We start from the raw sequence: 121896 nt of genomic DNA, 5'->3' as shown, positions 1-121896 counted from the left end.
AAGAAATCCTGTGCTTTGGCTTCCAATGTGCCATTAAGAGTTCAGTGATGGCAAATGTAAAGTGATTATTCTCACTGAGCTGGGAAACACTGTGAATCAGAGATGCAACTGTGATTCATATTCATGTGGGAATGTTTTTTAGCTTCCAAAGGAGGTCCAAGGGCAGGAAGTGGAAGCGTAATAACCGGTTTGGCTTGATGAATGTGCTCAGAGCTTTAGTGAAACAGGCAGCTCAACTATGAAAGAAATAATCACACACTGACTTTATGTTTCATTTGTAGATGAAACTGTACTTCATCTGCCATAACGTAAATGCATGAATCTAGTCGGGTCCCCTCAGAGACTTTTTGCCTATGTTAATCATTTAATCAGTCTTACACTAGTATGTGTTTCTTACCCTTATTTTCTCAGTAACTTGATGTTGATGCTATACAGTGAAAGAATTCCACAGCTTTGGAACACTAATTGAATAATTGAATTGTAGGAATAACTTAGTATGTTGTTGAAAGGAAATGAGTTGACATGGACCACTGTGAATCTGTGAATAACTCTTAAATCCCAACCACAACAAGAGCCAACTTAAATGCATGTGTTATGCTTTCAGCATCTTTTTAATGACAGCCGTTTGACTATTTAGGCCACATGCTGCTATAGGAAGAATACGCTGGAATTTGAACTAATGTTAGTCTTTGATTTATATCATGGCTTAATTCACATACGATTTATTTTTTTCCTTAGAATGGCTGACTCTTGAGGAATTACTGTCAGACCTGTAATGCTACATCTTTCATTTTTCATTCAGGCTGTTGTCCATAATCTTGAACCTTGAGGGGAAGGAAAGGTTGGTAAGAACCTTTAACTATGGGAGATCTCTACAGATTTTCAGAATTTAGAGATAGAAGGGCCAGAAATTCTAATTAAAATCTCTATTTTGAAGCAATCTGTTGAGTATTTAAACTTGAAATTGGTTTCTTTCTTACATAGCCATGCAAATGTCAGGTTTCAGAGTATTCTGTGATATAATAACAGCATAGCTGTAGCCCTGAATTAGATAATGGCTCTAACGGTACTTACCAAAACTTTGAAGGTGGCAGAGAAAATGTATAATCTCCTTAGGGTCAGCACTCATTTTTTGTCAGCTTTCTGCAGAATTGAGGTAGTTATATTAATATTGAAAATGCAAATGGACAATCTGACAATGTACCTCAGAACCTGGAGTTTTTTTCCCAAATCTTTGTAGATGAAGAGTTTTGTACTTTGGAGCTGTAAGTTTTAAGATAGATACAGAAGACAAATTGAATTCTAGGAAGATTTCTGCTTAGGCAATTGCCTTCTCTTAAGCACCAGAAGCTTTGAAATAAATGCAGAGGTGTGTGTAATGTAACGCATCACATACAGACTTTCTTTGGTGCATATGTAATGGTAATTTCAAGGTCCATGTGGATGTTTGGGGCAGGGAAATTTGCATTATTCTCCTCTCTCTCAAGTCATCAAGTATCCTATGATTTATAATATTTTTCTTTGGAAACCCTGTTCTGCAGAGGGAAAATCTACATCTCTGAGGCCTAGAAAGGGAAATTGAGGAAGATATCTTGCATTTGGTTAGCCGGTGATATAGTAAAGAGAAGTAAATTGAATGGTAGCAGTTTATGTATTTTCATGTGTTTTTTATTCACATACTATTTTACTGTGTTTTTAGTTTTCCATATAAAAAAGTATGCAAAGGACTGGTTAATCAGAAAAGTCATTCTTAAATGTAAATCCACTGAATAAACCCAAATCTCATTGCAGCTAATATATCTAAGAAAAATATTATTTATTCACAGAGCTTGGATGTGGCTATGAGAAAATATACTTTAGTTTGAAGTAGGTGTAAGATGGAAAAATGTTCTGAATATGTGTGTACTAGTTAAAATACAGTGCTCCACTTAATACCAGAATTTGCTAAACTGTGATGCTCTTAGAGGGCACAAGCATATGCTATTCCTGGCTATCTCTGCTTAGCAGCTGCAGACAACCTGGAAAGGAATTTCAGTAATCTTTATAATGAACCTATCTAAGCAGAGAATCTGCTCTTCTTTCCTCTCCAGAAATAGGGTCCTGGAGACCAGGGCCTGAAGAAGCTTAGCTCAGGTTATGGTCTCATGAGATTGATTGAGCCAATCTAACAACTCACTGCCACTGGAAGGAGAGAGACTTCATTCTTCCTTTTTATCCCTGCTCCCAACTGCACAGTGCTGACACCATGGCCTCTGGTACCCACCCACTGGGAACCCAGCTCACTCATCAACCCCAATAATAAAAAGTTCCCAAACTAAAAGTCCTAAATGTTTTCTGTTCAGAGTCTGGGTAGTAGCTGGGAGCAGGAAGGAGCTGCGCAGGTGTACTGGTTTTAGTATCTGAGACAAAGACAGTGTTTGCAGGTAACTGGGTTTGGGGACCTATGATGTGCTTGGTTTGGGGAGACTGCAGAGCGATAGGTGCTCATACTGATTGCTTCTCAACTATGAACAGTGGGCTAGGGAGTTATGAAAAGAGTGGGCTATATACCACTCCGAGAAGTAGGGGGCTTCCCTCTGCTATTGGGAAGGGAATCAGTCTTGGGAGTGTATTGCCCAAGAGTTGCAGGGAACAGAATGGAAGACATGTCCAGGAGAAGGCAGTTAAAACAGGCAGGGGGCTGAAAGCATGAGCAGAGCTGACAAGGCTGGTGGAAGGGTAAGCAGTGACTGCTGGAGCCACGCTATCTTCTCTCGTCCACTCACCACCCAACACTGAACTCCAGAGAGAAGTTGAGAGGCAGCGATATGGTCCCAGCTGCCAGAAAGTCCCTGTACCTGTCTGTCTACAGCTTGCAATACTTTACCCAGAATGAGCCAAGATGACTTCAATCTGTCAAAACTTCCTATTGAGAGTGTAGTAGGGAAGCTACTGATTAGTGCTGACACATGGATCTTATTCTGGTGATTGCTCCAGCTGTCCATAGATTCAAGATCTTTGGATTCCAGTTGTCACTTGTGTGTTTTCCAGATGAGCTCCTATTTATTTTTAGTCTGGAGGTTGTTGCATATTGATTCCAACAATAATTTTTCCAGCAATCGTAAAACTTTCTGTCAATGGCAGTTTATTCTTTAACGAAAAGGAAGCTAAATGTCTTGGATGCCTTGTAGGTTATCACTGAAGAGACTAAGTTTTGCAAGTGACTTCTGTCTGATGCTCAAGCCCACTGTGAGCAAAAACCTAGAATTAATTTACATCTACCTTCTATGGTTTTAACGTAGCTCAGATTTGCAGCCCTTTTCCTTCTGTTTACATCTTCCTATTTCACCTCCAGTTCTTCCGCAGTACCGTATCTTCTGGAATATATTCCACAGGAACATGTTCCTAGTTTGAGAATTACTGCTGTAAACTGAAGTCCTGCAGCAGTCTCACAAGGAAGTGATGATTTGATCTGATAAGGGATTTTGCCTGAACCTGTGACTATGATTGTCTTTTCTATGCTTTGTGCTTGCTTGTGTTATATTATTGCAAATGAGATTATAATCAGATTGTGGATTCAGTGCTGTGTTTGTGTATAAGTGCATTTAAAAATTCAGAGAAAAAATCTGAAATTTTGAATTTTCTCTTTTCCCTTCCTTCCTATGTAAGGCAAGCATTGCTCTAAAATTACCTAGTTTAGGTAAATGATCAATTATATTAAGTGTCTGTCTTAAAATATGTACATCCTATCTTCACGTTGTGCTAGAATATATCCATGAAGTCTAGAAGTGGAATAAAAATTTTAGTTTTTCATTGTTTGGAAGCTTACATAACTGGTATGCTCTCTGCCCCCCATTTTAATTGAGGAATCTATAAATGAGTTGAATGAAAAATTAAAAAAAAATATATATATATATATTTGAATACACTTATTTGTGATGTAAGTCTATTGTCTAGCTTTATTCTTTAATGTGCATTAGCAGATCTTTTCCTGTGAAACAAAGTGTGACCTAAGGTATGGAATGAAATGATGTAGAGGATCTATCTCGAAAGTAACATGTTTAATATAGTTTTCATGTCTTTTATAATCTCACATTTTCATGTAACAGACTGGCCACACATACACTATAAGAAGTGGTAAAGCTCACTCTTGTGGTATAGTAAGAGAAGTGCAGAAGCAACAGCCCTTTATTCTTCAGTGATTTTTGTTTGCACGCAGAAATTACAAGTGACCCCTAAACATACTGCTTTCTGTAGATTGATCCTTGGTATTTTCATTCTTCTTCTCCTGATGAATGTGGTTTCTTTTGTTCTGTTTTTCTTTCTGTGGTCTGAGGAACTTTACAGGATGGAGGCAGTGCACTATCAGGCTGCTGGACACGTGTTGATGCTTACAGCACCACTAACCAAAGCTGCTTTACTAAAACTCACTGGTTTTTCATCAATCATGAAGTTCCGAATGCAGCCAATGAAGGAGTTGCGTGTAGTCAGGCTGGATGTTAGCAGAGACTCTGGAATAAGCAGATTTAAAAAAAAGAAAAAAATATTAGAGCTCATGATGACCCAAATAGCCGGTTTGGTGGCAGAATCTTTTCAATTTGCTGCTAACTGCAGCTCTGCTGAATCTTCTGTGGGTCTTTTAGAATGTCTGGACTACTGCCAGTGCCCTAGAGGCCATGAGAATAGGTATGGGGGAGTTACCTATACTTATGTAAAACTGTTGATACTAACTAGTCAATAGAAGTCCGATCTTGCATTTTTTGACAACTACATTTTCTTTTAAGTAACAGACTAGCTGAATCCCAGGGTGCATGTTAGTAGTTTCTTTTAACATTACATGTATTGTCATCTGTGTCTGATTTGTTAATTTGCATTTAATTTACTGTATTTACATTGTATTAGTTAGCATTATATCTTCTTTGTTGTTGTGAAGTTCATTATAAGATTTTACTGTGCCAGAGTGTTAACAGCATTATTGAGCCAATGTATGGCATTGCTTTAGTATTCTATAATTAATGTAGAAATAGAAGGCTCTATTATGAAGCAGAACAGCATTTGCAATCAGCACTTTATATTACCTCTCTGGGAAAAGTTCTGACCTAGTAAAATTCCAGTTTGGATTTAAAGAATGAACAGGCATCTGCACATAGATTTTATTATTCCTTTTAGGCTCATTTTTCCTCCTGCTAGTGTGGTGTGGATGAGAACAACTTGCACTCAAGCCACTAATCCAAGATAAGCAATATACTAAATTTTGTAGTTGGATCTGTTCATGATTGACATGCCAGGCACAGAGAAATAATGCTGCATGTTTCCAATGAGAAATGTATAGGAGATAACTTAAAAATTGAATCACGTAGTGTTGATTACAGTTTGTATATGAAGCCCAACAGAGTAGCTCTGTCTGTTGAATAAGGGAAGTAAATGTAGTAATCTTGGCCCACACTACACAGATGGTCTGTGAGTCACAAATTCACATTAGCAGACATCTGTGCAATAGAAATCACTAGTAAGAAAAAGAATCTTCATGTTTTGTCTTGTGTTCCAAGATGCTATTGCTTGAAGAAGAAGAAGGAAGCTTACTAGCAACTAAACCTTAGGACTCCAGTAACAATGGGTTTCCAATCCCATAAATAAACAAATCAATCACTTCTTGAAAAAACAGTAAGGCCATACTGGAAAGTGGAAAAAAGCTATTTGTTTCCTAGCTAGCTGACTTCTCTACTGAGTCTATACTTGACCCTCCAGCAACTGTGAATGTTTTAATTTCAATGAAGCAGCACTTTTTTCTTTTAGAACTCGAGGCAGGACATTTCTGATCAGCTCTCAAGCCTTGGGATTTTACACATTGTTCACATGAGATATATTTTGTTGTTTTTATAAATTAAATCCAAGTCTATGATTTCTCTGGAAGCCGTATTGAAATTTGAGAACAACATACCACAAAGCTGCCAAAAACTTACCTGGTACACCTCCAATAAACACTGGCTCCCTGTGGTCAATTGCCCTTGGATTTAGTGGCCCTACCACATGGTTGACTTCAGAGTCTACATCCAGCTGCACCACATTAGCATCTCTAATGACTGAAAGGAGAAGGAACAGTGATCAAGAAGACTGTAAGAAGTAGCACATGAGTTTTCTACGACAGACAGGGCTTATCTGATCTGAGTAGTTTGATTTAGTGTTTGCTAGCTTGGGTGTGAGCCATCAATACCAGTGGCAGTACTTGGGTAGATTCTGGCACAGAGCAGGGCCAATGAAAGATACAGTGTAGGAGCAAGGGTGCTGCTGAGTGGGGCTCTTGATTGTTGGCAGCAGGGTCTATGCTGTAGGGTATGAGCACACAATGGCATGTGGCTTAGAAAAACTTTGCCAAATCATTGCTAATAGGGGATTTACTAGAACACAGTGAGGTTTCCTCCCTGTGTGTGTCCCTGGGTTTCCTTCAAAAGGAAACCAGAATGCATAGGGAAAGGGTGCACACTCAAGTCTCTTCTGAATGTGCACTGGGAGATACCCCAAGCAAGCATCTAGACAGGAAGGTAAGGAACTTCAAAGTGCCTGACATTAAGAAATTCTTTTTGACTTTCAAACCCAGGAAAAAAGGATGGCTGTCTGGCACAGGGGCAAAATCCTGACTATAGACATCTCCCTGTGTGGCCTCCCAGATCTGTCCTCTTATTTGACATTTAAGGGCAACATATACTTGTGCCTACTACATTCTTCCAACTTATTTAACCTCTGGTTGGAAAAAGGAGAATATCATCTGGTATACAACTCAGGAAAGGTTGCCAGCAATTCTTGTGTTCTTTGAACAAGGAGCTTCCATCTTTGCTTGTTCTTCCTATGAAGCTCTACAGGTCCTGTGTCTGAGGGAGGGATACAACTGTCTTTTTCACACAAACTTTCATCTTGACAGATGAAAAGGAAGAACTGAAAACATGACCCCCTTCCCAGTGCACTAGCCCATGGAGATGGATATCTGGGGAGGGAGAGCTGGCCTGTGTCACCTCACTTAGAGGACAATCATGTTTTACCAACCTGCAATTCGGTGCCACCTGCCATCGCAGAGACTCTGTTTCAGTGTCACTGAAGTTGAAAAATCCCTGATTCCATTATTCAGTTTCACAGTAACCTGAGGAAAATAATGTAGTCATCACTGTAAACCCCTCCTGTTCTCTTTTTTCCTTCAGGTTGAACAATGTTGTATTTCCCACTTAAAACATGACTAGTATGTCAGTGAAAGGAAAACATTATTTCATTAAATTCTTTAAAATAAAACACCTTCCTAATTCACAGATTTAGTTGTTTGGACTTTTAAAAGATTCAATAATTCTGCAGCATTTCTGATTTGAACTCAGGGAATTGTTCAAAAAGAGATTAAAAGTAACAGCTAATTTTACTCAAATTTTCTAGTACTGCTATCCTGTTATTTCTTGTGTGGTAAATTAGTGTTTCAAGGCATCAGATGAGTTTTTGGCGTCTTGCTAGCCACTTATTAAAGAAAACAGTAGTGAAAAACCCAAGTATGAATAAACAGACAAGATGTGAGAAAGGAATAGATAAGGAATTTAAGAATTAATTTTAAGTTACTTGTTCAAGCTTACCAGCAAATTTCTGACAGAGCTAGAAAGTGAACCTAATTCTGAATTTTGCATCTCTTCTTTAGTTACATGGATTAATATTTTTCTGTTTGAGAATGCTAGAGCAGTGGCAGAGCAGCCTTGTGTCCCTGTTGCAGAGCACAAGATTCCCAGTTGGTGATGGTGGAGAACTCCAAAAACCAGTCTGGTCACTCAGGCTTTTCAAATGTCAAAGTTGCCCCTGATAATCTGACACCTTGTTGACCGAAAATATTGCAAGGAAACAACTTTAATTTTAGAGAATCTCAGTTTCCATGTAGTTGCAACTAAAAAATTTTTAAACTTTTGACCACAAGGACTCCAGCAAACATAAATGAAATGATCCTTATGTTCTCTTTCATCCACCCTTGGAGAAAATATATAGGAGCTACAAAAGCAAATGCAGTATCACAAGAGAAAGTGGCTCCTTAATAAATCACCCAGACAAGCTGTACTGATAGAGATGCATACATTTAAAAAATAAATTATAGGTGCTGATTGTTCTTATTTGTGCAGCAGAAATGTTCTCACAAAACAGGTCCTTGGTATGCATTCAAAAAAGAGCAGAGAGTTGATGTTAAAAAACAGAGGTGCTTGCTAAGAAGCTAAATGGCATACCTACTGCAGGGGCAGGCAGGGAAGAGCGACTTTTCCAGGGTGAATTTTGTTTATGAATTGCATATTTGTTATATGATAAGTGAGGTTTGAAGCAATAAGCGAGGCAATATCTTTTGTCAGACCAACTGATACAGCTGGAAAACCAGACAAGTTTACAGACATGCTAACTTTCTATCAGATCTTTACATAAGCGGTGCTCTGCTAGACCAGTTACATACAGGTGCAACCTTTAAGTGCGGCATGATACTGCTGCAGTGTGTTCTAAGTTCTGTGTTAATTCATCAAGAACTAGCTACAGCTGTGACAATGGGCTTTATCTTACCTAATCAGCTGTCAAAAGTTAGGTGCCTAAGTGAAGCACCTGTTGTCCTGTCTACAGTCAATATAGAAAAGCAGATTCTCTGACTGACAGCTCATATAGTCACCTATATTAGACACTTGCTTTAGGATAGGATAAATCACTGTGTCTCTGTTCTTATAAGAAAGGTGACAGCATGTTTCCTCAGGAGTTGCGTTTCTAAGTGAGGTACAGCCAACCTCACTTGAATATTTTTCCACTTTGGTTGACAGATACTGGGTAGTGCATTGCAGTGGTTAAAGAACATCCACACTGCTTAGTCTCTTGACTATTCCCTGAGCTTATTTTCTGCAAAAATGATTTATTTTCCTTCTGCTCTAAACTGTTGCTTGTTTTGTCTGCTTAAACTGTAGCTTATTTCTGTATGCATGCCATGTGTGGCATGAAGGGACCCAGATTTTAGCGATGAACATATTCATAATAAAAAAATAGCAACAGCAAGAGCTATCTGGTAAGTTCATTTCAAACCTCTCTCTTTCAACTGACAGCATTAGAAAAATCCAGAGGCTCTAGAAATGAAGATCAACAATCAGAACTTCCCCTTTCCCTCATTCTCCCCACCAGACACCTGTATGTTAAAAAAGAAGAGACTAAGCAGAACTCTGACTTCTCTTTTAACAAACATGAAATAAAAATTCATCAACAGTTACCTTACTTGTAGCTGTTATACATTTTTAATGAGCGGATGAAAGAGCAGCACCAAAGAGTCAGTGCTCTTGCTTCTTTTTAGCTGCTCATTACATATTTATAGTTGGTATCATTAAAGTGATCTGATTTTGTGTTAGGTGGTGTGTTTTGTATTTTAAAAGAAATATCTGGGTTGCTTAACCTACACAATTAATGTATTTAAGAGAGGAATAAGAATCAACTAATGGCAAATAGTGAAAAATAGCAGAGCCCAAGCAGGTAGGGCAGGAATCAGTCAAAGCAGCGGAGGAAATGTGACCTTCATTATACCTGTCCATTTCTCATGTGCATGTTCAGGTACTCTCCATTCACACTGTGACCATGCAGTAGAATTCCTGAGCTGCTTCGGGGACGTATTTCAAAAACAACTTCAAATTTCAGGCCTAAACTGAAGGATTCATCTGTGAGAGAAGAAGAAGAACATTCTTTTTGTACTGAGTTAGTGATGAAATTAGACATCTCTTCAAAGATTCAAAGCTCCAGGGTGGAACTTATTTGTTCTGTCTTTAAAACTATTGGAACCTTTGCCAGTACACACATACTTGAAGAGATGGCATGGTGTGCCATCAATGACCCATTTCGGCTTTTGTTTTGCTTATGTTTGCTTGAAGTACTAATAAAGGTTTGTTTATTTTTCTCTTTATTTAAAAAAATTATTTTGTTTAAAAATATTTCTTAGCAACTAAATGGGTGGCAGAAAGTAAATTGTATTTTTTGGCAGTTTCTTATTGTGCAATTTACTAGACATTCAGCAGTTTTTACAGTGAGTGGGAGTTTACTTGAGCTTTGATGATTCAGTAGAAGAAACCTCTTTTTTTCAATTTGGTGGCAGGCCAGGGAGCAAATTAGAAACATCAATTCTTCTTGGTGTTTCCAATGAATAGGGTTGTGCAGTTTCCTCTCCTGTTCAGATCAGAGCCTGTGTGACCAAAAACTCCTCATAAAACATTTCCTGAAACACAGCAGGCTTAAATGACAGAAAAGATGTGTTCTGTCATATTGTTCAGTACCAAGACATGCAGAAAGCCTTTCCCAATGATTTTTGAATTACATGTTGTTTTATTAATTAAAAAACTAAGGGATGACTGCTAGCATACTTGGTCTTAGCCAAGTCTTGGTCTTGACTTCTGCATGTCTGCAATAATTTTTACCACATTATAATCCATTCCTTTGTGAAATTATTCTAATTAATTACAATACATACAGATGTATTTATATAACAACTTGTTAAGTTTCAATGTCATTGTGACCTATGAACATCAGCTGCTTACCACAATGATGATCTGTATCTAATAATCCTTACAACTCACAGCTTCAGAAATTACCACACCCTTTAGTGAAATATGCCATTCTGAAGCACAGTGAATACCACAGTCTTGTTATGGGATACATTTGTTTAGTATTGCATTACCAAGGACGACATATCCTCCTTCTGATGAAAAGTATGTTCCTGCTTCTGATGGGCCTTCAAAGCAAGGTGTTACACTAAATGTCTGTGAAGCTGAAGTAATTGATCTTCCATTGAGCTGTAAATTGCTGAGACAACCACTAAAACTGTAGACTGAGTTAATCTGAGGGGGGGGAAAAAAAGCATGATTAGTAGATAAACTGCTTGTGGAAGGAAATAAACTCTTTGGTCCTTATTTGTACTTATTTATGAGCTGTGAAGCTGTGATTGTCTGGTGCACCAGTTTTGAATTGGAAAAGTTTCCAGAGAAGAGAAGCAGGACAAACACTTGTAGCCTCTCATATCTCTCTGATGACTTCAAGGTAACTCCAGCTTGTGCTGTTTCTCAAACAAACCTTACTGAACCATAAGAAACAAAGCACAGCTAGAGCAAGGCACTGTTATACATACACCATACCCTCAAGAAAGGACAGGCATCTACTTAGAAATTTCTGAGCAGTGAATCTATCTTGTTATGCACGTAGCAATAAGATTACCTTGAAGGACACTTGGTTATGTTCACTTTTGCTTTAACACTTTTCCATATGCTTCACTATCCAAGATGTAGCACAGAATCCTGACTTCTAGCTACTGTCTTAAAACAGAAACACTAAGACAACACTAAGATCTCTCCCAAAGCCATCTATATCTCAGGGCTAAAGGCAAAACTGATCTCACCTAACTTTACCTGTCTCATCTAAGCTTGGATCTCACTGGGATTTCTTTGTTCCTCAGAGACAGAGACAGATTATGTTTAACGCCTTCCAGTTGCTGCTGCAAGCCTATGGAAGTCTCGACCAGTGACCACCAGCCCAGCCCTGTTGGAGCTTTGCCATCCACTTGAACACAGTGGTGTGCTCCTCAGCATACTGTGGATTCAGATCATAATATGCTTCTGCCTGAACTCATGCCTACAGTTAGATTTTGCATTAGCTGTACGTAGTGGTATGGAATGTTGTAATGGGTGTCTGCTTTACCTGGATATTTTTTACAGCTTTTCCTGGAGCTACACCCCCAATATAGAGTGGTTCTGTGACTTGCCAGGTATTAGCATTACTGCTGAAAGGTTCTTCCAGTACTCGAAGACCATCAATTATCAAACGACCAATATTTTTGCCTCTAATAAATATCACCTAGAAAAGGAAGAAAAAAATTCGGAAGATTACTCTCATCTGTGGAGGAAACACTCCTGTGCAATGGAAGAAGATAAGTTGGAGAAGAAAAGCCTTGAAGTCATATTCTACAAATCTCTTTTATTAACAGTCAATATTATTTGCCGGACAATCCTCTTTTTTCACATTTTTGTAAAGGCTAGCTAGTAAAACTGCTGTATTTCTTACATTTTGGAGTACAAAGCAGAAGTAATCAAGATGTCACAAGGTCTACTGAGATCTGCTCATCTTTATGTGTGTAGATGAGTCATTGCTACAGTGCTACCACTGCTAGGAATTTCACAGTCTTTCCTAGTTTTATGGTCTGGATTCATCCAACCTGCTTTAAACACTGATGTGCCCAAGTTAAAAGCTTAGTAACTGTAGACTTCCTCTGTAGTCAGTGAGAAGAGGGAGTTACCTACAGAGGGAAATTCACCTTGAACCCTAACATTGTCTTTTTATTTCCATAGTCTGCAGAGGGCATCCAGGATAACTGTGTTTCTTGCTTAGGCACTTCAAAGAATTCTGCTGAACAAAATTATCCTAGTACTTCCTTTCCTAGCTAACCTCACTTTTTATTGCCTCACTGCTCTGCTTGCTTCTGTCACTTTTGTTCAGCTGTTTGTGTTGGGAATTGCTGGATTTTTATAGCTGGTTCTCTTTCCTGTCCCAAGTTAATGATTTGATAAAATACCACATGGAAGATTTAAAAATCTTGGCAGAAGTTTCTCAACACATAGGTGTGGTTATGAATGCATGAATGAAAACTCCTGAGCTGTCAGATCAGCAGTATCTTTACTGCAGCCGTAATAGCATGTACAATCACAATGATTGCTTTCTTTTACTTACATTGTGCCAAAGACCATCATTGTATTTCTCTTGGCTCTTAATTCTTATCTTCTGGTGACCAGCATTAAACATAAAAACAAGTCGTCCATGAGCAACGAAAAGGGCCATGAAGTTGTTTTCTTTTTGATCCGAGACATAGAAAATCATTCCATGAGATGAGTGAGTTTTCAGACTGATAGAGAACTGAGCTCTAGCACATAAAAACACAAAATTAAAATTAGAGCAGATTTAACTGACTTAAATCAAACTGCAGGCAGAGGAAGACTGAGATTTTAATCTCATCCAAAGGAATATACATCTCCTTTATGGAGATGGTGTTTCTGAAAAACATTCCATAAAGGTTTTTGGAGTAGAAGTCAAAATTGTAGAAGCAGCTACCTTGCAAGGAACGTATTTCCAAAAATTAAATTATCCAGAGTGAATAAAATCGGTACAAAGCACCAATAACTGACAGTGTATACACTGCATTGCCATTCCTGTCGAATAGCGATGTTGGGGGACTTTTTAATTGTGATGACACAGGGGCCTGACAATTCACAAATCTTTGATGTTATTCCAGCTTCACTGCTAAGCTTCTCCTTCCTTGTAGTTCCTTGTGAAGTCCAAGCCAACATGGCAAGTTATACTGACTTGGTTTGGCACTGTGAATAGTGAAGATTTCTTGAGTGATTTATATTATTACTTTGGGTCTGAAAAATGGCAAAGCCAGAACTGATTGGTCCTGCTTCTCATGTCAGGTGACTAGCCTAGCTTCCATTTTTTTAATTGCCTGAAGGATCTATACATTCCACATTGCATGTGTGTGTACATTCCATATGCACTCAGGCCTTTGCCAATATCAGTTGTTTTAAAACATCACAAGTCATTGTTGTTTTTTTTTTTTTAAATTCACATTACAATGGTGAAGCTGTAATAACAGTTGTAAACCAAATATTTCTTGTAGAGATGAAGAGACATATTAGAATTTGCGTTTTCCTTCTTCATATGGGCACCATCAGGACTGCCCTAAGTAAAACACTATTGAATTAAAATGAACATAATGCTTTTTTTATTTAAGTCAGGAAATATCACTCTTCTGAGTTAGCGGTCTGGTATGCTTCCAGGAAGTGCTGTGTTGTTGAATTTATAGTCTTTCATGGAAAGTATTTAACCAAAATCCTTTGTTGGTCATAACATGCCATATGGCTTATACTGTGGGAGCCCAAGAATTAAATGTCCACAATATCTGGACTCATTATTAATTACTTGTATTTCCATTATAGCTTGAATTGGACATGGTTTTCATAGCTTTATGTCCTGCTGGACTGTGTAGATTCCTAACCATTAAACTGCTGCCAAGGTCCACTCAGCACATAACTGCTTCATTTCTTGATGAGCTGTCACGTTCTTTTCCAGCTCTGCTCTAGTGCCATTGCTTCTTGCACCAAGAGACGGATGGTGCATTGCTTGTACAGAAATAACATCCTCAAAGTCTTCATACAAATGAGCAAGGAGATACATTTTGTTAATATACAATGCAGATGAAGATTCTACAAAAGGAATGTAACTGGAAACACATTCTATTTATTGCTCTTACTCAACTGAAACACCTTTTAATATATCCTAACAACATACTCATCATGCTCTATGCAAAAATTGTCCTAAGATATAAAGGAAAAAACCACCAGAGTAACAGCAGAAATACGTCTTTTTTTTTTTTTTTTTTTCCCTCTAAAATAAATATTACTCCTCCCCAGTATATTGAATTTTTATTTCTAAGGTCCCTTTACCTTTCATTGAAATCCTTTGGTATGTGATCAAATTCTTGCCGGCTGTTTGCTGTTCCTCCAAACTGATATGCATGTTCAATTGCCTTGGGATTCATGGGCAAGTGGCATTGAGGGTCTCTTTGCATATTCACTTCTTGATACAGTTTTTTGAGGCCAGATGAAGGCTGTGAGAGCTTGTCTTTATCTCTTCCCACCTGCATGGAAAAAGAACCATTAACCAGAAATTTAAACTAATATTAGACATAATAAAAATACCAGTATGATTTATATCTAGGGTAATAATATATTTTTTCCTTATGAAAATGCCAGGAATAGTTCCAAGTCAAATTTTCCTTGAACAGATCTCCTATAGATGCCGACTTAGGGCAGAAGAAGGGATAAACTGAACAGTTGTATAGCTAATGTAATTACAATTCAATTCTTTTGCAGTTTTCCTAATTGAATCTCTCCTGCTCTGCTTTTGATTATATCAGCTACATTACAGGCATAAGAGAACATGCTTGGAGTAAAAGTTCTGCATGCTGTGTTTTTTCCCATTTATATTAGTGCATGCTAATTGTACACAGTGGAGAGAGCCACACAGAAGGTGCTGAGAACAGAACAAAGCTTATTGCCTTTAGGATATTAGAAGGAATCAAGAAGGCATCTTTCTGCTGTAGTTTTTTGAAGATGTCATAAATTTACATCTACAGTTCTAGCAAGAGAAAATGATGCATGTGTAGGCCAGATAGAATAAGTCAGGGCAGTCATTTGCAGTGATGGAATATGTAAAGGAACAGGATTCTTTCCTTCATATATCTGAAATATTCTTCATGTGGTACATTTTGGATCCATGATTTGGAGAATCATGGCACATTGCGTATCAACAGTGGAAAATTCTAGGGTGGTACTGGGGCAGTTTGTAGCAAACCTTTTTATTACGGTTTCCTTTGGCTTTTGATGAGTTTTTTCCTTTCTTATGGAGAAGAGCAACTGGAGGAGATTCAACAGGGCATCCATACAAAGAGGCCTGAACTTTCTCAGAGTACTTCTGGAAATCTTCCACTTCAACCTCTTGATCCAACCTGTGTTTCAAAGATGGGATGACAAGTACAGATTTTTTCCAAGTGTTGGAATTGTCTTCATAAAAATCACAGAATTTTACATTTATGGTTTAAATGATGTTTGGATGGGCTTTTTTTTCATTCTTGGATCATGGATAAAAGCACAGATTTACCAGTCAATGTTTGTGTAATGCAGGCAGCCTATACTACCTCTGTCTGTTGTACCCATGCTTGGATAAACAGAGTATGAATCTGCAGCATCAAAACCACTTTAAAATCTTCTGTATAAGAACATTTCATAAAACCATTAAGATCAACAAATTCTGACCATTTTCACATAACTGAACTCCTAACTTTCCCAGCTTCTGCAAGATGCCTTAATATAATTTTGTTTCAATGGCAGAGCTGAAAGCTACATAATATAAATGTAAATTAGAGCTATGCAAATTATACATTGCACCAGCAGAATTAGCAGGTGCAGGACTGAAAGCTGATTTACATCAAGTTATTAATGTTTTAACAGTATCTTAACCTAGAAGGTCTGTGCCAACAGATTCCATGGCAAATCAGGTACGAAACTTATTCACACATACTGTCTAGCCTCACAAAATATAGAGAGGAATTTTTATTGTGAAAATAAAACAGTTCTCTCGAGCTACTATTTGAGCTGTCAGGCAGTGACTGCCTGGTAATGTGTTTTTGGGGGATGCTACTCACCAAGTAAAGTAAGCATTGCTTATGCAGCCAGTGAAGTTGGCTTGCTGCGTTCTGAGGGGAGAGCCGCCAAAATAAAACTTCTTGTTGCTGTCCGGGCTTTTCCCTGCATTGTCCTTTGTTGGGTTCTTCTTACTTTGTTTCTTGTCATCAACAGTCAGCTCATATCTAAAAAGGCAAAGCATCAGTTTCGTAGTCTGCTTTCAGAAATGTCGATGTCAGTGGTTAACCAGCATATTACATACAAACAAAATGATCTGCTAAGAGTATACATCGCCGAGCATCCCAGTGCTTAAAGCCAGGTGAGGACCTTCTTTCATTCAGCTGTGCAACAATCAAAAGTGCAATTAACCCACTAGCAAAGCTGAGTCCAGAGGCCCATGGAATTCATAATAACACGGGTGAATTGTGAAGTCCAAAAAAAACATAGTCTGCCCAGTGAAAACAGACAAACTAAGGAATTGCTAACAAATGAATGGAGCCACCATTTGGGAAAAATAAGATCTAAGCACATGCTAATTCTTCTTCTTTATGCCCCTATCCCCTTTTCCTTCTCTGTCATCACAGTACATGGATGTTTGAGCTTATACAATGTTCTATACCTAACCTAATTTTGCAACACATTAATTGCTGCAGAAGTCAGAAAGGATTCTATTACTTTAATAAGAAACTGAGTATAACTAAAGCATCAGATGTTGGTTTTGTTTGGAAAGTTAAGAATTCAAAATACTCAGCAAAACATGACAGTCCCCAATGCTATTCCAAGGCACATTTTCGCACCTTCAGCTTTTCAAACTGTGTATCTTTGATGTCAGAAGTCATAGGTACAAACCTCCATTTCCATTAGAAAACTGAAAATGACCTGGTTATATCTGCATAGGCAAGATTCTTCAAGAAAGATGCTTTGATTACTAGACCTTCTAAGAAAATTTTAAACATAGAAAACAACAATAAAACCAATAAAACAATGCTCTCAAATTTTTTAAGCGGCACATAGAGATTCTTATTCCCTCTGTAAATCCCTAAAACTGCTGCATTTAGTCCTACATTTGTGTCTGTCAGTGCTAGAAGTATTTTGAACATGTTTCACTGTATATATCCCAAATTAATGCTTTTTGTGAGGATGCCTCAATTACTTCAGGGTCAATCTGGGATTGCTTTAACAAATCAGAACATTCAAACCTGCTGCAAAATGAATCTCTTGCTAGTCTTAAATGAAGTTAAACTGCTTTCATACCAGAGGACAAAAAAGAACCAAGCTTTTAGAAAAACTATTATTTTAGTTTTAGTAAAAATTCCCAGCATCTCCTGCTCAGGCCAAGCTGGCCAGTTTTCAATCACAGATTCTTTGCTTTGTATTTTTTTTTTTTACTGAATTGATCAGGTAAAAATATAGTTTAAAACCCCCCACTTAAACATCATTTTGAAAGTGTATATTAAATGATAATGTGCTTTACAATAAATACTTATATTCTGGAGGCAGAGAATAAAAGATGCTGGACAGCTTTACCTTTCTGGGGTGATAGAAGTAATGATGAAGTGAGTTTTTCCATCATTGTAATTTCGGTCTGGTGATTGAATTTTGGTTCCACTTGCATTTAATACAACAGCACCTCTATCCATAGAGATGGATAATACATCTGACTGAAATATAGAAAAAAACATCTTCATAAGTAACTGTAACACAGAAAAATTAACATTTCTGTGCATTTTCCTGTTGTGTTTCTTTTCTTTCTTGCTCTTTTCTCCATTTGTGCTTTATTTGCAAAGAGGATGATCTCATTAGAATTGATATTCTTGCTGCTTTTTAAGCCTGAATTCTGGGAATTCTGCTGCTGATTATGTCTTGTGTATCTGTCACATGAGCTCCTTCCACTAGCATGGCTGTATGATGTTTACATTTCATTTTTGTTTCTGGTACCCCTGGCACTGTATAGAGCAGCTGTTACTGCAAGATTTCTGCTGTCATAAGACCAATAATTTCTTTTTTCTTTTCCTAATTCCCTCTGATCAGACCCATTCAATCATTCAAAATTATCTCAGATAAGATCTGTTATCTGGGTCAGGCATATGGGATCACTGTGCCACAAAGCAGGAATATTATCTGTTCTATCAGAGCAAGCACTGCCCCTGTGCACTGGTAGGAACCATGCTGTCTCGTTCTGTCAAGTGCTAAAAAGCTGAACCTCCATTTGTTAAGTAGGGCACTTGGCATCTCATAGGATTAGAGCTTTTGAGCTAAAACCAGAAGTGGTGTGTCTAAGGCCTCATTTATGCAAATGATGTGGATAACTGACATGGTTACTGATTTCAATTTAAGGCTGTAAAAAGTAAAAGTTCAGGAGCTGTTATCGGTGTCATACAGCCTGCCCTGCTGCACTGCTGATGATCTTCTGCAGGTATAGAACAACAGACTTTTGGGGATGGTTGCAAATGTTCTGTCATCTGGGGCTGCATAGTCTTGGAATCACTCTGGCTCACACAACATTTTGGGAGTGCGAGTCAATATATCTGCCAATGTCACACTTTGGAGGGGGTATTTAGAGCAGCCTGACTTCCCTTAGATGCAAAGAATCATTATCCAGTGCAGCTTTTGCCGATCACACATGAAGGCTGAATTATCACCTGGGAATATAGGGAGCTTTCTGACTGATTTCTGTCATCTCAGCAGTGCTCAAAATATCGTCTCACTAATTCAAACAAACTTTGTCTTTGCTTCCAGGGGATTGTCTCTGGATGGAAAATACCAGGCCCTTAATACTATTTGTACTTGGGTAGCACCCACAGGTCCAAATAGGGATTGCAATGCTGCTGAGCACAGCAAGATCCACTGTGCATTTTTGCCCTAAGGACTTTATTAAACACAAATTGATGTAGGTTAATTCTAGGCATTTGATCAAATCCTCTTCTCAACATCAAAATAATGTCTAAGCATTGCTGGTTTTCATCTGTAGATCAAATGTGAACTGTGAAAATGAGGTAATCAATGAATGCTTCTATAATATGTTGCAGACTGCTTTCTCTATTATGAAAAGATGAAGTGAGAAATCATATTATTCCCTTAGTATTCTCCTGGGAAACAATCCAATGATAAAATAAAGCGAACCGTAAAGAAATATATACTCACTCCTTCAGAATAGTAGAACAGCAGCCCGTTGGGCTGCAGTGTCCGGAAATTAAAGCCTCCTTCAAATTCAGTGAAGAGGGACACTTTTTGGCTTGATGCAATGAAGCTCTCTCCATTGAAATATGCCTTGCGGGACATCTGTGTATTAAATAAAACAAAATTACAAGTAAACTGCAGAAAACGTTCGAATCACAGAAAGAATGAGCCTTTTTTTTTTTTTTCCAAAGATACAGCCAGTTCAGTTCTATAAAAACTTCAGTTTTTCCTGCATGTCTTAATGTAATTTATATACTCTTTCCCTCACATGCTGTGAAATTCTTAAAAGAGTGTAGGCATTTTAGGCAGTGTAAGTCAAGTTATTCTCAGTTTCATGGGATCCTTGGCCTAACACTAAGTCTGCTGACATTAGTGAGTATGAAAACTAGAAGCAGAGGCGGCTTCAAGCCCCTGTCTCAGCTCTGTGGCACTGTCACCATCCCAATGTGTGATGCATTAGTTTATGAGCTGGACTGCCTGCTGGAGTGGGGGATGGAGGGTGATGTTGGACATGGTGGTTTATAACCCTCTGAGTCTCAGAAGAAAAATCCAGTCTGAGGTAGGACAAATTGCGGCTGCCTTCCTTGTTGACAGGGGGTGAGATTGTGTGATGAGTTCTACAAGTGATGGGTTCCTTCATCTTTACAGGTTCACAGCATGGCTTTGGATAGACATGGCCGTAGGAGAAAGACCAGAAACACTCTTTAGATTTACCAGCCTTGCATTGTGATGAACAAATGATGAATGATGGAAGTGATCAGAAACAAAATGGCAATTTTCTTAGTGTTGATGCTGGTGCTGTTGGTTTGTGCATCACAGGGGAAGAGCTGGCCTGACTCAAGGGGAGAGGTAATTTGAAGGGTGAAAATTTTCTTGTCTTTTTCATTTCACACATCTATATTACGACGCAAAACCACTTCATGTTTCTTTCGGTAAAAATGAATTAGATTGGAATATTTCCTTTCAGAATATAGCACACAAATGATGTTACACTTACCAGTGAATCCTCTGGGCACCCGTAGCTAATTCCTAGGGTTCCTGGTTCTTCTAACAAGTTGAAATCCTTCTTTTGGAACTGGAAACCTTTCATGCAGCCTTTAAAGCCAATACTTCCTGCCAGATGTGAACTAATGCTGTTGGAAAACAATGCCAAGCAAGCTGCAGTTAGATAGCCCTTGCATTTCTGAACAGACTTTTATCTCCATGGTGTTCTAAAAACCTTGGAAAAGCCTCAATAATTTCCCTCACTAGTGCCCTATTCCTACATCTTCATGTAAACCAAGTAATTAACCACATTATGTGTTTTGAAAAGTCAGGATGCACCAATTGTAATAAATGCTGGGAGGAGAGGGAGCGGGGGCGGAAATATGAGACTTCAGAGAGGAGATCTGTATAGAGTAACTATAAAAATATAAAAATAGCTGCTGCAATGAAGAGACTTATTTTAAAATATATTTCTACCCACTTCCAGTGAAAATCACTGTATTTCTATCTCCATTTTTTATTATTTTAGAAAAGTTCTGGTTTAGTTTTCGTGTTTTGCTTTTAATAGCAAGCTCCAGTCTTGTCTTGGAGGGCAAATGGATCTCTGTTTCTTAAAAATAATAGTAATAGAGGTAAGCAAGTAAATTCTGCTTGCTAATGAGTGGGTTTACGTAGTTCTAGATGAGAGCAGCACTTGGGCTTTCAGGATCCTGTTTATGTCATATTTGAGGTGAATGGCAAAGCAGTGTATCCCAACTCGTCCTGCTCACTGCTCTAGGTTTTTCAACTCTGTTCCTCATCAAGATATCACAGCATTATGGAACAGGGCAAATATAATTGAATTTATCCTCTCAGTATTCATGCTGCATGAAAAAGAAGAAGTTTGCCTAAGATCACAGAGGGTCTGTGGCAGGACAAGGAAATGACACGGGATCTACTGGGTACCAGTCCAGGAGATAACTGTGGAACAAATAAACTGAAGGACTTAACGTGAATTCTGGAGTTTTGACCTGGCTACCTGTAACCAGTCTTTGTGCTTTCTACAGGATGGACCTTGGCACCTCACATGATACACTACTGACAGCATTGACATCTGCTTTTTGATAGTTGTCTATGACCTACCTCATTGTAAGGCAGACTGCTTTGAAAGAATATTAAAGTCCTCCTCTAAAACCAGACCTAGTTTCCCCCTCCTGCTGCTGCCCCCAATATCAGTTAAATGTAAGTCTGTCTAGAAAAAGGGAGCATCAGTATCAATAGCAGGCAGTAGTAGTACAAAGATAGCAGTAGATCATAAAATTCTAATACCTACTTATGCTTGACTTATGAAAAAGGAATGATGTCACCATGTTTGGACCATACTTTTTGCTGTCTACTCTTTTCATGAGAACAAAAGCTGAGTACAATATCAAAGGCAAAGGTGTAGCTCCACTTAAATAATTTTTGTATGGACTTTTCAATATTATAATTGACCATATTTTAAAAATACCTTTTTTTTCTTTTTTTTTTTTTTTTCTGATAGAACTTGTTTATTGAGATGCTATTTTTCCTGCTTTGGCAATACCTTACAGGTGTTTTGCAGCATAACCATAATTCACCCAGAAAGCATAATTAATGCGATTCATCTTGTATCCTACATTTGTGAACAAGTCTCATCTGCCATTGAGCTCTCAATTGCCTTGATTTCTAGGTCCTTCTGGGTTTTTTCAGTGTTCTGTAGGCTTGATTAACCGAAGTAATTTTCACCATCCTTTTGTCCTTTGTTTATAGAGCATTAGTGTATTTAATACAAGCCCTAAGTGACATCCTTTGGGCAAGTGCTGCAAACGTTTTATGCTGTGAAAATTGAAGTGTTACTACTATGTCCTATTTTCTCTTTCCCAGCTGCTTTCTAATCCACTGCAGCCTTTCCCTGCTCCACCCCACTAGTTTTCCTAATAGTCCCTTGTGACAGACATTTGTATAAAACTATTTGAAAAGCCAGATAAGTGATATACTCTGTTTCCCCCTTGTCCACCATTTTGTTTGCATGTTCAAATAATAACACGGGATTGAAATGCATTATTTTCCTTTACACAAAGTTTGTCCCTATCTTAAAAGATTAATCTGTAAGTGTTTTATATCTCAGACTTTATTTATCAATTCAACAGGCTCTCTCGACAATAAAGTAAGGTTTCAGGAGATGTACCACTAATTCCTAGAAACTATTGTGCAACATTTGCTATCTTCCTTTTTATTTTTTTTCTGTTAGAAGTTGTGACACTTGAAACAGCAGCTGGAGCCCTTCTGAAAATGCTGGCCTTGCTGTCTGATCCTGGGAATGAATATTGCCTGTCAGAAGAGCGTTCCCTTCTTCATGCAGCCAGCCCTCTCTCCCAGAGAGTGACCCTGGTCTGGCAGATTCCCGCTGCAGGAAATGCGAGTTATACAGTGTACCGAGAGTGAACTTGGCTTCTGTCAAATGGTATGATGGGAAAATGAGACTTCTTCTTTTCTTCCCACACCCACACAAGAGCCACCTGACTTGGTTCTAGAGAGAAACTGAGACGAATCAGGATTGGAGTGCATAGTCAAAAAAATATCATCTTTAGATTTGAAGATGCAGTTGGTAGAGGGTTTTGATCCCTCAGCTAATTCACTGCTGTTTTACAAAGATCCCTCTACTTTTTGCAGAGCAAGGAGGAATAGTGATTCTATATATTCATGTGTTCTTTGAAAATGCCTTTTTGTTTTAAGAAGACAACAGTTTATGTTACCCTTACTAAAAACAGACCAGTTTCAGCAGAATTTACCTGTGCTGGATTAAGTCTAATCCTTGGTACTTCAGAGCTTTGAGAGACACTTAAAAGAGTGTCCGAAGGGTTGTTTTACATAAGGTGTTGAGGCTGAGAAAAATGTCTTATTGTAAACCCTTGAGCACAGGTCATAAAACATAATGTAAATATGGTGATTACTTGAAAATAATGGTCACATCCCAGTTGTAAACCAACCTGGAGTGCAAGATCTCAGCAGGTGCTCCTCCGATGTAGATGTCTGTGAATGGCATTGCTGTTCTTTCGTTGTCCACGCTTTTTATATGTCGCCTGTCTACTACCAAGATCATCTTCTTAGAATTGTGGTATATAATAGAAATCTGAAAAGAAAAACATGCTTAGAAGTGTCCAAAATGTCATATTTTGTAAGTTGTCATGGTGATTTTGTAAAATTGATTACATCTTTATATCTTTCTTTGTCAAATTCTGCATTGCAGCAAACAGATAAACTCCATTCACTTCAGCATGCTTTCTTGATTTATCCAAGAAGTTAATGCATGCTTCTTAAAAATCTTATTTAATTGTTAATACGTAAAGGGCTTAATTGTACTCTGCTTAAATAGGTTGAATAGAACTGCAGCTGCAGTTGTGGATCAGGAATCAGACTTTGAATTTACATCAAGTAAGTGGCAGGAGAAGCAATCCACTAAGGGGGATTTGCTACTGTCACTCTCACAGTTACACTGGCTTAAAGCAAATTCTCTTAAAACAAATACATCTAGATATTTTTGATTTGCCAAAGTCCCTAAGATATTATGCAGATATAAAAGACTGTTACCTGATTAATTCTCCCTTCAAACAAAATGGGAAATGCAGCATTTCTTGTAATACAATGCATAACAACTAAGATGGTCACGTTAGGATAATGACATGTTTTTAGTTGAGAAGAATTGTGCATTTGAAGGATATAGTTGTCCTGGATATGATTACATTTTGAATTAGTAACACTTTTTCTCCCATGTGAACTGTCCTGTCTTTGGCTAGTAACAAACAGAATCTGTCCACAAGCACAAATTTACCAAGAGGTAGGGAGAACCTGCCCTTTCCACTGCTCAGTGATGGTGGGACTGGCATGTGCTCTTTGACATGCCAGGCAGATGTGCTCTATGTGCTCTACTCTGCTCTACTGCAACATTGCCTGGCCCCTAATCCTTTTGCTGTTCTCATTGGTGTCGGAGCAAATTATTACTGCTTTGGAGCTGCTGGGATAGTTGGTAAAATAGCTGTGATTTTGATCACATCTCTACCTCATGGAATTTAGCGTCATTAATTTGAGCTTTCTTCATGGAGTCTTCTAGCAGCACAGGGCCGGTACTGAAGCCAAAGTCATAGCGGAGGTGCAAGAAACCATTGTGCATCTCTAGACTGAAGAACATACTCTGTATAAAACAAAACAGCAGTCAGAAAAGCACTATGATGGTGGCAGCAAGTTAAAAAAAAATTAGTAAAAGGTGTCATGAGAGTGTCTGATATTGTGAAAAGCATGCTGGGAAAAGATCTCTTTATTTGCAAAACTATAACACAGTTCTGGATTATTTTTATAGACATAATATATGTGTATATATACACATGCACACATAATTGTTTGATAAGCAGCACTTACTTGAAGACTTGATGAAATGTTTCTCTGTAGGAATAGTATTTGGTAGCACAGTAATGCCAATATTCTTTATCAGCAAAGTATTCTTAATGCAAACACATCTCTTTACTGTCAAAGTAATACGACATGCTCCACAGATGTTATCACAGAATCACAGAATGGTTGGGGTTGGAAGGGACCTCTGGAGAACATCTAGTCCAACCCACCTGCTAAAATAGGTTCACCTAGAGCAGATCGCACAGGAACATGTACAGGCAGGTTTAAAATGTCTCCAGAGAAGGAGACTCCACAACCTCTCTGGGCAGCCTGTTCCAGTGCTCTGGCACCCTCTAAGTAGAGAAGTTTCTCCTCATATTCAGAAGGAACCTCCTATGCTTCAGTCTGTGCCCATTATCCTTCATCCTATTGCTGTGCACCACTGAAAGGAGTGAGCAGCACCACCAGCACCACTGATCTCATCCTCTTGACATCCGCCTGTGAGATATTTATAAATGCTGGTAAGATCTCTCAGCCTTTTCCAGGCTGAACAGATTCAGCTCTCTCAGTCTCTCCCCACAAGAACGATGCTTCAGAACCCTAATCATCTTTGTAGCTCTCTGCTGGACTCCCTCCAGTAATTCCTTGTCCTTCTTAAGCTGGGAAGCCCAAAAGGGGGACGATTATTCCCCTTGACCTGCTGGTCACGCTTTTCGTGATGCACCCCAGAATACCATTGGCCTTCTTGGCCACAAGGGCACATTGTTGACTCATGGTCAAGCTGTTGTCAACCAGGACTCCCAGGTGCTTCTCTGCAAGGCTGCTTTCCAGCAGCTCCACCGTTAACCTGTACTGATGCCTGAGGTTGTTCCTCCCCAGGTGCACTTGCCCTTGTTGAATTTCATTAGGTTCTTCTCTGCCCAGTTGTCCAGCCTGTCCAGGTCTCACTGAACGGCAGCACAGCCTTCTGGTGTATCAACCACTCCTCCCAGTTTTGTGTCATCAGCAGTTATTTATTTATTTACCAGTACAGCTGGTAAAAGCAATGTTGTGTGAGAATGGCTGTATCTGCATTAGCAGCTTCTATCAGGACACCTGTAGTACCTCAGGATTGTATATCTTCCCAGCCCTCAGCACTGATATATTTCCTGAAGTCTGAGCAATAAATAGAATGTATTTACTGTGTATTTGGTTTCTGGATTTCCTGACTATTTTTGCTTCATTTTCTGACTTCTGTTCTCTGGCTGGGTGACATAAACATTATACACAGGAGCTCCACCTTAGAAAATCTTTAGGGAGTGCTTGAAATGAAGATCTGTACCATAGAATTAATTGTGTTCCAACTCTGAACGTAAAGAAGCAGAAAGGACAATTTACAGCAATGGTGCATCTGGGTTAATTGTTTTAATGCTAATGTTTGTCTTCTCTCCTACTCTTTATGCTGTTGTTCCCATGCCTAATGGAGGCATGGGAACAATAATTCTCAGAAAACTACTGCAGGCCAAGAACTGCTATCTCTGACACAAATGAGTCCACCCTCAGAAGTCATTACTTAAAGTAGTAAAATCAGGTTTTAATCTAGCACTTTTAAATGAAGCTACAGCTTGGGTTTGTCTTGAACAGCTTAAATTTGAAAATGAAAGAGGGATTACTTTCAGAATATTTATGAGCTGTCTTTGCAGAATTGAATAATGAGCCATCTTCCACAGTCCTTCTAAAAGTGCCTGTGAGCAGGCATGGTTTTCCACAGCTAACATCCAACTTGATCACAGTTTCCACTGTAATATACAAAGTGCCTACATCTCCAATGAGCCTCTGAGCACTTCTGCTTGGAAGAAAAATGACTCTTATGCAATAGAGGCTGCTAAACTTTAAACAGCAGTTGCTTAGTTCAAAACCTCCTGAGAGTGAAAGTTAGTGGTGGCATGCTATGCTGCAGAGCAGATTGCTCCCCACAACTTTCCTCTGGAAGTTACCCTAAAGGCAAACAGTAGAGAGTAGCTCTACTAATGAGAGTGGAATTTTTTATCTTCTAAATGCTCAGAGTAGTGGCACATGTAGGTGTCTAAACATGTATGTGCTTGTGGATTGCATCTACATAGTAAAATGTTTTCTGTGGCTTTACCAAGGTGTAATTCACACATGACTTGGGAGCTTGATGTGGAGATGCCCAAAGACATCTGGTGGTGGAGCACTGCAACAGGCTCCCCAGGGAGGCAGTCACAGCCCCAAGCCTGACAGTGTTCAAGAAGCTATTGGACAAGGCCCTCAGACACATGGTGTGCATTTGGGGTTGTCATATGCAGGGACAGGAGTTGGACTCAATGATCCTTGTGGGTCCCTTCCAACTCAGGACATTCTATGATTCTATGAAAGACAAAAAAATCTGAGTTTGCCTTCGGAGGATATTTGCATGTGGAGTCTACTTTCTTCAAACCCTTACAGAGTTTGTATCACCCTCAAACTTCTGAAAAACTGGTGATATTTGGATAAAGCCTTTTTGTTTGGGCTACTTTCTATTTTCAGTAACTTAAATACATATTTAACTCTACTGCACCCTGAGACACAGTTACAATGTGGCAGCTTTATAAAGTTATAAAGTGGCTGCTTTATGGGAGTTACTTAACCGAAATTTCCTATTGCTTTGATTGTGCATTCATATTTAAATGAAGTTGCAACTCCTGGGCTTAATTGCAGTTTGCCTCAAAATGTCATCACAGGAGTTTGACTGCTCTGAAGTTCTGACTGTCCCTGGATGAGAGCAGAGTCAAGCTTAGGGCTTTGGCTTCCTGGCCCTATTGCAGAGCAAATTCCAGTTCCCTTCTAATGTAGGCATGCACCAGGCGAACACAAAGTATTTCCTCTTTCCAGGAATTAAATGTGAGGACATAAGCATTTTGGCTTTTCCATTATAGTGTAACTACTGGGGAGCTTGTGGTGCTCATGAATAAAGGGTACCAGCAGGATTTGGTACTCACCCCATTAATCATCAGCAGGATCAATCCGTTGTCTGTAGGTGTTCGAACTTCTATGTCAAACCGAGTCACCTGGCTGAATCTTCCCCTTCTTTCAATGTTTCTTGCCAAGGCATAGCCAGAGCCATCAAAGAAATAGCTCACAGCACGACTCTGAGTGAAAGCCAATTTATTTCTATGAAAAAACAAGCAGAGAAGCAATATTTAGAATATCCCCATTTTAAGTTGGGGAAAATTTAAAGGCCTTTACAATTAAAATATTTTATTGAAATAATTGTTCTGAAGTGCTGCTTCTTCATGGCAGTGGTGGGAATTATGACTTTTTCTTTCAAATTCTTTCTGGGATTTTTTTCTGAAAAATAATGTGTAGGTTTGAAGGTGTACCTAAGTCCTTCATCATTACATCATGCTTTTATCCTGTGTGCTGCGTAGAGGAACATGAAAATTTGCTTATCCTTGTAAAGCAGCAGGCCGACAACACCTCCTCATTATAAGGAAACACATATATTTCTATTCGGTGTTTTCCTGTTTTTTGCAGAAACCCATTTGAATTCTCTGAGTTTTTTAGCTGAGCATGGGCTCTGCTGCACTGTCCTGGGGAGCAGCAGCTTGTGCTCCCCATGGGAATGACATAGGGAGCAATCAGCTGCTCTGTCCCAGCACCTCCTCATTTCTTCCCACTGAGAACTGCAAATTTCTTTCCTGTTCTTTGTATAGAGAGATTCTGCTGTTGCTGCCTGTTGTATGAACAAAATGCCTGCTGTGACTCTGCTGAAGGAACACTGCGGTTGATGTTCACTTCTACTTTAGGGACTGCATTTCCAAGCTTGTAAATGGCTTATCTGAGGAATTTCTGTTGTGGGTTTGAGAGCGTATGACAGAGAGATAACTTCCACACTGTCTTTGCTACCTGGGGGCAGGACTGCACTCAAGTTTACTGGACCCACTGGAGCTAAGAGGCTGTGGCTGTTATTGCTTGCAGGGACAGGATTTGAGTCAGGAACAATCCTGTCCTAGGCAAGAGGCGGGGATAAGGACGGAGCCTGGACCATGCCCTAGCTAACATGGCAGTTTCCATTTCAAAGGCATAAGCAAGGCTGTGAGAGAGTTAATAGAGACAGCAGCAAATCATAGAGTATCTTGAGTTGGAATGGACCCATAAAGATCATCAAGTCCAACTCCCGTTTATGTATAAATTCAACTTATTGACATAATCAGGACTTAAAAGTGGCCAAGGTCCTTCTGGACAACTGAATATCACCTTCACACCAGGACAGGCACTTGCAACAAAACAGAGCAGCAGAGTGACGGTGGGACTGTCCCCTACCTGGCACAAGGTGGCGATGTGGTGGTGTCGATGTTATAGACGTGCTTGAAGTTGTACAGGCTGATCACCTCATCGTTCAGCGTAGCCAGCTCCAGGCAGCCGATGAAGCCGGGTAGGTTTAAGCCAGGAGGGAGCTGTGCAGAGAGCAAGGAAAAGTAAAAGGAGGATGGTCACACTCTTTCTTTGGGTATCATGAAAGCATTTGTGCCTGGGATCAGTTTAGTCTCTGTGCTCTTCATATTTTGAGACAAATGGAATGATGTTACCTCAGAATAGTCTTTGCAGTCCTTATGGTGTGGCCGTTGTGCTATAAGTTAAAATGGAGCACATAAATGGTCTCACAGTGAGAACAATAGGCCAGGTAAGACAACTGCAAAAAAAACCTTCTTTTGTAGTTTTGAAGGGAGCACACTTGCAAAAGGGGAAAAGAGTTGAGATTTGACTAATCACAGATGTTGCACAATGTATTTGAATCTCTCAGTTGATATTTCATATCCAATGTGTAGACATCCTTCACTGTCAGAAGAATAACTTCACACCATGACAAAAGAGAGAGAAATGAGAGAGCTCTTTAAACCCAGGAGAGTTGAATTCAGTCTGTACCAGTGGCTAACCCTCAGTAGGTATTATTTTGAACAGTTAACAGGATACAGAAAGTCCTTCTTCTAACAGAGGTCACTCCAAATGAAATTTTAATAGCCACATTGGTGAGGGGAAAAATACAAAGGAATAAGATGACAGAGCTTGTGAATCATTCTCTTAATATTAAAATACTCTGCCCTGTGAACAGGTGTGATATTAAGAACACCTCTTGTACTTCAAAATCTGATCACAGCTAGTGACTTTTCTTTAGCTTCTCATTATTTCCATTTTGCTTATGATGTAATAATAATGGTAATACAGCAGTGAAGAATATGTGTAGCTGTAAGAGAAAATGAGGTTCTTAACTGTAGCACAGGTACATTTGGTAAATGATCATGTTTCCTTTTTTTTTTTTTTTCTTTCTTTGTTTCTTCTGCTATTCTGTTAAATTATGTTAAGGATGAGACTTCTAATGGTTAAGTGGTACTTTTCATGTTTACAAAATACGTAACATGGAAGTAAAAGCAAAAGCTTTTAGCCAATAAGACTGTATGTTAATAAATGAAAATGTGAGGTGTCCGTCTCTCGGGGAGAAGAAACCCATATGCTTGTCAAATAGTTTCATGAATCCTTTTATTCCCATTTTCTTTCCCATTTTCTTCACTTTTCTCTTTTCCTTCTCCTCTGCACTGCTGTGGAACAGACCTAGAGGATTTATTTGCTGGATTACCTTTTTGTTTCTTTGTTTTTTGTTAGTGTGTACAAATATTGTTCAGTCTTCAGTTCCATTCCCAGGCAATTTTCACCCAAGGCTCAGTAATCTCAAATTCAAACCACAGCATATATCACAGCAATGCAAAATCTCCTCATCATACATAAGCATAGGAGTTAAACTTTGTTTTTATATTGTTAGGAGTGCTTCTTGTGGAACAGTTGTTGGGTGTTTTTAGCACCTACAAATTAGCTTAAAAAATTTAGCATTCTCTAAAGTCTTTCTAAGTACATTTTCATTCAGCCATGCGATTTTCATAACCAAGATCATTCATAACAATTTCTAAATCCAAAAAGAGGACCTGGTTTGTTCACAGAGGCAAGTAAGTGAGGTGCTAATTCGTGCTGACTATGAGGAACTAGAGTGAAGCAACTGTCCCACACAGGTCTTTAGACATGTTTTGCACAGGTGATTCTTCATGCTCTTGTAAGGCTAGATTTAAACCAATGATAATTTAAATTCAGACAAATCACTGTATTGCTAGTTTCCCACACTGTCTTAATATTAACAATATATTACTTTTTGTTTTTGTGATATTTGTAAAAGAGAAATTGTAAGCATTGAAGAAACTGGTAGCCAGCAAAATGTATTAAGGCTAATAGGCCTTAGTTTATTATTTATACTTAACAGATAGCAAGTTTTTTCTTATTATTACATTTCAGAAAACTCGAATGACAGCTAACAGGAATCTGATCCCTTCCAATGCCAAACATACTGTGATACTGTGATACTGTGACATGATATGCTAGAGGAAACAGTAGTTTTCACCATGGCTAGAAGATGGAATTGTAAGATGATACATGACTAAATAAAAATATTTTATTGATTAACTATTTCTGTGTTTAAAGGAAAGCCCAGCAAGATAAGTCTGCATTATATAGTTTTGAATATAGAGTGTTTAGCTGACCAACCTTGAAGTCTTGAGGCACTCCACCGACATAGAAAACAGCATTTTCAGGTTCCAAGTTCAGCAGAGATCCAGGACCAAGAACCTCTCCCTTTTTGATGAATTTTTCTTCGTCTGTGCTGCTAAGACTGGGCACAGTTAAAAACATTTTGCCATGTCTTCCAATCCTGTGGAAGGGAATTGTAAGAGAAAAGAGTTTTATGTTGGCTAGACTTAACAAGGCCAGGCTCCAGGAAGGTTTTTCATTTCCATACTAGAAGATGGGTACTCTGGGGGAAAACAAAGAGAGAAACTACAGACACTTTCTCTTCCTGTCTGTGGCCCCTTGGGTCCTGGCTGTTTAAAAGCACAGAGAATTTCCATTTATTTCGGCAGCAGAACCAGACACTGAAGGCTCCTGATAAGAAGATCTGACCCAGCCTTTTCTGTTTGATTTTTTTTTTTTTTTTTTTAATTAACTGTTTGATTTGGGGGAAATGTACATTATCACTTTACCTCTCAATTTTAATGATGCTGAAATAAGAAGGCCAGGTGCTGACTGGTTTGGCATCTAGAGGTATCTCCACATCTTGGTCGCCCAGATTATAAATGTACACAAGGTTGTCATTTTTAATTGCAAGACCAATGTAATTTTTTGCCTAAAACACCAATGGAGAAAGATGTCAGAGCTACAACATTGAAAGAGATTTAATGCAAAACATTAGTAAAGGATGAGCTTTGATAGACTAAGTTACAACTTTAAATATAACTAATAAACAAATGCTTCGTTCTTTAACTGGTTTCTTTCACCAGATAGAACCGTATAGAGAAAGTCTCTGACATTTTACTTTATATCCATTTTGACTGAGGTAAATACAAGGTCTTCTGACTGTAAATTGGTCATGTTCGATAGGAAGCTTTTCATCAGTATGTATTGTGCAGTGTCATATGCAGGAAATGGGAAGATACATTTGTCTAAACCCTAGGTATTATGCTGCAATTAAATATTCTGCCAAGAGGGGTTTCGCTTGATTCATATTCAGTAGACATTCTTTTTAGAAAAGCTTAAAAATAGAAGCCTGGCTCTTTACCATTCCCAACAAACAGCTTGCCAGGATTATACCTGGCTTGTGAGATGTGATTTTTCTTCTTGCAGAAAACACAATTTAAAGAGCATTTATTTCACAACACGTCACAGGTGGTGAGAATATATGCCCTTTCAAGGTGAAAGTAGTGATGTACAGAGTGCACAACAGCAGCACAAGCCACAGGCAAATAAACCTGCTTATCTTTTGGGCCTCTGACTTCAGAGGTTTGGAATTGACACTGTCAACGGCATAAACCAGATTCAAACATGGCCCACAAAAGCCAGGTAAGTGACAGGAACTGCTTCAGAGCACCTCAGTACCGGCAGTGGAGGCAGCAAGTGTGGGCACTCTGCATGGGCAGTCTAATTTGCTTCTTAGAGAGAATCCTTCATTGCTTGGGGTGAGAAGTTTCAAGGACAGGGGTTCTCAGGAACCCTTGCTCTTTGCTTGTCACAAAATCAGTGACACTTATATAAGTGATACTTATATAGTAGACACTTCTTATTTTGAAACATGGATAAATAAACTTCAAACATATTTATTTATTTTAAATGTATGTATATATAGAAATTAACTGTGTTATTCTCTTACATTTTTGTTTCCGAGGTACAAAATAAATCTGTCTGGAGATGCTGCAAGTTGTGGGTTGTCTTTCTCAAGCTTTATGTACAAGCTCATGGAAGTGAAAGATTTCAGTTCCTCGACGTTGATCTTTGGATTGACTTCAACAGCTGACTGGCCTCCGAACATCATAGAAACTTGGACCTGCAGTTGCAAGTGCGCTAAGTGAGACACATTATTACTGCCTGGGGACATTGTTTCAGGTAAATTTGCAAGAATACTTAGCCAACAGCCTTGCTTACTGCAAGAGCAGAGTTGGTACCTATATATTGGCCATGCAAAATTGTATGTTTATAACAATCACTTCTGGAAGACACTATAAAGAAGCTGAAGGGAATTAATTTTAAAATTATTTAAAGCTTCTAATTAACTGTGCTTAAGCATATTCATAAAGTAAATTAAATTTCAGTGGGACACAGATGTGTGCTCAGTTGAATCAGGGCTACATCATTATGTATGGCACATAATGAAATTCTTACATAGCTGTAAAACTTCTACCTATAATTTATTTCTTTGCTTTGGTAGTAGTATGACCAATTCTCTGTTCATGAGTAATCCTGATATATTATTGAATTTACAGTGATATATATGAGATGCTAATAAAATTGTAAAACATGTTCATTCTAGTTCAAGATGCCTTCAATGTAACTGAGATAATGCTTTCACGTTTAAGCACAGTAGGCCTGAATGATGAAAGACATTTAAAGAACAGTCAAGCATCGTGCACATGCTGATTTTTCCTTTTCTTTTTTTGAAATATTTTATGTACACAGCATATTCTAGCATTATGAACACACAATAATGCACCGAATTTTTGATTTCTCTGAATGAATTAAAATATACTGTTTTAATTTTTGACCTTGATGTTCTTGCTGCAGAAAAATCCCTCATGATTTATGCATGATAATGAAAGTGTTTTTCTCTATTAAATATGTATGAACCAAAGATTCTCTTACCCTACAGAAAATTAATTCAAAAGGAAAAAAAAAGAAATACTGTAATCTCAGAAAAGTTTGCATTAAATTGCTGTAATTACTACTGCTTGTAACTAATGTTGCCAGCTGAGTAATGACCTATTAGTTTTAGCTTTAAATGATTTTGTTAGTGTGGCCATCTTTAACAATCTGCCAATTACTTAATTAAAGTTGCTACTGCAGTAGCAGTAGTCTACCATGAATACCATGGTAATGTTAACTGCTTGCAAATAGCAACTGTAAAGATTTTAATGACTTCCACAGTTACTTTGTTTATCCATTTGTTGGGAGGTGATAATGTTAAGGTTTGGGCTTCTAACATAGCCCAAGAAAATGAAGGTCCTAGTAAGATATGTTTGATTATTAGCACTAGTAACTGAACGTCCATTCCAAGTTTTACCTTGCTTGCAACACTCCTGGTTTGAGCAATTAACTCTCTGATCCGCTGAATGCTGGAAGAAATATTGTTTGCTGGTGCCTTCTGTTCTACTCTGCGCAGTTTGTCCAGGAGTTGAGGGAAGACTTCTGTAAGCTTCTTCACTGCAGTTAGAAAAGAAGTGACAGCATGTTTTTTTTTTTTTTTTTCCTCTTAGTAACACTGGTTTTGCACCAGGAAAATTCTTCCTTACCCTCTTAGGTTAACTCAACATCTCCTTCTGCTTTAAGAACAACTCCTGACTGTGGTATGTGAGAGGCAGTGATTTCAGAAAGGGTAGTGATTTGTCAGAATCTAATATCGCAGAAGTTTTCGAAAAGAAGTTTGCACAAAGGAGACCACTTGTTCATGGGACTCATAGGTACTAACATGGTGTTGTACCTCTGTAATTCTTTCCTCAAAGAGCTTTGCAAATGTTAATAGTTTAAACCTTTCCATCTTCCTTCAAGGCAAGTAAATGTTAAACCCAGTTTTACAGATATGGCAACTGGAGCAGAAAGGTTATTTGTTCAGCATCTCCCTGGCTGTCTATGGCTGACCTGGGAACTGCAGGTGAGAGCTGTGGTTTGTGAGCCCTTCAAATATATTTTAGGGGAGATGGACTCACAGAATCATTTTGGTTGGAAAAGACCTTTAAAATCATAGAGACCAACCGTTAACCTAACACTGCCAAGTCCACCACTAAACTGTGTCCCTAAGCACCACATCTGCATGTCTTTTAATACATCCAGGGATGGTGACTCAACCACTTTGCTGGGCAGCCTGTTCCAGTGCCTGTCAATTATACCTCTGAAGAAATTTTTCCTAATATCCAATCTAAACCTCCCCTGGTGCAGCTTGAGGCCATTTCCTCTTGTCCTATGAACACCTTGTTTCCTTCATCCCTCATCTGTGCATCTCTCCCAAGGGTTATCACCCGGGTAGCAGGAACGGCTTCACAGGTGATGTATCTGTGTGTGGTTCACAGTCCACTCTGCTGACAGAAACACCCGCTGCCTTCAGACTGTGGTTATAGGCCTGTACTGTACAATGGTATAGAACCTCAGCTGATGATGCATGTGCAACTAAGCTGTGCTTACTACCCATCCCAGCCCTTATGAGTTAGCACTTCAGTTTTCCTGCCTACAACTGGCAGGAGTTGTCAGAGTCCTGGACCTTTGGTCTTTCACTGCTGTGTCTTCTGGTAGACGTGCAAATAGGATTGTTATCAAAGGGAAATGCAGGTTCTTTGTTGTGTTCAAAGGGAGAGGAGTCCTTTCCCAGAAAGATAAGCAGACAGAAGAATTATTGAGAAAGAAAAATAAGTACCCTTAATTATAGTCCAGTTTCTTCACATCAGATTCCAATGACATGCTGCCCTTTGAAGGATATTTACACATCACATAACTTCATTTTTCATCTTTAATTAGATGTAGGTACAACCAGCTGAGTATAACGAAATGCGATTTTAGCCACAAGCTACATGCATATAAGAAAGATTCAGTATTCATAGTTAATTTTTAATGACATGGATTCACAATAAAGGTTAAGACAAGATTTTTAGGGTTTGCAGTTATATTTTAGAGGTTGCCAACTTGCATCCACCTGCTTTTGTGCTTTCCCTCATAGTTTTGTCTGAGAAGACAGCAGAGAGACAGGTGGAAGAACTAATCCTCAGAGGTACTCAGAATGTATAGAAGGGAAAGAAGGAAGAGTAACCTCCAGTCACATTTCTGTGCTTCCCGTTTTGTGTTTACTAGAGGCTGAAGCATCTCTCAGCCTCATTCAGAGCAACCCAGAGTGTCAGAAGATCCCATGGAGTCCTACAAGTCCTTCTTCTCTTTGGACAGAGTAAAAAGCTATATTTTCCACAGTCTTTCCCTCTCTTCTCTTGGCCCTTTTCACTCGCATTTTACTTTCCAAGTCCAGTGTAGGAGTGGTCCATAGAGAACTTTAGACTTTCCAGTTATTCTGATTAAGTCCTGAAAGACATTCTGTGCTAGGGGTCAGTAATTAGATATTCTCTCATATTTATTCTCATAAAGCTTATTTATGCCTCTTTTTCCACTCTTTTCTACCTTCTTCATTTCAGTTTTGTAGCCTTCCTCAGTGTTTCTCTTGTCTTTTTATTTACCTTTTTTTTTTCATAGCAGATCTTCCAATTTTTTTCTCTGCTTTTCCTCCTTCCTTGATAATGAAAGAGGAATTAATGTGATGTTTACAAGCTTTTCCATTAGTCATCCTGCTTAAATATTATATTTCCTCCCTAATTCTCTTTGCCCCCTTTGTTTAGACTCATCAAGTCAGGCACCATTTCTCCTCCATGTTTGTACTACCGAGGACAAAAGAGCCCTGTTAGCAAATGCCTCTCAATTTTAAAATAATAATAACTGAACCGCCAATCATAATAGCGAGAAGTATTTAAACAAGCTGTCTATTGTTCAGTGTGACCTTGGTACCCTGGTAAAATGACTTCAAAGCCAGTAAGACCTCAGACCTTAAGTGTTTAAGTTATTTTTGGAGATGCCCAAGTACCCAAAAGTTTTGAAGTACAGTCAAGTCTCTAGACAACTGGTAATTTTTGAAATGTTTTCATGGAAGTAAAATGTTAGAGGATTATATGCGATGAATGTGCAATGTAAACAATTTATACAAGATTCCTTGACCTTTTAATGATAAGGAATGGCAAAGTTCATGTCACTGTACCTGCATCCCCAGCTGAATGCACAGCACTGTTGTACGCTGCTGAATTGTGCTGGAAGTCTTGCAGGTTCTGAGACCACAGCCTCACATTCTCATCCATGGGGATCGTAGCCTGTGTTACTGTCATGGTAGCACTTACAGCCTCTGCAGTCTTCAGTTTAGCTTGTTCCAAACGCTCTCTGGCCTCCACTACAGGATAAAGAAGGATGAGAAGAAAGGAACGCTTTCAAAGATTCAAGCAAGCTATAACCAGTACTTAGAAAGTGGTGAGGCTAAGGGGATTTTACCTTCTGTGGAACGGGGACCCAATCTTGCTTTTTTTTTTTTTTTTTTTTCCCCCTTTATTTCCACAGAGAATATTCAAAACTTCCTGTGGTTGGTCTACAGTTTTGTTAAGTTTTAAATTTAATAAATTCTCATTTCCGTTCTAGATTGTTAGAAATTTTCAGTGTCCTTGGATTTTGATGAGTGTTATAAGGCTAAGAAAGTTGTTAAAGAGATGAAAAAATACATTGTTTTTTAAAATAAAATGCATGTATCTGTTGAATATTTTTCATGAAAGTTATTTTTGAAGGACAGACACCCAAGAAACTAAAGTGGTTTTGGGTTTTGTTTTTTCATACCTGGCTTTTTTTTTTTTTTTTTTTTGAGTTACTAACTTCTGCATTTGTAAAACCTGTGGCATTCTGCAGATGATAATGTCTTGATGGTAAAACCCAGCCATTTTTAGTTGAAGTTAATGAAGAAATCTCAACCATGTCAATTTTGAGCACCTTCAGATATACTTCCTGGATACTCTATAATGTCTCTTTTCTGAAAACCTAAGGTGAGATTTTATCAATCAAGACTGCCAGTAATTACATCCCAAATACTCTACTTCCTACGTGTGATGTATATGTGAATTAGATTTTTACTATCAACACAATCAATCCACAGACCTGTAGATTCTCTGAGCCCTGAAAAGATCAAAAGTAACATGGGAGTGGACAATCATAGTAAGGAGGATCAAGAAGAATGTTAATAACTTCAGGTGGCCAAAACATACTATTTCATTATGAATGTGTTAAAGCTGGATGTTTGCTCTCTGGGTCTGTAGTTTCAGTCAAATTCCTTTTGGCCTCCTGGGATTGAAATATTAATACCAACTTCATAGGCCATATGTAAAGATAAAATATGGTCTTAAATATATGAAGATTAAGCATCGTGAAGATGAAGTTCCTCTTACAACCTGGCTCTGCTGATTGCATTTTTGTGATGGCTCTCATCAGTTGGCTTCGCAGATCATTCATTCTGGAGAGAGTGCCATTAACGTGCCGGCTGGTGTCTGCAATGGTTAAATCGTTACCTGTGGGGAGAAAATTTGAGGTATAGTTGAGTGGCATCGAAATGGCATTTAAAAAGCTAAATTTTGTCCTGTGGAAGCATGTTGTTAAGCATTTAATACACCATAGGCAGTATGCTATAGCTTCTTTTAGTATAGGGCATACTGGCACTCTGAACTTCACATAATCTAAAAGAAAAAGCAACCTTGAAGGTCCAAGCCATTAGTTGCCTACCATGGAGCTTCTTAGGAAAATCTGGAGACCTGTGTCTTTGTCAGTGCTATCTCTTTGCTTTGCCAGAACTGCTGAGAATAGCTGCAACAAGTACACAGGAAGTTTTAAGGGACTCAAAAGGTGCTGAAAAGTTGAAGATGTCATTTCTGTAATTTTAGAGCTTTCTTTCATTTTCAGTGCAAAAAGGCCAAAACCCTTTAACATTTATTATTATCCTTCACTGGTGAAATCCAGCTTTCTGAACACTTCACTGTTGTGAATTGGTTTCACTTGAACTACTTGATTACGATTACCTGTGAACAGCTGTTTGAAGAATCACATATCTAAACAACGGTCATATCTGAAATGGTCCTTTTGTAAAGGGAATAAACTTTCAGCATCTGGCAGGGTGACAACACATGAACTACTCAAACTGGGACTGTGGCCATTTCAAGTACCTTGTGTGGTAACTTTGATCAATACACTATTCTCTTACAGTAGTAGTTGTGCCTTAGCTATGTGCTTTTGAAATTTATTTTAATGTGCATGGTTATAAACTGTCTGGGAAAGTAGAAAGGATGTATATTTACGGTTATCTGCTGTCCGGTGTAGCTCTATGGCTCGGTTGAGAAGTTCGTTGCTTTTACCTTTATGGTAAACAATCTGAGTATCAATTCCCACTGCAGCCTGCAAGTATGTTCCAAAAAAAGGAAGTCAGAATAATCACAGAATCACAGAATGTTAGGGATTGGAAGGGACCTCAAAAGATCATCTAGTCCAATCCCCCTGCCAGAGTAGGAACACATAGATGAGGTTTCATAGGAAGGCGTCCAGGTGGGTTTTGAATGTCTCCAGAGAAGGAGACTCCACAACCTCCCTGGGCAGCCTGTTCCAGTGCTTTGTCACCCTTACTGAGAAGAAGTTTCTTCTCATATTTAAGTGGAACCTCCTGTGTTCCAGTTTGTACCCATTGCTTCTTGTCTTATCATTGGTTGCTTACCAAATATTCCTTGTTATTGTGTTTAATTGTGAAGAACATATTACTTCATATAAATGTAATAACAAGACACTGCAGTTTCATTTACTTTGCTAACATTTAAGATTGGTGCCTGGATTAGAAAAAAATCTCTGGAAAACAAAATTTTCTGTAGATTGTGATGCAAGTTTGGAGAAATGTATGCTTTCCCAGACAACAATGCCGAATAACAAAGTTGCAGAAAGCACAAAATTCCTCTTAATTTATCAATTCCAGTATAGTCAATGTGATACTTGTGCTACACATTAGTTAGGCATGTGACTGTTCATTTCTCCTGTCACCCCAGATGGGTGATGGACACTTGCACTTGCAGTCCCCAATAGCGTGCTGGAAGCAGAGCACTGGACTCAAGATCCCACAGCTCCTGAGGGTTCGGGCCAGTGTAATGTAACCAAATCTTGCTATCCCACTAATAAGTTGCTGCTAAGTAGCAAGTATCTAGGTTGCAAACTATATACATACAAAAATACCTATAAAATATTTTAGAACAGCAAGGCCGGATACAAAATTAGCATCCTCATCCTTGCACTGAGTGTGCGAGTCTTCTATTTGCCCCATGTTACTTGACTTTCTGTGAGAAAGAGTAATGCTGCCGTTAAATCTCTTGACCGCTTTTTCTGCCACATGGTGCTGTGTGGAGTAGGAGGACTCAAGCGCTAAATGCCAGCTCAGGTTCCTGCAGCGCCAGGGAGTTGTCTGGACTTTCACAGAAATGCCTCAATTTGAGTGACAACACAGAGCTGCATCACCCTGTACTTAGGGACAGAAGAATGTGTTGCATGTTTTCAAATACCAGAGGGCTTTAGGCTGGCAGAACAATTAACCACCTAGGATTTAATTCAGAAAATAGTAGATAAAGCAAAATGTGCAGTGAGAAGTTCAATGCTGACAGTCAAGCTAAATCTTGTTTTTTCTTTATACTTAGATGTCCAAAGTCCCTCAAGCATCGCAAAATAACAACTGATATTGTGAAAATTACTTACATCATTGACCTGGTTTGTTGTGTTCAGTGCCAGCAATGCAGCTTTATTAGCTTCTTCAATATAACCAGCAATGTTTTCATACACATTTGAAGCATTTATTGCCCTTTGTACCAATCCGTTTGCATCAACACCATGCAAATTCCTATTAAAAAGAGAGTAAAAGAAGAAAAGAAACCAAATCAAAGTAGCTTCAAATGGATTCATTTCCTTAACATTCTGTGAATTCTGACTACATAATCATGCACATAAATACACTTGGCCTAAGTATACTCTTCATTGTGTATGACCGCTTATGTTAGTGTGAAGCAGGTGAAAACTATTTTGGATAGCCTCAGTGATTTAACTCTGGGGATTTTGCCCTTAATGTCTATGTGAGCAGCAACAAGTGACAACTGAGATATTATCTTTTTCTAAAATCTAGATTAGATGTTCCATAAATGAACAGAATAACATCTATTGGTTGTCCTTCCTTAGAGATAACTCCTGGCCGTGAATGGGAAGACTGTTTTGTGCCAGGGATCAGGACAGCTGTGTCACTTGGCTGTTTATACTTTCAAAAAGTAGGTGGGAAAGGGGGGAGGATCAGGTGAAGAACTGCCCATGATTGTGAAAATTTGCAAAAAGTTAGATTTCAAAATACAGGATAGCTTTGCTGGCATGGTAGAGCTTGATTTGCATATTAGGCGGTGCCTGGTCTTTGGGAGAGATTCCAAACAGCAGTTGGTTTAGGACTCAACCTTCAGCTGTTAACAACTTTTAATAAATATATTTTTTTTCATTGTTGTGATAAACAGAATTCAGATTATATGTTAGATATAGACTAGAAATATATACACACACACACACGTGTGCATTCACTTCAAAAAGTTTGCATGAGAGCTTATTAAGTTTCTGGATTCAATGTTCTTGCAAGAATTTCCTGCTGTATTTCCCCAAGACAAAAGAAACTCTACCAGATAAAAGTCTAACAGGCTTATAATGCAAACCCATAAAAATAAAATTATTTGAAGACAGGCCACATTTTTTAAAGGATTGAAGTTTTACTGCAGGACAATCTTCTCAACAAATAAAAGTGTCAGCACATTTCCATCTGGATATTTCATAATTATTTCTGTTTACTTTCTATTAAATGACTAATGTGTTGGATTTGGTAGTAGTTTTTAAATTATTTTGGTAAGGGTTGAAGGCTAGCCATATGGGGCATTCTTTTCAAGTGATTCTGCTTCCCCAAGTTAGCTGGTCTCAGACTGAACATACTGTTTGTTTTTTAGGCTGTCTGTAGGTTGTGTGGCATTTTAGAACAGAGTTTCAGATGTCAGCTCTATACAATTGTATAAAAAAAGACCATCTGTTATTTTTTTCTCTGTTTTAGTCTCCTATCTAGGGCATACTACTATTAAGAAACAACCGGTATTTAGGTAATATACTTGAAGAGTAGTTTACAGCTCATCTTCCAAAAGCATATGTCCATTATGCTAGAACTTGCTGATTTTTTTTGGTGACAATAATTTTTCCATGGGTAGACCCAATTGCAAATCAGGTCATATTTCAAATCTGTTTAAAAGGGACTTTTTAGTAAATCGGGGGAAAGTTGATGCATTTAGTATCTTCCAGAAAACTAGGAAGACTTACAGTAAGTTTTGTTGTTACAGTGGGCCAGTTTCACTAGGACACAACATATTGAGCATCAGAACTACTTCATCTGTAAACCACATCTTGAATAAAAATTATCCCATTTTTTGGCCTATAATGCTGAACATTTTTTGATGTGAATGAACTTACTGATATGAGCTGTTTCTGCAAACCCCAGTTAATACGCCTGTATTATTTTACTTTTCAGTGCTCTACCTTTCCTATTCTCTTGCTATAGGAAGGGAAGAACATGCCTAATCAGAAAGGGGATAATGTCATGCAAGATATACATTTGTTTATTCTTTGGAAAGATTAATAGATTTTGCTCAGCTGTACTTCGTCTATTCCCTCTGGACCTTGACAAGTCCTTACACACATGACTTAACAGTGGTTTGTTCAGTGCCTATTTACAGACAGTATATCTGATGTCACTTCGTTTCTGCTTGTCCTTTAGTTTATTCAGCTGTTCCATCAGTAGCATTTGTATGAACAGAGTCTGCTGAAGTTAAATTTTACCAGTCCAGCTCATCAGCAAGTCTTCTTAGGTTGTGTGCATGCTGCATAGCCTTTTCTACCAAATCATCATCAAAGAGAGAGAGATTGGCTAGTTTTTCTTGCAATTCCTTTTTCGCTCCATCTATTTCTGCGTAGAACCCTGACACATTCTAGACAAAATATGGAAGGAAGGAAAGAAGATGAAAATTGTAAAAAATCAAGTCTGTATTTTAATTATGTTTTATTTTACCTTCTATGTTATTATAATGTTTTTGTATCATGTTATATTTCTTTGATGTGATATTTTTAACAGATGAAAAAGAGGAAAGATCAAAGAGAGTCTGTCTCACGAATGTCAGTAGGACAAGACAAATGCAGGAAGATAAAAATCAATGAAAATTCCAATAATCCCTTAAAAAGTTATTAGAGAGCTATATGTAAAATACCAAAAAAAGATAGTTGAGAAATTTCTTCTTATCCTTTATGTTTGCTCCCAAATGGTGCCAATGAAAAATCTTTCAGAGTGAAGAGCTAATAGATGAAGTAATTAAACCAGGTCTTTGTGAAAATCTCCTTACTGCGATTCTTAAGTCGGGAGGTGGAACTAATAATTATTTTTGTTTTATTATTGATTGATTGATTGATTTGTTCGTTTTTAACCTTATCTCTGTAAAGACTATAGGTCACAAATTAGCTTTTTGGACTTCTAAATGACATCTGAACAAGTAAACTAAGTAGCGCTGGAGTGAGCGGTCTCGTGCATCATCCTATTACTGTCTGGTCCCTGGGATGGTTTCAGCCCTGGCCAGCTGCCACCTTCCCAAACCTGCCTTCTTGGGGCGCAGCACAGGGCAGTGCCTGTGCCCCAGGAGCAACCTGGTGATTGCTGGAGAGGGGCAGAGATTTTATCTGTATGGCTGTGTGCTGTGGAAAACAGGCCCTAACCCCTTTCTGTCTCCTTGCACAGAAATGTTCCTTGTGCTAAGACACCTTGGGTTAGTCTAATTTGTGAATCAGTCCACTAAATACTACCTATATGTATGTACAGGCAAGGAGAAGTAGTATCCCTTTGCCTTAGCAAAGCTCGCTGATATGTTAGAGAATTATAAATGTGGCCTCAGAATGCATGAAAAAGGATGAAATGGAGGGAGGAAAAAAAAATTAATGAGTGAAGCATGAAAATGCTTATTGCTAATGAGGATGGAAGATGTATGATGTGGCATATTGCTTCCTTCCCTGCAGTGTGGACGTCCCCTATGTGTAAACTGATCCACAGAAGTGGGGAACTCAAAATGATAAACTGCAGCAATTCGTTTTGCACAAAACACAGGAGGAAAGAAAAATCATACTCTTTGGTCACACAGGGATGGTTATAGTGCAAGCTGTCTGCTTTCTGTTTTCTCAAATTAGTTTATCAAAGAAAAATTAATGACTTTTGATATTTGCTTTTGTGTTAAAAAGAAGTGGGCAACTATGAAAAAAATTAATCTTTGTGGAGAATTTCCATTAATCTTAAATTATCTCAAAATTTTAACAAAACATGGAAAAAAAAAGAAAAAAAAAAGCAGCTTGGGTAAATATTTTAGTTAACAAAATCACAGTTTTATTTTCTTCATTTTTCATAAAAAGTCCAAAAGCCAATAATTTCTAAAAATTTCCTACAACACCTTGTCTCGTTCAAAACACTGGATAGTAGTCGACAGTTCCAGAAGAGGATTTCTGTAAGACAATCTGCTTATATGTGTTTTACATTCTGACAGTGGCTGGTTATATCTGGGATGTTTAGTCTTCTCCTATGCTCACTTGCAGGCACAAAAAAGGGAATTTAACATTAGTGCAGTCTTGTACCAAAGCATCTTTTGGTAGCTGCTTGTAATGAAATGATTCAGAAATCTACAGTAAAATCCTTTATTCACCTCTGCCTACAATAAGGTGTCCTTAGAATATAATTATTTTTCTGAGGCAGTAAAATGGAATTACAGAGCTTTTCATCCAGGAAGATTTATACTTTTTTGGGGGGGAATATTCATCAGCATTTAATTGAAACAGTATAAAAAAGGAGAGATTTTTATTTAGTGATCTAAACACATGACCTGAAAGTTAAAAAAATCAGGACATATAATTTCAACAAGTCACTGAGGCACCTACCTTTATTACCTCACTTAACTCTGAGTTGACCTTTTGTGGTCCTGCCAAAATATTTGTGGCACTTAGCAGAATGTCATTTACTTCATTTATTTGCTCTTTTATTTTCTCATCTTGTTCCTGGAAAAAAAAATAAAAAAGAAAAAAAAAGAATTAAATCACATCCAAAACTGTCTGTGCATTGCTAAAATAGAATGTTACCATTTTTGTTAGATTTATTAAAGTTAAAACGAAAGATAAAGTGATGAAGGAAATAGAAGTCTAAGTATTTGAAATCTAAGTTTTTCCCAGACATCTCTAACAGCTGCATATTATAATGTGACTCTTTGCATGTTCTTGTCTTGGTGCAAAAAAATTTTAAGATTTATTAATTACATTTTCTATTAATGCATGAACAGTTATTGTAATGAAGCATTATTCAGTGCACTGCCAGCAGAGACAAATTAAACATGGATTTTTCATAGTGTTCCAGAGGTTTTTGAAGTCTACAATACGGAGGTCTCCTTTCCTTGTCAATAGTAAAGCTAACGTGAGGTAATCTTTTGTATAGCATCTGCCTTCATTGTGAGGAATAATGAAGATCCAACTGGTTAAAAACAGGGGAAAATTGCAACTGCACACTTCAGGCTTTGCTTCATAAATGTGAGATGAGCTGCAGCTTGGCACTGTAATTACAAAACAATGGAACAACAGAAGAGCCTTTATACAGAAGGATCCCAAGCTGTTGATAAAAGTATTCATGAGAACAACACGCCTGATTTCTCAGTTGAATTGTTAGACCTGCCACAACAGCATGAACTTTTAGCGTGGCAAATTTCAAGAGCTCAGCCACTGATGCTAGGAAACCCAGAGGTTGGCCTGAATTTACAAGATAGTTCTTCAAATTACAAAATTGCTCCCTAAACCTCTCTCTCTCCTCCAGATTCCAAACAATTTCAGCCATTGAAACGAAAGAAGTTTGCTTCAAATGGTCCCAAATTATTCTCTGTGTCATCTTCTTCCTTGCTGAAAAAATTAATCAAAAGTTTTAGATGAGGCATTCTGGTTTTGCATCTCTTAAAGGAAAACAAAGAGAAAGAGTCACAAAACTGCTGGGAGGAGAAAAGGTGTTCTTTTTGTATGGCTGATGGATTGCGTACTTTTCTGAGATAAGAGACCTGAAAATTCAATTTCCTCATCAGCCAGATGGGATTTGAATCTAATACCACCACTTACAGGCAAACGTGGCCCCTTCTGTGCTGTAGAGGACAGGTCTCCTCTGAGCTCTCCCCAGGAGTGATTACTTTGTTCAAAATACTGAAGCTATTCATTCGAACAGAGCATAAGAGAAAACTGCTGTAGCCTTATAGCTAGGCTGTTCACCCAGCAAGTAGGAAATCCAGTTTCAAGGTATCTGTTGTTGAGCAGTTAGAGAATGGATTTGTGCTGGATGCAAGGACAGTCATTTGCTCCTCCTGAAAAAATGGGGATGCATTTTGTTTAAAGAAGGCCAGAGACAAAGTTTGGACGAGACAGTATGAATGCACTCACAGCCCAGGGCGTGAACACAGTTGCTGAGTCTTTATAAACAATTGTTTTAATAGAATATAATCACTTTTGTGAGTGTGAAGTCCTTCCACATTAAAAATCAATACATAATAAGTGAAACAATCCCACCACAATATTTGTAGCAACCATTTTACATGGAATTTTAAGCTTCTTGGGTTTTAATACATATACCTAGTTTAGGCATTAGTATCCACCTCTTCTTTGGCCTGCTGAGACATACCATGCCCAAACTTGTCATTTCTTGTCACTCCATGAACAGGCAATCGTACCTTGCACTTCTACAACTTGTTTCTTAGAACTGGCGAGTCAAACTCATGCTGTTGCATGGTACAAGAAATTAGTTTTTGGTGTGGTGATTCCTGAATCTAAATTGTTTGCAATCTGCTATTTTAAGCACTGGCAGAGATGGAATGTTCACAGACCACAGCTGGGATAAATGTACTGCATAGTACCTCACGCCTTTGAAGACTGGCTGTGTTTTTCTTATTTATATCCTCTGTTCGTAGAACATGGTCAAGCGCTTGGTCTATTGCCTCCTCCAGGTCTGACAGCTTCACATCCTGATCACTGAGCTGCTCCAGCACATCAGATACTAGAGATCTGGTGTCATTGTACCTCTCATGAAACTCTTCAACTTTCTGTAGCACTGGGAGAAGAATCAGAGACCACTGATTAATCCAAAGCTTGGATTTCTGACAAAACTTACCTATGCAACAATTTCTGTTGCTGTTACTCAGGGGATAGTGGGACATGTTTGTTGAAAGCTCAGTTCAGATATCATATACCTAGATTTTAATTTTCTGTCCTCTTTAGACAAGGAAAAATGCCTCTCATTTTAACCCCATTAATCCCCCCTCTCAAGTAGCTTTTTCTAACAGAAGCTGCATTTGGCTTCCCTTGCTCTTTGTTTGTCATTGTCACAGCTAACTAGGCTACTCTGGAAAAGACAATATGTGTTGTCTCAGGGTTGTTGCCTCATGTTGACTGAGCTGTGAGAATTAAGCTGCTGCTCTTTCCCATACCAGCAGTTTTTCTCTCTGCTGGAGTTTACTGTCCCCACGGCAGAGCTGGCAGTGGGGGAAGAAAATGTTCACACAAGCAATTCCAGCTCTGTCACCAACCTTCCTAAGCAGCTATCGCTGAGTTGCTGCAGTGAACAGGCATGCACAGATGCACAGAAATGCACAGACACACACATATTTTTCTGCCCATTCTGCTATGGGAGCAGCAAGCTCCAGCAGAGACTTGGGGCAGGGATTTGGAAGCAGCAACACCTTGTGCGCAGCAGGTAGCACTAGACCAGCACCCGCTGCTCCTCCCCAGGGGCTCAGCAGCACATCCAGAGCTGCTTGGCTCCCGCCAGCTGCACATCAATGTGTGGGTGAATGGAAAACAGGCTTAAAACTCACACTCCTCTGCTGCATCTTCCTCCTCATCGGCACGTTGCCTTTCATTAGTGAAAGGTTTACGGTGTTTGATCTCCTTCAGCATCTCCTCAGCCACACTCAGCTTCTGGGCAATTTCTTCAGGGCTCAGCTCTTGTTGAATTGTGTAGTATTTCATCTTGCTACCGATTTCTGTGGGAAAAAGGAACAGATGGTCGATCCAGCATGGCTATAGAGAAGTAAATACTGTGGAGTACTTTTACTTTTGTGACTCCAGATCATGCTGATGGCAAAAGAAAGTTTCTCTCAACTCTATAGTAGCTAATTACTATGTTTAATCCAGTTTTAAAATTAAATATGTGAATAAATCATACTTTCTGGCATATGTGGGGGTGTCATCAGAAGAGGATGAGATTAAGCAGGCATGGCTTGTGTGCATTATTTGGCTTGGCAGTTCTTGTAGGCTGCAGTCATCATTTTATTCTGAGTTCTGTGGCATGTAGCAGGCTGGGGCTTTTGTCCAGGATTGTGGTTTTTAAGTGCTTCTGCACAGAAATTTTGTTTATTAAATAACCACAATGGCAAGGAGATTGAAGTAACCTTTTTTCCATCTGAAGAAGTTTGAAGCACCCTAAAGAGGTGACATATGGCTTCTGGCCTGATACTGCCTAGCTGGTTTGGAGATACTATTTCAAGGTTTTGGTCTCAGTTCAAGAAACACTCTTGGTTACTGAAATTGAATTTACCCATCCCCAGTGTAAGCTTTACAAAGTTTACCCACTTCTCGCTCCCTGTGTCTCGAATACCACCTCCTCTTTTATACCCTACAATGTGAGTAGCTTTGGCTATTCGTTCTTTTATGGATAACCAGACCTGGCAAAGCCAGCACTACCCATCTGTAAGATTTTTATAAAAATTAGATGTATAATTATGGCACAACTGATTCTTTGGCAGAGTGTCTTTGTACGCAGTTGCTGGCTGGCTCCTCAGCTCATCAGTGAAGCTTTAAATCTTCAAACGGAGCAGTAACTGATCACCACCAGCAACTCCATGGATTTCTTTTTCCATCTCATGCTGGCACACAGAGGTCAGCCAGTGATTGCTGGTGACATACAATGAGGATCATGCTGACACTTTTGCTCAGTAACTGTAGAAATAAGATATGACATGTGGCCAGACAGTCAAAGGTGATCTAGCATCACAGGTGTAAGAAGGTACTACAAATGTAACATCCTATGAGCATGGTCTCAGCTTGCCTCATCTGTGTGATAGGATATGTTAACTATGTTTTTTGAAACAGAGTAAGTTGATGCAGCCATGGAGTTAAGGATAAGCAAGGATAAGAGTTGATATGTAACCGCTCTTCCTTACACAGTTTGCCACAGAGCTTGCAGTAATTGTTCTAAGACAGAACTGCTCAGGTCTGTTAATAAAGTATTTCTGTTAATTGACCTCAACTGCCAGTCAGCTTTTCTATTCCAGTGCCATAAGAGCTTTCTTACACTGCTAGTTTTGCCAAGGACTGGGAAAAATCAGTGTGCTCTATGTCAGGATGGAGGATGTCATGATGCAGGTGTGCAGGGGATAGAGATGCCTCTGATTACATTCACCTAGGGTTTTATTGTTTTCTGTAGGTACAGAAGAAGAGGCCACAGTTGGTTTAATCTCAGTTTTATATATATCAGCGTGATAATTACATGTCATATATATTCCAGATGAAGATGATAATCTCTGACTAGGAAACATTTTTTAAGAGCAATTGTCCTTGGGAAGGTGTTCACTGTTGTCATTTATCCTTTGATATATAGTACAGTAAAAATTCTTGAAGGTGCAGGAGGTTTAACAGGCTCTAAATAAAAAACAATCTTCATCTGGTAAGGTGTGAAATACATACTTTTACAATCCGAAGTGAAACTATGTTTGAAATTTATGCTAGTTCTGGAGATGCTTTTATTGCTTTATCATGTTGTCCAAAAATGAACTTAATAAGTTTTGTCTACATCCCCTCACGTCACATGGACAGATGAGCAGGACACTGAGACCATAGTTCACAGTTTATCCCTGCATTTTAACATAAAAAGGTTTTGTTTTCACTCTTTCCCTAACTGGAGGAGATCAACATCATTATGTTTACTCTCCTACTGTCAATCAGCATCACTATAACCATTTCTAATGGTCTGCACTAGCCACACGGTTTACAATTCTGCCTTTCACTTTTACTAAATGGCATCCTTTCTTTGTGAGGAAAAAAAACCCCACAACAATGAAAATACAGTTTTCCAATTCTTCTTCTGTATTTCAGAAACAAAAAAACCAAACAACAAACAAGAGGACAACAGCTAGTGTGTAATGCTCCGTAGATGTGTCTGGACCCAAACTCAACTCATCAGATGTAGCAATAAGCAGCTTGAGGAGAAAATCACCACCATCTGCCATGCTGAGATTGTGGAAGCAGTGAGTTCACCAAATTATTTACTATTCAGCATCCTTTTCTTTTTAGAGGCATTTACATGAAGTTGTATGAACCAGTACAATCCTACTCAGCAACAGCTTTCTAAAAGGCGAAAACTGGATTTAAAGTAAGACACCAATGGGATTGCCAGAGTTAGTCAGACCTAACTGACTGCCATGGGTTCAAAAGGGAAAGCAGAATTTAAAAAAAAGTTATTCATATGGCCCTCATTACTTATCATCAGGATGGGAAAAGTGCATGTGCATGAAACTGTTGACAAGTAAGACAGGGAGCACTCTCATCCCCCATCCTATGCTTGTGTGTGTGGCTTCATCCAGCCCTAATCTGATACTGACTTTTTTTACCACAATTATATATAAGTACCTTGGGCAGCTATTCAAACGAACAAAGGCTACAAGCTGAATGAGCTTGAATTATTTAATGTAAACCTATTTATTATAATTTTGCTCTGTCAAAGAGAGAAAAAAGAAAGAGAAGCTCTTGTTCTGGGAGTCAGACCAAGTCAGCCTGTGGTTTCAGCTGTCTTTTGAGAGACAACCTTTCATCATGGAATTGCAGGCTGCAAAAGCCTTGTGTGTGGGTTGCTTTGTGAGAGTGCTCAGGTGCTATGACATTTTTTTGCTGAAGGTTTCATTAATACATGCTTGACATTGGGATGAACCAGTAAGAAATCTGTTTACCTTGAATGTTGTCCCTCATATTTCCGAGCTGCTGCACAAGCTGAGTAGCACGGTTGTTGTTCTCTGTGGTTTCCCTCTGTATCAGTAGGCCTCTGCTTGATGCTTCATTTCCCTATGAATAAACCATGTGAGTTAGACATTAGATTTCTTTTCAGATCCATATGCATGTGTGAGGATGAGTAGTGTAAACACACATTTTGCTTTTCCTGATGAGCATGTGAAAGTCCATTTATCATATAAAGTGGTATTTACAGAGGTGTTTGAAATGAAGAGCTGTCTTGTTGGTCTTTTCAGAATTTCAGAGTGAGAGATTAAAATCTGTCCCATATTTATCCATCATTTGCTGCAATCAAATTGCCATGAATTATGTACAGTTTTAAAACTCCCATCTGCTGAGTCTCCAAGGCATTTTGCTGGGTATGGCATTTCCTGAGTAAGCACATAGACCATTTTTAGATCAGTGTCTCCCTCAAGTGAGGTTCCCAGCTCTGCAAGTTGTTAAAATTAAGAGACAGCATGAAGATTCAAAATACTCTGAAGAGAATAGCCACAGTCCTATACTATATTACATTGGAGGCTGTACTCTGCATTCTGTTCCCTTACATGTAAGGGCAATGAAGAGTTACCATGTCATAGTTATCATCTTTCCTCGAAGGTCACTGACCTTCGGAGTCCTTAGTTTTAGCTTTTATTGATATTTGCCAGAAAGGAGAAAAAAAATGACTGCTGTGCCACCCACATTTCCTGGACCCTGTGTGTGTATGTGTATGTGTATGTGTATGTGTATGTGTATGTGTATGTGTATGTGTATGTGTATGTGTATGTGTATGTGTATGTGTATGTGTGTGTACATGTATTAAGTCCATACCACGCACCAGTCAGTGGCTGTGATCCACAAATGCGATATTTATTTGGGGTTTGCAGAGGCACCAGTTGGCCCTGGGAGGTAGGGCTGAGATGGCCAGCACCATGGAGGTGGATGTGCACCCCAGTAATATAAATGTGTTTATAGAAAGGTTTTAATTTTATTTCTGTATAACACACTATCAGTTCTATTCTTAATGCTTTATTGCTATCAGGGTTTCTTGGGGATACTCTGTTGCTTAGCTTCATTCTTGTTTTAAGAAACTTGTTACACACACTTGCTTTACATAATGCTATTTCCTTGATAGATTTCTTTTTCTTTAACTATTGAACACACGGGGAATTACTGAGACAGGTTTGCTGATTGCCACAAGGTTGATGGGAAACAGAAGCATGAGTGAGAGATACTCTTAGGCAACCTCAAATTCCCGCTAATGTACTGAGGGTCATCCTACAATTTACCAAAAGCCTAGGAAGGAAAGGTGCCTGGTTCCCCCACATCTCTGCCAAACATTCAGGATCAAGCCGTGTGCTATTTACTCTAAACTCATCCCAAGCAGACTCAGGGAGTTGCAGGTCACATTTGCTATTCTCATTTAGCAGAAGGATTTCCCTACAGTTGATACATTCATCCTGCCTTTGGGGTTTAGATCAGAATCTGCAGTGACCCCCCAGACAGGTGGATGTGCATGTGAAATGCTCTAAATGGAAGATGCAACACATCTCTGCAAAACCCACTCAAGGCTCTAGCCCCTATTTTCCATAAAAGTGCCTTGAAAGAGCAAAAGGTTCAATATATTCAGAGTTATTACTCTGCTCTTCTTTCCACTGTGAGAGTCTGCAGTCATGATTTCTCTGTCTTAACAATCAATCATGAGTATTCACGTGGAAAAGCATTAGAAATAACCAGGGAGAAAAGACTAGAGGAAATGCTGAATGTATTGGTTCAGGGAAGGTCAAACTGAGCTAAGAAATCTGCACGTAGTACTGAAAGTGATGAAAAGGTTATTACCCAAATTCACTAGATGTTCCTAGAAAACCTAATGCCTTAATCATCCTGCATATAAACTACATAGAGGGATACTGAGGGGTGTGAGTGCTGTCAGATTTTCACAGGTACAACTGTGGGGGAGTGTGAGCTGATTTAATCAAACCTTTCTTTTGAACATAGACATAGTTTGTGAAATTCTACTGTGACCTTTCTGCTAAGTAAGTGCTGATTAGAACACCCAAGCTCAAATTTTCTCTTCCACCTCTCTATACAGCTCTTTCTCCTCTTTTTTTTTTTTTTTTTTAATTTATTTTTTTTATTGCTACTTGTTCCTGTATTTTAGTTTTAGTCAAAGGTATAATTTTACACTGTCTTGTGAAGGAACTGTTAAGTGAATATAAAGTCTGGCATTTTGCAATAAGCATGAAATATACTCTAGTCATACTACAGCTCTAGATATCCCTGGGAACAACATAGAGCGATGTACCTCACTAATGTATTTATATCTTAGCAACAGAAAGATGTTTAATAATGTCTCTTTAAAATAGATGAGAAGGAATTTTGAACCTTATTTCTTCTGTAAACATATATCATATCAGTATTCATCTAGTGTGCAATGAAGAGTGCTATGTGAGCTGAGAGCAGAAAACCTTCATTTTATAGCCTGGCAATTGGATGTGGATATAATATTTATGATTCCAATTGTGTTAAAACACATCTTGAGTGCTGATCAGGCTCCCATCTCAGTTGGATATGTAAAAAACCTTTTAAAATGGCAGTTTTGTAACATGTTTTGTAGTGTCTATTTGAGGTTAATTTAATTTTATGAGAGCATACAGGTAAAATACAGGTAGTACAAACACTCCAAAAGTCAGTCTGAATTACTTTAGTGTTTGCTTAATTAGAAATCATAATTTCAAATAGAAAGGCAGTGTGTCTATCTCAGATTAAACATGTACATGTTGTGTTGGGGGGTAGGTGAGAACTCAATGACAAACCTCTGAACATATTCAACAGACTTTGGCCCCACATCCTTTCTTTTCTGGGAAGAAGACTCAATGGGTCATTTGCACTTTTAATTCAGGGCTTAACTAAAGAAGAAAGTTTAGCAATCAAAAAAAGAAAGTTCTCCCAGCTGTCTTTCAGGGCACCCCCAGTCTTGTTTGGTGAACCTAGAAGTTCAGACTGTGTTGTTAGGAAGTACTTCTTTACCCAAGGAGGTGGTCGAACACTGGAATGGGCTTCTTGGAGAGCTGGTCGATGCCCCAAGCTTGTCATTGTTTAAGAGGCATTTGGACAATGCCATTAACAACATGATTTAACTTTTGGTTAGCCATGAATCGGTCAGGCAGTTGGACTGGGTGATCGTTGTAGGTCCCTTCTGACTGGAACTATTCTATACTGTCTTATGCCAGCACGTGAATATGACAAACTAGAAACCTTCAGAGCTCTTGTAGGGGGCTATAAACAAACCTGTTCATCAAGTATTGCTGCCTCTCTCAGAAAATCATTCATTTCGTCTTCAGCATCATCGACCTGGATGGTCCAAAGCACAGCATTGTTCTTTTTTTCAGACATTGCTGCCTGTGTGTGTGGGAAAAAAAGTCAGTTAAGCTGAAAACAAATTATTTCTCTAGTGAGGGCAAGGAATGAAGCTGAAATTAATAAATTAAAAGATAAAATGTCATCAATGTTTATACCTGGAGATGAGTGGCTGTGACGTTCAGGTCATTCAAGCGCTTTTGAGCTGCAACACCTGTAGAAATGCTCAGTAAAGTTGATTTGCTTTCATCAATAGCCAAAACTGCTAGTCGGATGTCATCTGTCAAATCCCAAATACATTTATCGCAACCTGATAAGAAAATAAGAGTGTCATTTTTCTTTAGTGTTTGTGTTAGTGAACAGCAAATATCTTAAATTCACTTTGTAGTGCTCTTGCCCCATGGTTTTCCCTCTCTTTGTCATGGATGGATCCTGATGGATACCCATTTTTCTTTCACTTTCATCCTCCCACTTCCAAGGTCCCACAGGACAGTCATGATGCTTCCAGCTGAGCAGCACCAGATAGGGCTATTCTGAGAGGCTGTTGCAGTGGCTCTGATCAGTGGGGAGTGAGAGAGGAGGTGTTTCCTGGATATTCTCTAGGGGATCTGCATGTTTGTGGCCTGAAGAACAACAGATGTGGGTCAAAAAAAAAACCAAACCAAAAAAACAAGTTAATTTTGTCAGAACCCAGAACTATGTATTTAAAATTTGGTGGTATGAGAATTAAGGATGTCCTGCAGATGAGCTCTTAGCTGCCTGTTTGATTAGGAAGGCAGCTTCTAAAAAACTAGTTATAACATGTTTGGAATATGCTTGTGAAAAACTATATCCTGGTCCCTGCTGTGTTCTTGCAAAACCACATTGGTTTTAGCGACATTGGTGCCACCACCGAAAGCTGGATACTTAGGTGAATGTAAAAGACAGATTCCTACAGAAAGTTTTGCTTAGTATTGTGCACTCTGTATTCTTGATGACAGCATCTCCCATATGTTTTCCTTTTGGTTGCACTTCCAGGCACACAACCCCTCTTCTTGGGAGTCAGTTTATGAAGCCATGTGTGCTACATGGTCTGCATTGTACCACAGACATAATTATACTAACATTTAAAAAAATTTCAGCAGTTACCAGTAGTTACAACATAGTGTTTCTGGAAACTCCCCAGGCTTACCATAGTTAGAATAGGGGAGCTGATAGTGGAAAAGCAACTGACTGATGGACGGATGTCAAACTGTCAACAGTGACAATTTATATTAGGTGTACAACTAGAAAACCAGAAATGCTATGCAAGATGGCACAGATAAAGTTGTGGTGGCAGTTTTTAGGGCCAGAATATTATTTTGCAGGCAACGTATCTCGAAGTCTAGAGAAGTGGCCTTGGTGATACTTCACTACTGCTCTGCTGTTTGTACGTAGGCATTCAGTCTGTATCACAGAGTTGGACATATGCATGTGCTCAGTCAAGCAAGTGAGAACATGTTTAAATAGTCGGTGAGGCATCGTGCATATTCACGTGTTTACATGTCCTGTGGGACCAAGGTCAAAGTGCTGAGCCCACTGGAGAACCTAGCTTTTAAGTTAGTATTTCTAAGCATGTAAATATAAGAGCAATATTAATTTGTGGTGTTGTCATGATAGTCTTCTTACTGATAGTTGGGCAGTCTGTGCCAGAAGAAACTTCAGGACTGTCTGCAAGGCATTCTCCCGTCTGGCTGTCACACATTCTCCCTCCACAGTTACATTCTGGGGGAAAAAGAAAGGATTTGTGAGAGAAGAATCTTCAAAATGTACAACTTGTCTTTCTGTTTCCAAGACTAGTGAAATAATTCTGCATGGGATTGTGTGTGGGTAGTCAAACCAAAATTGAGGGCTTCTTGGGCTGAATTTTGTTTCAGTTTGCGTATTCTTTACACTGCGGTCAAATTGGACCAGAAAATAAATGAGACGGGAAACAGAACCAGAAAGCCTGTGCTGAAGAGACTTGTTCAAAGCTTCCAGATGGTCACAAGCAGAAGCACCAAGGCCAGATTTGTCCAGCTGGCCATTGTGCTTCACCATGTAGAGAGGGCGATGTTTAGGAGATGGGCTAAGGAAGACAGTACACCTAAAGTTCATTATTAGTTACAAATAGCTCCACAGCCCTGTGGAATTTATCAATGCTGTATCAGGTTGCCACTAAGTAAGCTTTCCAGCTATCAGGGATTGATAGTGAGCTCCAATTCCAGCAGCACCTTGAGCATATCAAAATGTAAATATGTCCTGCTACTTAAAATGAAGAATAAATGAGGTTTTACATTTTTTAAACTTGAGTAAGCTACATATTAATTGCCATCACACATGGCCTTTTAAAAAGTATAATTTTTAATCTAAAGTGTCTCTTTCAAGGTTTAATTGGCCTTTTAAAATATATTATTTTAAGGATTACAATATTCTTGGAACACTTTGGTAGAATAACAGAAACTCAAGCAGAACATAAGAGCAGCAGTGACTTATCTTGAATATGTGTTTCTCTTGTGATTCATGGTTTCAGCATAATATCATATAACAAAATTATTTATTGCTGTTTCGTTGCAGCCCATTCATTGTTCTCTGTGACTTACCCTTGTATTTACATTCCATGTTGCACATTCAGGGAATTATCAGGGAATATGTGTAATAAAGCTTCCAAGTCAGCATGATGCACTAAGATTGGAATAATTCTGTGTAACTGAACCACTGTTAATAGAACTACTTAGTTTTTGTACCGTTGTGAGAGCAGAAATTGGTTATGAATTTTGTGGGGCAATTTATTTTGACTTCATGACAATTTGTATGAACTGGGTGTCTCTCAGCTCTTTGATCCACAATTTTTAAATTTTTGTTTCTTCTGTTAAGATGTGAAAGAAAAGTCTCAGTTGAAAGCAGAGAATTATCTTTACCTGTATCACAAGATCTAAGCTGTCCCCAAAACAAGTGGCAAGATTTCAGTTGCGAGATTAAAATTTGGATGAGACTGGTGCTCAAGAAAATCAAAGGTGCCTTCTTGTTTAAACGGATAGTTCTTAATTTGCTACACAAATACTTATAGTTAATTAACTTCAAAAGCAGTCCTGACAATTTTTCATCTACTTGTTTAGGAGGTACAACATTTTTAGTAGGGAATTAAAACTTTGCATGCTGCAAAGTCCCAGCATACAGTGAGTTGCAAGAAGGTTGTAAGTTGCCTAAGACATTGCTAAGGCCCTGGGGCCTGTAGCCCTGTATCTGGAGACCCAGGAGTACTTAAAATGTCTGGGTTAGGTGTGTGGTTTGGCTGTGTCTTACCTTCAGGTCAGCTAAGAGCTAGGAGTGATCCATCTACCTCACTTGTGTTCTGGTTCTTGAGGGAAGTACCCTGGCAAAGAGGTTGGGAGGGAGCCCCAAGGTCCTTGCTCTGAGCATCTGCATTTTGCCTTTAGCAGTGGCAATTCCTCGGTGCTTTGAAAGAGCATGTCTCCCAGAGACAAAACAGAGAGAAAGGACAGGAGGCCAAACTCCTATTTGGATCAAACTGCATGTAAATTAGGAGAATAGTTATATTAGAGGACATAAAACTCTGTGATGCATGTTTTGGTAAGGTTGTCTAGATAGCACTTTACCAGACTCTGAAAGTACAGTCATCTCTGCTGTGGAACTGCAGTAAACAGCAAGATTGCAAAGACACTTGGAAAATGCAGAATACATTATCAGCCAAAAATGTTGCAGAAACTGAGTGGGGATTTGGTCAGGACAGGAAGGACAACCCCGTTCCAAAAAGACCTGCTTTCAAGTCTTTAAGTGGCATCAGTCTCAGTGGTCATGCTGGGCGATGTGTAGTGTGAGCAAACACAAAAGTGAAGTCTCTGTCCAAGGAAGCCTTATTTAAAACCAGATGCAGGACACAACAGTGTCTTCATTCATCCTACCCAGGTGTTTGAGATGTGTGGGTCTGGGGTTTGAGACTTTCTCATAGGCAATGGAAAAAGGACTAGTGGAGGAGTTATACTTGATGATCCTTATGGGTCTCTTCCAACTCAGGACATTTTATAATTCTATTATTCGAGTGCCTGGAATGATTCAGCCAAACAACTATCCAAATTATTCTACCATCTCAGCAGCCAGGAGCATGCCCTGCCTCCTGGGGCCACAAGTGTCTGACAACTGATTCAGGCATCTCTGATCACCATGAGGTCATCCGTAGACTATGCTGTGCTGTGTTTTGCTCGGCTCAACTGTACTAAACTATAGACAATACCTGTACAGTTTTTAGCAACTCTGGCATCCCCATAGTAACCCGGAGCACATCGTTCGCACTTGAACCCAGTGGTGTTGCGCAGGCAGTTGCGGCACTGGCCAGTCACTTCATCACAGTCTTCAAAAATCAGGTTTGGGTCTGAGTTCCCGCTGCAGTCACATTTTTTACAAGTGCTTCCAACTAGCAATGGGTTCCCATAGTAACCGGGGGCACACCTGAAAAGAAGAGCAAACCCAGTGATGATAAGCAATGACATTCCCATCTGCTGTACCATTTTTTTCTCTGGTCTTATTTATGTCACCAGGAACTGATGATGGTCTGCAGTTGCTAATGGACAGAAGGCAAATTAGGAGTTGTATTCCTGCAAAGGCTGTTTGTGCTCTAATTTCAGTCTGCACAGTTATATGTTTTTACTTCTTGAACATTTCTGGTATCTCAATCACACCAGTCTGCATTACCTTTTTTGGTGTCTTTAGCAGTAATTTTGTTTTTCCCCTCATCACTTTAAAATCTGTGACAGAATAACCTTGGCAGAGAGGCAGCTCTAGTGTCTATTTTGGTCTCTTTCAGCTTTGAATCTCACTAGCTATACTGTGTTTGTAGGAAACTGGAGTAAGAAGCTGCATTTCATGATGGTGAAATTCTGACGAAGCTCAGACCTTATTTTCATAATAATGCATATAACAAAGTACTGACCAGAAAAGGTTTGTATAAATACTTCTCTGGTGAGGCAAAAAAACCCAGGCATTGAAACAGCCTCCATTGTTTGGATTGTTTGATGTTAGCCTGCTGGCTGAAGGCAGAAGGTTGAGAGCAGCCCCAGAGGGGACGGGGTTTCTCTTGGTTTGCAGAGGGTGGGAGGCAGGTGCATAACAAGAACTCCAGGGGAGGCCCAAAATGGTTCCAAGTTGCTTTTCATGTCTTGTCACATCTGGGAAGCACTTCTGTGGAAAACTTGCTACATCTTAAAATGTTGAAACTGTGGTGGTTTTTGAAAGTCTAGGCAAACCAGCAATACCTAACCTTCCTGTCTGACTGGTGACCCTGAGCTAAGGCAAAAGGTAACAGATCCAGTGTCTTTTGGAAAGAGAAAGTTTCAGTTAAAGGACTTTCTGCTGATAGCAGGGAATGTGCTTAATCCTACGAGCTAGAGGAACCTTTGCAAAACAATCAGTGAGGCGAACAGACCCAGCACCAGAGTGGACATGGAGAACCTCACAGGAGCAAATCCTTGAGCAAAAGCATCGCTGGAGGAGCTGGTGGCTGGAGCAGCGCAGAGCAGCTGCTGATGGACTGGTGGGGTCAGCTGGCAGGACAGAGCAACCCACACCACTCCCCGCATCACTGCGGGGTGGCAGGAGGGTCCATGACCCAGCAGCCTGCCCCAAACTGGGAATGAAGAATTACTGCAGGGCGGTTGATAACTAGCTGGTATGGCAACTGCTGACTGAAGAAATCGGAGGATTGAATAGTTGTTTCAGTGATTTAGGTTCGGAGCAGTTGTTGTACCTGTTGTACCTGTAAAACCCTATTTTATCACCCTGTTGTCCTTGTCTTTTCTCCCATCCATAAAGTCCTGTTTTAAGACACTGTTCGTTATGCTGCTTGTGGGTGAGGAGGGTGAACTGTCAGGTGGTCTAATTTAATTTTCCCAGGTTCTGGCTGGAGACCTGAACTGAGGTCTGTTGTCTCCTAAAATCTGAACATAGTCAAATCCAGATTCTGCTATGTCTGAACAATGAAAATGTGGGAGATCTGATAAGACCTTCCAGTTTTGATCTGTTCCTGCACTTGCTATTTTTTTTTTTTAATAAAGAAAGTAATTTCCTCAGTGGTGCTTTGTTCATGTTCCAGTCCTGAACCCCCACAGTAAAAACACATAAAATTTTAAGCATCTTAATATAAACCACTTGGCTGCCTCAAATACTGCTTTTGCCAATGGCAAAGACACTTTTTGTCTCTTTGCAGCACTGCCAGGATATTTGGTACAGATGTTATCACTTGAGTGACCCAGATGTAAAGAATAAAAGTGCTACCTGGAGTTCCGTGCATCTCTCAAAGAACTGCGAATGCCACACGGAGCATAACGGTGCGATTTAGCTGACTTTGGTGGGGTCATTTTGCATTCCCATGGGAGTTAGAGCAGACAGTGATGGTTAATGCTACTATTTAGTCATACCAAAATTCTTGCTTTAATTTTATAATATTTCAGCCAGTCTGAGAATGTAGTATTTTTCCAAATTTTAAAATTTCAGTATGTTTATGAAGTTTGAACAAGAAAAAAAACCTTTCAGGTTAAAAAAAAGTAAAAATCATTTATTCTGAACTCTCAAAATCTTGCAGTTTCTTTTCAGTTTTCTGTAGTCAGGCATTTTCCAAATGGTCATCCGTCTAAAGTGGCTTTTAGCCAGTATCTACCAAGGACTGTGTACTATTCCCATCAGGCCTGAAACTTTTGCCCTCTCATCAGGGTAAGGTGATTTTTTTTTCTGAAATACACCATTCAATTCACTCGCCAGAAACATGGTGGAAAATTCTCACATCTTCACATATATATGTTGTAAGTGTTGCTTTTTATGGCCATCTGACTCACTTTTATTAGCCATTTCTCCTCATCTGGAGTGGCTGTCTAAAACAAATATAAACTTTTAGAGCTAAAAATAAACATGTCACCTTCACTTTCCCTTTCCCTTTGCCACTCAGTGCATCTCATAGGGCTGAACCGCACTTGGCCTCTACTGAATAGCTGGTAGCAGGTGAGCAGAGCAGAGACAGCTGCATGGAAATGTCCTGCTCCATCTCTCTGCTTTACAGCATGGAAAAGCAAAGGTCTGCAGTAAATGTCTTTTCCTTTGTTGTATCAATAAATGGCTCTCTGTTGCTAACAGAGAATATTTCCTCTCCTGTAATAAAGCTGCTAAGTTATCTTTGTTTCATTTTACAGCCATGTTTGCTTCCTGTAATTATTGGTGAGTAAGAAATTAACTTCCTCTTCCCTGGCAATGCCAAAAGAACCTTTTTCCTCTATTTACTTTGGACACTAAAGTACAATTTCTTCACTTATCTTTTTGGGCACTATCAAAACCTGGATTTCATCCGCAACCACCTTAGTGCTTTATTGCTGGAGTCTAGGAGCAAAATGATTCATTCCTAAATTTCAAATTGGGCAGCTGGATTTCCCAGTTCCTAGCAAAGGCCTCTGTGATTTCACACCACCATTTGCTGGCAAACATAAACAGGATCGGTTTGTACCAAGCCTCTGGAGCAGCATAAGAAAGCCTCCCACACGAATGCCAGAGGCAATGTAGCAGATTTCCTCCTGGTCTGCTGCTCTGGGGATCCCACGGGCTGCCCATGGAGGGGTGTCCTGAGCACCCGTCACCCACCAATGCAGAGAGCTAGGAGGCAGGGCGGTGAGCAGAATGTAGCCTTCCCCTCTCTGGGGACAGGAGATGCTATTTGGGCTGCAGGGAGGGACAGGGACAATGCTCCTTCTTGTTCAGGGTCCCCCAGCCCTCCTGCCAGCATGTTGATGGCACGATGGCTGCCGGAGGGAGCAGGGAGTGGTGGGGGTGCCCAGGAGCAGCGTATACATGGCAGGGACTTGCTCTTTAGCAAGTGGACAGGGATAAGCAAGGCATTTCTTATTTGTCTTCAAAATGTTTTGCATCATTTCTGACACAAATGAGAGTACCAGAAGGAAAGCCCCACTTGCCACTGCTTGCCACTTACCCCAGCAGTTACTCAAGGACTTAACACAGCGACCAGGACAAGCTGGTTTCTTTCTGTAGCTTTTTCTAACCCATCTACACAGCTTTGCCTTCCTTGAGACAGATGCACTGTGTCAGGCTGGGTAGTGGCTATTAGAAAACAAAGCCGATGCTATTTTCTGCTGCTACTGTGCATCTGCTATTAATTCAATAGGATTTGAATTGCTTGTAGGCTAGGTTGACATTTTAATAACCGTTAAGAAACCTCACTGACCTTTTAATTGTCTGCATTATCCTTTGTGTATAAATCTGACATTTTGGAAGAACAAAAGATTACAGCCATAGGCCTGGAAACAAGAGTGGGGCTTTTTTTTTTTAGTTTTTGTGCCATCTGTCTAAAGGTCTTTCACTATTGCTGTCACCATGTTAGTGATGCAGAGGTAATTTGCTGATGTTTTTGTATCATCTGTAAGGGCAAAAGCCTTCAATCTTTTTTCCGTCTTACCTGTTTCTTATTGATTTTTCTTTGCATTTCAAGCATCCCCTCTCTCCCTTCTTTGATAGTTAAATATCATGTGAAAGCAAGACTTGCCCATTAATGAGTGTGGACTGAAGTCTTAAATATTCCAGGGGCTTTAAGTAAAACCAAAATGAGGTATTCAGAAAGCCACTATCTGAGACATCCTATACCCCTCAGTCATTGTGTTAGAGCTGTTTTAATTGGTTGGCTGCTTAAGGAGAATTTCTGAATTATGGTCAGGCCTCTGACATTCATTGAAACATCATCATAGCAAGTAAGATGGTCTTTTGTGAAGTAGGAGAATAAGTTATATTTCTGCTGTATAGCTGCATTTATTTGTATACTTTTTATTTAGAAGATATTTACTGGAAATTGTTTATGGGTATAAGGGAAAGCTGAAAAGCAACAGTGGCCTATGGTTATTCGCTTCACTTTATTGAACTATTTCTGTGAAGTACATTTAAAATTTAACTAAAAAACCTGCCTCTGCTCATTAAGAATTTTACTAGATAATGCATTTTCTCCTTTGCTTTTGAAAAATGTATTTGTTAGAAACTTGCTATATGTTTTAGAGTAGAGAATTGCAAGAAGCATCTGTGTGATGGTTATTTTTGACTTCAGCTGCTGTTTCTGATTTGTGTTTAGTATTTAGATTCGTAAATTGTTTTTCTTTTTGGAAAGATCACCACATGAAGGTACAAAAGGTGCAAGCACTTGATCAAAATACATCAGATGTATGTGTCTGTCTTATCCTGACATATCTCCACAGTAACTTCTCAGGGCTTTTAGTAGGAAGTGAATGAGATTGTTTAACAGACATGATTCAACCTGGTGAAAACACATGCACAGGGTTCCCTCCCCATATGGGAAAATTCCCTCAAACACTTCTGGACTTCAATAGTGTTGACCAGTAAGTCATCGTATCAGTTTCTTACCTTTCACAGTTGGGTCCTGCATAATTTTCCTTACAGACACAGCGCACGCTTCCACTTTTTCTGTAACAGGAGACTGCAAAGCTGGAATTTCATTAGAACAAATAGTTAGAATAGCAGGCAACAGCAAACACTTGGGAGTATTTCTTTATTACATTATGGGCATTTGCTGTCAGTGTGAGCTCTGGCTCGTGGTTGCTCATTTCTGAATAGGTATTCTTAAGCTCTGTATGTAATTCACATTATACCCCTTGTTTAGTCTATATATAAGTTCTTTTCTGCAAGTTTTGATACACACATTTTAGATAAGGGACTTAGGATAAATGTGTATGTCATGAGAATCTAATTGCTTCCTGTCTCTTAGAATAAGAGGTGAAATATTGCTCACAAATGACACTGCAGTGAGCACCTCAGGAATTTAGATTCTGGAATGGGTGCAGCAGTTTCCTGTGCAAATCCTACCGTTCTCCTCAAAGCCAGTCTGGAAATACCAAATGGTGACACCTGACCTCAGTGATGCCATCCTCATTTACAACAACTGAGGCTGCTCTACTGTCTCTCTGAGTAAGCTGGGAAGAGTCTTGTGTTTCTTCCAAGACCAACATGACAAGTAGTGATACCGTCTGCAGTAATGACTTAGGATGCAGTTTGCACTGCTGTAATTCTAGATCATGAATTCCTTTTCTTCTTATGTTCTCAGGATTTAACAAATGTATAATTAAATATGAGACCCAAGGAACATCAGCAGACAGATGTGGAAAGTGCAAATTGTATACGCTTCAAACACAGTGATGGACATGGCTTAAATACATTTGCAGGAAAAAGACATACAGTCCTGAAGATGTTTCCAGTTAGTCTGTAGTACGTGTCAGGGAATTCCTGCCAGCACTGGAGTACAGCCAGGGTACTGAGTGGCAGCAGTTGGCAGATGAAGGTCCGTGGTTGCTAAAATGCAGGTCCTGAGTCATATGGTGCTGGGCAGCTGTGGCCAGGTTTTTGCACAAAGGACCAAAGACTCAGAGCAATAGGAAAGAGCACAATCCGTGTGCTCCTTTTTCCAGGAACAAGCTGTATTCAAAGGTGACAAGCATTCCTGCATAATTTCAGTTCCCGCCAGCTGGTGAGACAACCAGGTTCAGATAAATCTGCAACTGTTTCAAAATATTTCATATAACCAGAGAGAACAGAAAATTAGATTCTTGTCACAGAATTCACAAATTAACTTCAGTAAAGCATTTTTTTGAGAACATATAGAGAAAATCATGACGGTTTGGCAACCTTCCTCTTCTTTTACAGAGGCTAATTCCTTCACATAGTTGAAAAAAACTCATTGTGGATTTAAGTTATGAAATGAGACTGAAATCTTCCTGAGGTTTTATATTTTTTGTGATCTTTTAAGGGAAAAAAAGTCCACAAAATTCCTCAGGTTTGAAAGAGGTAACATCTGCTGGGTCGTGAAGCAATCTCCCTCCTTTTTTTATTCCAAAGAAATGACATTATACTTAATGTGTAATGTCCAAAAGTTATTCCAAAAGTTCCCAGGATATCAGATAAGAAGATAGTCTGGCCAGAAAATCTAGAAGTACACAGATGAACACTAAGAAAAAATATGTATCTCTCTGATGAGTCTGTCAGTTTGCAGATTTGGTCACTTTGTCTAGCTATTATAAATTTACTGGCTATTTCCAAAGTAAAACAGAGTACAAACCAACATCTTCTGGATGTTCTTTATTTAAGGCTTTTAATGCTTCTCTGCTTTCTGGTAGTTACTGTTCTGCCTTAATATAAATGGAATAGGATTAAAGGAGGAAAAACAATTAAAAAAAAAGAATGCTTGTTCTTTGAATTTAGTTATGCAAAGCCGAATGTTGCTCAATCGTTATTATTTGTGTGTTCCAGCCCCAGCTGAAGGCTATTGCTATGGTCAGATCTCTCTCACGCAAGAAGCTGAACAGGCAATTCCTGGATGTTATTTAAATAGGGATATAAGGCAAATTTGGATTGGATATCCCTTTAACTGTTGCCTTCAGGACTTTCCCGAGAGAAAACTGAAAAACTGAAGTGGATTTTTACTGATGCAGTTTTAAGGGGATAACATATCATAGAACATCGAACATCCTGAGATGGAAGGGGCCCACGAAGATTATCAAGTCCAACTCCTGTATCACTGCTAATGCTTGGTCTTTGTTTTATGTCAGGCTTCAGAGTTTCTTTCTCAAAGGTATCTGGGAATTAGCTGAAGGGTGACAGCCTTCAGGTTCCTTGCAACTTCTGTTCTCTCTTCCAGAGCCAATGCTGCTGTCCTTCTGTGTTCAGGGCTTTCTTAGCTCTGGTGGTCTGGAATGGGAGAGGCGTGTGTCCCTAGCAGAAGGGCTACGGAACATGTCAAGGTGGGAAACACTCTTTGGCCTCTGTGCCCATCTCCCATAGCACTGTCAGACACAGCCTGCATCTCAGGAGCTCAGGTCCCTGTTGGTCCCACCACACCAAGCTCTCCTGGACTGGCAGGGTGGCCGGGTCCCTGCTCTCAGGGGGGACACTGCTGCAGAGCCCAGTGGGCTGTAGGGCTGGGCAGGTGGCTGGGTGAATGCAGACCCAGCCATGCTTGGTCAAATCACTCTGTAGGGAGGACAGACTAGACCTTGCTTGGCTAACTGTGCATAGCAGAGACTGGGTCTTGTGTGGTAGTGCCTTGGGCATGTGCAACCCAGGCTGTGGTTGAGAGAGCTGCTTCTTACACCGAAGTGCCTGCTCAGTGCCTGATAGGTTAAAAAACCCTTCACTTTAATTTGTAAAGGAAAAAGCACTACTTCCAACTGTTGTATTTCTATTTTTACACATTACAGATGTTACTGAAACTGGAGGAAGCAGTTTGCTTCATCTGTGAGCTCACTCATTCCTAAACCTTTTCACATGTGAGCAAAGCCAGGTTCTACTCCTGTCTCTGGAGGATTTTTCTGGAATGCAGGCAAAGCTGCAGTTTTTCAACAATAGTTGTTCTCCACCCAATGGCCCTCCTCTCATGTCTACAGCTCAATGAGAAAGCCAAGACATGATCTGTGGGAGTTTGGCTGGAGAGATTTTGCTCCATTGCCATTTTGAGTCTTTGCCGCTGAGCAGCTGAACAAAATGTGGCTCATCCCACTTTAAGGTTGTTCGAGTAATCCTATAGCAACAGCAAACAAATACAGTGAGGAAATTCCCCTTTGCTGAGAAGCCCTGCTGAAAGTGAAATGGGAAACAATACAAGGGGAGTAGGTATCTTGCTAAAAATAGTGTTATCCCATTGGCAAGTATTTACTAGCATCTCCTCTGTGCTCTACAGTGGAACTTGTATAGATGCCTCTGTTTTAGGGCAAGGACCTGAAGCAAGATGAAGCAGATAATTTCTTCCATCTGCATTACTGATGTATCACTAGGAGTTTCTAGCAGCCGGTTATGGTTTGTAATTATTTGTTTCTTCTGAAGGCACTAAGTGGGTAACAGCTGGAGCTCTTTGGCTTGGTCTTGGTTTTCTTTCAGGCTTCAGAGTTTCTCACTCAAAGGTATCTGGCAATCAGCTGAAGGGCACTGTACCTGTCACAGTGTCCTCCAGCCCTTTGGTTTTAACTGTTCCTGTACTAAGCAGATCCAGCTGCTGTTTCCTCGGGAGACTACCAGGATATGCTTTTTGTGGTTGGTCTTACCTTCCAGAGGTCATAGATTGATCTTTCTGTCTGTCTTAGCTACATATATCCCTAATGCCACTGTTCTTGGGAATTCGTCTCTAAGGGATTCTTAAAAGTAACTAGACAGCTGAATAATCTCTCTCCTACGTAAAACAGGGTGAACTTGAATTTGGTCAAATATTTTCTTTTACCTCTTGGTAAGAACTGATATGAGCACTTAAGGATATTTTACACTTTCTAAATGAGATACTGTTTCCTGTGGTTATAAATGTGAGCAGCTGGTAGTCCTCATTTCCCTGTGGCTGACAAGGGTAGCAGCCTTTGTCTCCTGCATCCAGGGAGGGATGCTGACCCCACCTTGAAAAGGTCCAAAGTCAGCCCAAATCAAAGAGAAGCAAGGACTATACGTACTTGGCAAGTGCTGGCAGGGGGCAGGGGCAGGGCTGGCAGAATGTGGGCACTCCTCCGACAATGTCACCGATGAAGCCATCTGGACATTGCTCGCAGTGCTCTCCTGTTGTGTTTCTCTGGCAGTCCTTAAGTGGAAAAAGAGAGAGTGGTGAAAGTTAAACAGAGGTGCTGCCTAATTCAGAAAGAAATCATTTAGCTGAAGATCCGACCAAGCAGGATGTGTGCTGATGCCAGACACTGACTCTTGAAGGCATTGATAGATGAAGTCAAACCAGCTAGCACCACTACAAATAACAATGCTATAAATGAATACACTGGCCAGCCAGCAAATGTTGGCAAGGTGAGGTACAGGACGAAACAGACATATGTGCCTGCCAGGTGCTAGAGCAGAAGCAGTACTGGCTGTCATCAGAGATGTCAGGGGTACTCAAGTGTAGCCGGCAGCTCTGTTTTGAATTGCATGGGCCAGGAGGAAAAATTCCCTTTTACTGAGACAGCAACAAGATGAAAAAATATCTGCTGGTAAATACTATCAACAGATTTCAACCTAGATACAGGTTTCAGCAAGGATGCTTCTTGGACTTGATGGCTAGAAAACAGCACTGGGGGAATCTGCAGGCAAATGGTGGCAAAAACATCAGAGACTGATGTTTTTCTCCTGAGATTAAAAGTTACAGCACAAAGGGTTGTGTTATCACCATGCGCAGGTGCTAGAAAATGACCATGGTGCCCTAAATCTCCAGTAGTCATTTAATCCCATCACAGAATTCACCAGCTGGCATTCCCAGGAATAGCAGGGAAGCTGGCTGTGGTATATCAGGGGGAACTCGCAGCGGGAGGGAGCTGCCCAGCATGGGGCAAGGGGCACCTTGGCCTCTGTGGTCTGAGCTGCTTCAGCATCACCAGCCTGGGGGTGGGCAAGCTCAGCTCACCGATTTTTAATCTGAGCCAGTCCCTACAGATTTGAAACTCAATTTCTATTCCAACCATGGTGTAGTCTTTGAAGAAAAGAGTACAAGGGGAGACAAATGTGATTAGGGAAGACATTTAATGAAAACAGTCAAGTTTTACTGGCACAGGCATTGCTAAATGAATTTCGTATGTGAGCACTGTAACTTTAGCGGCAGAACTTTGTCCTGGCAACACTGTTGTTCTCATAAATGTGTCCAGATATTATCAATCTACATTGAAAAGTGTCACTTTAGTAAATGACATCCACCCTTGTGAAAGGACATCTGATTATTTTTAACCAGTTTTCCTCATTTGAATCCCACTAAATCCCCTAGTTAGGACTCATCAGTTTAGCTTAGACCCTTTTTAATTCTAAAAGACTTTACTTGTCTTGCTGCATGTTTTATAGTAATATAGAACCCACTGCACAGCAACTATTTATTTCTACAAGGCTGTAATTTGGCTAGAGGATACTACAGCAGGTAGCATATGATGAGGAAAGGAAAAAAAGTCAACTTATTTTTCCATGGATCTTTAACTAGATTAAACACAAATAGTTGTAGTGCTAAAGGCGTTTTTTTCATGGCAATATTTGCTGTACAGACTGTAGTATTTAGAATACAGAAAACCGGGTTATTTTAACTAAAAGGTTCTAAAATGTGAGAATGCAAAAAGCTTTACTAAGAGGAAAAGGAGTAGGAAAGAAACCTGGTGAGAGCAGAGAAACTGAGAGCACAGGAGGGCAGAGCGGCAGCAGCCACCAGGGAGATGTCCAGACCTCGCACCCCCTCTGGTGAGAGTGCACTAACTGCGAGGCACATGGTGTGAGCCAGAAGGCACTGGAACGCTAATAGACGCTTAAAAATAGTCTGCATTTGTCATTATTCAATGAAGAAGTGTTTTTACTGTACCACAAGAGAAAGGTGAGAGCGTTGGCTCTGAGCACTCAAAGGAAAAGAGCAATTCTTTATCTGAAGCACCGGTGGAGGCCTCAGGTGGGCAGCATTCAGTCATAGCCTTCATCACGGTCTTCTTTTTTGCTCTGAGCAATTCACTTCACCTCTCTTGTCCTCAGCTTGCCAAACAACACATGGGTATTATCAGAATAAATTCGTTATTGGTTTCCAAAGCTCAGATACTATTGTGATGAACAGAGCAGGGCAGCAGGGGAGCTGATGTTGCTCCTTAAATCTGCAGTGTTTTTCATCTTCTAAACCAAAAGGAAGTGCTAAAAGGCCCTTTTACCCCAAAGACCCTGTTAGCTGAGTGCTTGAGGCACTTTTGCAGTTTTTGTCTGGTTAGTGATTATGTAAAAGTGACTTTATCTTATTTCACAAGCTGGAACTCCTGTGGGTGTTTCGAATCATATTTTTACAGTGATAAAAAGTCTCCTTATATTTTGTGTTCCATTAGCTTGCATCTCCAATAGAACTGCTGACTGCAATAAGCCTGTGAGACATGTCTGAAGGCAGGGAGGACACCCACCCTGCAGCTCACAGGTGATTCTCAGTGCTGAGTAGAACCGCTTTGCTAGTTTGAGAAAAGTGTTCTATTTCTGAACAGGTCACTTCTGACAAGAGAAGTAATGATGAGGAAAAAAAGTGGAATTCCTTTCATGGCAATTTTTGTGAAACTGGATTTTAAAAAAGTGCTTTGCTGTAAGAGTTGCAAGCACTATTCTTGGTGCCGGCATTCATATATGCTTTAGAGTGAAAGGGATCATTTATGGTTCATGTCATAAATCAGACATGGTTGTTCACAACCTTCCCTGTCTTAGTGGTTTCTTCAAATGCATTTAAAAATTGCAGAAACATTTACTGATATAGGTGTCTACTTTTTCAAATGAAGAAATTCAGTATAAAGTTTTTGCTTTGGTATCCTTTGAAAAACAAGGAAGACTGAAATAGAAATCTGTAAAAAGTGTATCTTAGAACAACAAACACTGAAGGTTAGCAGAAAATTGCTGCCTGTCTTTGTAAAGAACAGAGTGAGACATTGTAAAGGTCATGAAAACAGGTAAAACAATGCAGTTAGAAGTATTGCAACTAGGCTTTATAGTGCTCTGCTCTTTTTAAACTATGTTTCAGATTACAGGAAGTTAAAATTCTAAGTTCAATTCTTTCCATATGGGCATGCTAATACAACCTTTATTTTCATAAAGCAAAAGTCAAGGCAGAAGTGTCCTTTCCTCATGGACACAGCTTCAGAGGATGTAATCAAATGTAGTAGCAGCCAGGCTTCCAAGAGCTTCTATATGAGGACGTAGCATACGATAATTAATCCATCAGTACACCAGCAGCAGCTTGTCAGATGATGGAGTGGCTGGAGTGTATTTTCCTGTGTTAGAAAATGCCTTAGCTGGTTGTACTACTCTGCTCTCACTGAGTGCCATCAATGAGGGTGAGCATTTCTACCTGTTCCTTACTGTAACTATCTATACTTTACACATATGAAAAGCATATGAAAGGGTGCTATGGGGGGGTGACTTGGGACTGATTGTCAGCCCTCGGCTCCTGAACTCATCTGTCTGGAAGGTAAAGCTGGAAATGCTGTTCTGAGACCATAGAGCACTTCATGTGATGTATTTCTGCTCAGTAAATACACTTGTGCACAAATAATAATGAAAAGTTTGTTGATTTTTTTCAGGCAATTGTACTCGGACAAGTTTTCCAGCATGAGACAAACATGCTTTTCTGTAAAGGAATATAAGTGAAAATCTGAGAGATGAGATTCTACCCCATCTTAATTTAGGAACCTGAATGTAGGAGAGAAGAGCTCCTTCTAATGGTCTTTAAAGGCACCAGCTTCATTAGATTTACCATTTAGGCAGTTTTAGGGAAATTATTTCATTGGATGGCTAACACAGTACAATTTAGACGGGCTGAACCTCCTCCATAGGAAAAAGGTAGCAGACTGTTTTTTGGGTACCCCTTAAAGTTAGACATGACCTGCCACAGAGTGGTGCAGAGCACCGGTGCTATGCCTGTAATACCAGATGGTATGGGCACACTCCAAGGGCAACCAAAAGTTCATACTCAGCCCTACCTCTGGTGAACTTAGCACAACAAAAAACCCCAAAGAATCCTAGGCTCTCAAGTATTACCTGTGAAATCTGCAAGTTTCCTCAAACCCTGGTTAGGAATTCTGAATATTAGTTTGCAGCTGAAAACACTCATTATTACAATACAGCAGGAACTGTTTGTTTCATTTATTCCCTCCTTATTTCTTGTTCTTCTGACAGTCTTATAACAATTGTTAATGCAGAAAGATTGCACAAGGATAAATATAGGTAAAGAGAGGGAACTCTTCTACACTGACGTGCAATCTGTCTGTATTCATTGCTGAACCAGTGGATGTTGGCCTGAGGTATAATATTTGGATGTAGATTTAGACCACCAAATTTGGGATATGCCTTCATATCTGAGGTTACAGAACTTCATAGCATTGCCCATGCCAGCATGCCAGAACTCACTGCTGTCACAAAATAATAATAGTAAAAAGAGTACTTCAGCATAATGACTTGAAAGGCAGGAGATGTACATGTTTATCTTTTTCATCTTTGAGGTTTATTATTTCAAGCTTTCTCTCTCCAGCCACTGTGAGATACAGTGTTAGTTTTTAGAATTTCTTTTGGAAGAAGGAGATGAGGTACTAAAAAAACCACTAAGTACTGAGCAACTTTTAATAAACACAACTGTCAGTCTAAAAAAAGGAGAATAGCAACAAAACTCCTTTCCTGATCCAGTTTGTGTCAATATACCCCCTCTATATCAAAGATTTTTTTTGTTGAAACTGTTCTGTAATAATGAGTGAAGTGGGAGCTGATGTCTTGCCAAAGCCACCTGGCCCTCTGTTTTCTCAAACCATAACTCGTTTTAGCTAACTGTTGGAAATGTGACTGTGCAGGCGTGAGAGCAACTGCAGCTTTTCCTCGCGGTCTTGTCCTGACTTCCTATGTGGCTCTTATACGGGCTACACAGGGAAGGGAAATGAAGAGGTTGAGTGTTGAGGTCACTGTTGCAAGTTTTTGATTGTAGAACAGTTAGGACAACAACTACTAAGTTAAAACATAGGTAAAAGGAAGGGGATTATCTACATTTGAGGCACTGAGACTTAATACTAATGCTTTAGGCAACTACTGGATACCAAAACACTCTGGAGAGGAGCTGCTTTTTAGCACCAGACTGTTATATTTCTGGTTGGCTTTGCAAACATATATCACCAAGGTCACTATAGGTCCATCTTTACAGAAAGAAACAGTGATCTGTAAGCTGCAAGGCTCTTTGTGAAGCCAGAAGTACAGGTGAAGGCAGAAGTACCTAATAAGCTGGAGAGTTTTGCTAGATCCCTGCTGCCTTTTGCTCATGCTTGATGAATGGTTGTAGATCCACTGGCGATTCTCCAGACCTGCCTTGGCAATCATGTGGAACATATCCTCCTGGGCAGAACTGCCAAATCCGTTCTAACCTTTCCACTCAGCTGTAAACCCCAACACTTAAACACAAATCACTTACACCACAATACACTCTATTGTAAAAAAAAAAATCCATAAAAGGCTGAAAGGATACCGGGGATTTTATCCTCCCCACTGCTGTGATCCTTTGGTATTTCTTGTTCCAAAAAGCAACAATTTATTTATTTATTTATTTTTCCAGTGCTCTTTGGATGCCTTATATACATACTGATCAAATATACAGTACTGAGATGATAACAAAATACTTAGAGATTTTTAGGTAGGAACTGACAAATTTACACTTTGCCTTCTGCTATAATGCTCTCTCCAGATTTGCCACTCTGCTCTATTCATTTTCATGCATTTATGAAGATCTAACCTCCCTTAATAGTAGAAACCTCAGAAAGGACATCGATAACTCAGTCCAACAAAAATTTTGTCTGGATATCCAATTTCATAATTTTTAAATCCTTTCAACATTCCAATCCACTTAACTGTGTTCTTCTGGAGCCAGGGCCATAGTACATCTCAGCCAAACTCCTTCTCTAGTGTAGGTGAACAAATTTTTAACATGGTAAAGCCCTGCCCACTATATTACTTGCATATGGTATGAGAACTCATTGCTTCAGACAAGCTGTTTCACCTCCATATGCCACTCAGTTCAGAGTTGACCATCATGGCCACTGTGACATTCTTGTCAGCTGTCAAGTCATTTGAAGCCCACTCCCATTTCTGATTTTTCAAATGCTGAACTGTCAATAGAAATGCTATAAAGAAATAGCTCAGCTACAGTTTGCTGGTGGGGTAGGGTCTGAGGGGTGGTGAAGGAGGCAAAAACATTCTCTTCATAACTTATTAGCAGCAAAACCCAATGAGCTTTATGCAGAAGAAATGCACATCACTGTCTGCAGACTGCCACTGCCGGCTGTTACAGTTTTACCCAGTTAACATCACATATATGCGTGCTTCCAAAATCAAAAGCTAGAAGGTCCTATGAGTGATTTCCTTAGCTAGGACTGAGAAAATTACATTAAAAGTCTGAAGTCTAAAATAATTACAAAGAATTGGTGTTTCTTCCTCTACTAGCCTTACATGCATCACCAGATAATGTCTTTGAAATGAAGCATTGTTTGCCATCTCTTTTGTATTATGTCATAAATGAAGCTTACATTGTGCTGGCTGCTCTTCTAACACTTGGGTGATTTCCTATACCAACAAAATGGAATGAGTGGCTCTTCAGTTTTAATTACAGGACCACATGATTGATTTCTGCACCTGGTTTATGTGGATGTCTATGCAAGAAAAGCTCTGTCTGCAATAATTTCTTCTGTCTTGTTAGCTAATGAGATTGATGATTTGTTGATTATGTCCTTCAATAGGCTTTCAGACTTGTAGATTTGATATACACTCTATGAATAAGCTGAGAGAAGTTTTGAAACAGAACCCTAAGATGGATACTTACGTCAGCAGAAATTAAAGATGTGCGTACTTTAAGGTATTGTTAATAGGGGTTTAATTTTATTTGATTTCAAATTCAGGGCAGGGGCCAATGAAAATTTCATTAATTTGTATGCTGTGGGAACTACATTTTCCAAATTGATTTGGGAGATTTGCATAATATTATGGTCTTAGAACATTGTACAGAGTCTGACCCTTATATTTCATCCCTTTTGAAGTACTTTTTCATTTTCATACTACCTCATTCATTTATTCAGTTCTTATAGCTTAGTTACTATTGAAACTATTATCTAACTACTGAACACAGTGTTATTATTATTTTCATGTTATTTTCCATCATTGATAGCAGTGTTAACTTTGAAAATGATTTTTTTTTCATGTTTAAATCATTCCGTTGTGTAAATAAACATGCAGCCATAGAAACTTTTAACTTTGGGGAACATCGGTTCTTCTAAAGAACTCCCCTCCCTATGGGTGTGTACTCCTTTCTGCCCCAGCCTCAGGCCCAGCAGGCTTTGGTCAGATCTGCTCCTGTGTGTCTCCAGAATAGTCCTTAGGGAAGGCTGCTTTGTCCCCTGATTCTAATACAAATAACATTATCAGCCGTCAAGTCTCCTTTTCCCAAATTACTTGCATTTATTCATCTAACATGCTTCTTCCTGCTGTAATTCAATTATATTTTTATTTCTCTAATTGTTTCTTCTGCAAGGCTTTCTCAGTCACATTTTACAGTTTACTGATTTCATCAGGCTTCCAATCTTTCCTGGAAATTTCCACACGCTCAGGAAAGTTGCATTACTGCAGATCCCATGGGCATCTCTGGTTCGGTTTTATGCTATCAAAGCTTCAAAACCCCTTTTCTTTCTGTTGTTTCCTTCTCCCCTTTCACTCTTATTTCACTTAAGCCTTTTCACTCTTCCTCTTTATTCAGACGTAAATGACCTGAGCTTAATGGCTTCTTAAATCATTCAGATAAGTCACCAAATGGTTTATTTGAACTCAAGTAATAAACTAGAGTTTAGCTCTTCCATTTGTTCTTTATTACCTGGATGATTCTGAGAGTTTAGTATCCCAGAGAAACACCAGTCAGGAATGAACATAAAATTTCAGATTATTTCCTGCTGATACAGTAATGTGTTGTTTTTTTTTTTTTTTACTTTCTTTTTGCCCAAACCCTAGACATTGGCCTTATTTTTGTAGAAGACAGGAAACAAGTCTTCTGCTGTGTTTGCAAACTAAGGATATAAGCACTTCACTACTTCATATACTCCAAAAACTCTCTGGTCACCAGTCACCAGAAGCAGACATTTGTCAAGCTCTCTCTCTTGTTCCCAGGTCTTCCATTGCATGTTTCCTCTTTGGCATCAGTGTGAGTTGACAGTAAGGGGACAATCATCCCATGAGCAAAAGTCTTGTGCATGTGATGCAGAAGAGCTGGGAATGCCTGGCAGGGTAGAACCACTTCTAAAATTTAATATTAAACCACTAAGCCATTATGTGTTCTGCAGAAACCAGCCAATCCTAAGCACACTACAGTGGCGAAGCCATGACAACTGTCACATGCACTGTCTTCCTCCCACAAGAATAAAAATGGTGGGAAATATGCCATGGAGCATGGCTCTATGTATTTGTATAACTGAAAATAACTTGATAGAGGCTGCGACGATGCAAAGTATGAGAATTTTATCAGGCCATTTTATGGAGAGACAAACTGAGGGCAAAGATTTATGACTTGTCAAATGTAACACATGGCAGAGCAAAGAGCTCTGGGCTCTACTCCTGCTTTCAAGGCTGTAAAGAGTACACTTGTGCCTAGCTCCTGCTATGTGCTTCAAATAAATTACACTGTTAACTTCCACCCTTTTTTTTTCTTAGTGTATTACTGCTCTTATTGCCCACTAGTAATTAGGTTTAATTTTACTGGACTGATTTTTGCTCTGGAGCTACAAGTGATCAACTGCTAATACTAACTCACAGCTTTCTGTATGAGCTGATACTGAGTGAGACCAAACATGTGGGAAATTGTAATACTACCTCAGAGTTCAACACATTTTTCCCTTGGTGTATTATTTCAACCTCCTCATGCTGTTCCTTCACAGCAGGAGGCTGCCATGAAGCAGAATTGGTATGAATAACACATGTACATACACTCACAGGGGTCACTCACCATTGTAAATTGTTTACATGATATACAGCACTGTATTCATAAAGGGGAGAATGAAATGTGTTTGAATTTATACATTTTTCTCCAGGGGTATACAAATCTCTTTCCATATTTCTGATGGACTAAGAATTTTCTCCAGCATACTGACTCTCACGAATACTGCACACAGGAAGTGTTCTGAATCTGCAGAGATTATTTAAGTAAGTGAGAATGAAATTTGGCCAGGATAATCTTATTAATGTATTGATCTTGGCCGTACTTAAAATTGCCCTTCAGCAAGAAGCTCCTGTGGTACTGCTTTTGGTGTGTATTGAAATTGAACACTGGTGTTAATAGAAGAGTCAGACCATAGTTTCTTGGGTTTGCCTGGAAAATACTCCCTTCACATCAAGCCCCATGCAAGAGCGAAAGAAGGTGAAAGTGTTCACGTTATCAAAAAAAAAAAAAAAAAAAAAAAAAAAAAAAAAATAGTACTGTTATTCAGTGAGGTATCAGCAGAGAAGACAGGAATTCCTTACCACACAGGTTCCAGATCCATCAAGACATCTGTTTGCATTACCATTGCAATTGCAAGGAGAGCATTTTCCTGAGCTGGTACGGTAAAATCCTTCTTGGCATCTCTGCAATGAAAGAATAAAAATAAAGTATTTCCTATGCATAAGTATTCAGAGAGTTAGGTTTGGCTGAGAGGCAGGGCAAAGAAAGAATTACAACCATCAGGTCTCCCCAGAGCATACTGCACAGCCCCATCATCACAGACCACACACGTGCTGCTGAACTCAAGTCTGTTCTTTCACTCTCTGCACTAGAGCTGCTTTTTGCCTTACAGTGTTTAAGCTGTCAGCATTCCTGCCTGTGTCTGGCTCCTGGTCAGCAATGGGTGCCTGCCTGTGGGTGAGGAGCTGGCAGATTCTTATGTCATTTTGTAGTGGAAGATGATTTAACTAGAAATTATGGTCCTCATTCAGAAAAGAAGGTGTATTTATAGGAAAATAATAACTTTTACTTAAAAAATAAAAGCTTTAGAAAGTTTACATCAAAGCTTTGATGAGCTTTGGGTGAAGAGCCTAGAGGAGACGGAAACATATCTACAAAGATCAATGCTGTTTTGAATGAAGGCTGGCTGGCTGCTGTGAGGCCTGCCAAAGTAGGGCTGTCTGTCTGTCTGAGGCTGGCAAGACGTGCCAGTGATAACCTGTTATCATTCCAGGGAGTAACCAGTCCCTGGGAGGTACAACAATTCTTCAGTCATTCTTCAGGTGACATAAAAAATAAAGGGGTGAAGACTGCATGAAAGATAAAACTTCCTTGTTTCTTAAATGTGTGGCTGTGCCTGCTGTATATAATTTAGTACTTTTGGTAACTTACCAAAGCTTATCAAAATTAAACAGAAGGTTGTCAAAATCTAAACCACCTTCTTTTAAATACTAGTTAGAGCAATAATATAAGGAATCAGAAACACAAACAAAACTATTAATATGTGTCTCTAAGACTGGAAAATAAAATAAAATGAAATAGCATAGCTTTTGTTTTATGTGCTGTGTGTAAATTCTTGTTCTTCACTAAGGAACTTCTACCTCATTATGCAAAGCTGGTGAGATGCAGAGGTTGACCTCAGGAGCAACCTCTGTTACTCAGACAGCACCTGCTCAACCTGAGCGGCCTCCCCGTGTCACATGTATTTTGTTAGATCCATGCAGACTCATGAATTTTTGGATCTTAAATCTCTTACCCTTGCTTAACTTTTGCAATGTTGTTGTTGCAGAGCTGCAGGAATTATTTACCACACACTGTTTCTGCTGGCATTTACAAACATCATCCCTGAGGTAACTGTCAGGGCCTGAGAAATCCCAGGCTCTCCTGGAATATTTTTTGTGCTGCCTCTACAGCACTTTGTGTGTTCTCTGGCTCTTGAGGTCACCTACCCTTGCAAAAAGTGGGAAAAGTGGGAAGATCAAGAGAATCAGAAGGGTATGATTATTTTTCCATTTGTATGAGCTATGAGTCTTCTTATTAGATTGTGCTGATCTAGTTAGGATTATATTTGCTTTGTATTCCCCTCTTCCTCATTTTCCTGGGTTGCCCTGAAATAAAGGATTATTTCTTTTCTGCATTCTGCCAACCATTTCTTCTCACGCCCACTGTAAGTTATGACACGAACAGCAGGTCTACAACATCAAATGGAGCACCGCACAGTAATACCTCCACTAGGTGTAAAAACTAGCCTGTGAGTAATATTGTCAAATGGCTCTGCTGGTGGCTGTGGCTAATTAACCCCTGCACAGTGCTATGGCCATATTGCATCTGGGACTTGAACTTGTACATCTGCAGGATGCTGAAGTTATAGCTGTGGAGCACTTGTAGCAAGAGCCAGCAATCCCGAGATCCATCTGCGTGTTAACTTCCATTCTCAAGGGTGGGTGGATACTTCTATCCAGCCAGATAAGCTGCTTGTTTAGAAAATAATGTGTCTTATGAGATGACTAACAGCAAGCTTTAAAAATGAGGTTTACAAATGAATCATTAATCCAATCTTATCCCAGAGAGCTCTGAGAAGCTGAGATGAACATAAATGGAAAACTTGGTTGCCTTTACCATTCTTACACAGAGTATTTTATTTGGTTTGCTTTGGAAACACTTTCTTACATAATAGCTCCTAGGAGGAAAGGCCTTCATATCATAGCCACTTTGGGACAGCAGAACTACTATCTATTTGTGCTGCTTGTTTCTTTCACTTGTTTAGTCTCAACACATAGCTGCAGGACTGGCTCCCACCAGACTGAGGATTTCAGCTGAATGATTACACCACACACTGTGTAAGGGAGATAGTTAGTTTTTAAATTGAAAACAGATTCTTATCCCAGCATCTGTCTTGGCAATACTTCCATCTACCCATATAGATCTAAGGCATGTTACATTCTCTGATGCCCCTCAACTTGTGGGTGGTCCTAGCTGGTCCATTTGTGTCTGCCCAAAAGTTTTCTTGGTTCTGCAGGTCTAAGCAGAATCATTTTTTACTTATGATAGTGAATACGAGCAATGGAAATATTTGAGTGCATGTAAAGGCATCTATGCAAATTCGTCGGTCAGCCATAAAGATCAATTCCTTCATACTTTAACTAAGGGAATGCTTGCATTGCAGCTGTGAGTGGGCTTTCATCTAGTCTACTCACCCATAGTAACAACTCAGGTGCAGTTCAGTGCAACCTCACTGGTTCCAGCTGTACAGCCAGGATTGTACAGTCTTTGCTGAATCCACTGAGAACAAGTTACCTCCTATTCTGAGCAGATACACTTCCCAGTTCCTCAAGACATCTGCCTCAGTTTTGGCTGCCTCTGCTGTTCTCGCTATCAGAGCCTCTCTTGCAAATGAGGTGCAGGGTCCTAAGTCACCTGGATATTTACTGGCAACATTTTTTCCCCACATTATTTAAATCATCACAAAAACTTGGAATGTGCTGATGCTTACCATTTTAATACAGTATTTTAAACCATGGGTTGGATCTATTTAAACCAGAAATGAGGTATTGACAATCAATGCTATGAGGGAAGTGGGAATGAGGGGAAAATGGGATCCAGATTTTCTCTTTTGTGTTCAGAAGTTTTCTCAGGCATTCTCAATTATTCTGTTATATTTTTGTTGCTCCTTGCCCTACTAGTGATAATGGAGTGATTGGTTAGTTGTTCCAGGGTGTGAGCCAACATCATATTTATAAAAAGAAGTGTCAGAGTGTTGAGTTAATTGAGGGATTCAAAAGGCTGAATATTCTGGGAGTACAAAGTAATTGCACACAAAGCACAAACAGGTCTGGAACAAAATGGAAATACCCTCCCTGAAAAATCGTTATGTGGGCAATTGAGTGAGGAACATTTCCATCCACTGTCTCTTTTTGAAAGGCGAAGACAATTACTAGGCCAAAATGCTAGGTCTGCATTAGCAATCATGTCTTCAAAATTATTAGATTTTTTTTTGCCCAAGGGACAAAGTTTGTTCCAGTTCAAGCTAAAAAGTCCAATCTAATGTGGATCTTGCTGAGCTCTTGAAAATCTTTTACACCCGTGGTGCATTTATTTCCCTTCCCCTTCCATCTGGATTTAATTATTACATTTCTTGAAAACAAGAACCAGCTGCAGTGCTGAAAGCACCGTTGAGCCTACAGTCATATTCTGTTTCTTCAGCCCCTTCTGCTAGTATGGGTGCAAGATGGGGCTGAAGATGGAAGACAGTCCACATACACAGGGTATGAGTTTACTCCCGTATTATATTCAAGCAGTTCCACTGATTTCATTGCAGCTGCTCCTGATTTGCGCCTGTGTAACCAAGGGCAGAATCAGGTCCCTGTTCTTTCCCTACTGCTGGCTGGCAGTAGTGGTGCGGCCGTGCTGGGGTGGGTATGTTTGCTGTGACCCTGCCTCTTCTGGCTTGCTTTTCTCAAAGGAAGAGAGCCGTGCTGGGAACATGCACAGAGTGTTCTCTGTGGTTAGATCTGCATCAGCCAGCTGAAAGAGGGCAAGGCATGGTTTCAGGCACTGGCTTCTGATCATCCATGCTGACTGATGGTTCATTTTCTGCCATGATTTTGCTCTTTGACAGACTGTGATTTTTCCCGGCAATGTCCAGGCATAGCTCTGAGCATGGCATCTGTTAGGATGTGTTCCCACATGGCAGTCTGCATGGGACTGCTCTTTTTTGGGCAAACATGGAGAGAACTTCAGCATGTGGACATGGACTGTGTTACGCTACTTGACTAGGAGGTCCCCACACTGCTTTATTCATTAATTCAGATGTAGCCATTGACTCTCTCATCTAATGGTAAGAAAGCATGGCATGTTTCTTTAGTTAGAACAGGAACTTGCGACTTTCTTTGAATATATAAACACACAAAGGGTCTCTTTCTTCCACATTTTATTGTGGCTCCCTTGGATTCACACCAGTGTTTGTTATTTCCAAAATTCTCTCTTGAGTGCTGAGGTATATGAAGGGATGTGGATACAGGGTTAAATGGTCTTCATTAAGACATTTCAGCCTTTGTTATATTCATTATACTCATGCCTACCAGTCTTGGACCAGGGATCTCATTACATTTGATCCAAAACAAACCAGAGGAAAAAGATGGTGCCTTCCTCCTGGACCATTGTAAAATAAGAGGCAGCTGGTACAGTTGGGGAACTGAATATGAAGAATGGCACTCGAAGTAGCAGTCATGGCACATCAGCTGCCAAGTCACTGCTAACTTTAGTGTCAGCTGAGACTTGGTGGAGTGGCCAGCAGTGTTGTGCTCTTTGCTGATAGAGTCAGAAGGTGTGCATCCTTCCAGGTCTGAGAAGGATCTTCAGTGAGCTGCATGGATGTTTAGACATCAGGGCAAAGATCAAACATGACAGTATTACTTAGTAGATTCTCACTTCAAAGATCTGTTAAAGATAATAAAAGTGAATGCAACCTGAGCACAGTTGAATTCTATAAACTCATGGGCTTATGATGAAATGAAAATTAACTTAATTAACCAAATATCCTAAATCTATCTGCAAAAATACAGAGTGCTATCCTGTGTCATAAACACCTGTATTTTGTGTAGAAGGGTGTTTTTTTGATGCCAAGAGGCAAAACTGCACATTTTTTTTTTGTCTCTGGCAGCCCCCACACATTACTTTTTCATATGCCAAGAGTCTAGATAAGTGACTGTACCATGACTTGTGGTATGCTACCCAAGGCATAGTAACTGTTCCTGATCATGCCTTTGGTGGAAGAAAATGAAATTAATTCTCATTACCTGTCATCTGCTGATGGTCAAGAACATACATAGTTACCTCTGGCTATGCTGACACAGCACAGCTTGTTCCCCTGCTTTATCTTGATGGTGTAGCAAGTTCATTGGACATATAGTTTCATTTTGAAAAGATATTTATACATTTGAGATTCCATTTTTCTGCAGTCTGACCTGTTCTGTAAAAGTGGTAACAATTTTGTCAGAAGACTTATGTTTAAGAGAGTTTTAGTCTGAGAGCTGTAAAATCTGGTGTGACAGGCTATCTCTCAGTCAAAACATCTATGGGGAACTGTGACAGATATTATGAATTATTTGCAGAATAATATTTATCACTTGATATAGATTGATTAACAGTTTCAGAACTGTGGGACCCTCAGAAGTCCCCACTGTCTCTTACAGAGTGAAAAGAAGAATAGAAAACAAACTCTAGTTAAACATTATCAAGCCCAGAGAAAAGAAAATAGAAAAATGTTGCTCCTCTGATACAACAGGCATCATATCAGCCATAGATACCTGTCAAGGTAGGACACACAGGTAAATAAAGCCCAAGTTTTTAATGTGTTGAGGAAAACCATCAGACACATTGAGTGGAGCAATGTGCCTTCTTGACAGTTTCACATCAAACAATAATGTTTTTCACAGTATCACAGTATGTTTGGGATTGGAAGGGACCTCAAAAGATCATCTAGTCCAATCCCCCTGTTGGAGCAGGAACGCCTAGGTGAGGTCGCACAGGAACATGTCCGGGCGGGTTTTGAATGTCTCCAGAGAAGGAGACTCCACAACCTCCCTGGGCAGCCTGTTCCAGTGCTCTGTCACCCTCACTGAGAAGAAGTTTCTTCTCAAATTTAAGTGGAACCTCTTGTGTTCCAGTTTGATCCCATTACCACCGAGAAGAGCCTGGCTCCATCCTCGTGGCACTCACCCTTTATATATTTATAAACATTAATAAGGTCACCCCTCAGTCTCCTCTTCTCTGAACTAAAGAGACCCAGCCCCCTCAGCCTTTCTTCATAAGGGAGGTGCTCCACTCACTTAATCATCTTTGTTGCCCTGGAAGGTATGGTTCCAACAAACAGACATTTAGTACTCCACATAATGCTAAATCCCTGAAACTCTCCATCTTTTACTATACAGGGGTGAGCGAATACTCTAAACCGCCTTCACCCGTTTTAAAAATCTGTGTCTAAAAGAGACACCAGTCTGCTGGAAGTGCATGGCATTGCCATGGAAACAACAGCCCTCTGCTCCTTGGGGACATTCCCAAACCCAACCCAAACATGCTTGCTTTTGTTTATTTTTTTTTTTATGAGCAGTATTTGGAATTGGCAGCCACAATTCTGAGTCCTTTTTGAAGATTGTTTGCTTAGGACAACTTGAGATAAATAGCCTACTGCCCTTCCTAAAAATAAAGATGTTTTCCTGCTTGAATATCTCCCAGTACTTTCTTTTATGTAATTATTTATTAGAAATAAGAACATTAGACAAACAAGTCTGAGAAAGCAGTCCTCTATTGTACATTTTATGTTCTCCCATTTTTTCTGATTTCCTCAGAATAGACGGATGCTTTTCTGAAGAGCATCCTGGTCTTTGTCTCTTACAGTAGGGTCTTTGCATTCAGAAATACTCCATCCCTAGCCAAGCACTCACAGAAAGCACGCCAAATTTTCAGCATTCCTCAGGTCCCACCTGGCATGTCTATGTCAGCCATAAAGACAGGCCCAGGTGGAACCCCAGAGGACCTCCCTGCCCCAGATGCAGCGCTGGGCTAACACAGCTGTGGCCGTGCTGGTGCGGGGGCATCCTGGCCAGCAGCCTCTGCAGCTGGACGGCAGGGCTGTGTCTGCAGGCAGCCCAAACCACAGCAGGCTGGGAGTCATCAATGCGGAGACATCCATACGGGAAGAAGCCGGCTAGACACTCTTTGTATGGTTTAATTCCTTCTGTTCTATAACACGCCTAAAGTAGGTCAGCTGTGCCTATTGCTCTCTACTGACTGCGAAGGGGAGCTTGGAGTGCTAGCTCACGTGTACGTGCCTGTGCTGCATATAAAATCTGACGAGATGAAACCTTTTGCACATGTTAGGTATGCTATGCTGTGTAGGATTGTCCAGGTTACAGCTGCTATGCCATCAATCTGTCCAAACTGGTGGACACCCTGTACCTTTGGAGAAGTGCAAATGGTCTGGTCCATGAGTCAGTATGTTCAGGTAGAGAAAGGGGATGGAAACCTTTGTGTCAGACAGGTCCCAGTGATTCTCTTTCTACATTTGAATTAGGTTTATTCTGGCCAGTTCAGAGAGTGATCATGGGATGCTTTCCTTTGTCCAGATAGTGTCTCCTGTGATATTTACAGGTAGCCAGTCAAGGGAGCTGTATTATATCACCCTGTACTGGTGCCACCTTCCCCACTGAGTACTTGTGCATTCTGTAAACAAAATCTTATCAGCCCATCTCTGAAATGGGTTTTTCTGCTTCGGATGCAGAAAGCATACATATATAGTAGGACCTTTAATAAAGCTATAATTCTTAGGAAGAGTTTTGAAATACCACTGGACATTTACTATCTGGAAATTGATTTTATTGCTGCTAGCAGCTCAGTCCTGCTTCAACTTGATGGACAGCATAGAACATATTTAGGAAAGAAATCTGTAAGAAATTAGTATTAAGACTTGGTATTGTCATCCAAAGTACTCGATGCTCACTGCAAACAGTGGCTTTAGTTCTAACACAGGCCTGTGAGATAAAGTTTATCCCATTTTACAGAGACCAAAACTGATCCTGCCGTCGTGTTAGTCTTCTCATGTTCATTCCTGACACAAGTTGCAGTTAAGCACTGTAGCTACAGCAGGGAAGAGGAGCTCTCATACTGTAAGTGACTTTGACAATTTGCAGAGCTGGTGACTTGCGTGAAACTCCCTGAATAACTACGCAGCTAAGCTATAGCATGGAAAGGAGCATGACCCCATTCTAAGGACACCTCCTGGTTCCTTCCAAAAAGCACACTTTTTACTTTGGCAAACTGGGATGTAAGTAAACAAAGTGGACATCCTAGCTTAAAACCACTCTGGGTAGACACAAGCTGTACGGCTTATCATACTTGGAAAGCATTAACTAGAAAGCAATCTTCTGTGCCTTGGACAGACATATGAGTCTACTTCTGGTGTTCCATTCAGAAAGAAAGTACTGAGGACACCAACATGACTTCTATATCAGCTTTTCAGCTCAGAACATGATTAACATCCAGTACCTTTAAACATAGGGTTTTAAAATCCAGACTACCAATTGTAGACTGAGGGACATTTGACCATTTCTTGCTCCCTGGGAGCAAAGTAGCAGACATTTCAAATTCCTGAGGTCAAAGACATGTTATTCATAAACATAGACACAAAGATTTAATTCTTCTTCCATCTGCTAAGAAACTTTATGCAAACAAAAAGAGCTATGATAACATTGCACTCCACTGTCCTGACTTTCCTGCCTTTGGAGATCTGCAGGAGAAACCCCTCTCCATTTGTTGCCAAAACACAAAATCCAAAAGAGGTACAGCATACACTGTGTGCAGCTGCAGCTCAGTGGTGACATGTGCTGCTGGTGAGCAACACACTCAAGTCCTGGGCCCTTTGGCCTCTTATACAGCCACCAGGCACCTCAGTGACCATGGAAAAAGTGCTTATCTGCTGGAGACTAAATTTTGACTTGACCGTTCAACATGTGTAGTATTTAGGAGTATCTTATGACTGCAAGGAGTCTCAAAAGTGTGTGTGTACATGGGAGGGACAGGGGTTAAGTGGGGGAAAAGAATATAGCTGTATTTGTTCTGCAGCACCCTGGTGCTGACTCAGCCATGCTGGTTGCTGCCCTGATCCCAGAGGACTGGATGGATTTGCATGTTCACTAGAAAACTACACTTATTTTGTAGGGTCGGCAGATGGGAAAACTTGTATGCATTTCCCCCTTTTCTAAATTCATAGGCAGCTGTACTGGGCCTGTCAGAGAGTCAGTTTACCAGACTGAGAGGGCATTTATTAATTAATGCTCTAGTTTGAATGGTCTACACAGACATGCCTTTAAGTTATGGAGATGGAAACCTATTTCTGGCACTGCATGAACTGCCAAAAGCATTTTTTCCCATCTCACATCTTATCCAGCCAACATTCTGCTCATCCACACAGTGTGTGATGCTCAGGTGAACTTCATGCTGGAAGGTGTGGGTAAGGAACTTTCTCCCACTATCTCACCAGCTCTTACTAGAAACACTTTTGTACCAAATATTGACTACAGCTGAGAAAAACTGTTAAGTAAGTTTTGGGATGAATTTAACTGACAAAGGTTAGAACTATGTCTCCAGGACACAGTACCTTTTACAGGTCCAGCAGCTCATGTAGGTCCAGCAGCTCATGTAAGATACCCGAGCAGTGTGCATCAGCAGGTAATCTGCCTTTCCTATTTGACCTAACTAACCATGAAAGACTGTCTTGCCACACTTCATAACCAGGAAATAACAAATCACTGAACCCAGCATCAAACACTGCCAGACACTCCTGTGTGATCTGACTCCTGATTCCTGTTTTCTGAAAGGGTAGGGCTGCAGTGATAACTGCATGAAAACAGTGCTTGTAATATTATTTGCTGTTTTGTAAATTATTTGGCATTTTTCCTCTTCTTCACAGCTTTTATCCTCATCTGTTCAACACACGAACACTAGATGACTGTTCACAAGATCACCGGCAATGTGTAATTAAGAAATACAGAGCTAAACTCCGCATTTTTTCCCATTATACCTACTATAGGAGAAGATTGAGAGGGTGGTCTCTGTGTCTCAACAGCTGGAATGGCTGAGATAACAGATTGCTGTATCTAAACACTTTGATTTTTGTTACTCTTCCAACCTGCCAAAAGGATCTCTACAACTACATTTGATCTAACTTTGGTAGACAATGTGGATAAAGAATGGATTCTGTGTGAAGTGTATGACTTGGGGTAAAATTTGTCTGATTACATTCTTTCTGCTTTGTTTTCTGCTGATTCTTTGAGGTAGGAGAGAGATATTTCTAGAAGGTGTGCTTGTGCTCTTTATATACAAGTATTTGATGACAGCTTCAGTATTGTCCCAACTGTCATCCATATCCCTGCCACTTTTTTACAATTTTAACTATGCAATTGCAAATCATTTGCTTATCAATTTCTTCTAGCTCTCCTGTCCCCCAGATTTGCTAAGGGACAAAGAATAATCATATGGATAGAGATGTGTACCGTTACAAAATGTGGTGGGTACTTGTAGCAAGGAAATCTTTGCTGGATACAGCATGTTCCAATAGGTCAATTTATATATAGTGAGGTATTGATTAAATCCATGGCTCCTCTGTTTATATTTATAGTACACATTCACTCTAGTTTTTATTTATAGGTTACCTTTTAGGCTTGTCTATATTATATGTCTCTCTTGTTGGCAATGAGGTTTGAATGTCATTTAGAGTCTTACAGTAAATGCCAACCAGATGAGATGATCGTTCATTGGCCCTTCTTGGGAGAGGCCTCTGTCCTTCTCTTTGGCTGTTTCTATTAATGGAACATCTGATGGGTTGTGGATCTCCACCTGCCCCCACTGGCTGCCGCAGCCCTTCCACTGTTGCCTTGTTCTCTACTCATGCTCATTTCCTCCCTGTCCTGCTTTCCATTTTTCCTTCTCCACTTTGACTTTTCCTGCACCTGGTTCTAGTCACTCACCCACTTCATGACCTACCCTTCACCTCTAATCCACTAACATCTTCACAGCAACAATTTTCTTATGTTAGTTGAAATTACTATAAGGAAAAATATTCCTTTTCACTGAAGAGATGAGAAACTCATCACCTCTTTATTTCTGTGCATGAGCTCCTCTGTTCCTAACTATGTTCACAAGGATATTAGGTCTCAACAAAACTCATGCTTCTGCTCATCTCTTGTGTGACCATGGGCCTTACTCTTTCATTCAGTTTCTCTATCTGTAAAATGAAATAATGACCACAGTCACACAGAATCACAGAATGATTGAGGTTGGAAGGGACCTCTTCTAAGTGGCAGGGCTACTTAGAGTTGGTTGCCTGGGACTGTGTCCAGATGTACCCAATGTAATCCCAGATTACAGTGTCCCAGATGTACCCCAAATAATCCACAGCAGTGACACAAGTCAACAGCTTTGCGTCTTTTAAGGGAACTAGTCAGAACCACCAGGAATAATGAACCTACTCACATGGGATTTGTTTTCTTCAGATGTCTGTGGTGAATATAAAGCTGTTTCTGGATGTAAGAGTTCCAGAATTTTTAATCCGGTACTGAAACAACTTCTTTGGCTTCCAGCTAAACAGCCATGTTTTAAAGCCATTTGCATATTTACACAGCACCACTAGACATTGTCCTTTCTTTCCCTTTTCTTTTTTTGCCATCCTTTCTAATGGATAGACCATACTCTGGTATTTGAGGGTAACTTTTATCAGTGATCTGTGAGGACTTACTGCCAAAGCATACCAGATACATGAAAAGGAATAGTCAAAGAGGGTAAGGAGAAAGAATTACATTTCAGTATTAAAATTTCACATGAAAACTTTGTGGGAGAACTTTTAAGATACTTAAGGAAAATCTGTTTTCTTCAATCCATGAGGAAGAAAATATGAATATGGAAAAATCTATACGAGATAGTGTTTTTTTTTTTGTTTTTTTTTTTTTAAAGTATCTACCAATACCATTAGTTCTGCTGATAACTTTCCCTTTTAACCTGTCCTGCTCATTTCTCTTAGTTTGTTACATACATCTTCCTAGACTAGGTCTTGACTATGGAGGAGGTTGCTGTGAGTTCTTCAAACCATTGTGTTAAACTATAACTAATTTTAAAAATAAAATGTCCTTGTGATGCCTTTGCCAAGAGCTGTCATACTTCACTATATGTTAAGTTGTCATTTGAAGAAATAAATGGATTTCAAGTTCCCAGACCTTGAGTAACAGCAAATTCAAGAATGTCTTCATACTTAAACCTATAAATCACTATGAAGGGACATTTCAGAATGTTCTTTGTCTTTTCCTGGAGACTGGGGCTTTTAGAAGTTAGTAACTGACCTGTTGGCCAGACATGTTCTACCATCAAAGCCATTTTAAGGAGAGAAAGGCAGAAGTCTTGCTTTACACTGTGAGGTACTCCCTAACATGCAGACAAAAGCAGATATCTGCTGTGAAATTTTATTTCTTCTCTATTGATTTTTGCTAAATTTGTCTGAGTTTTGACCTAGAGAATTAAAAACAAACAAGCTTGCTCACCAGCTTCCCCTTAGGCCTCCAAGCTCTATTTATAATTTCTATAAGCCTTCATTATCTCTAGTCTACAGTATCAAATTCTGCGGAACTAGAAAGGTCACATTCTACTATTACTGGATAAATTAATTCAGTGTGTGACATCATAGCTAGACAGTTAATTACCTCATTTAATAGGACACTACAGCTGTTGGAGAACTGTCTGCAGGCAAAAAGCCACTGTAGTATTCACCATTTCAAGGACAGAAACCTCATGCAAATTAACCATTTGCAATTTCAGATTTATTTTTAAAACTGTAAACATTTCTGAGAGGAACACATTTTTTAGATTAGTCTTCAAATCAATATTCATGATAGTTTTATAATAAGCACCCTGGTGTAGTACATTAAATTCCCATATTGTTCTCTTAAATTTCTGACATCGTTAACTGTGAAATATTTATTACTTCCAGTGCTCCACTGATGTTGTAAATTAGGAATTAACCAGAAGTTGATGAAGAGTTTTGGGCACGATACTGGTAATTTTTTTTATCCACTTATCCTGACAGGTATCTCAATTCTAATTATAACTAATGAGATTACAAACTGAAGCAATTATGTGAATTACACAATAACAAGCTTTCTGTTTTGTTATTTAGCTTGCAAATTTAAAGAAAATTCTTTCTTGCTGAAATAGTCATTCAGTGAAAACCCTCAATATTGTTCCACATACTTATATTTTTAAATTAAATTCTAAGATGAGATAGGTTCAATGAAAATTAAAGCCTCACTGAGTGCATTTGCCACAGATCTGGGCAAATTAGTATAATAATGGGGTTTTCTAGGTAAGTGATATGAAATGCCCATTAAGGCTGCAGTGGTGTGTTTTTGTGAAGCTCAGTAATCTGAAACTTCAAACATAAAGAAAAGAAAAGCAGTGACACTGGTTTTGAATCTGTAATCTTTTAAAGTAAATGAACTGACCAATGAGTGACGAAACAAATTAAACCTTATCTTCTGTTACTAGTGTCCTTTTGTCGTCTCCTGTGTGTGGATCTCAATATTGTCCCTTTTTGTCTGCATCTCTTGTGATGCTCCCACCTCAAAGCAGAAGGCTATGGTTGGTCTGGAGCCATGCACACGGAGTCTGGCCGGTCTGCAGCTGCTAAAGGATATATCTGATGACTGAATTTAGTCTGGTTTTCCAACTGTTGCTGTGTTAAGCAACAACTTAACACTATAGGAGCTCCATCATTTATATATACAAAGAGGTTGAGTTTTCCTCAGAATTTACTGAAAAAGTTATGACTGACTTAAGTGAGGTGGGTCAAGTCCTAACTTAATAATAACCTAATTTGAAAACTTAATTTGTTTTCTTATCCTTGACAACTGGGAATATTTATGTATCACCTGAGGAGCTTCCAAAAGAGAAGTTTATTTTTGATGATAATAAAGAACAGATTATTATGCTGATGGAAACCATCTTCTTCAAGTTTTAGACAAAGAGCTCAGAGACTGCTAAAACCAAAACTAGCAAGACTTAAACCAGTTGCTCCAGTTCTCGGTAAAATCCCGCTGGCGGGCAAGGTATAGAACAAAAGTTACCTCTGTTTCTCCCTGTTGTGTAACAGAGCTAAGAGATGGAGGGAAAGTTAATATGGTTAATGGCACTGGGGTAATCCCCAAATCAATAAGCAAAGCAGAGTGTGGACAACAGGGAAAAATGACAAGGGCTGCCCCCCACATCTTCATCCCATTGTCACTCTGTGGTTTTTTTTCCTTGAGTGGAGTTGTGTCTGCCTCCGCTGTAGCAGTGACAGAGGAACGGTGACTCCCGAAAAACAAGGAGCAGCTGAAAGCCAGATGGCTGTATGCAGAACAACAACATTATCTAGTACCTTGACTAAGTAATTGTATTTAATTTTTAAAAAATTTCCTGTGTTGAAAATGTTTCCAGACTGTTACCCCTTCCCCAGTCCAAGTGGAAAACAAAATGCCATTCAGCAACAGAGGTGGGGTTGGATCCAACATAAACATTTCTCAGCTAGGCATTCTCCATAGAAGTGCATAGTCATTTTTTCCATATACAGTGGGAAAGACAAAGCCTCTGCTTAAAAGGCATTCTTATCCCAAAAGGGGGAGGGCTAAAATGTTTTAGCTGTCTGCAAGCTGGCTAAGGATTAGAGATTAATACTACCCTCTGCTCTAATGTACTTATTACTACAGACACTAAATAAAAACTTTTATAGATGATCACTGTTAGAAACAGAAAATCTGCAACTGGAAAGGTAGCTATTTGGTTTTCCTCTTTCAAACAAAATGCCAACTTTATTCAAGGAGAACATTTTTGCAGGACAAAAGATAAATAATTGTGCATAGTTTCCTCATTAACTACCCTCCACCCAGTCCCCACAAAACATTCACATGAGATTTGGGTTCTGAGTCATACCTTTTCCTCTTGAGTCCCTCAGATAAGTGGCACATAATCAGTTGACAAACTACAGTGCTCCCTGAGAGATTTCCAGATAGAGATAAAAATTTTCAAGGGATAAAAAATGAAAGTGGTCTTTAAAGCAGGTGTGACTGTGCTTGTGGGACACATAAAACTGAGAAGGTAAATCTGAAGCTTCCTTTGACTTCCCCTTTACTGCAATTCCTACCCCCTCTAGCCCAGATTTCTAGTATTTACTCATTTGATCTTGCAGCTCTTTGAAATGTTGGAATTGTGATGGGGACATATAGTGATCTACTTGACCAAGAGCAAAGGCATCAATTTAAAAGCCTGTTAGAATGAAACATAAACCATGGTATGAAAAACTTGAAAAGTAAGAGAAAGAGATTTCATTCCTCACTGCATCCTAAGGGTGGCCCAACTGTGGACAAAACAGGCAGCTGCTGGGGATGTCTGATGGGAAGATGTCATGTTTCTGGGCTGTTCTCCCAGCACGGTTTCCCCCTTGGTAGTGGCAGTGCTTTGTAAATGTGAGAAAAGGGAAACAGCTTGACATTTATACTATAAGCCTTAGCTCCAGCATGGAGGCATGGAGAGGCTGTGCTCTGAAAGGAGAGAGGAAAATCCAGAGCTTGGGAGAAAGTATAACCTGCCCTGATCTCCCACTACTTCTATGTCCATGGCTTATTTCATCACAAGCATGGTCTGATAATGAATAAATTAGTTTCTTGTTGCCTCAAAGAGGTTGAAGAGTAGGTGCATCAAGAGAAAAAAAATCCAGTCTCTTTCCTCATGCCTCACAAAAATCCCTTGCTCAAACCTCTGCTTCAGGCTGACTTGAAAGTAATTAGCTGGTGCTTTAGTGATGCTATGGAGCCGCTGCAGACAATCCTCCCCATTGATGGGAAGTGGGGAGCCACAGAAAACTGAGTATGGCACTCAAAATCCCCCTGACCTTGAACCATGTCTAGACCTTCAACACCTGCCTATCTCCCCCCCAAATGGATCTGAGCCAGGTACGGGTCCTCTGGAGACGTTGCCAACCCTCAGTGGACCAGGCTGTATTAGCTTTGCTGCGGCACCTTGGTATGTAGGACTTTAACAGGTGGGTTAGGAAGGGCTGTACTGTGGTTTTTTTTTTTTCTTTCTTTTTTTTGGATGCTGAGGCATGTTTTCTCTGGACTGCTTTTGAAGAAGGGTCCCTGGAGCCAGGAGGCGGGAGCATAACACAAAGGAGTCGTGAATGGCAGGCTCTCTGTGGCTCCCCATGGGCTGTCATCCAGGCTCCATGTTGGAAAACCACAGTGCAAAACCCTAGGACATGTTGGCCTCGCATTAGCCTTGGCAGAAAAGAAGGCTGCTCATCTCTTACTGCTTAGAAGGCCTTTCATACAACAGTAACAGGATGCATTTTAAGGTGGTAATAAGGTACAACACAGCCCAGAAATGATCCAGTACAGTTGCTGGTTCTGTGTGCTTTTTCTTTCACCTGAAGCCAATGGTGAAAGGTTGGAGTTAATTTTTATTCCTTTTTGTTTAAACGACAGAGTCAAACACTGATTCAGAGCCTTGCAGTTTCAGCTAAAATGGTTGTTTTTACAGATCATATTGGAAGTTCTTCATAAAGGTAGAGTTTTTTTAGTTAGTAATTGTTAAATTATGTGTCAAATTAACATTCAAGTGCACCAGTTCTCCCCATGCTCCCTAGCTTCCATATGTCATAACTTAAAAAATTACATTTTAGTTCTTCTTATGGTCTTGTAAACTTGGAAGAGACATTTCTAAAGTATTTTTCACTATCCAGTATTATTATTTGGCTCATATTTTGTGTCTCAGTAATTCTTGAATGCTGGGGTTTTAGCATTTTTTCTTGGTGGTTTGTCTTAAAAGAAAAAAAGGAGTTCTAGTATTCCTGAAGTATTTATTTTAAGAAAATAACCATCTAAAGAATTACACAATACAGCTAATCAGGAATGACAAAGCCAGTTTGCATTTATTGTTTTTTAGTCAATCTCTGTTTGCATTGCCAAATGCACACTGTATGGATCCTAAGTGATAGTTAAGGAAATCTCTTTGAGATCATTTAATGAGAAAGAATTGGACTTCAAAAACTGTGGAGCTCTAACAGCTTTGTATACAGTACTATTCAACATTTGTTGAATCTTGCATTAGGATGCATAATTTAAACATCCCAAGCTCATGGCGGTGTCTGAAAATGAACTGGGATCAGATCCAAATGTTCAAGAAGACCAGTTGAAATATAAAAACAAGGGTGTCTATATTTTGGTGTTTGAAATCTAAGTCCAGAAACAATTTGTAAATTTTCATTGACTGGTTATATATTACTCAGAAACTAGACCCATTTTACACAGTTTTTGAACACTCTTGTTATCAGTTTAAATCAGCACAAGTTCTCCTTCAGAAACCAATTCTTTTATTGCTTCTCAAACTCCCTGGAAAAACTGGACTTTTAATTCCTTCCTTGCTTCTCATGTCATGAATAAGAGCAGGCATGAAGTGCCTTTTATTTGTTTTCACAGCCCTGAATAAGCTTTGGGGCACTTTGCTGGTACTTGCCCAAAACTTCGTAGGAACTCACTGCAGTGGATTTTAAATTGCATTGTTCTAGTGGGTGCTTTATGCACCTTCTTGAAATGGAGAACATTTTCCATTATCCATCTGTTCTGTACTGTGTTTCCATTTGTTTCACCTTCCTATGATTTAAAAGGTTTGGGGTCTGGAGACTCTACTCCAAACAGCTGATTTTCATTAAAGTTTTGATGAGAAACTTAAGCTGGAATCACAAACATCTGAGTAAAACTTCCTCTCCACTAATAGATGTTTCTCAGAACACAACCTCGTTGTATGAAAAAAACCCAGCAGTTAGAAATCCAAATTGCCCATTATGGGAGTTAACCTAACATAACCTCAAGGATCTGAAATGGATTCATTTAAAGATCTGCTGTTTTAAAGGTAGATGCATTAGCTTAAAAGAATATAAAGGTTTCTGCCAAGCTAAAACCTTTTTTGGCTCACACCTCAGGATTAGGTCTTCTACTTCTTCTTTTAATACAAGTTTGTTTTGAACAGATTAATGCCACAAGTAAGGATCAAATTGTGGTTTCTCTGAACATTCTGTAAGACTTTCTGTTTCAACCTCCATGAGGAAAGGGGTGAAGGCAATTTGCTGATAGTCTGAGTCTTTGTTAACAAGTGGTTGGGACTTACGATTACTCTCATTTTATAAATTTATTGTGAGCTGTTTTAGAGAGGTGAATTTGTCACAGATCCTGTGCTAATTAATGCTTATTGCTTTAGACAACTAGAAAGCAAGCACCTCAAAAACTGTTTCTTGCTCTTGAAAATTCAGATCAGCATCTGCTGGTAGAACTCAGGTTGGAAAAACGATTGTTAAACATGTCCTTTTAACATGCGAGCTTCAACACATAATTTCTGCCTCCTATTTTCTCTTACATTAAATGGTTAATTTTGGATTGACTATGATAATAATTTCCTTTAAAGGACTTCTTTTGCCTCTCTGCCTTTCCCCTGAGCCAAAAACACTGATGCTGGAAACAGTTTTCCTCTTCCATCTGTCCAATAACATCATGCCTTCTTTCACTCTGGGAACTGGCTTCCTGCCCTGTCCCAACTACTTCATCTTTTTCATTACATTTAAGGCTCTCAATTATCTCATTCTTGCTCTATTTTTTTTTTTTTTCCCCTCTAGTTTGTCTTCTTCCTGCTTTAGTTTGCTTCCTTCCTTGCACTATTTGTTACACTATTTGCTGCACTATTTGCCTCACTTCTTCTTTCCATAGAGAACATTTGAAATTATCTTTCCTTGCTTGGCAAGTGTCTCCAGCGAATATCTGTCTTTCCTTTCTTCCACTAATCCTTCCCACACTTGTCTCCTATATTTGGGCTCTCTTTGCTGTTTTGTTGACCTCATGTAGTCATTTATATCAGAATGAAATGAGTCTTTTTCTGGATGTCACCTTACATTAATTTTGCATTTAAGTGAATGACTACACAGTGTGAATCACAGGTCATCACTTGCCACCCTCTCTAGTATTTGAAGTCTTGTACCATTGTTTATTCTCACCTTGTTCTCTGTAAGGAACTTTCATCCTACTGGGAAACAAATTCTACACCCATAGAATAAAACTGTCATGTCAGTGGATTTTACAAACACAAATGTTGACAGTGGCAGGTTTCAGGCCCAAATGGTAATGTATGACTCGCTTCTTATTTTAAAGTTGACTGTTTGACAGTGGAATATAACTGTGCTCAGAAGTTACTTCTGGTTTTCAGTTTTAACTCTGAGCCTCGACAAAACTGCGTCTCACCACCCTCTTCCTTTCTGCTGTGTCCAAACATTGGAACCCCAAACCAAAGAATTCTGATGTTTGCCACTCACTTATTTGCTTTCATTTGATATATCTGCCAGTTTTAAATCCTTTGCTTCCATCTCTGATGAATCTTCCTTGCAAAATATTTTAATCTATCCTTATTTGGAAAAATCAGTCTCTGAATTAATGCTGCCAACTGCAGCTGGGTTATGCTGGTGAGATTGATCCAGCGCTTTGTGCTCACTTTCTTTCTTATTGTCTCTCCACACACACCAGGATTCAGCAAAGTAATATATCCCACACAACCCCTTATTGTCTTTGTAAGCCAAGGAACTTAATCATTCAAAATAGCATGCAAACAACTGAGTACTTGAGAGTGCTTTTCATATTAATCTGCCTCTTCACAGACAAACCAACACAACCAGATAAAGTCCCCGATGTTTAATTATCTTTGAAATTAAAATTTTTAACTAACTTATCGTCTGAACTGGGTCACATTCAGTTTCTAGTTGTGGCATATGATGAGACCTTCTTTTGTTAGACTAGCAAGCCTATAATTACTTTTTTATTTGCCTGTGTATGTGCTTACTCAATAAGTTCAAAGTTTTTCCTTAACCTCCCTCTAAGCTAAGCAGATTGGTTGGTGGAATCTCTCAGCCAGCTTCCAATTCCTGATACTGTAATACGTAATAATGTTACGATACTTTTCTGAATATTTTTCATCAACTTACAAGCATTCTTCTTGAAACAGAGGCAGAGACCTAGATACATTATTCCATGACAGTCACTACCAGTGCTCATTTTGCAGGTAACATTAAATTTCATTGGGTGGAATCTAGTCCAGTTATTTTAAACATCTACATTTTGTGCCCCAGTGTTTAGCTAATTAATAAAGCTCTCCTGAAGAGAATATCCAACATAGACTTTACAGAAGAAAAGGCTCCTTTGAGAGCCTCCAGGGAAGACAGCTAGGAATTAGAGGTCTAAAAAACCTGGTGTCTCCATTACAGTATGAGGAATTTGTTTTTGTATTTGAACACAGTGCCTGAATTGGTTTGAAAAAGTTTAGGAACAGTTTATGTGCCTAATTTAAGTGTACTGGATCACATATTGATTAACAATCAGGGCAAGAAGCTACTAAATGTTGCTGAAGTCTTATTCAAACCAATGATCTGCTCTGTGAGTGGGTATAGTATATTAGCATAGCACCGAAAATGTAGTTAGTCCTCTCCACTGTCAAGAGGGTTTCATTCAAATCCAAGGCACAGAAAAGCTCCACATGAACATTAATTCTGAAATTTTAAACCACTTTTCACAGTTTCTCTGAGTTTAGGATTGCCAAAAATGGGAAAGGAAGAGGAGTGGAAAACTGAGAAATATTCACTAATATGTATTTACGTTAATTGGGACCTCCTATTCTTCCATAGGTTCATAATATCAAACTCTTACCAAGATTTAAGAGCATTCCACCAGTTACAGTTTGGAAACCTCCACCAGCACTGTTTCAGACCTTGCACATTTCTGAAGATGTTGTGTAGGGCAGAATCACGTCTGAGGTAAATCCTGACCAGCACCTGCCCCACATGCTGATACATCATGATTTCTGTCTGCCCTGATCTGTGCTCCTGCTTTACAGCAACATATTTAATATCGAGGTTGACTGGCACCACAGTCCACCACAAAGCCCCATCCCTGGCTCTGTAACTCTGCCTTGTAAATCTTTGTATAATTTGGCACTATTCAACGTGACTAACAGCTTCTGTCTGCTCGGGAGAGCTATAGGCCTGAGTCAATATTTAGATGAAGGAGCTGAATCAAACCACACTGTGTAAGGGAGTTTACTCTGTGGTTCACTGTGAGCTGCGGGTTAAGAACTTGGGCTTTGAAAGAGGCTAATTCAAACCTGCTGGGATAAACCCTGTTCCCAGGGCTGAGGGAGGAGGAATCTCTCTGAGGACCAAAGAAAATGTTCCTTCCTCGGCTGAGAGACTACCAGACAATCACTTTCTGTTCCCGACATCAAACTCTGGGCTTAGAGATGGTTCCTCAGCTCTTGTTACCAACTATGTACATGGATCAATAGGTAAGTAGATTCTCACTGTTACACAACCATCAGCTCTATCCTGAAAGAGCGTCCTCTGGGCCTCCTTGGAAATTGCCATAGAGTTGGGCCCTGAAATGCAATAGTAAGGTAAACCTGCAGCTAACAAAGGGGCCTTAAATCCTGTCTCCTTCCTTATGAAACCATAACATCTGGCAGCCAAGGGCCTTGGTGTGATGAGAGCAGCCAGCATCATTCATTTGTAACATGGGATCCAGAGTCTAAATGCTGCCATTGCCAGGGCTGAAGTAAACTGCTGGAGCAAACACCAGTTAGTGAGTCTGTCATATTGGACTGTACAAATTAACCTTTAGGGAGGACTGAAATGGGTAGAGGAGGCTAAAGTTTCATTCCTCGGCATCACTTTTCCAAGGTGAAGTCTACTACATTAAAGTGAAGCAATGAGAACTGTGTCTTTGGGAAAATCATACCACACAATCATATCCAGAAAGGCTAATAATCACTTATGGCCATTATCCTGTGAAAGGCAGCTACAAAACCCATCCGGCTCTTAAATCACATATTTCATTGAGGGACTTTCCATGCTGTAAGCAACAGGTGGCAATGCAGCTTCCAAAGGCTGATCCCAGGCCAGGGGAGAAGAGCTGTACATCCCACAACATGGAGCCCATCCAAGCCTGGGATGGCTCCCGAGAGCCCCTGTGCTGAGCAGAGCAGGATTTAGCCTCCAGTTTTCTCACACAGGTCATATTTCATGCTGAAACCCTGGCAGGGTGGGCAGGCATTTCCCAAGGCTGCCCAGCTGCTTGGACCTGCTGCAGTGGTGGGATGAGCTCTGCCCAGACCCATGGTAACCCTGTCTGTCTGAAGGGCTTTTGCACTCATTTCCATGGCTGTTAGTTCTGGCAATTGGAGCATAGGGGGAAATTAGCCTTGCAATATCAGAGATTGCTATCTTGATATTGTCACAGTGACATGCTGTGTTAATCTCTCCTCATTTTTAGATGTTACGCCAGAAGAACTACTCTTTCCCTTCCCATGACCTTATGTAACTCAATTTGCCTCCTACTTTGCATCTCCCACGCATGAGACATTATTGTCCCCCTCTCCCAGTGTATGCTTGAGTAATTTATTGTTTTCTCAAGCTGTATTTTTCAGTACACTATTCCCAGTGCAGCCCTGCTAGAATGAGGAGTATCAACCAATCTCAAAACACAAGGGTTGCAGGGAAATTTTCCACCATCAAATTTCTTCTCAGACCTCTCTAATTTCATTTGTCGCTAATCCTAACCTCATACCTTTTGAAAGTCTTAAAATCTCTGCAGGTGTTTTCTCTGCAGGCAGTTTCCTACATGCATTTGATTTATTATCCCTGCTCTCATTGCAAAAAGGAACTTTAGATTGTGGCATTCAGAGACAAATGCACAAAATACTACAGTACAGAGTTTGCCACCAAAAGACAGACTCTTTCTGGAAGTTTAAGTGAATTACAATTGCAGGAAATACAATAAGGCAAGCAGAAAAGTGTTGTGACAATTAACCCTTGCAAAATAGGTCTGTTTGGACAGGCCTGCTTAGTTATGTTGGCAGGGAAGTCAGAGACGTGCTAAGCCAGCCTCACTGCAAAGTACAGCAGCTGTCTGCTCACAGCAGGCAGGGCATGTGTACATTTTGAAGTCTGAACTGTATCTCTCCAGTCCCGAAATGCAACGTCTCAGACCCCCGGCAAAAAAAAATCCTCCGGTATCGCTTTAAGCATCAAATGATTAAACTAACGTTAACCAGATGGGAGCTTCAACACAGACAGATGAAAGCAGAAAAGCGCAGACACTAAAGAGAGAAGGGAGTTACCGTACCTCAGCAAAAGGCACCCAACTTCCAGTAGCTACTGCCTGCTGCTGCCCTCTGATAACAGTGGCTTCTTGCGCGCTGACCGCTGAGCTACCTTCAATGTCAAACTGAAAAACGCCTCCCCCACTCGAGGCTGTGCTGGAGGAGAAGCATCTCAAAAAGAATAATATAGGAGAAACGAGGGGCCAGGCGGAGATCAAAGCCATTTCCTCCCCTTACATCCAGCAGTGGTCTTCTAGCGGCTCAGTAATTGTTTACCCTCTTCTGCAATCAGCCCCCCTTGGCTTAGTGGTGCCTCAGTTATTTTAACTTTCTTTCAGCATTCAGATTCCAGATGTGGCACTTCAAGGACGTCTAACCAGATCCTGATTTAAATGAGGAAAAAAAAAAAAGTTTTAAAAAAAAAAGTAAAAAAAAAAAGTAAAAGAAGGGAAGAAAAATGCTTTTGCTGCCTCCCTTGTTCACTCTCTGTGGCTGTGGCTCCTATTTTTCCCCAGAGGCTCCAGCTCAATAACATACAGATGGGCAGTGCTTAAGCAGAGAGTGTCAAACAGAGATTGTATTCCAGGAAAGCACCGCTGGCTCCCCAGCCACCTTATCTCCCCCTGTCAGGATACAGACTGACGCTCTGCTCGGTGCTCTGGCTTCCTTCACATGTTCACATCGTTCCCTTTTTTACCTTTCATGTTGAGACCCTCCCACTCAAACTTTGCTGTTCAGAAAGTGAGGTCACACTTTCCTCCCCCCAGCCCCCACGCCACCCCCCACCTCCATCTGACCGCTCCACACGAAGCATTGACTCTTGTGACTGTTTATTTTTTAACATCTCCAGTTTATTCAGTGGAAGGCAGAAAGGTGCCAAATTTATTTAAAAAAAATGCTAGACCAACCTTTTCTTTTGGCATGGGGGAGGGGAGGCTGGGGTGGGAGGAGGAGGAGGGAGACAGCCTGGCTGTGCCATGGGCTATAAGGCTAAGTGGTGTCTCTAACATGTTTCATTCAGACCTTTTCCCTCAAGCCCACCTCTCAGCTTCTCATCGACTCGTGAAAAAGAATATAGTTCACTGCGATTTTGGAAAATGACTTCATTCCTCAGACTCATGAACTTTTATTTACAAAGAGCATCTTGTATTCCTTTTTCAAGAGATGCTTTGTGAGGCCCTGGTAACAAGGCTTGCAGTGTGTATATGAAAGCGAGCTGAATATATTGCCCACAGCTGACTTAATTTTATGACTACAATCTCAAAAAGACAACACAGTAACCCTCGCAAGGTTTTGGGACAAAGTCAGGGTATAATTATACCTATGTGCACCATTCCAGCCAAGGGATCAGCTTCCCATCCCTCAGCTGCCTGTGGGCCAGGGTTTGTAGCACCATTGGCCCGTCAGGCTTCATTCTTAAATCTTAAACAGAAATTGGCTTATCAGACTTCATTCTGGGAACAGATTCCTTCTTTTTCCCTTACTCCCCCCTCTCCTATCTGACTGAAGATATCATAAATCAAGGAGGCAGTCAGTAAAGGGTAAAATAAAATGTTTTGGTGATCTGTTAACTTTTGCACAACTGTAGGCACAGCATTGGGCCCAGAAATGCTGTACAGATGTCATATAGTTACTATAAAGAAGTTAACCCCCAAAAAACTCTGCCTGATTCAGAAGTGCTGTAGCTGAGCAGGTAAGGCCACTCAAGCTTGTGAGACAAAGTACTACAACAACAGAGAAGAAAAAGCTGTGCAACCCAAGGCTATGAGATTCAGGACCAAGATCTGAAGGAAGAAATGTCTGGATGGATACTGGTGACAAGTGGTGTCATTCAGTGGTCCATAGTGCGACCAGTACTATTTAATATCTTCATCAATGACACAGACAGTGTCATTATGCAACTATGGAGATCGAGTGCAACTATGGAGAAAACACCAAGCAGAGTGGTGCAGTTGAAATGCCTGAGGGATGAGATGCCATCCAGAGGGACCTGGACAAGCTCAAGAAGTGGACCCATGTGAACCTCATTAGGTTCAACAAGGCCAAATGCAAGGTCCTGCACCTGGGCTGGGGCAACCCCTTGTATCAACACAGCCTGGGGGATGAAGGGATTGAGAACAGCCCTTTGGAGAAGGACATGGGGGTACTAGTAGACAAGAGATTGGACATGACCCCACAATGTGCACTTGCAGTCCAGAAAGTGAATCGTACCTTGGGCTGCATCAAACGAAGCATAACCAGCAGATCAAAGGAGGTGATTCTGCCCCTCTACTCTGCTCTGGTGACACCCCACCAGCAGGATGAGAGTCTGTGAGTATGATGCCTCCTGTAACTGGAGTAAGAAGAATTCATCAGTAGGCTCCCCTTGATTGAGCAGCCTGTAGTAGACATGAACCACAGGTTCCCTGTGGCAGTGTCAGAATCACCACTCCTGTAACACAGGAGCAATAGAGATTTTTAACTACCTAGTGAATTGTGCAGCAAATTACTGGAATATATGTGAGGCAATTCTTTGTATACCTTTTTTTTGGAAATAAAACAACCACTAGAGAATCTTCTATGTCTGTTCCCAAGCATTAGGGAGGACCTGTTGACAAAGCAACAGAGAAACATAACTTGGAGAATAGTTACTTAAGGTTTGTAAACCTTTAGATGGGAAGAACAAGAAAATTAAATCTAAATGTTTCTGGCAGTTTTCTTCAATAAATTCATAGACTTGGAAGGGAAGTTCTCTTGCCTAGTAGAAAAAGGAATTTAAGAAAGTAAGTGGCCTGTAAAGAAATGACATGAACTGGAAACACAAGAAAGACAAGATTTGGCCAAACTGTGAGCTCTTTCTGAACCCGAAGCTCAAGAAAGAAACACGTGGGAAGTGAAAACTGAGACTACCTCTGAACCAGTAAGAACATATTGAGACAAAAGCTGAAAGGTAAAGGCAGAAAATGAGATGTACTTTTAAAGACAATAGGTTTGAGGGGAAGGTATGTAGATGCTTGGTTCCGTAACCATCAAAGAAAGAAAATTATGAAAGCATAAGGCTGAGAAGGGAAATTGTTTAAAGTGGAGGACTACGTTAAATGGCTTCTTGAGCTTGAGGGTTTTCCTAGCTCTCTGAGCTTTAGTTCTCCTAAGAAGTCATTAGTTGTTATGGTTTTGGCTCTGGAGTATGAGACTTCTAACTCTAGTGGAAGAAAAATAGGGTGCAGCTCAGTTTTTCTATGAATTATTTTCTTTTTTTTTTTTTTTTTTTTCCCCCTGGATTGCATTGTAACAACGAGAGAAAAGATTTCTTTCAGAACATTTTGGGAGAATTTCAGTAAATAAAATTTCAGAATAGAAGACTCTTTAAAAAAGCTCCTTTCAAAAAAGTAATTCACAGAGCTATAGGGTTTCTTTGTGCCTTTTCATTTGCGTAGTGACCTGGTTTGGGTACAGATTAGGACTGGGAGTATATCACAAGAAGTATCAATATGTAAGAGGTATTGGAGACCAGTGGTAGGTATGAGTCATTATGCTGAGTGATCCATAGTTTTGACCATTTAATTAATTCAAGGAATTAAAATTAATTGAATTATTAAACCCTGACAATAGAATTGCTCTTTTTAGAAGTATTTTTATTGCAGATATGGTGAAAGGAAGTTGAACAGTGTATTCGTGCATACTTATTCAAGATCCTACAATTGTGTATATAAGTCACATAATGACTTTGAAAAGTTCAGGCCTCCCATGTTTTCACAATTGGGCTTAACTAAGTAGTTGTATTGGGAACCTTTGAGAGGCAGCAGTTTCAGGGTGCTCTGGACCATTTCAGCTGGCTCAACAATGGATGGAAACAGCTCACAGTGCCCCAAAACATGGCTTCTCTGCTCAGATGGATGCTTAAAAGGGCAGTTGCTGTTGGGGCAGGAGATACTGGAGAAGAAACAAGAGGATACACTGAGAACACACAAAAGTAAAGATATGAGGATGCAAAAAAGAGACTCATGAGGAGAAATGTGAAGAGATGCATTTTGAGAAACAAAATGGAAGAGGTGTAGTACGTAACATCACTGGGGAGGTGGCTGGTGATGCAGTCTTGGAAGGACACACTTGTTATTGGGTAGGGTGCCCACCTGAGGATGAGCCAGAGCAGGGACACCCTGAGGGAGTGCAGCTTGTGTGTGAGCCAAGCAGGTCAGAGACACCCCTGAGGGTGCAGATTAGGAAAGGGTGTTGAATAGAGGTTGAGCCTGGGGAGAGGGAAGGAAAGAATTTCTGAGTGTTTATTTAATTTTTTTTTTCTTGCTCTTTTCTTAGTACCTAAACAAGTGATTAACCATTTCTCTTTATTTATTTCCAATAAACTAAATTACATGAAATGACTCGAGTCAAGACTGTTTTGCCTCTGACAGCAGTGAATATGGAAGTCTTGTGAATGAGGTACTGAATAAGATCTGTTCAACCAGAGCAACTGTGAGCTTCAAGAGCCTTGCCCAGCACAGCGAACTGACCACCTGCACTCTAGGCATTCCAATGAGGGACTTTCTTCTTCAAGTATGCATTTACTTTACCAGAGCAAGAAATACCATTAGAAATATAATTAAGGCTGCTTAGATAACAAGTTCTTTAAGTAAAGCTTGATTTTTATTGCACATATGTAGCAAGTAACAAAATGAATCTCAGTATATGATGAAGACATCCCCTCTTGTAGGGTATTAATAATGCAAAAACCCTGAAACACATTTACAGAAAACAGAAAATACCATTTTTGAAATGGACAAAAATTGCCAAATGAGAACAACATTGTTACCTATCACATCTCTTTATGTAAAATCTGAACAAGGATATTCATATCCCTGTAAAAGAGTTAACAATGCTAGTTTACAGCACTTTGAGAGAGGTAACATTGTAATTATTCTCAAGATCAAAGTCTTAAAAGGAGGAAGATGTCTGCTAAATGTCTTTGGAAAATCAAATCCTTTAAAGAATCTCAGACAGTCCCAAGGCATTAAAAATCTGGAAAATCTCATATTATGAATCTATATGGGGAAGGAAATACAGATAATTGAAATGATAGAATCATTAAATAATACATAATTTATTCTTATTAAATACAAGAAATCAAGAAAGGCACAGCTCATTACAGCTCACAAGATCTTAGTTTCTCTAAAAATATATATTAGTCCCATACCAGAAAAATAACAAAAATATTTTGAGTAGAAAATATTTTATATATATATATATAAATTTCCCTAAATATTGCTATACAATGGAATAACTTGCTAAACACCAACTGCTTACAGAAGCTGTTTCCTACATTTAATTGTAAATATTTTAAAATATTCTATTCCTTTTCAAAAACTGCAGATTTGAATAGAAATTCAGAAAAATTAAAATGGTGCACAGGGTACTCATAAAAACATAAGCCTCTGAATGTAAATGTGTGCTGTAATGGACTTCCAGTTTCTTTATCCTTGGCAGACATGATGTGGGTGTGTTATGTGAGCAGTCTCAGCTTTGGAACAGGACTTCTTCAATATGGCAGGCTACAGAAACAGAATTTTCTCCTTCTGTTTTCACAGTATCATCTTCTGTTCTTTTCACGAGTTCTTTCCCCCATCTTTAACATTTGTTTTTGATTCACTGTGATAGACAGTAGGATTAGTGAAAGACAAAAGGAAGAATCCAGTGGAAGGCTTATTACAAATAACATATTCCAAATTAACCAACCTCAAGCTGTTGTATGCGGGCCACTGGTGGTTGCAAGGTCCCAGTGGGAGATGTGCAAGCTGTCTGTTGAGCTCTAGTGCCAAGTGTTACCAGTCAAACATTTGATGATGTTGCATGGTGGTCCAATGGAAATGTTGACAGATGACTGATGTTTGTGATCCAAAATGTTTTGGAACCAGTGTTCAAAGCACCTTTGTAAAGGTTAGAAGAAATTGGCAGTGTATCTATGCATCATCAAATGAATCAGCAATCTACAATCTGCACTAGAAATCCATGTCAATTGAGGGGCAACAAGCAATAGTTCGTCTGTCACAGTTTATGCCAGAGAGAGGTGCTGATAAAATCTCAGTTATACAAGCAAAAAGGCACTTTTGTTAACTTATTTAATGTGTTTTGGATTATGTCATGCTAGAAAAAGTCTAAGTTTGCAGGTAGAAGACAGAATTTATGCTGTGGGGTTCAAGGACAGCGTGCCTTCAAAGCTTTCAAGTTGTAGATCTGGTGCAAGGAAGCATGAGCATGTTCTTTGCTTCTTTGCCATACTAATTAAGGGTGTCATCAAACAAATTTCCCACATGACAACACTTTAAAGCCAACAACTGCTATTCTTCATGTTCTTAGTTACTGGTGACACTGGGATCTGTCTGACTCCAAGCCGCTTTCAACTAACCTCACAGTGTTTGTCTTCTGCTGTGATACTTGCTATTGCCTAAGTTTTTTCCCCTGTAAAACTCTTCAAATTCAATGAAGCACGCCAAAATCTTGCAAATCTTATAAAAATGCCATTATTCTTTAATACTACAGTATTAAAGGCAAGCTTGTTTATGGAGAAAGATTTCTCAAGGTTTCCACTTCCAGAGTGCAACACGTAAAATGTTGCCTGTCTTTCTTGCTAAAAGCATTGTCCTTAGGAACTGTATGGACCTTGTAAGTCTAGAAATGAACTATAGCATTATGTAATACTGGATAACTTACTTGAAAAATCCAGCCTACACTAGTTGCTAAAAGTCAATCAGATTTAGAATAATGTGGTTCCCAATCCAGTATCCTCTCCCCAATAATAACCAATAAACAATAACACAATTTTCATAGCTTTTTAATATGGAAGTCTTTCAGTACTTCTGGTCATTTTTGTCACTCATATCTCAACCTTCTGGTACTCTTGATATATCATTATTCCTGTTGAATGGTCTGAACTATAGAGGTGCTTTATTAATGGTATTAATATATTAATGGTATTAATGATATCATCTACATCATTCCATATGGATCCTAAGGTTCTGTCTGCTTCTGGGACACCCTCTCTACACAAATTGCTGAGAATTGGGTAAGAGATGTTAGCCCAAGTCCCATTGTAGAACGGTGCATGAGAAAAGAAATCACCGTCACATGTAGTGTTGCATAAATATCAAACACTCAGTGATCTTAAAAAGTGAACTCCAGTGAACTAGAGGAGGTGGGGCTGGAGAGATGAGGGTGCAAGCACAAGATTGTACTTCCTGTCTTCTGTGGATAAACAGTTTAAGCTTTTAATTTCCTGTTATAATTCTCACACCATCTTGGCTGTGGCAAGAGGACCAATGTAATATTCCAGTCATTCAGTTTCTTGTGACCCACTGTTTGGCTCTGACACCTTGGCTTGCACATCCACCACCTTATATTTCCAGATGGTCTCCTGTATCAGTTCTGGACATGTCTGCTTATCTTTTGAGATAGAATAAGCCAAGACAAATCAATTCAGTCTGTTAAAGCCAGGAAAGTGACACTTTCTGCTAGAACAAAATAAAATGATAAGTGAGAAATTTTAAAAGAAAAAAAATATGTTATTTCTACAACAGAAATGTCCCTGATTTTATCAAATATACTTGTACGTTTGTGTGAGTCTGGAGGCAATTTGATTAGGAGGGAATAAGACAACTATATTTTGCTTGTAAATTAGGATGATGCTTAGTATGAGTAGATACATTGATGGAGAAAGACATGACATTGTAGCATAGCAGGAATGTATTTATTTGAGTTATGACATATCTCATTGATAACAGCAACACATCATACAGAAGAGAGCGGATGATCCTGACTAACAAAGTGTCAACAGCTTCTTTTGAAATTGATAGGAATGGGCTTCAAAGTCAGGCTCCTAGGATAGAGATTAACTGTTAGACAGCCACATATTTTGACCTTATTTATAGGCAGATAGGGAACTGATGTCTTGTTATAATTGTTGAAGTTGCATATAAATGAAGACAGAAATCACTACTGGTCACTCCCACACAAAGCAGAAAGTCTAGAATGTGGATGGTGGATTCTTTTCTGCTGTTAATTGTGTACTCATTTACTTCTGAAAAAACATTATATAGAAAGAGAGGAATATTTTTGCACATTTTAACCACGTTCAGACTAATGATAGGTGAATAATGATCCAGTTCAGATAAATCCTTCTCTTGGAGACATGTCCAAAACTCAAATTTCCTTATATGTTTTTCCTTTTCTTCTTCTCCTTGCAAATCTTCTCCAAATCTCCAGAAAGATAGATCTTAATTTGTAAATCCTTTGTGATTTCACTCATGTCCTTCCTGCCTCTGAAAATTTCTTTATTGTAGATTCCTCAAAGCTATAACACTTTCTTTGTGAGGCTACCCTCTCAGTCTAATGATTCTTCTTGTTTTTAGCTCGAGTCCACGGATATGCTGGGCTAGCGGCTCTTCCTCATCAAGTCAGGAAGAGTTTACACTAACAACAACAAAACCAAAGAAGATTAAAGCAAAAAAAAAACCAAAATCAAAACCCCCTCATTGCTTTATTTCCTATCAGTCATCCTCAACCTAGTTTTGGTACTCACACCCTGATAAACTGGCATATTTAATTATTGTATTCCTACACGGTGCAGCATTTCCCGTTGCATTATGCTTTGACCTACACTGACCGCTTTTCTTTCCCTCTGGAATCTTCAGACATTTCCCTTTTTCTCTCAACTTGTTTGTCTAATTCAAGTTGCATATCTCTATTTTTTTTTTTTTAATTCTCCATTCTCCAGGGAAACTTCCCCACCCTTCCTTATGAGTTTGATCATAATAGTGGAACATTGGCTAAAGAAAATGAATTGCGTAAAAATCCACACTGAACTTTACATCCTCTCTAGAAGTCCCCATAAAACAGAATTCCAAAACTGAAGAAAACCCCACCCGAAACCCCAGACCCTGGAATACTAACAGCTCTCCCAAATCCAACAGTGCTTAACTTAGCCTTGAATGTGAAGTCACACAGAAGTAAATATTCCAGCTCACTGCCAAAGTGCTTCCCATGGATCCTGTCTGGTCAGTATAAAGAAGAAATTGTCTCAGATCCCTTCAAATTTATCCTACGTGTTCCAAAGTCATGTTGATGGACAGAAAGGAGTATGTCACATACAGTTAACAGCAAAAATGTGACCTAACAGAGCTAACTGAAGTGATACTGAGAACACTAGCACCTAACCAGGGCACCAAAGCACTCGGTGCAGCTTGTTTTCTGGCAAGTTAGGTGGGTTTTGTAGCCCCTACTGATCTCTGAACTTACCCTAATGTGTCCCCTTGTGCTAGATGTAGCAGAGATAGCAGTTTGGTCTTGCAAGAACAATCTTTTCCAACCCTGCATGTCCCATAGGAGGGCATCTCAACACCAGCCAGATCTGTTTGCTCAGTCATTCCCTTTTTAAGCATTGCACCAGTTTTAAACTTGCTCTGTGACAGCAGCTGAAAGCCTTAGTTGGCTTGCAGAGCAAGCCTAAAATGCAGTTAATAACTTATCTACTGTGATGGGAAAGATAAATGTTGCCCTGTACATAAACAGCTCAGCAAGGCAGATTCAGGACATTTATAAGTCTAGACTTTTGTACCACACCTATTGCCATGTAATCTGATTGGGAATTTTTCAAATCCTTGGTTTCTCTAATACTGATTTACATTTTAGTGGAGGGAGCTGTGAATGTGTTCTGTCTTAGCTTATTGGTTTTGAATGTTGAAATTACTTCTCCTGAATGGCCCAGTAAGCAAGCAGGAGGAATAAATTTTGATCGCACTATGCCACCTGTATTCCTGACAGCTTAATTTGTTAATGTCAAGTCTGCAGGCACTAAACAAATGCTTACGAAAGTCTTGACTATCTGATGAAGGGCACTGGCTAGTATGATGCAATTAGCTGAGCTCATCGATTATGATGGACAGCTGGAGCTCTCTTTTTTTTCTTTTTTTTTTTTTTTTTTTTTCTGAAAGAGCTTAATCAAAGGCATCAGAATAATAGAAGCTCTCTAAATGAGAAAGGCAGTGAACTAAGACAGTTAATTAGATTTTTTTTGAGATTTTTATGTTTATTATACTTCCCATTTGTCCTTGACATTTAAGTCTTGACCACAAATGAGCCTAACTGTACCATTGATTTCTCTTCAATCAAAAAGAGTTTTAATTTGCATAATAAGCTAAAAGTATCTGTATGAAACTAAGACTTGTAATAAGGTGAAAAAATTAATTCTCACAGTTTTGTGGGATTTTCATGCCCTCTGTCAACAGCAATGGTGTTTGAAAGTCACTTTTACATACAATAAGCATTGGTTTTCAGGTTTTTTTTAGTAATTTTTTTGTGATTTTGACCCTGGACAACTGATGGATGTAGTAGAATAACAAAGCAATTCCCTTTGACAGGAGGCACAATACCAGCTAACCCGGCTTGTCTGTCAGCAACAGGGCTGGCTGAGCAGCTGGCCGCTGTCCCACTGCCAGGAAATGCTGACAGCAACAGCTACACCATTTCAGCTGCTGACTGGCTCCATAGTGAGTCTCGATGGCTAATGAACTGCGTAAGTGCTACCCTCATCTGTCCAGATCTGAGGAAAAAGAACAGCAGCTTTGGGACATTGGCTGCTTTGAGAGAGACCCTGTGCCATAGAAAGTTTCATTGCTGGTGTGTGGGTCATGCTCTGTCTGTGGTGACTTTCTATAATGTGGTACCACACATCAACCACGCTTCGTTTTCAGGTAAAGCAGAATGAAAAAGGAGTTTAGGAGACACAGCTGGCACAAAGTGTTTTGCTATGAGAGCAGACAGCCACAATGGAGCCAAGAGACAGAGCAGTGTGCATGCATGTTGAAAATTGGCTGATTTAGTTGCCTATCCACACGTACAAATGAATCCTGGTAGTGCCTTAATTGCCAAGCTGTTAGCTATGCAGTCAGGCAGCTCCAGATCAAGCCAGTCCCTTCAATTTTAGACACTTGCTTTCATAGCTGGGAGGAAATCCATGTTGCTCTGTCCCTGTTTATTAAGCTAGTAGAGATCTGAATGTGTACGCATGCGGACAGGCATTTTGTAAAACTCCAAACAGATCAGTCCTACGAGGCCACCGTCCTTAGGCACACATGCTTTGTGGATGACCAGAAGCAGCTGTTTCTTCTCTGGTGTCTTAGGCAGACTTTATCTGGAACAGGAAAAACTGTCTGCCTTTGACAAGAATCAGAAACATTACTTGGTAGCTTTTTCTAAGTAGTAGAAAGTTATTGACTTCAATCAGGTTGTTCACAAACTTGAGGGTTCTGGAGCACAAGTCTGATGAGGAGCGGCTGAGGGAGCTGGGGCTGTTCAGCCTGGAGAAAAGAAGGCTGAGGGGAGACCTTATCGCTGTCTGCAACTACCTGAAAGGAGGTTGTAGCATGGAGGGTGTTGGACTTTTCTCCCAAGTAGCGAGTGACAGGACAAGAGAAATTGGCCTCAAGTTGCACCAGGGGAGGCTTAGATTGGATATTAGGAAAAAATCCTTCACAGAAAGGGTTGTCAGGCATTGGAACAGGCTGCCCAGGGAAGTGGTGGAGTCACCATCCCTGTAGGTGTTTAAAAGGTGTTTAGACGAGGTTCTTAGGGACATGGTTTAGTGCAAGAGTTGGGTTAGGTTATAGTTGGACTCAAAGATCGTGAGGGTCTCTTCCAACTGAAATGATTCTTTGATTCTATGACGTGCAGATCTACTGCATGTTGCTGTTGATGGTACAAGCTACTGCTTTGGAAGAAAACTTCCTGTGATGTCCCCTCAATTGTGTGTTGGAAGTCCATTTGGAGAAATAGTGGACTGTTTAGATACCTTTGGAAATGTCTCCTTGGATTTCTCCAAGCTTTGCACTAAACTCAGATGATTCTTCTGGCTAAGCTGAGAATACCTTTTTGAGAAATTGCTCTTCATAATTAAGGATGTTTTTAGGCTTGGTTTTTGAGTTCAAAGTGTTTAAAAACCCTAATAAATGGGTCAGCCATGTGGGTCTGTAACTGCAGGCTATGTGGCTGGCTGGCATAACAGCCTTGCAGCCTATGATAAGCATGGATGGGTTCCATGTGGACTCCAGCTTCAATGCTCCCCTTCTCTTCCCACAGAAGAGAATGTGCTGTGCTGGGCTGTGTGAATGAAGCAAATCCAGTCAAGCTACCATCTACAGCATAGATGCCCTCAGGACCAGTTGACTCACCCATACAGAGGCAAGGAAATAACAAACCAGCTGCTTTGCCAGTCATTTAATTCTACACAGTGAGGTATAATCAGACTTTTCAGGTTCTATATTTATTTTAAAAGCATTGCCAGGGGATGTATCCATGTCCTCCTGACTGAAAATCTGCTATACCATTCCATCACAGACAATGTATCCCTATAGCATCACCCATTGCCTTGTTAATGATGAGAAGTCCAAATGAGGCTTGTATAGCCTGTATCATTCTGGTAACTCTTGCCAAATGTGCAGAAGACAAAGCACTTTAAATATTTTTTATACCACTAATCTAATGGTAAAAAATACATCCTGTCAAAAGTCCTGGTATGGAGACAATGGTAAACCCACTAACACTTTGACACCATTCCCATTGTGGTTTCCAAGAAAACCAACCACCTTCTTTAGTGAATATCACTAGTTTCCATAGTTGAGAAATTACTGCTAGCTGCCAGAAAGTTTTCTTCACTTCTCATTTAGGTTTAATTCTTATGTGCAGCTGCAAAAACTCCTTTCATGCCCCTATTTTCTATTCTCTGGTTTCCTTAGTTGTCAAACACAGGTAGAGCTTTAAGATTGCTTTCTGTTATAGCAGTCTTTCATGATTTTCTTTCCATAGTTCCAGATCTTATCAGGGTTGGCAAATGCTTGTCTCAGATGGCACAGTGGTCTCTTAAATTTCATTTGTGTGATGGGACAATTCATGGCTGCTTCAGTGACTGCACTCATTGTATCCATAGCAGCCAACATCACACTTCACTGCTTTGGAAACAGTCCCTGATGAACACTGGATTTGCATGAAAGGCTCAATTGTTCATACAGACCATCAAATGAAGCAAAGAAATTTCCCTTCTTGGTTGCATTTGCAGAAAGACAAAAATAATTGCTCTGGGACTCATACTGTGAGTCCTTGGTGCTTGCTGAGGCAGAACAGGCTTTTCCTGTGGATCAAATCAAGGTATCTAAAAATCTTTCATTTGCCAGATTCCAGGTCTGACATGCTATAGCCTGACTCCTCTCTCAGAATAGATTATTTTAACATTGTTCATCATACAAGATATCCTTTGATTTCTCTACGCAGCAGAAAAAGAAATCAGAAAACTCAAACCAACAAGCTTTTAAGGTTTCATTGCAAATTTGGCACGTAGTTGTAATGATGTCATCAGGAATAGAAAATGGTGTCATGAAAGAAAATAAGGATATTTCTATAGGCTGCTTTAGAACCTCTTAAAAAATTATGCATATAACTGTATCCCATTTATTCAATTGTATGAGATAGTAAAAGTCCCCAAAACTGTTAAAAAGAAAGGGAAATTGCTCTGGAACATCTTTTGAAATAAAATGTAAAACAAATAACTGAACTGGCTTATGGACCTAGGAGTTATCCACATGCCAGTAAGAAAACTAAAGTAAAATATTTCAAAATATAACAAGATTGCAATTTGTTAACCAGGCCATTTACATCATTTCATAGTTCTGCCAAATGAGCAGATAAGGTGAAGTCTTGACTCCTTTGGAATCTGTAAGAGTTTTTTGATTTACTTGAACCAGGATTTGACCCTAAATATTTTTCTCTTACAACAGAAAGCAGAAAACTAGAATTTATTCTCTCTTCATCTGCAGTGGCCACATATTTGAATATGTAAATATATTTGTTTGTATAAAATGCAACTCACAGATGCAGAAACACAATGTGGATTTAAAACAGAAAAGAAGGGATAAACCTCTAAAATCAAATAAGAAAATATTGAACTGTCCACATATGTATTTATCGTTGCAATATAAAGTCAAATAACAAAAAAGTATTTTGGAAGGAAGGAATGCTTTAGCAAGCATTTGATTAATCTTAAAAAATCTTAATAAATTTAAATTAATAAACAGTATTTTTTTCAGAGTAGTGCCTTAATACCATATGTTGTAGTGGGATATCTACAGTTGTGACACCTTGAAACATCCAGTGTTATTCTTTACCTGCTAGATCGATTGTCTGTTTCAGTGAGAGACTTTACCAGGTGATTTGCTGGGATACAACACAAGACAGGTGAGAAGGCCTAGAAGTTGCATTCCTGTATTCTTACATTTATTTGTTCATAAAAATCACTGAAAGATTAAAAAATGTATAAGGAGATTACAAGACAACAACACAGATCCCTTTCTCAGATGGCACATTGTCAAGGTCAATTCTGACATAGCAGTGATTGATTGGGCAGAGAGCAAACACCCTTTTCAGCATAATTGTGTCAATTTGAATATGAATAATTTTTCCCAACACTTAATCTGGGAAGAGCTCTCAAAGATCAAAGCTATAACCTGAATTAAAAGAGGAAAATTCAGAGTTACAAGATGTTTGGTTGGCCCAACGGAGCCTCAGCATGCATGTGATTCTACTAGAAAACCCCAACCAGACAAACAAAAAAACAGAAAGAAAAGAGTAAAACTGTGTTTCACACTGGCTTCACACAGTACTTAACCGACTGTATTGTTGATTTCCACCCTGTATTAATCCACTCCAGAGAGTGTGCCAGTACACAACACTGCAGTTTTAAAAGGCTTAGTGTTTGGCAGCTGTTTCTCTTGTACAGTAGGCTCCCTGTACAGAATCACAGAGATCTGGGATTACATCTTTTTCTCCCCTCCAATTGAATGCATTCACTTCCTTTCATCAGTATTGCGACTTAATTCCCCCAGAAAAGGGAGGGGGAGAAAGGAGGTGGAAGAAGAGGAAAAAGTCAACACATAAAAATGCTATGGATTTAATTTGGACTAGAAAGACACTTCACATGTCTGAAAGCACAATAGCTCTTTCAAGGCCCAAATTATCCCTGTGTGGTGACCTTTGAAACATTCTCTAAAATTTTTTAAGAGGGATCACGTCATGGCTTGGAATTTGGATGCATTTTTCAAGTGCAGTGATAGCTTCATTGTTAGGACTTTATCTGCTACTCCTCTGTGGTCTCTGGTGAAGTCAGAGAAAATAGATCTGGCAAGAACTGGAAATGATTACCTTTTAGTGTAAGTTTCCTCCTCAACGGCCGTTATTTAATGTACATGGAATGCTGGGATAGGGGATGATTGGCTTCACTGCAGTCAGTGGAGCTGCAGTCCTTTATACCAGTAACGAGTGGAAGTAACTGGCTGGAAACACCTTTCCCACATCTCTCAGGCAAAAGTGATTCCATAATACTCCCTAGACTGTGGGAAATACAGAGGTTACTCCTCCCAAGCAAGCATTCTTCTGCATATTTCTGAATTCCTTCTCTACTGTTGAGTGGAGATGCAGAAGGGAAACATGTTGACCCATTCACAGAAACTACCAGCATGCTAAAATAATTTGGAAGAAATTGCATTGTAGGTAGTGTAGATATTTTTGATCTCCAAGATGATACAATTCCAGACTGACTTTTAGATGCTGAGTATAGTTTCTCTTTTTCTTGTCTCTAGTTGACAAAGGTCTTTTAATAACCTTTACAAAATCCCCATTTCAAATAGTCTATAGCAAGAAAAGCAAAATGAGGAATATGTTAATATGTATTTCCTTAACTACTTACTTTCCTTTGTGAGGGAGAGGAAAACCAACATAAATGTATAGGGTGTTTTCTAATACTTTGACTTATATATCTTACTAAAGGCTGCAAAAGTTCTTTTTTGCAATGTAAGAAGTCAGCTTTGGAATCTTTGAACTTGAATATACTGACTGTAGACAACTTTGACTAAAGGTTTATTAAAATAATGTATTCCATGCCTGAGACAGACAGGCAGGGAAGGAAAGAAGCTCACACGGATACAAAGATGGCATGGACTCACTAGTTCATTTCCTTGTGCAATGCAGATCTCATTGCTTTGTCTAGCTCTGACAGTAGAAAGTGCTGGCAGCATCAGAAGTTTAGTTTAGATATCTTGTGTTTACTCTTAAAGTTAAAAAAACACATCTGTTTTCAGCTTTACCCAGAATGACCCCAAGGCTACTGATTACCTTTAACAAGCAAGTTTCCCTGATTTTGTGCACTGAGTTTGCCCAACAAACAAAACTGGGCTGTGAAAAAACAGAGAAGACTTTCGTTTGGAGACAAAAGAAGCACATCATCACCTTTGGAAAAATCTCTGCTGACACAACTGAAGTCTATAAAAAGTGGTCTCCCTTCAGTATCTTTGGCTAAATTATTTTTCTTGCCTGGCTATGAAATATTTGGAGGGTGAATCACCCTCTTAACAGCACACTACCTATTCTGTAACACTTTCCCAACTGGAGAAATGCATGTGGATGAACTGGGCATCTGCACTTTCCTTTGTTCATCCAAAGCTGATGACAAAGGTATTCTTATACTAAATTTGTGTCTCTCTTTTCTAGGTTACCAGGCTTTGAGTTGGGTCTTCACTTCTCTTTCCTATGTCAGTAGAGAGCTCCTTACTCGGTTGACAGACATCCAGACCCCAGGGACTACGTGGACAAAGACTCCATTAGCTTCACACAAAAAGGAGACTTCAGCACTGAGATGTCTTTCTGCTCCCAGAGGAAGGGCTGCCTGCAACTGCAGGGCCTGGGGAAGAGCCATGAAGGAGGTGGGCAGAGGTCAGACCCAAACAGGCAAAGGGTACATTCCTTTTGTGGATGTGATGTGCTCCTAGTCAAAGGGCAAATACTTCCTGATGAACTGAAAGCTGCCTCTTCGTGGTTTCTCTCATGTGTTGACCATCAGAATATATATAATAATATGAAAAGATTGCACTGGCCTCACAATGGTGCCTGCAGGTAGCTGCTGTGAGGACCCCAAGGTGCCTATGTCCATGTGATGTGTTTATGCCAAGAAGTTCATTCGCTAGTGCGACACCCGCGGTGACTGCCTGACCAAGGATGCTGCTGCTTGATTCAGACCGCTGTGCAGTGAGCTGTGTAGCTGCTGCATATGAAAAACCAACCTATATGCCCTGTGACAAACATACCTCTGTGAATGATCACCAAAAAGCCTCTCCTACATTACAGCTTCATGTGTGCAGACAAGCTGACCCTACCATCTCAGTAGACAGCCTGGGGGAACTTCAGCTATTGCACCAGTGGCTCAGTCCTGGCTGTGTGGCAGCCTACACCCTTCCTGCAAGCAAACCCATGCCAGCTGTTGGACATCCTGATCTCTGACAGGGAATGTATGTACGGCTGTGAGACCAAACATCTTGCTAGTATCCTTGCTACCTAAAAATTGTTGGAGACATCAGTGGTGAAAATTATCAGTTTCTTTATATGGATTGGGTCAACTCCCACTCCCCAAGATATTTGCATTCTGGGAAGCAGGTCCCTCTTGCATGGAACTGAGGACTTCCTATCTCAGTGCTAGGAAATATTTTTACTAGGTCTTCCTGTCATTTTCCACTTTTCTCTGTAAAGCACTGTGATCTTCTACAGAATGAGACATTTTTTGTATCTTCTCCTGTTACTTCGCTTATGGTGTGGGGAGAAGGGGAACACGTCTTCCAGTTTGGCCTTACTCTCCAGCTTTGTCACTCAAACCTCCAGTGACAGCAAGAAATGCTAAGCTCTTAATGCAGCTGGATGGAGAAAGGGAATGCAGCAGAATGGCTGGAAAGCAGCTTTGCAGTGAAAGACCTTGGGGTCCTGATGGACAAGAAGTTGAACATGAGCCAGCCTCTGTGGCAATGAAGGCTGTCTGTGTTTTGGGCTACATTACCACAGGCTGTGTCCAGTTTTGGGCTCCCAGTATAAGAAAGATACTGTCAAACTGGAGTAAGACTAGCCAAGAAACATATTTAGGAGGAGTATGTGGCATGAGAAGAAAGATTGAGGGAGCAGATTTTGTTCTGCCAGAGAAAGAGAGCCACTGTCTTCAGCTGCCAAAATTAGGTTATAGACATGGCAAAGCCTGACTCTTCCTAAAGGTGTACAATGACAAAAGAGAGAGGCAGTGGGCACTGGCTGCCGCAAGGGCAATTCCATTCAATACAAGGGTCATCAAGCACTGGTAGGTGTTGCCAGAATAGGCTGTGGAGTCTCCATCCTTGGGGATACTGCAAACTCACCTGGCCACAGCCCTTAGCTGTCTGATCTAACTTTGTAGGTAACCCAGCATCAAACAGAGGTTGAATCAGGTGGTCTACAGAGGTGCCTTCAAGACCTAATTATTCTATGATTACGTGATTCTACACTATTGTTGTGAAAATATGTACACACACACACACAAAAGATACGGAGAAGGTCCTTGCAATGTTTATATTCAGGATCTGGCCTTTATTTAAGGAAATTCAAATAGTAATGTGACTGTAAGCACAACCCCAGCAGGGCAGTGACTATAACAGGTTTAGAACAGCAAGAAAGAGTTATGGACACTTAAGTAAACATTTTATTCCACTGTTCCTCTTGACAAGAGGTGGCTGGGCAACAGCTAGTCTTCCTCTCTTCTGAACAGCTGCAGTACCTGCACATCCTTACAGTAAGTGAAAGTCTCTGTCACTGATGGGTCACAATACTAAGAAGAGGGACACAGCCATAGGGATCAGCTTTTAAATTTATGTTTGTATATCATTAAATGGTGTTTTTCCTGTGATGTCAATGTCTGTAGCTGCTCACACCAGAGAACTTGCAAGTGAGATGTTTGACAAAGAGAAATAAATGTATAGACAGGAAAAAAGATGGCAAAAGGACAATTACTGAACAATAAAATAAATGTATTTTTACATAATTACCAAGACCAAGCTTTCTCAGATGCTTACATCTATGCTTATGTGGTGCAGAACTACCGCAATTTATTTTTGGACTGTGGTGGGTAATGTTTGGTAAAAATGGGATTACATGAGACCTTCAGGAAGGTAAAATTTCATAAAGTGACAGCATTGCTGTGTGTTTTCAGAAATTTGACATAACTCACAAATTAAGGAGAAGATTGTCACCGTGTCAAAATAACTACCTAGAATGAAAGGGAGGCAATTTGCCAAAGCTTAATACCAAGAGATGACATCTGCTCTTTCAGAGTCAGACTGATACTTCTGGCTACCTTAAATTGGACCTTATTCTCAATCCTGCAAAAGCTTTTGCCTGGGCTCAGCTGGATTAACTGTTGATTTCAATAGCACTGTTGGTAATAAAGAAGTGAGACAAGGAACTGTTTTTAAGCTCCCTAGGCTAAAGGTCTTATTCTGCTGAATTTTCTTGTTGCTCCAAAATAAATGTATTTGAGACAGGGATACCACTGGTGCAAATATTTATTATTATTATTATTATTATTATTATTATTATTATTATTATTATTATTATTTTTATTTTTATTTTTATTTTTATTTTTATTTTTATTTTTATTTTTATTTTTATTAAAGGCTCAGTATTTCAGCTAAATGTCAATTTGTAAAACAAATCAGCATCATCTGCTTTATGTTTCTTTATGCAGAGTTACTAGCATAAAATGCTGTCACTAAAAAAAAATCAGAATGACTTTTATCTACACAGTTTTGTTTACAATATTTTATAGCAGAAAGCTATTGCACTGACATTATCTCTTCAATTAGACAAAACCTGCTGTGCTGCTGGTAATCGTGAAGTGGATTATTGTATCAACACAAAGAAAGCTCTTCTCCAACATATGCACGAGAGCATAGCAGGTGGGGGAATTATACCCACAGTTTGGCTCTTCAGAGTTTATGAATGTCATATTTCAGAAGTATCATGTTATTGAGACTACATTCACGTGTCAAGGTAAGCTGAGGAGGAGTGACCACAGGGCTCATAAGCAGAGCTATAACATACTCAATTTTAGCAATCCACTCTAGTCTTTAATGCAGGCAGAAAATTAAATGATTGCCGGAGAGTGTCCAGTGACAACGTAACAACATTGGGCTCCAGTGCCAATAAAAAATCAGTGTTGGAGACAGCAGAAGTGAGGCATTAACACATTTACATTGCTCTGACTTAGACTTCTCTTTGTGTCAGCTCTGTGTCACTAATCCCATGCTACCTTCCCTGGGAGGGAACACTCATCAAACCTATGTGAATTCAGCCTCAACATGGCACAACCCGATGCTAATGTTTTGACTGCAGGACTGTATATGCACAAACTCCCTGACTTGATCAGGGAATTTATCCTCACAGTAGATCTAAGATCAAATTTTTCCTGTGCCTGATGGGACTCATATCTGAAGGTCCCATCTTGCAGGAAAATGCCTTAACTATCAGATGGTGCAGAGAATTTAGTAATTTGTAGGCCAACCATGCCTCTCATCCCAAATCACATGGGTCACAGGCTATCTCTAGACAAAAAAAACAACAACTTAGTCCTATCCCTAAAGCAATGTAGCACAATAAAGAGTTTGCATTCACAGACTTGTATTTTCCCGTTAAATAAGGAGAATGCATAAAACCTGCTTATTGAAAACAGTCTTTAACTTGTGCTATCCTTCAAAATGTGCCGAGTGAGCTGAAATTGGACCAGGAACCCTTATAATCATTTAAGAGAATGAATGATTGTGCTCCAGGGGCTGGGTCCATGCCCCGTTCACTTTCCTTGTGCAGATGAGTCCTTGAGGATTAGTGTGCCCAGCTGAGGACACTTGGTTTCTTCCCTTTGTCCCAAAACTGTTTACATGAAATGTCTGCTGGCTATAACTTGAGAAGGTGAGACTCTTACCAGTGATGGAGAAAGGCAACTCTTAATCAGTCCTTTCAGGTGGAAATTATGTGAAAGATTCTAGACTATGTTATAATTAATTTCAAAACCTGATCCAAAATGAGTGTGTGTGCCCACGCATCAGAATTCCAGGCAAGAAAAAGAGGTTTCTGCATGTATAAACCTGCATGGACTTGTCATGTCCTCCTGGATCCCAGGAGAGAAGGGGAAATCTAGCAGAGGGGAAGCCAGCAGAAGGGGGGATGCTCCTCTCATCTTGCAGGACTTCCCGTGGTTTCTGAACTTCTATCATTCAGAGGAAAAATGAAACAGAAACAGTTCAGAGTTCTTCAAAAGTTAAAAGAAATTGACTCTTCCCAAAGCTCTTTCTACAAAATCTC

At 39.6% G+C, this 121896-nt stretch overlaps 1 protein-coding gene across 2 annotated transcripts; it reads right to left on the bottom strand.

Moving 5' to 3' along the window:
- Window positions 1-4021: 4021 nt before the first annotated feature.
- On the bottom strand, window positions 4022-101221 carry LAMA4 (laminin subunit alpha 4). 2 transcript variants are annotated; one of them, XM_082047304.1, is made up of 38 exons: window positions 100707-101221; window positions 77466-77567; window positions 67922-68046; window positions 63846-63926; window positions 58681-58895; window positions 56076-56171; window positions 54587-54738; window positions 54360-54470; window positions 51032-51143; window positions 47903-48070; window positions 46946-47139; window positions 44949-45065; window positions 42822-42970; window positions 40674-40815; window positions 39245-39341; window positions 38348-38464; window positions 37123-37308; window positions 34402-34541; window positions 32998-33171; window positions 31835-31977; window positions 31344-31506; window positions 29079-29212; window positions 27755-27926; window positions 24448-24579; window positions 23378-23520; window positions 20401-20536; window positions 19368-19505; window positions 17751-17884; window positions 16244-16408; window positions 15394-15547; window positions 14484-14677; window positions 12715-12904; window positions 11689-11844; window positions 10676-10835; window positions 9535-9665; window positions 7021-7114; window positions 5943-6062; window positions 4022-4490 (listed from the first exon to the last, which is right to left on the bottom strand). In XM_082047304.1, exons 1-38 carry the CDS (start codon window positions 100905-100907, stop codon window positions 4345-4347), a joined length of 5484 nt encoding a protein of 1827 aa, XP_081903430.1. In that variant the 5' UTR covers window positions 100908-101221; the 3' UTR covers window positions 4022-4344. The 2 variants fall into 2 exon arrangements, with proteins under 2 accessions (XP_081903430.1, XP_081903431.1); XM_082047305.1 differs by lacking the exon at window positions 77466-77567.
- Window positions 101222-121896: the final 20675 nt, after the last annotated feature.

Source organism: Streptopelia decaocto (assembly GCF_964273445.1).
Source record: "Streptopelia decaocto genome assembly, chromosome: 3".
Taxonomy (NCBI): Eukaryota; Metazoa; Chordata; class Aves; order Columbiformes; family Columbidae; genus Streptopelia; species Streptopelia decaocto.
The sequence above is the reverse complement of the archived record's forward strand: the minus strand, read 5'-3'. Positions and strand labels throughout refer to the sequence as shown.

Bases quoted from the DNA above. Each gene is read 5' to 3' on its own strand.
- LAMA4 (XM_082047304.1), bottom strand. From the start codon at position 100,907: ATGGCTTTGATCTCCGCCTGGCCCCTCGTTTCTCCTATATTATTCTTT. The intron at 51,144-54,359 runs GTTTGTTTATAG...GTTTATTCATAG, and splicing joins CAGCAATACTTGATGAACAG to GGAAATGAAGCATCAAGCAG. The intron at 45,066-46,945 runs GTACTATGCAGT...TTTTTTTTCCAG, and splicing joins CCAGTCTTCAAAGGCGTGAG to GAACAAGATGAGAAAATAAA.